General features: G+C 36.9%; 7 protein-coding genes across 13 annotated transcripts; 5 read left to right on the top strand and 2 right to left on the bottom strand.

Moving 5' to 3' along the window:
* Nucleotides 1-26,676: 26,676 nt before the first annotated feature.
* LOC105207877 (traB domain-containing protein) lies at nucleotides 26,677-88,044 on the bottom strand. 2 transcript variants are annotated; one of them, XM_039446485.1, is made up of 10 exons: nucleotides 87,921-88,044; nucleotides 87,758-87,851; nucleotides 87,226-87,555; nucleotides 86,624-86,817; nucleotides 86,250-86,364; nucleotides 86,006-86,142; nucleotides 85,471-85,874; nucleotides 84,833-84,986; nucleotides 77,010-77,115; nucleotides 26,677-27,549 (listed from the first exon to the last, which is right to left on the bottom strand). In XM_039446485.1, exons 3-9 carry the CDS (start codon nucleotides 87,545-87,547, stop codon nucleotides 77,098-77,100), a joined length of 1,344 nt encoding a protein of 447 aa, XP_039302419.1. In that variant the 5' UTR covers nucleotides 87,548-87,555; nucleotides 87,758-87,851; nucleotides 87,921-88,044; the 3' UTR covers nucleotides 26,677-27,549; nucleotides 77,010-77,097. The 2 variants fall into 2 exon arrangements, with proteins under 2 accessions (XP_039302419.1, XP_011175838.2); XM_011177536.3 differs by lacking the exons at nucleotides 26,677-27,549; nucleotides 77,010-77,115 and adding an exon at nucleotides 84,456-84,721.
* On the top strand, nucleotides 54,856-57,489 carry LOC105207873 (nuclear RNA export factor 1). Of its 2 annotated transcripts, none has more exons than XM_011177530.3 (2): nucleotides 54,856-54,963; nucleotides 55,045-57,489. In XM_011177530.3, the coding sequence occupies exon 2, from the start codon at nucleotides 55,205-55,207 to the stop codon at nucleotides 56,858-56,860; it is 1,656 nt and encodes a 551-aa protein (XP_011175832.1). In that variant the 5' UTR covers nucleotides 54,856-54,963; nucleotides 55,045-55,204; the 3' UTR covers nucleotides 56,861-57,489. The 2 variants fall into 2 exon arrangements, with proteins under 2 accessions (XP_011175832.1, XP_039302418.1); XM_039446484.1 differs by having other exon boundaries at nucleotides 54,890-54,938.
* LOC105207874 (GATA zinc finger domain-containing protein 14) lies at nucleotides 71,345-75,925 on the top strand. Its single transcript, XM_011177531.3, has 4 exons — nucleotides 71,345-71,544; nucleotides 72,319-72,505; nucleotides 72,696-74,210; nucleotides 74,532-75,925. Exons 1-4 carry the CDS (start codon nucleotides 71,508-71,510, stop codon nucleotides 74,839-74,841), a joined length of 2,049 nt encoding a protein of 682 aa, XP_011175833.2. The 5' UTR covers nucleotides 71,345-71,507; the 3' UTR covers nucleotides 74,842-75,925.
* On the top strand, nucleotides 77,915-81,462 carry LOC105207876 (cytochrome c-type heme lyase). Of its 3 annotated transcripts, none has more exons than XM_011177533.3 (4): nucleotides 77,915-78,075; nucleotides 78,533-78,760; nucleotides 79,575-79,933; nucleotides 80,312-80,652. In XM_011177533.3, the coding sequence occupies exons 2-4, from the start codon at nucleotides 78,539-78,541 to the stop codon at nucleotides 80,547-80,549; spliced, it is 819 nt and encodes a 272-aa protein (XP_011175835.2). In that variant the 5' UTR covers nucleotides 77,915-78,075; nucleotides 78,533-78,538; the 3' UTR covers nucleotides 80,550-80,652. The 3 variants fall into 3 exon arrangements, with proteins under 3 accessions (XP_011175835.2, XP_011175836.2, XP_011175834.3); XM_011177534.3 differs by having other exon boundaries at nucleotides 77,919-78,075; nucleotides 78,529-78,760; XM_011177532.3 differs by lacking the exon at nucleotides 77,915-78,075 and adding an exon at nucleotides 78,153-78,390 and having other exon boundaries at nucleotides 80,312-81,462.
* Nucleotides 88,045-89,296: 1,252 nt separating the features above from the next.
* On the top strand, nucleotides 89,297-94,598 carry LOC105207878 (TAF5-like RNA polymerase II p300/CBP-associated factor-associated factor 65 kDa subunit 5L). Its single transcript, XM_011177537.3, has 10 exons — nucleotides 89,297-89,659; nucleotides 89,767-89,930; nucleotides 90,804-91,143; nucleotides 91,482-91,714; nucleotides 91,998-92,174; nucleotides 92,254-92,409; nucleotides 92,733-92,880; nucleotides 92,954-93,122; nucleotides 93,362-93,545; nucleotides 93,610-94,598. Exons 1-10 carry the CDS (start codon nucleotides 89,585-89,587, stop codon nucleotides 93,731-93,733), a joined length of 1,770 nt encoding a protein of 589 aa, XP_011175839.1. The 5' UTR covers nucleotides 89,297-89,584; the 3' UTR covers nucleotides 93,734-94,598.
* On the bottom strand, nucleotides 93,838-100,432 carry LOC105193619 (exosome complex exonuclease RRP44). The gene is made up of 14 exons (XM_026133140.2): nucleotides 100,228-100,432; nucleotides 99,934-100,104; nucleotides 99,668-99,825; nucleotides 99,058-99,242; nucleotides 98,758-98,984; nucleotides 98,168-98,446; nucleotides 97,811-98,095; nucleotides 97,267-97,504; nucleotides 96,923-97,181; nucleotides 96,588-96,831; nucleotides 96,146-96,366; nucleotides 95,899-96,067; nucleotides 95,531-95,803; nucleotides 93,838-95,461 (listed from the first exon to the last, which is right to left on the bottom strand). The coding sequence occupies exons 1-14, from the start codon at nucleotides 100,279-100,281 to the stop codon at nucleotides 95,309-95,311; spliced, it is 2,916 nt and encodes a 971-aa protein (XP_025988925.2). The 5' UTR covers nucleotides 100,282-100,432; the 3' UTR covers nucleotides 93,838-95,308.
* Nucleotides 100,433-108,208: 7,776 nt separating this feature from the next.
* LOC105207879 (forkhead box protein D1) lies at nucleotides 108,209-143,974 on the top strand. Of its 3 annotated transcripts, none has more exons than XM_011177539.3 (9): nucleotides 108,209-108,481; nucleotides 116,681-117,171; nucleotides 121,913-122,039; nucleotides 138,539-139,177; nucleotides 139,596-139,797; nucleotides 140,006-140,054; nucleotides 140,388-140,466; nucleotides 140,536-140,694; nucleotides 142,308-142,495. In XM_011177539.3, exons 2-9 carry the CDS (start codon nucleotides 117,118-117,120, stop codon nucleotides 142,493-142,495), a joined length of 1,497 nt encoding a protein of 498 aa, XP_011175841.1. In that variant the 5' UTR covers nucleotides 108,209-108,481; nucleotides 116,681-117,117. The 3 variants fall into 3 exon arrangements, with proteins under 3 accessions (XP_011175841.1, XP_011175843.1, XP_011175840.1); XM_011177541.3 differs by having other exon boundaries at nucleotides 108,210-108,481; nucleotides 140,545-140,694; nucleotides 142,308-143,974; XM_011177538.3 differs by having other exon boundaries at nucleotides 108,210-108,481; nucleotides 140,388-140,694; nucleotides 142,308-143,974.
* The last annotated feature ends 205 nt before the right edge of the window (nucleotides 143,975-144,179 follow it).

The raw sequence follows: 144,179 nt of genomic DNA, 5'->3' as shown, positions 1-144,179 counted from the left end.
CCGCCTCGCGAATAATTAAATATAAAACGGGCGTTTCTGTGCAAAAAAATACTTATCGCACATCTGCGCAATTTCAAATTAATTGCGATGAGAATCGAGGAAGTCGACCGAGGCGGCGGGGTGATTAACATCTCGCCAAAATAATTAACCTTAATTAATTCGTTGATTATTACATGTCTGTCGCATAATGGCTTCTCACCGCTTAGGGAGTGTAACCTATCGACGGCGCCGCTGCAATTCGCTTCGAAGCAGAGCAAATGGAATTTTCTACTCCGATATTGCGCTTAATGTCTAATGATGCTCGCGTTTATCAAGAAATTTCAGATTACGTGCTGTCTGGAGTAGAAATTTCGTAACAATCGAGCAATGAGCCTGGTTCTTCGTCATAATGAGGAACTCGACTTGTAATTATAATAGCCGGTCCGTTTCATCAGCATACGAAATCGACAACGCAATTCTATGAAACCTCTTTTTATACATATATTTTTCTCACATAAGCATGTATCGCACGTATTTTTTATACGTGCGTTCTTTATATCGACACTTTCGTATCCAAGCCTCGCCTCGTGACGAGTTCTTAATATATCGCCGCGTGGTCGCATTGTGCTGCTCAGAAAGTCAAGTGCAGCGTTTTCACAAAAGCGCGAGGTAACGAGTAAAGCCCGCGCGCGATGTACAGACGCATTCACGGTGTCGCCTCGGAAATAATGTCCCTTCCAACCCTGTAGAATGGGGCGGCGGCGGTGGCGGGAGGGAAGGGGGGGGTGAGGGGGGATGCACAATGCGCGACAATAGCGCAATCCATAGTTTAGGGGAACAATGAGTGCGAAGCGCGAAAGAATTACACGTTTATATCTGCCAGATTGTCCGTGGGGCCCCCGCTGTCAGGAGGAACGAAGGACTCTATCTGTTTCTTCCCTATGAAGTACGTGTTGGGCATCGGAGGGATCGGCGCGTCCCTCCTGAATGCGTTCTGGTGCATCGTGAAAAAGCCATGGGTGGGCCAACCTGCCCATGGGAACCCGTGGAGAAGTCCTCATCGAACACCCCCGTGGCTACGTGGCGTCTTACGAATCTTTCTCCTCTTCTTCATCATTCACTCTCCTCTCTCTCTCTCTCTCTCTCTCTCTCTCTCTCTCTTTCTCCCTTTTCGTCTTTCCACTTTTTTCTCATTTTCTTACTCGGCGTTTTCTCATCTTTCGCAACGGAAAGCCCTCACGGGCGTTTTGATTGATTTCACTCCGAGAAAATCTCTCGAGTTCGAAGGAAAATCGTTACGACGATGTCTGACAACTTGAAGATACTTTGGTGTTCATTACAAAAATGTAAATCTTGAAATAATAATAAGAATTCTACGGAATCAAGAGCTTTAATTAAGTGTTTCGATTAAAATATGTAAATTTAATTTGCTCTATTATGGAGTTTGAATTAATTCGTACGTCGTAAAGAACAACTTTTAACTGTTTTTTCATTAGCAATGCGTAAGGATCTCATTGAATAAAATGAATTCAATTTACATCAATCAATTAGCTGAATTACAGTTGCGTTTCACAATCTGGTACGGGATTCGTTTTCGTGAATGACTGAATAAAATTGGCCCGACAAGGTTTTTCACACGAGCGAGAGATGATCAACGTGCCAGAAGCCAAACTGACCAATTAATGACGGAGTCCCTTAATCCGGCTATTTAGTTCGCGAATGACTTTTCATCCCCCTGGCATAATTCGATCTGCGTTGTCGACCCCGGGGATTTTACTCGGTCGAACGGCCTAAGTGAGGGTGTTACTGCGACCCCTCGAGTGAGAGAGAAGCGTTTTAACCCACGGCTGAAACATCGCCGTTCCCCATACTAAAGGCATCAGCCACTTATCTGACACGCGCATCGGATTGCGTTCCTTATCGCAACGCTGCACTACTTTCACTAGGATCTCTCTCGCCCCTCGATGACTGCCAGAACGATGGAAAGTGAACGGGGCCCGCGCGCGTCGTAAAGGGGAAAAAAAATATGAATTACCCGACTTACGACGCGTTCCCAGTTTCAAGGACGTTACGTTGTACGAGCTCCTTTTGCAAAAAAAAAACTGAAGTAATGAGACTGATACAGTTAAAAGACAAAGAAATTTCTATTTAAATATTTAATTTATTTTTATGGAAGTTTAGAAGAATTCAAGAAGAAAACGTATGAAAATCTGCTCACAAATGTCATTTATGAATATCTTTAGAGCACTGTAAAATCACGCGCATTAAAAATAATATCTCTAATGTAATTCTCCATTCAACAGTTTCTTATTACTTTTTAAATAAATTTATCCAAATGCACATGATAAATGGATAGCTCCATAAAGGTTTGACAGAAGCGTAAGCGATGCCGTATAGATTCGTCTTTAAACGCCATAATCCGTAACAGATTCTTTATATAAAAGTATGGTTACAAACACACGTGCACGCACGGTCGTATATTATAACGTGATGGTAGCGTGTGTACGAGACCCCTCCATGTGTCAACGTCTTATTCTTATTCTTAAGAGGGTCCATAGAAAACCATGGGAAAAAGGTTTGGCGCGACACATTATACTCCGAGTCCATTATACCGGGGGGGAGTGCATTAAATTGTTGATAAATAGATTATAGCGCACCTCGAAAAATTCTATAAAGAATTTATGCGATAGCGTTCAAAGGTGAGGAAATTTTAATCCGTTTTGCTCCAAGATTTATACATCCTGTCGATAAAGATTGATTTAAGGAAGCGAATCGTTAAACGTTACTGTTGATAATTGAAATTCATGTTAGTGTTATCAAAAAAAAGGATTTCAAAATTGTGAAAGATTTCACGAAAAAATTTAATTGCTGCTTGGCTAAAAATTAATAAATCGATAAATAGGTAACTATCCTAATTATTATTGCTTTTGTTAATTGAAATATTAGAAAAGTATCAAAGCGTTATGTATAAAAAATGTTTTACTGCTAAACTAACAAGGAAAGAGGTCTTAGGGGTTTTCTCTCCGATTTTAATGAAACACTCGGTGGGTTTGTAGAGGGGACAAAATATTCAAGGCGTATTTTTTTATCGCCAGTTAAACATATTTAAGGGATAAAATCAGCGCTAGAAAATCGGCTAAATTTTCATATTTTAGCTATAATTTCTGAACAAAGCATAATAGCAATTTTGTAACTGTACAAAATGTATAAAATTTTGAAGCTTTTCAGTGATATAAAAATCAAATAAATTTTCTACGCTCGTATTGTATACATATTAAATAGATTTAAGGCCAATAAACGAGCAATAACGGTTGTCGTATATAAAATATTTATTCCGTTATGAAGTCAATGGAACGTTTCGGACTTACTTGTCCTTCTTTATGTATAAGTTATTTATATAATTTCGAGACAAATTAGATTCCTCTGTATTGAGTATGTCCGGATGTTGCAATCTGTCCGTCATTTTTACCATGTTGACGTGATGTAGATGTTCCGTAACGCTAAGCTATTGGTGAGACAACGTTTCGTAAATGCGTGTCTCTGTGTGCGAATTTTAGTGTCAACCGGTTCCATGATAATAATTTGGACAGACTACAATGGTTAAAATAAATAGTATAAATAATGATAATTTAGACGCAAAATTGGTTGTAATAAATCACATTGATAAAACATTGAACGAAGAGCGGAGAAATGAATATAATGAATAAAACTCACTCAACACAATGTGGCCGTTAGAGAATATATAATAATACTATGGCGGAAGTAACGAACGCAGGATGATTATATTAATTATATTATTATGATTATATTAAGTCGATTTAAACATCTGTAGCCTGTTATAAATTTACTCTTGTCAATGACAGAATTTACCATTTCGGATACGTTTTTTATATACGGGATAGTGAAAAATTTTTTTGCATTTTCAGATTCGCTTTCCTTCTGAGTGTTTTTTCCTTTGTTTGTAATTCTGTCATTGACAAGTTTTTTTAGTCTGAGATTAATTTTGTTAAAGATTAGTTCTAGAGGATAGCCGTTGTCTCTCTAGTTTTATAACCAGTTCTAAGTTTTTTTGATGAAAATCCGGGTCAGAAAGTAAAATTGCTCTGTCCACAAGTCCATAAATCGTTCCAATTTTGTGGCATTGCGGATGGCTAGAAAAATATGACAGATAGCGCCCTGAGAAAGTGTCTTTGTTAAACCAATCGATTTTTAGAGAGGTTCCAGACCTTATTAGTTTCATGTCTAAAAAGTTGAGACAATGTTATTCCCGTGCTCAATGGTGAACTGTAATCGGCAATGATACATGTTGAATGCGTCAAGAATATCCCTCACTCGATCGCGTGGTACTGCCATGATGATATCGTCAACGTACCTTCTATACAACGGACTTTTTAAATATTTGCAACATCCGGACTTACTCAATACAGAGGAATCTAATTTGTCTCGACTCGAAATTATGTAAATAACTTATACACGGCTGAAGAAGAACAAGTAAGTCTGAAACGTTCCATTGACTTCATAACGGAATAAATATTTTATGTATGACAACCGTTATTGCTCGTTTATTGGCCTTAAATCTATTTAATATATATAAAAATCAATTTTTTATAGTCAAAAATTTGGCCGATTTTCAAGGATCCTGATTTGATTCCTTCGACATGTTTGATGGCCGATAAAAAAAAGTATTAAACATTTTTACTTCCTCTATAAAACCACCGAGTTTTAATAAAATCGAAGAGAGATTGATTGGAAGTCTTTTCTTGTAAGACTATCATATAATCATAAGTAAATACGTGGCAGTAAATAGAGAGGCAATATTGGATAAGATACGTCTGATCAGTAATCGGAGAAAGGAGGGTGGCGGTGTTCAGGAAATTGACTGGCACGATTTGTAATAATAGATTCGTACCTTATACTTTTATTTCCTTCATCACATTTAAATAATCAATCAGTTTTCGATCTTGTTGCTTCTATTTTATGTACATTAAAGTTTTTACTTAATAATGAAAGACAATGTTTATTATATATTTAAACACTACCAAATAAGCATATCAATTATCACTATGTGCTTAAAGCGAAGTAATTAGGTCAGTTGTCCTATGGCAATAATTTTAAATTCTTTTATAACTTTTTTTCTCTATTTAAATTTTTTCGTAGTGTTTCTCCGAAAATGACGAGCTGGATTGATGGGAGAATCGTGTGGGTGTGTCTAACTGTTTCAGCCGTAGAGTACGGACAGCGGATCAGGTGTAGGTTCGCTAGAAAACGAGAGGCGAACCGCACATAAGTCAGACCGCGTGTCAACGGAACGACCATAAGTCACGATGTTTATGGTCGGTCGCTTTGGAAATCGCTGGAAAATTATGCAGAATCTGTTTCCGTGGTAGGAGCCTGGTCCCCACAAGGCGCGCTCTGATTAATGCGCCTAGAGCAGTTTTCGTTTTTAATATTTTGACGACGCACGAGGGCCGCCCTGCTCGTTATTGAATTTTAGCCAACGGCGCATCTGAGCGAGTTTCCTTGTAATAAAAAAAGAAAAACAAACGGACGCGGAAAAGCCCGCGCCATATCTGTTCGATTCGAAATACTCGAACGATGAATATCGAGAGCGTAATAATTCATTACCACGCGGAGGCGAGAAAGTGCACGATAGTCGAAATCGTGGCGTGTTAATGCATCGCGCGGACACGGAAATGCAATTGATGATTTACTATTTTACAATTTAGCGCGCGATAGCGGCCGCCGGCGCGTTACACACTTCGATAATCATTTCATATTTTCGCCTTCAAATTGCCAATTATCTTAGCCACGAATGTAACGATAATAAAATAAATGTGTAAATTGCAAAGCGAATCCAACGATATAACGCGTATGTTACGTCAGGTGTTCTCTGAATCAGTGAGATCTTATTGAATTGCAGTACTTGCAACTGTAATCATCAGCGGCTATTCACTGTCAGAGAATCACATTTTTATAAGTGCTACAATATTATTTAATATTAAATAATATTCCTGAAATATCATTTAGTGTTATTAAAATGTGGTTATATGTCCACTCCTAATAATATTATGCGAATATTATTAGGCTAATAAATAAATAATATTATTTACTTCAATATTTTAAATTATTGGGAATGTTTGAACTTTTAAATATAATAATTGTAAAGTTTATGAATATTTTATGCATAATAATTCATATTAATTTTTTTACTACAATAATATTCGTAAAATATTTTCATAGCGTATCACGAATATTATATAAAAATAGACATATAACATTAATACAATATTTTCAAAATATTAAAATAATATTAAAAATAGTGAATAATATTCTCGGAATATATTATTTAAATATTATTTCAATTTTTAACAATATTCGTATAATATTCTAAGTATATTGTAGCGCTTATAAGAAATATACCGATTCCGACTTAAAAAGTGAAAGTTCCCTGAACTTATAATTAATCGAGTCTCAGATCGATATAGGCCGTCTCGCATTTAGGTTTATAATTAATTTTTCAATGAAATCACGGCTCGCCTCCGCCTCTTCGCGGATTCGAACTGCGCTCTGTACGTCTACTTAGAAAAACGAGAAGGCGCGAGGTTTCCGAGAAGAGGCAGCGACCTGTTCATGCGATACTTGGAAGCGACTGACTGAATGATCAATGAAATAGACCGCGGGCGTGTTGGTGGCTGTGCGAGAGCCGATCTTCCAGAAGCCCGCGCTCTCGCACTCGCGCGCGCATTAAGCATGCATACGACGATGTGTATGCGCGCGCGAGAGGCTCGGTCTCCGCATCCAATCTCTCTCTCTCATAATTGATAGACTGAGACGCCGGCATAATACCGGATAATTTGTCCGCTCGCCCGAGCACAATCGGACTTATTGCCGTCGCGAACGGACGGGCCGCATCTGTAATCCTTTTCGTGCGCGAGCCCGTCCGTGCCCGCCTTGCCAGCTCGCTCGCTCGCTCGCTCGCTCACCCACACGCACGAATCTTTGGAAAAGAGAGTGTCCTGTTACCCGGCGATATTAATCCCGCCCATTAAAAACTGGACGAGTGAAAAATAGTCGCGCGAAACCGGCGTCGGAGAGATCGCTCGCGAGAGGACAGGCTACCTGTTTTGGGACCTGCGGACGGATGCGCGTTGCATCTCTCCCCCGCGCTTCTTTCCCCCCTAACGAGAAGATCAACCGGAGATCTCTCGTTTCGCTCGCTTTTCCCCTCCCAACCCCCTAGCTTCGACATGATCGATCGACTTGCGAGTTATCGTGTGTATTGTAGCGACGTTGAATTTGATCGTGACGATAAATCTTCCAACTGAAATAATTAAAGTCTTCTCATCGTTTCGCGCGCGAAGTCACAAGTGTTATTTAAAAAAAAAAAATTTGATCATTTAAAAATTTCTTCGACTTTACAAAACTGTAATAAGCTTTCAAGTCAAGGTTGCTTAATTTGCCAACTTGAAAAATTTAATCCTCGAGACTCTAAGTAATTTTCTAGATGTATGTTTTTTCAATTCTTAAATTCGCATCAACTTTCACATTTGAAGACATAAAAAAAGAAATCCTGGCATTATCGTGGCGGGAAAAAAAAGCGGAATACAGAGCGAAACGCGCGGTGAATGAGCCGTAGGGGTCTAAGTTTCTTCTAACCGGCAGTAGACACCTAACGCCGAGCGCGCATAATGTCCTCATTCGTCATAAGCACGCCTCTTTATAACGCAAGATATGTGTGTAAGGTACGCTCATACATGCGTGTGTGCGTGCGTATGCAGAATCTTGCCGGACCCGAGCTTCGATGAGACCCTCGGAGCCACGGAGGCGCGTTAGGGTGGTCTCCGTCCTCGGGAGGGAAGACATCACGCTGTGAGAGACGAGAACTACCTAATTGAAACGTTCTCTTTCATTTATTATTCGGTAAGCAGAGGCGCGGCTGGTCACTCTGAGGAAATCGGTTTCGAGTATGCGCGGGAGAAGGTGCAACGTCCTCCAGTGCGCACCTTGTCGCATCCATCGAGAAGCTCTCGATCGCTACGGGAGTCGCGGCTGCGCGGACGATGATTACGTCGTTGAATCACGTGAAGCTCGAGAACACGCGACATTTTTACAGTTACATGTAAAGCTATTTATTTATCGTAAGAATATTAGAAAAACTATTAAAAAGAGAGATATTTTAAATTAAAAATACATACTCTCCAAATCTCGTACGGTGAAAAATCGAAAATTGCACAAGCTCATCAATTTTCACTCTTTCAGATCGTGACGTTTCACTTTGCGAGATTTGGAGAGTAAATTGAAAACAAAGAACGGATACGAATTTGCAAGAACAAAACTGCGAATAGAGTTATCAAAGCGATCGCTCGCCATATGTTATCATAATTAAACCAACTATGTAACTGGCTTCTCCACTATGCAACGCTAAGTCATTCCATTACGGACGTGTAGCACGAAATGAAACGTGGTCATTGCTGCTGATATGGGACCAGGACGCGTGTCACACACGTATCATCATTATCTTTGCGAGCTTATCTTAACAATATATACGACAAAGGGATGCATGTGGCAGCAAAGTGAACCAGCAAGTATTACAATGGATACGTACGTGTACTTCGTGTAAACGCGGGCGTTCCGATGTAGATCTGCGGGAATGCCTATTATCGTTCTAAATTGCTTATGCGCGGAACGTTATCGTGAATTAATATCTAACTATCGTTATCACGATGAAGGAAGAAAAAAAGATGTTCTAAAATGGGCAAAATTTCAATATGAAAAGGTTTAGCTATTCCAGCAGATGGAATTATCACATCAAAACGCAAACTCGATTATTTTGTCCGCTGTTAGACGTAGAGAAAATTCGAAGCCTAGCCCGCAGGTATCCCCGACAGAAGAGCAATCTAGCGATTCTCCCCCCCGGACAAGGGGCGAATCAGTTAGCTGCGCGGCAATGTACGTGCAGGACAGTGGCGATTCAATCTGCGCGCGATACGCGCGATGTCATGCGGTATAGTTCGGTATCAACGTCACGGATTTTCCGGTGGCGGACGGGGCGAGCGTAAGAGAAGAAGCCCAGGCAGGCACCATGGCACTTGCAGTTAACGGATAAGATCTGTTCATCCCCCAGCGGGATCACGAAGGACGGCAGGGAGGGACACATCACGCGGCTTCAACGTCATTCCCATCGCAGTCCCGCCTCGTCTCGACCCCGGACCCGAGGGGGGAGGGGGAGAAGAGAAAACCCTTCCCTCATTCCCGGGGCTTTTATACACCGGTCGTTTCGCTTTACTGCCTAGTTTGGTTATATGGAGTAAGGCCCGCCTCGAGAGCCTCCGCTCCGATTTTTCTTTCACGAATAACGCAATCACGACATCTTCGCGTTCCTGGCATGTATTTCGTTAATACGCCCTACTAGTTAATAGTTTTAAGACCATGAGCTCAGAATCCAGCATCAGAACGAAAGAATAGAGCAGCGAAAATGTGAATTCTAAGAATCAGATCTTTGCTTAAATTTCTTCATAGCGATGTATTTGTCAATATCTATATAAAATTATCTAAATAGTTATCTAGGTGAAGAAACAGCTTTATATATCTTGATTTTATCTAGGTTATGTATGTATTATCTTTATATAATTTACTGATTTTTCACGAATTATTCACGACTCATTATTGACGACTTTTGTTGTTGAATTTGTAAATCTTACTTTTCTTATAAAATTCATGAGATATTCTTTATCTTAGATAAAAGAAGTTATCTTTTTTAAATTAAGTTAATGTAAACAATAATTAATATAAAATATTATCCTTAATTTTGGTTTCCAATTTACATTTATCCTAATAGAAAAATTGAAGAGAACAGATTGCATAGATTAGAAAATAATAGTGTAATGTAAAAATTGCTCCAAAATCATAAGTAGTTCGAAAACTGTTATAAAGGATTTTTATTATCTTGGTCGTTATACTGCAAGATATATTCTCTTTATATTTTTCAACTTTAACTTTTATTTGCGTATTGATCCAATTCAAATTCATTAAAATTTTTTTTATTTCAGTAAAATTTTCGCATTGTACTATTTCCTTTTTAATATTTGAAATTATATGTTATGTTCTATGGAAATTTTTTTAAATTAAATACATTTAACTTGGATTACATACATATATACATAGCTTGACGCTTCTCTTTATCTTTTGTTTCAAAAGGTAATTTTGTACCGATATTATATGCTAAAAAAATTGTTTTATGTTCAAATAAATAAATAAATAAATTTTTTAATATTATTTCCTCAATTAAAAAAAATATTTCCTAAGTTTAAAAATAAATTATTTTATACCATCTAACATTTATTTAAATCAAAGGTATGAATATATTTGCTTCAACATAAAAAGTTTTTTCAGTGTATGAGCTTTTTAGGTCAGAACTATATATTAAAAGAATGTTTCATGAATTTCGGGAGAGTGAGAGCTACAAATTTGATAAAAGAAAAATAGCAACTCGTGAATAATTCGTGAAAAATCCGTGAGTAAATACACTGTGCCAGATGAATATCTTAGGAAGGACATCGCGCGCATCTATTACGTCGCGACGTGCACTCGACTCGACGTGCACTCGACTCGCGCGGAACAGACAATTACAACGGGCGGCTTTTCATTTTGAAGGTTCCTCTAAAATCCGGGAGTTATAAGCTCAGGTAACAGATATTGCGAGATTAATGACGGTACCTGGACAGCGCGGGCGGCCGTCATTCTGGAAACGGAAGCTCCTCGCGTTTTATTATTCCTCTTCCCAGTGAGGGAACGCGACGCGGACGGTCCCCATAAAAATTCTAATTTCGCGAACAGTTTCCGTAGCTGCGCTCGTATATCCGAGGACTTTTTATCTGCCCTTATACATCGCGCTTCACATTTCGCATTCTTCTGCCACGAGCGAAACGATCTCGCGTTGGTCGCGGCGCGAAAACCGCGGAATCGTTCTTCGTTAACCCTCTCTGCCAACCACAAGTGAGAGAGAAAGATGGACACGCGGGCATTACGAAAATAATGGATCTTCGTATCTCCCGTAGCGCGGATATTCCAGTCGCGAGTCCTGCGAAAATCCGCCGTGAAATCCCCGCAGTCTCGCGCGACTTCTCTTCCCCTCGCGGGGGCCGGAAGAGCTCGCGGCCGGAATACGGTCATATATCCAGCGGGCGCCTGCACGGAAAAAATATGCGCGACGGCCTCGTTAATTTCCAGACAAAGGTCTGGCGGAGTTCGTTCAGTTCGGCCGCTCGTTTCGCATGTGCACCCCCCGCGTATGCACGCGGCGCCGACTCCATTTACCGCACTCTTTCTCTCTCTCTCTCTCTCTTTCTCTCCGACTTGATTGCCTCAAATATTTATTTACTTCGTCCGCTCGCGCAGTGGCACGATACGGTCGCGCGCGCCTCTAATTATCGCTCGCTCGCTCGCAAATGCGCGATTTTACCTTTTATGCCGCTTCTTTTTTTTTTACGGCGCGCGCTTTTAATCCGATGACATCCCTGCATGTATGTACGTATAGTACTCGCGGTACACGCGGCGCGCATACATATCTCTTCCGTACACAAGGGCCGATGATGTTTACCGCTGAAAAGCCGGTATCCCGCACCGGTTACAAGCGCGTCGCGCTCACCTCCTCGCGCGCGGCTCATCCCGCCCGCCCGCCGTGAGACGTGACCGTAAAAATTCTAATTTCGCGTGCGCCACCGATAAGACGGCGAGCTCGTATATCTAGACGACTGCCTGCCTCGTCGGGTTTTACGAGGCGAGATCTAGGGGTTACACAGTTTTAAGCGAAGGATTTCCATAATTTATCAATCTCTCTCTCCGAGCCGTAACAGCGCACTTCGTATACCTACTTCTCCTTTTCCTTTTCCCTTCTTGGCTCGCTTCGTGTCATCGAGTTATCAACGAGATCGACTGTCGCTGTAATTTCAACAGCTGTATCACTACGTGAGATTCGATGAGATTCACACATACACGGAAAAAAAGTAGCTTTTGTAGCTTAAAAAAAAACTGCGTATGGTAATTACGTCGTAATATATAGATAGCCAATATCTCATCTGTGAGTTTAGTTGAAAGAGTTTAGCTATCTGATACGCGAATTTAGCTACAGAAAATATTTGCTACATCCAAAATATACTCTGTAGCTAAAAGCTATTCTAGGTAACTATATTAATTAGCTACCAAGTGTGTTACACAGAAAAACATTTAGTATCAAATCAACAATCTTTGTTTTGTATATAAGCAAGAATATAAAATCTTGGAAAAATTTATAATCTTAAACAGACGTAATTTGCTTACACGAAGAAAAAAATTTTCTTCATTCAAGAACAAATTATGCCTGTTTAAGATTATAAATTCTTCCAAGAAGATTTTATATTCTTGTTTATATATGAAACAATGAATTGTTGATTTGATATTAATTTTTTTTCTGTGTTACCTACGCATCACTGACATATTGGTTAGTTCCAATAACTATTTTTATGTTGCTATACCATGTGATTTTGATGGATATGCATGTTTTGCTATTTTACTAATGTATTAGGAACAACAGCAAATCGTTTTGCTGTAGTCCATAAATTTATAGTTACGACAGCAAATACAGCTTTAACAAATCAGCAAAACATTTTTTTTCTATATCGTATACGAGTCAGAACACTGTAGTGAAAATTGTACATGACAAAAAATGTAAAATTAGGAATTGGAATCTGTCATGCTCAAAAATACAAATCAATTTTAATAATTGTTGGATATTTTTTTATATCCCCTTCCTCCTTTTCCCACTTAAAAATCTCTATACTCTTCTTGAGTATTTTTATCGGACTTTTTATCTGGTATCTCGCCAACGTGATTTTCTTCGAAAGCTCAGTGCTCCGCTTTACCACGCGCTTAAGTAACATGTACGTAAGATGATACGTGCGCGTAAATCGTCGCTCTTAGCCGGCAGTATCTCGCCTTTTATTGTTTCGCTTCCGCGCGCAGCGGGGTCACAGTAAAAATTCTAATTTCACCGGCCCTTTTTCGCGTGTGCCACCGCAAGCGGTAACTGTGCGGCGCGGCCGCAGTATATCTAGGGTGCTCCCTTATCGGGCTTTATGGTCTTATATATACGTTATACTTTATATTTTATAGCGTATACATCTCCCGCTCGCCCGTACTACTTCGCCTCCTACGCCAGTAACTCCGTTTGCCCACGTTTCCTCCTCGCTGCACGACGACGACGACGACGACGACGACGACGACGACGACGCGGTTGCATGCAGAACGCGCGCGCCGCTCGTTTCTCCGAGAGCGCAGATATTATGCCGTTGGCGTACTCGCTCTGCTTCCGACCTGGCCTCGCCTCTTTCGACTCGGACATACTCGGCTCTCCGTTCCATGCTTTTTCTCCATTTTTCTTTCTCTCTCTCTCTCTCTTTCTTTTTCTGCCGCTGGCCTCCTCCCGTCCCCTTTCTTTCTCTCTCGCCACCGCCCCGTGCTTTCGTAGGAGAAACATTTTTCCGGAGCATTACTTTTATCGGCCGACCGCCGTTCGTACGTGCGCCAGGTCCGCGATACTATCCGCTAATTAATTGCCGCGAAAAAAAAATATATATATAAAATGAACCCGGCCGTGTGTGCGCGCCGGCGAAAAATTCAAATCGCGGGGAGGAATCAGTTTTTAGGGACGTGCATGCGTGTGCCTGGACGATCGTCGACGAGCTTCGTGTCTAATGGCAGTTTCGGCCGGTGCACCGGTGAACGTGACAGAACCGTTGGTAATGACAGGTCGGGCCTCGTTTAGCGACAGCGAGCGAGCGCATAGCGAAGTGCTATTTTTTTATTGCGTGCAAGCGACGCGGCCGTAACTCGATGCCGCAAGTTTGTGATCCGGGCAAACTTGTTTCTCCGCCACACAAATCGATGCTTTCGTTCGTGTTGCAACCTCGTGAAGCTTCTTAATACGTTGCTTCTTCAATTTAAAATAATCGAATCGAAGATTGCAAATTACGTTAATTTGATTTGGAAGAGAATTGCTGAACGCGAATGGTCTTCTAAAGCGTGTCTCTTTAATATTTTACATTTTTACTTTATATAAGCAACGTTTGGTAATAAAAATAAAAAGAAAATAAGAAATAAGTAATATGTAGATAAAAATATAATAAGTTTTCTTTTATTTTGCACGCTGTTAGTACTGAAAAAAATCAGGCACATTTGATGTAAATTTTTCATCAATTTATATAATATAATTATGCAGTTTTTGTTTAAATTGTTATATTTCCATAAAAGAAAGTTTGTTATAGAATATTTTACATTCATTGTATGTGAATAATATTTAATTATTGTAAAAATTAAATCGACAGTTTTATAAAATCTATCAAATTTCTTAAATTCGTATCATTAGAAATTTTATAAACGACAATAATATAGATATAAGATTGATAAGCGATAATATTAAAACTAATAATTGTTATAAATAAAAATATATTAAAATATTAAAAAATAAATTCGAGCCAGTTTTTTTTTATATCCTTACCTTGTTATTGTTAATTTATTAATTATGGAATATGTGATCATTTTTTCGATAAATTATTAATAAATATTAGTTAATGATTTTTTATTTTTTTATTTTCATTAATTTATAAATTCTATACTTTCGAAAACGATACGATTTAAAAGATCACGGGTTCAGGCAATTGATTTTCTAAATCACACCTTTCGCAACATGGCACAGAAAAGCTTATAATAAATTAATTTTGTTATTACTGAAAGCTTTGATATGTAATTATAAATGCCTGAAACGTCAAATTACAATTTCGAACTTCGAAATTGCATCAAAAACAGCACCAAATATAAAATCTAACATAAAATAATTTAAATGATACGCATTTGGCAACTTTCTCTTTTTTATAAAATAAAACATAACTAAAAGTTTAAAAAAATCTTTTTGTTATATATTTTGATGTTCAAATTTGTATTGAAATTGATTTAACAATTGATATAGGAATCCGTTTCCTATTATCATTCTAAGCATAATGTTTGTAATGTGTGCGTGTGTGTGTTTGTGTGTGTGATCACTAGAATTTACATTCAAGCTTCACCACTTATCAGAATATCGGGGGCCTTTTATGGAAGGGAATGTCGATATTCTAGAAATTTAAAATTTATCGCGTATTCCTCGCGCAGAAAATATCGAGTGAGTTGCATGCGAACAAAGTTGCAGCAATGTGCTTCGTGCCTAATAGCTATTTCAACGCCGCGACTACGTACGTGACGGAACTTTCAATAATTACAACCTGATCAAGTTTCAAAGCGACAGCCTTCATTGTCACATCGCTGACAATATGATGTAAAATTATTAGTTCGCCCTTGTTGACAAATGTTTGGAATATATATTGCAGCGAATGAAAATATCTCGCGAAATCGCGACGCTTAAAAGAGAAAATCGATTGACAACGGATAACGTCTCGACGAAGCTCACGTTGGATAGCTTTCTCGCGGAAATGGATCGACGTAAATGAAGGTGAAATCGCGAACGCGGATCGATGGATCGCTGCTCCGAATAGCGATCGTTCGAACGGCGATCCAGCTGGTGATAAAGAATACTTATCCGGCATTGTTGTCAAGAGCGTTGGCTTAATTAAATACGCGAGCCGTTTGAGGACGATTAAAAGCAAAATCACGTCGGACAAACCTCCCGCTTGAATCGTTATCAATATCGCTGTACGCCTATTACGAGAGGCACAGCGCGCACGAGCAACAAGTAAGTACTCGGTCTTTTACGCGCTGAACTTCACTTCTCGACTGGATAGATAACATTCAAAAGTCTCACGATTATCGTTCTCTCGTCGCTGGCAGCCAACGCTCCCAAACGGCTGGTAGTCGGTGCGCCGCCGGTGTCATCTCGATATCGCGTTATCGTATCAGATACGTACGTCCATAACCCGCAAGGTATTACGATTCACTTTGGTACAATGGATATTGTTGCCGGCTGACGTGTGACTGACAGCCGCGGCTTTTGTGAATGCGGCTCTCAGAACTCCTGCTCTCGTTCGCTCGCCGGCGTTATCGACGCGCGCGCGAAGGATATGGATTTCAGGATTGACTCAATGTGGATTTAACGAATACCACACGGCGTCGGAGTTACGGCGAGGCACGTGCTGCGTTGCGCGTGGCACGCTTACAGAAAATTTTTCCCCCCGTACACGGAATGCACACTGTTAAATTTTGTAGAATTGAGTTCTACACTGTTAAAAATCGACAATAGAATTTTATGTGATGTAACGGAAGCAAATTTCAAGCAGGTGCGTTAAAAACATTTAATGTAAATTTAATGTTATTAAATAAAGCACTAAATTTCATGCACATGCTTTCAGTTATAGATATATTAAATTTAATACATTCATTATACGTAAAATTTAATGTACATTAAATTTTATGTATAATTTAAAAATACATAGAATTTCATGACATTTTTAACAGTGTACCCAATTTAAGTTGTTTGTAATCATTCTTGTAAGTTGCCATCGCTCGTTCTTAATATGTCGTCAATTTACATTAAAACAATAAAGTTAAACAAGTTATATAAAAATATTAAATTTTATTAAAATTTAATTCATTAAATGCATACGTTAATACTTACTTAAAGTTACTCAGTTTCAAAGCAATTTAACCGCAGAAATGGATTAATTAGAATAAATAATGGATTAATTAAAATAATAAATTTTGACTCACGTAGAAGTAAAAAATGATAAAATGTTATTTAACTCAAGAAATTAATTTAAATTTGATTCTGTAATATTTAACATTAACAGTGTATATTTTTATTTATTTCGTTACATCTCTCAAATAATGTCAGAGAATTTACTCTCTAAATTTGAATCAGTGAAATCTTACTGATTTGTAGTGCACATCAGTGACTATTCATTGCTTTTCGGTGATTTTGATTAAGAAGAGAATACTTTCGTTGATCGGAATCAGTGTAGTGTCATTAAAAGATAGTGCATGTGTCATTGATTGATATAGTTATAAATATACTATTGAATCAGAAATCAGACTATTCACTGTCTTTCAATAAAGTAAAGTATAATACACAGATTTCGATTTAGAGAATAACATTTTTTAATATTCCACAATTAGCGTTTATTCGCGGGATACGATCGCATAAATACTAAATGATATTGCTTTGAACGCGACTGAAAGTCAATCGAAATATTTGAGGAATTTCAATTCGCCGGGCCAAAAGCGGTAGCCAAAATTAGCAGATTACGTCCGTGGCGTCCGAGCACTTTTAGTTCCTGAAGGATAATTCGTATCCGCCACGTGAGCGCGAGATATTTAAGAGTCACGCGGATAACGAAGCGCGAGGCCCGCTAATGAAAGGCCCTGTGCAATAGGACCGCTAATTAACAGCTTCTCGGGGAGTTAATTTGAATACAAGCTGGCCAGGCAGCTTACACGTCGCTCCTGTGTGCACGCCTCCTCCTCGTCCCGCGTCCCGGTTACGTGTCACGATACGTGCGTATATACACGCGCGTGTGTACCTATACGTGTATAAGCGTGTAGAGCCTCTGGTTCTCCTGGTTACCCGGAGTGCTTCCTCCAGCTATCGGGTTCTGCCAACCGTAGGAGCGACTAATTTAAATACACATGTCGATGCGTGCGAAGATTGCACCTATACCGCGTATCCGCCCGAGAACCAACCTCTCTCGATGCCAAACCAATACACATAATACCGCGCGCGACTCGCTCCGCTTCCCGTGCATGCTCTATGCTTGCCCAAGCCATGTATGTAATATGTCGGCAGTTACGTCCACCTCGGAGCTACCAGACGCGAATCGAGAATCGTAATGGTGATAGGCATCATCCACCGAGCAGCTTCCGCCGCGTAATCGCGAACGTATCGGTTAATGCGATGTCAATCTTCTAACGTGCGAAACGGAAGTTTTTTTTTTCGGAAAACGAGTTAACTTCTGATAAAAATACACCTTCGTCTAATTTTTATTGGGTTTCCTCGAATTGCAAGACTAATGTTTTTATTCAATTAAACCTGTTGAATTAAAATATATCGATATCTTTCTTTCACTTGCGACTCTGGACAATAACATCCAGAGATTTCAGACAATCCCAACAACTTTGCGACGTATTCTTTGAGAATCAATGAGCTACAATGTTGGATCGGAATTCTTATAAATGCCCATCAGCGCGAGGAATGGAAAAACAAAGGATTGGACGTATACGATCGATATAGATACGACCGAAAGGTTTTCTTTATCCGTAGCCGTCTCTTTTCACTGATACAAATGTCTCGTTTAGCCGGTAGCAGACGATGACACGCCGAGGAATGTCAGTTCACGTCAAGGTGGCGGTATGAAGATACGGGCCTGCCGGACGGGCAGGATGGAGCTTTGCATACGTCCGGTTAGTCATATCGCTCAGGTGGCATTGAATCCGCTGAATCGCTAATGAGACTACCAATCGACAGAGACGGCCGTAGGGGGAAAAAAATGCGACCAACTTGCAACCAGCCAGGCCGGTTTCTCCGCTGCTACTCTGCTCCGCTGCTTATCTGGCTCGTTCGAATTTCTTCAACATCCACCAACTGCCAATTATAAAGCACGTGACCGTACATCATCGAAAGTTCCGCGTGGTGATACTAGATTTTCCCACGAGCGCCGATATCTCGCGGGCGAGAGGCTGATTTTTTTTCATAAGCCGCGCGCGATATACAAGTATTATCGTGTGTGCATGAAACTCTTACGTACGCTGTTGTGTCTCATTATTCTGATATATTATTCTATACACTTTCCTCGACGAACACGCAAACGCGGCTTGTCACGCGAACGCTTAAAGGAAGGACTTACGCGTCGCGCCGCTAGATAATATTTCCCGATTGCATTTCCCCCGACCGCCATTTTAGCGGCGACACATTTACCGGTAAGTCGGCGGCCTGAACGGGGCAGGATCGAAAATACGATATCAGCTTTTGAATTAAACGGGTGTGTCTAAGGAGCAGCTGTCGCTACACGTAGCTGCTATCCCGATCGGATAAGACGCTTAATTTCAGACGCGCGTATTTTTTTTTCTCACTCTCTCTCTCTCTCTCTCTCTCTCTCTCTCTCTCTCTCTTCCTCGCTGTCCTCGGAAACACCTTACCGGGCGTCGTCATTAGTGCAGTTAGCGCATTAACATCGACTATCAATTATCGGGCACGCGTATCAAGATACAGCGCGACGAGCCGCAACGTCCGAACCGCTGAGAGTATTTTTCAAATCAGTGTCAATTTGCATGGATTAATCCGCTGAACCGCGAGTGTTCTTTAATTACGATTACTTTTCTCAAATTTCCAATATCTATTAACGATCCAAAGACCAAAATAGTTTTCGTAATGCGAAGCCATATTGGTTTTGCAAGTAGTCACGCCTATGATCTTCCCGGCGAGACGCCACGACGAATCAAACTTAAATCCTCGAAAGTAACAACCCCGTCAACAGAGGGTAGATGCTGTCCGCGGCAACGGAGATGCGATCAATATTATACTCTTCTCTCGCTCCCTCCCTCTGTCCCTCTCTTATTCCACCCTTCATGCGCCCACTGTTCCGCTCCTCGATCTTTCTCTCTTTCCCTCTCCCGCCACTCTCTTCCCACCCTCCTCCAGTATGCTCCTATCTTCCTCGCGCCTCCACCCCGTTCCTCCCTTCGCGAATTCTCCCCGTCTCCTTCCTCTCTCTCTCTCTCTCTCTTTCTCTCTCTCGAACTCCGCGTCTCTTTCATCCCCAGCTACTCTCACTTCCATCGCACAGACTCTTTCTCTTCCTTTCCCCTCCCCTCACTCGCCCTCGATCGTCCCTATTTACCTTTCTCTCTCCGTCGATGTTCTCGTTTTCCATCCCTCTCACTCTCCTCTTTCCCTTTGCGTTTCCATCTGACTTTTCCCCTCTTACCAGCATCGCGGTTTAGCTATCTCTTACTCTGTCTCTCTTTCTCTCTCCGTACCACATCATCCCCAGCTCGCCTTTTCGCCTTGTCTCTCTTCGTGTCTCTCTCCAGCCACCCTCCTCATCGCCGCCCCTTCGAGCCGTGACGTCACTATCGTGGGACGCCATCTTGCCATCAGACAACCGAGGTCCTCCGTTATCGTCCCTCTATACAGCCACATCCCCGCCCGGCTTTTCCGACCCTCCGGCAGAATCCCTGCAAGGATCTCCGGCAAGGATTCTCTGCCTCCCGCGCATTGCTGGCGACGAGCGAATTCGCCGGCACGCAAATTAACGAGATTACTCCGGGTTTTCGACCCTATCCCACTTTGACACCCTCCGCGCGCCTCCCCTCTGCCAGATCGCCGCTTCCTTTGTCAACGTGGATGTCGTTACGGCGCGAGAGACAACGGACCAACGAAAATTGCGGTGAATACCCGGTCGATTTTCGGCAGAGTGGAATTCAGATGTAAGATTACGGAAAATAGAAAACAAAATTCACATTCGATGAATATCGTAAATTTAATACTCTAATACTTTTGTACAATTGACAAAATTACGTGGCCATATTTTCACTTTTATTATAAAACGAATCAATCAAATGAGCATTAAATAAATATTAGCTCTCAATGGAATCTTTATAATTTGCAATTAAAAACAAAGCAATTTAAGAATTGAAAAAGACTTTTAACTTTCGAAAAAGTTTCATCAAATATATTAAATATTAGATCAAATATAAAAAATTTTATATTAACGCAAACTTTTAAAAATTACAATAAAAATCGAAATACAAAATAAGTGGAAATCCGGTTTTAAATTGCTTGTCAAAATCTACGAAATCATTACAATATAATATCATTCCCGATATTTATCAGGTCTAGACGGATTAATGAGCATATCTCCGTCGATGCAACAATTAATATACAATCGTAAAGAAGCTGGGGTATAATTGTTGCTTGTGAATTTAAAATATTAGATATTTATCATTTTCTTAGTTAAAGATTATAATTAAAGAATGAGATTTAGTTTCGTTATCCTATTCTATTAAAATCAGGCATGTGTGTGTTTTGTTTTAATTCTTTGTGTTCTATTATCCCTATTTTTGTTATTATTACATTTTTATTTTATTTCTACTTTTCCTCAAATATAGCATTTGCTCATAAAAAGTATGTTAATGAGTTACATACCTTATCAACTTTCAAAAAAATAAATTTTTTTATCTTAAATTATTCTTTATAGTATCTAGAATTTAAGAAAAAAGTGGAAAATTGCCTAAAAACATAATTATTGAATTTTCTTTGTCAAATTCAAACACGTTTTTTTTAAACATGTTTTTTAAAAGTCAAAATAAAATAATTTTATTAATCTCTTTTGTAAAACAAGTTTCCATTTGTGTAAAACGTAATTCTTTATGACCATTTTTCAAATTTTTTATCGTAACAATTTTTATAAATATTTAAAAGTCGAAAATTTGTCAACAAAATGAAACTCTTTCTTTAAATGGTATAATTTGTCGATTTTTACAAAATTTTAAAATCCAGCTCGTCAGGCTTTAATGATACAATAATTCAAGAAGCTCGTAATCGTTATTTTTGTTTGTTTTATAACAGAATTCTAGAACGCTAAGACTTAAAAGATGGTCCCAATAAAAATCAATTTAAATAAATCAAAACAGTTTAAAGAAATCACTTTTTATACATTAACAATCAATAAAACATAGCCTTTTTGTAGATATAAAATTTATTTATTATTCTTTCAAGAAATTCCTAAAAATCAGTCATTTTTCAGCATCCAGAACGTATGTAACTCTTAAGTAAATTGAGCCCTGAAGTAATTGAGCAAAAAAATATATTAATTTTAAATCCGTGAATATGTTAACAAACCTAAATAATTGCGGAATTCATGTATCAGAATATATAGTGCAAGGAATGCTGTTCCTCTGGCGACCCTCTTGCTTCGTTGTCAATCTCCCATAACAGTATTGCTGTTGCAGTAACAAGCGTCCTCGTTCCCGAACCTACCTACCTACCTACCGCGACCCGCGCCGTCGTGTGGGGACGCGTGCATCCACAAAACACACTTCAGGGATGACTCGAGTGTCGAAGAGTTGCACGGTAGTAGTTGAACCGTTATTGTTTCAATTTACACAGCGGCTTTGTGCGGAGGATCGCCAGAGAAACGGGAGAAAGGGGAGAGAAGAATGGCAGGGACCACCACGGTGCTGTCGATTTTAGACCCCTTCAGACTCCATCGTCCATCTATCGGCCAATAACGCCGAATTGTATATCTTTATTGTATCGCTATTTTACAATAGTGGGAGAAATGGATTTGCAGCTAGACTACAGCTTAAATTCGCGATTTGTAGTCAGGTCACGAGGCGCCCTGTGTCGCTAGCATCGCGGAAATAACCGTGCGAGAGAGAATTCTACGGAATTTTAGATCAGGGATAGAACTTAATAAACCTCATAATGTAATCCGATTCTAAGCCCGGAAGCTTTTCAAAGTCTATGGGAAGCAAAGCAATAGCGAGATAACGTGTGCGTGTGCGTTTATAAATGACGCGGTGCGACTTAAGCATTGATATTGTAAATGCTTGCGTCAATCGGACTACTTAAAATACGGCAAGATACGTCGCGCTGATTCCTGAAACGCAATATGCATGAGATACAAACTTCCCGTGGATTCTTCTAATTCCGCTAAGAGGGAATCTTAAATTTCTCGCACGATTCTCAATACGTTTCGCAATTATTCGCGTTTCCAGCACGAGAATGCTTCTACGTCGGTTTTTCGTGCTTTCCCGGCGGCGGCGCGGCGCGTTGCTCAAGTTACAAACCAGGAAAATTCTCTCACAGACGTATCGCGTTCTATCGAGAGAGGAAGTTCCGCGTGTGCTTAAAACCGCTTCGAATTTGCACGCGAGTGCATTGCATCGTCGGACAATCGGCCGGATAGGTTTCGCAACTGATTCGCAGCATATGCGGCGCACTCGAGGGAAGTGCCATGCGGCATCTGTAGTGCCAGCGCGTGCCTGACAATGCGCACTTTCGCGTCGAGTGCCCTCGCCGAGCATTCTTCGATCTTTTTTGTATTATCGACCCCACGCCTAGACCACCACCGCACAATGTACGGGCACGTAAGCCGCGCGTTAACGAGTAACTGATGTAATAAGCCACCCCGAAGACAGCGGCTGCACAGGAGCTTTCGCTTCGTTATACTTGCGAGCTTCGGGAGAGCCCGCAATGTTTGCTATGTATTATACATAATAGTCTTATGCAATGCGTTAAAATTTGTTGCAATAAGTTATAATGTTATGACTCATAATACTGTAATTCGTTATTAGTTATAATACTTGATTTTTATCTTTGTCGGAATTTCTTAATGTTTAATTTCTTCGATAGAGGTATTTGTGTGTATGCCAAAGTGTAGTTTAGTATCTAGAATTTTATTTTATTAGAGTAACTGTCTCAATTACTGTTATTTTTATCAATTGTATACCGAGAAAAAAGTGCTGTTGAATTAATAGAATTTTTTCTGTCTTATTGAAAATGTCTTGTTAATTCAATAACAATATTCATAAAACAAAAGATTAAAAATAAAAAAGCAATAACAAACATAGATGAATGAATAAAATTTAGTTGATCAATTACTTATTTTTGTGACAGCCCGTGATTCGATTTTGTTGTTTAATTGAATCAAATTATATTTTAATTCGTAGCATCAGCATTTTTTCAGTGTAGTATTAGAATAAAAAATATAAAAGCGTTGAAAATGTTTTGAAAACGTTTTAAATTAAGCTGTCACGTAAACACAAGTAAAACATAAATGTATGACAGTAAATAGAGAGGTAATATTGGATACACGTGGCAGTAATCAGGGAGAGAAGAGAGCAGTAATCAAGACATTGACTGACAGTAATATGTTCATGCCTTGTATTAGTTGTATTCTCATTTCTTTCGTTATATTTAAATAATCAATCAGTTTTCGAACTTGCTTTTATTTTGTTTATATTAAAGTTTTTACTTGAACAACGATAAAAAAGAATGTTTATTACATATTTAAAAAACTACAAAATAATCGCATCAACTGCCACCGAGTGTTCAAAGCAGTATTAATTGAGATAGTTATCCTATATACAAATAATTAAAAAAAAAAAGAAAACGAAAGAGAGACTCGCAGCATTATCAACAAGTGAGACTTCATTTTTATTCGAACAGAAAAGGCACGATGTGAAGACAGAAGATGTCTATATAGGTCGCTTCGAATTACTGGCTTTAACATCGAGGCTTTAATAACGTTAAACGATACGGTTCATAACGTCACTCGATACGGTCAATCGATAACCGCGGCACGGGCAATTTTGGCAATTAGAAATCCGGATCGAGATGCAGCCGGATGCGAGCGAGCGAGCGGGCGAGCGCGCGCGTAGCCGATGAACGTCGTTGCCGATTCATCGTGTGACGAGTATCGCGTCGACCTATCTTCACCGGGCCATAAATCTGAGACGATATTGCGCGGTTTGCGCAGATTTGACCCGTCTCTCACCGCCCCACCCTCCCGGCTCGCGCCGTTAGTGAGATTATGCCGCGGCGTACGTGTGTCACAACGCTTGAGGAATTTATGCTTAAGCCGATATCTGCTGCTCACGTTTTGCATACTCCCCTCGTAGGCGCACGTGTACGCGCGGCCCGGTAAGATCGCGCAACGCGATTGCCAGCGAAATTTATAATGCCCCCTCCCCCTAAGGCGGATAATTGCGGATCGAACCAGACATTCGCGGGGAAAAAAGGCGTTTTCCGTTGCAAGAAGAAAACCTTTGGATCCTGGGATAAAAAACGGTACGATTTTTCCTATCCGGTATACTCGAGAGATTTCAATTTTACACACAAATAATTCTCACGTTTGGATTTATGGAATATACAACATTTAGCATAAAAGAGCCTGTCTCGTGAATCTTTCCTACTTATCGAATACTTACTTGCTTTACTCTTTGAATTTTTTTTGGTTTATTTTTAGCTTCGTCAGCTGTCAATTTTATGAAATCATTCTATATAACGCTGTTTATTTTATAAAATAAATAAATTTTTTTATGTTTTATGCAGGCCGTTTCGCTAAATATCTCGGTCGCGAGATCCTTAACGTAAACGACATTTGTACGTAATTTATTGGACGTCGCGTCTTCGGATACAGATCGGCAAAATGGCGATATAAAAGGGGCAAAAAGGGGGATAAAATGAAAATGGTAGCTGAGAATATTATCATCGGTCACGAGAACGCCGGTCCGCGTGCGTGCGCGGGGGCGTTCACGATCTTTGTTGGAAAGTCGAACCAATGAGAGCGGCGAGCACGTCGCGTGACACGGCGCGATCTTTTTCACGCTCCGGAACATGCTCCACCCGTGGAAGTGGAACTTCTGGAGGCCTCAAATTATCGTCGCCGTCATCGTCATTCCCGCACTATATAACATTCCGCGATCATTGTCCGATGTAACAGCACATTTTTCATTTTATTAATTAATGTCAGAATCCCTAATACGAAGGCTCAAGCAATTCTGCATTTCTGTTGCAACAACATATGTTAATAAATGATTAAACGTATGCGATATCAGTTTCTATTCTAGGATTGTTAGCGAAACAGAGAAAAAATATTTTCTGACTTTTCCCCAATTTGAAACGATTCCTTGACTAAAGTCAACAAGGAACATTTAATAAAAACAAAGAAAGATTATTAACTTTTTTTATGAAGTACAAACAAAATTTTTTTAAATATATGGAAAATAATATAAAGTAAAACTTTCATCATATTTGTAACGTATTTTTGAAGCATCTGCAAGACAAAAATTTCATAGCATTTTTAAAAAGAGCATTTATCTTTTCTATTACATTTGTATCCGAAACAAAAATAAAACGCTTCTTGCATTAAATCTAATCCGATCGTGTTCAAAAAATATATTATTATTGAGGCATTTTATAAATATTTTGTATAGATTTTTTTATAATCTTACTATGAATGAATTGTGAAACATTATTGACATATGTAAAACCATGTTTTGATCTTGCAAAAATCAAGTTATAATTTTCTTTTTTATTCTGTTAACAGTTTTTTGCAAATCGTTTGTTACAAAATTTAAAAATCATAAAAAATATTTACAATGTTTTCTTAAATAAGTGTAAAAATTATATTTAATCATAAAAAAATTTTTAATTGGTTTACAGTAATTAAATTTTATTTTAAGTTAATAAATTTTTTCATCCCCTGACTTTTTTCGGTCTTTCTGATTTTCCCTGATTTTTTGATTTCCTAATTTCCTGGTTTTTCCTGACCGCTAACAATCCTATACTCATATTTGCAAATTGTTGCATGCACTTTTAGTGCGCTATAAATCGTTGGATTGTTACGTATAATATAGTCCAGGAATAAACAATTTAAGCGACGATAAAGAAAGATAATTTAACACTCACCGACACGATGCGCAGCAGCGGAGTTGTTGACTACGCTGATCTGCAAAATAAAATTATGATATATCGATTATAGCAGCTCCAAAAATAATTAATATTCTAAACAATAGTAATAAGTGCATGCACTTTGGTGCGTGCATTATTTATTCGTCTTTCTTTAAAATCAAAATTCATGTAAAAAAATTTACATTCAAATTTATTTTATGATCACAATAATGTCATTAAATTAATATTTAATAAAATTATTGTGACCAAAAATTCAATTATAATTTAAATTTTCTATATACAAATTTTGAAAAAAAATGGATAAATAATACACACACAGAAATACAAGTATTATCTTATAATATATTATATATTATACATATTAATATTATAATATAATACTAATACATATAATTAATTTTTAATTAATTTAATTAAAATAAAATATTTATATAATTTCCAAAACGAATCCTACTAACAGGAGAGACTTTGATAATATTCTCCAAGTGAAATTATCTGATATTCTCATTTAAACAATTTAAATAATAAATTTTTAATACATGAAAAATATCACATGTAATTTTATGCTGCAATGCGAAAAGGGCTGAACGGCGCCGCCCGACTCGACGTCCCGAGACTAAATAATAATTTCCAAGGACGATTCTTAATTGAATATCAAGAAATGTAAGCAAACAAGAAAATTATTTACCTCGTGGATGCTCCGCCGTCGCTCGATGCCTCCCAGGCCTCCTTCTCCTCCTCCTCCTCCTCCTCTCTGATTTCCTAGTTCCTCCATGGCACTCACACGCGAAGACGCGGTTGATCGAACTTAACCTGGCAATCGCACACGCACTGATTACCCGAACACGACGATCGCGCGGTACTTTACTCGGCACTACCGTACGCGACATGCCTCTCGTTGCGTCGCGACCGACGAGCAAGCAGCACGAACGAAAAAAAGATATACACACGTATTTAAACACGATTCACTCGCGACGTATCGCGAACCGGCGCGGCGCGACCGATGATGAGTCCCGAACGTGCGACAGTGGAAATTAGAAAATTGTCCAGCCAACTTCGCGCGCCGCCAACTTCGCCGCGATGACGCTGCACCTGTTGCTCCTACCTGCACTTCCGTACACTCTCCTTTGCGTAACCTTAAACAAATAACGTACATCCGCGTTTTAAAGCTCCGCGTTTTAAAGCAACCTTAATACATTGATATCGTACGAATACAGAGGTACGGTATTATGATATTGCGTATACGAAAATATTCGCGCGATGTCAAGGGTTGTGATCGCTGCAGTCTTGCGGCGACTAACAAACGCAAACTCGCGCAGCGGATCTCGATTCCGCGACAGATATCTCATGGGGCATATGAATATACGGATTTCGACGAACGATCGAACTTACGTCGCGTGATTGACGAATTTATGCCGCGTGATTGTGACAGCTAGTGCAGAATCGGGCGCAAGTGTTAACACCGAACGCCATTGTCCCGTACATATCCGCTTTTGTCCGTTACCGGCGGCATCGTCTCGGCAACTTCACTCCGCTACCTCCGCGCCGATATACCACGCTAGTCAAGTTAACCATCAATTTTTGAGACATTTCGATACATTAGCCTTAAAAAATATACATTTCGAATGCGCATAAATTTCGCGATGTGCGCCGGTAAACGTGTCGCGGCTTTTTCTTACTTGGGTAATTTTAATTGCGATTTGCGGAGTGCCTCGTATCTCAAATCCAGAAATGAATCATGTTCAAATAAGTGGTATACGTAATAGTGCGTTCGACGAATATAGGAAATTTCTAATCGGACGAATTTGATTCAAACCTTGTTAAATAAATTAGTTTTTAATCTGGAAGGCAGATGTGCGTTAAGTTTTAATAATCAAGGGTAAGGAGCGATTGGCGATTTCTCGACGAAATTGCATGTCAAATGATGATAATACGCGGACCGACTCGCACCGCTGCCTGCCCGCTCGAGCGTTGCTACGCAAATGATAGCGCGATCGAGCGCGGTGACCTTGTTTACGGACACGGCGCGCGGCGCGCCGCGCTGTTTGCAGCGCAAAAATAAACCCCGTGTGCCGATGACCGGTCGTCACAATGAAATATTTAACGTATGAAAAGTAAGTCAAATGCACTATCCCTTGTATTTCAAGCTAAAATTTCCATGAAGTGGCTACCATTGCACGTCTTGCGCTTCGTTTCGTAGACGCGCTGTCAACGACAGTAACGATTAATTTTCCGCTAGATTAAGAGCAATGCGTGTAGATATTTATAACGCAGGGTTGAGTAGCAACTCATTAAGAAGTTAAATAATAAATATCGAAAGTTAATAACTTTTAGATTAATTTGGTTTACTTTTTTATGATTTAATTTTTAACTAAATAATTATTTTTGAAATACGTAAATTTTTATGTATTGGCTTTTTTTCTAATAAGTTAAAAATTTATCATTCTTACGTAAAAAGTAATATTTTTTTGTTATTTCATAATAAACTTAATTTACAAATAAAATATTTTTTCTTTGATGATCAATGTTATAATTGTTTTGAGTAATTTAACTTTAAAAATTTTTAAGTTTCTAATTTAATATAAATAATAATTTTCACACAAAATCCACTTTTAATATAACTTAAATTAATGTAATTAACAAATTTTTAATTTAATTTGAATAATGCTTTTCAAAATTAATTTTTAATATAAGTTAAATTTAATTTTAACTTAATTTAGTGAAAAAAAGAAATTCTATGATAACGTATATTAAATACAATATAAAAAATATATTGCAATATTAATTAGAATTTTAGCACGATTAAATTTCCAAAACAATCGTCTTAGACAATTCAACGACTTTATAAAAAAAAATATATTTGTGTGTGTATCATTATTAGATTCTAAGTGTATAATAAATCGGAATAAGTTTGTGTTTTATTAACATTTAGAAATATATCCAAAAAAAGAAATAAAAATTATAACAAAAAATATTAATAATACTTGCTGAAAAACGTTCACTATTTACATTTCTAAGTGTAAATAAATTCTTACTTTCTGTGAAGACTTAGGGTGACCATTTTTTAAAATCTTTTACGGCACTTCGTTCTATCATTGTTCCTGAAAAGATGTTTCAGCTTACGTAAATCTCTGTGCAACAGATCGTTCATGAGATTCAGCATAAAGTTCAATATCTACGTAACGCATGCGATGAATATGACGGTATCAAACAGAAATGTAATTGAAACAATCGCGCGGCGATCTTCATGGCCGATCCGTCCCGCGGCCATCGCAATTATAAGCCTCGGTTTTCGACACGGAATTTCGCTGCAATTCGCCGTTTATCTAGCCGGCCGAGCGAGATGCCATAGATTACCGCGGTCGTTTCACCGCGAGAGCCGGGAGAGCTGCGCGTTACCAGGACGATCCAAATATATATCCGAATGTTTCTCATGAATCACTGATAGCATCATGTAGGGCCGGGCACTTTTTCGTCCGTGGCCCGCTCCCGGAGCATAGGGTCTCATTTGGAACACTGGGAGCCCCGCGGTTGATAGGTGTCGCATGATTGAAAGGTTCGCCCCGCGAGCCGATCGGTTATCGATCGATGATTCCATTTCGGGCCATCCTACAGGAACTTCATGTACGCGGACGAGACCTGAACGTTCTTAAGCGAGGAGCAAGAAGATCCTGTTCGAGATACATCTCGAAGAGCCGGTCTCACTGTTCTATCGCTCCGTCTCTCCTCTTCGAACTCTCCTCGAAGATATTGAGATATTTAGATACTCGACGCGGTCAACGTCTGGAACTTAATATCGAGAACCGAACGAGTGGTTTGAGAAACGACCAGTCGTAAAATAGAATTCGGAGAATCGCATAATCTTATACCCTTAATCGATGGATTCTTAACCCCAGAATAGTCACCTGGGGTGTTTTTTCTTCACCCCAGAGTCGAAAATATAAGGCTTACAACAAATTTTTTTACTGATCCAAAATCGATACTTTCATTCGAAGATTCCGAAACTCAGCTTCTATAATAGAAACAATTACGATTCACATATTTTTAACATCGATCTGTTGAAACTAGATGTATTTATAGAAATCAGGCGATTGTTTGCGGTATAACGTCAATCAAGTGTGCTAAGAATTTATATTATAAATTTAAAATAATAACCCGAGTTTAAATAAGGTTTGAATTAAAAAGCATTATAAGCTATTAATATCTCTACACAATACAAAAAGTTTGATATCATCATGTTTCTATAAATGTTTATTTTTATTGAAAAATATCTCGTGTGTAGTTTTTATATTTATAATATAATTAAAGTAAAACATTTTTAATAATTCTAAAACAGCAAGCGCAATACAAATGACTTTATACGATAGCAATTTAGCCTTGTTTCAAATTATCGTAAAATGTCCATTAATTCGAATAATCGTTTACACAAAAGAAAGCAACTATTTCCGAGTTATTATAATTACATTGCAGAATAAAATTAGAGAGCAGTGCCAAGTTACGGAGCTTCAAATACATCGCCATGGAAACTATGAGAATGTAATAAAATTGTCTACGAAAAAAAAAAAAAAAAACACGATGGTAAAAATTAATTCATCCCGTTGACTGACAAAGGACAGTGTGACAGGAGATGAATAATAACAAGCAGCAGGGTGAGATGAAGGCTGGAAGAATAAATCTGAATGCACCTCTTGCGCAACGCTCTTGGCTTCAGTTAGCCTATTCGCCGCTATCGGAGATTAATCCGCCCATTAGGGTAACTTTGCAGCGTCGAGAGATGACGTTCGCCTTTCGAGGGGTGGGCGGTCTGTATTCAGGCGTCCTCGTGCCGTCGTCATAGAGCATCGATACATCAAGCTTTGCATGCCTGATATGGGAACCCATGTGCCGTCGCGGGGGCGAACTTGCCGTTTAAATCGCGGAATTACGCTAGAAGGCACCGGCAGATTCATGGGAAACTTCGTGTTCGAACGCCGACATGCATTATGCAGGCTTACATGTAAGACTATATTGTTCATAGTCCTAATGTATCCGAGAATTTGTTAAAACTAATATACGCGCAAGAGATGAATTAGTTTATTAAGTAATTTTATACTGTTAAATAAATAAGGCGGATATAGAAGTAATGTAAAAATTCAAGTTTTACAAACCCAAAAATTAAAAAAAAAATAAAAAATATATTGCAAAAATCACGACATTATTAAACTAATATTTGAAGATAAAAATTTCGCGAAATTGAGCTCAAAGTTTTCAATTTTTTTTCACGCAATTTTTTACAACGTTAATTTATTAAACTATATTTTTTATTTACGTTTGTATGTGTATATTATCGCTATAAATGCTTGGATTGAATATGTATTGAACTTTATTAGTGGCGACGAAAGGTTTTCAAACAAACGCGATCCCCGGTAGCAGCAAAGCGTCGGCAACAAATCGGCCACTGATCCTAAAGAAACAAACGCTACATCCTAAGTAAATACTCGAGGATGTTGATTCCGGGATGAATCGATTGCGCGTTGACGTCGGTGACTTAGCATCAATTTATCCCGTAAGTCCAGGGCTCCACTGAAAAGCCGGTTACCAACAGGAAGGTAGGTGGGGATCATGACAAACCCCGACTTTTATGCACATCGCTGTCAGAAGGGTGCGACCGGCACGTGTCGATCTCTGTGGGATAATTTGGGGAGAAGGGCGCTAAAATCAAGCCTACCATAAAGCGATGATGTAGTGGAACTTGAAGACTCGTTTCCGTAACTTCTTTGAGACCAAGAAAGTTTCGAGATCACACAAATATAATAATATGTATTTTACAAGATCACTCTAGAAAAAATGAATTAGTGCCTTCAGCAAAGACTGTTTAATTGAAACATTTTTAACAGCAACTGAATATTTTACATAACAAAAAATTCAGTTGCTTCTGTGAAACACACGCAAATGAAATAAATCATTGTTTATATTAACTATAATTAAATAGTTTATACTAACTTGATAAAATATATCGAACAAAACTATTTAAGTTGGTATAAAATAATTTTTTTTTATTTGTATGTATTTTTCGCAGAAGACACAAAATTTTTTATCATATTAAACAAAATATTTCGCTATGTTTAAAATATCCTCAACTAAATAGTTTTTACTGAGGGCATTGATTTTTTTTCTAGTGTGTTTTCGAAACAATTTTATTTAATATTTTGTTTAAATTAAAATTTTGTAAAGATGAGATCCGTCGAAGACGACACAATTTACGATAGCTATTGAGCTTTTAAGAATTCGTTGAGTATTTGTCTCCCGAATTATTTTGGCAAAATTAGATTATAATGTTGCTATGCGACTTCGAGTACCGTTCTCTTTCCGCTTGGGAGAAAATCAGATGGTAACTGACGAAGGAAGGTAGTCGCCATGGCGTCACGTCAGATGAGGGTGGAAGGCGCCATCGGGCAGATACATCTCGTAAGTGCAATGTTTAACAATGCGTCCGCGGCACACACGCAAGCGAGCGCGTGCGTTCGTCTAGTGCGTTCAACCTAGCACCTCAAGTCGCCTGCTTACGGAGACCAACGATTTATGTACGGAGGAGTCCGCCCACCTCTAGTATCTTCATCTCGGTCGAAGGACGTGCCGCGTCTGGAAGAGGGAGGGAAGGAGGCCTCGAGAGAGGAAAGGAGCGGGGCGGCGAAAGAGTGGAAGTGATTGTCCTCTAGTCAGAAACGACGGAGGACGGCAGAAATTCAAGCCTCTCCATCTTTTTCGCTGTTACCGTGCAACCTCTAATTAATAAACCGACAACGTTCAGCCCCCGGGAGAGAGAGAGAGAAAGAGAGAACGTACGTAGGTATACGTCAACGGATGTTGCTCCATCTCGGTAGGAAAGATCAGTTTCCGCGGAGGAGAATTTTAATGTGACTCGCGCGTTTCACGCGTGCAAAGCTTGTGCGATTAAAAAGTTCTCTGGATTCAACGCGCTCTAGCGCGGGTGATAGAAAATCGCGGATACGACATAAATCTACCTCACTCGTGTATATTATTAACTCTGACGTTTATTAATACGTCGAACTTTGTAACAAGCCACGTGTGTCCAGCGTAGGCATATACTTGTAACATTATTTATAATATCGTGACCCGATGTGCCTCTCCGAGGCCGCCAACTCTGCCTACGCGATTAGTTTTACCTCGCAACTCTCTTTAGACGCTCTCCCGCGCGCGAGGGGCAATATAAATAAAATGGAAAAAGAATAGGGACACCGGCTGGTTTCCGTTACCGAGCGGTCAATATATCGCGATAAATGCCCCTCCTCTATCGACGGGCCGTTCTGACCTCCTCGCGAGGGGCGATAGCGAACGTTCGAGAGGAGCGAGTCTCCAGGCGTGACTTAGTGTATGCACGGCTCCATACGTTATAAATCAGCGAGCAAACCATCCCCGACTAAATCGACTTTGCGTAACCAAAACTACGAAGGGTGACTGTCGCCGGGACAGAAGAAGGGGCGGCTCGGGGAGAGGGGAAGAAGGGGGCAAAGAGGGGTTCGCGGTGGTTACCGGTGTGAAATGTTCCCATGGGGGGTCCTGTGGCTGCCAGAGAAACGGGGCCGCCCAACCCCACAGTGTACGAGGGCCTCCTCTCTCTCTCTCTCTGACACGGGATCCCTAACAGGACAATATGTTACCCGTCTTTCGTTACGCGAGCCATCAGACGTCCGATTATACTTATTATCCTGTATTATCCGATATTGATCATGCGCCGCGCCGGTCCGTCAGAGAGTCTCACGCCGACGCGACGGATGATCCCGACGACTCGAGGAAACTTAAAATTACGACGTTACGCGAGAGGAAAATTCGAAATAGCACGAGTCACGTTTCGCGACACAGCGAAAATGTATCGGTATCGGTTAGAAAACGGAAGTCTTCGTGACGATCGCGAGATTGTTCGACGAAACTCGATAGGTGGAGTACGCGGAACGTGGCAAATTGCGGAAAATAGAAAATGTAGGTAGGTTCACGGTGGATTAGAAAGAAAGAAACACTTTCATTTTCTCACGTCGTCCTCGCGTCGTCGCGCGGAGTTACGCCATTCCAATTAACAAACAAGGATTACCGCGCGCGTCGGCGAAAAGTTCCTTGTACGTGGGAAAGGTGCGCGCTTTCGAAATTACAATAATCATAAAGGATCCTTCTGTATTTCCATCGTCATTTTTTTCATAGCTTATGCATTCGCGATCGCTATCTCTTTCCTCAAATAAACACACAGTCGTTAGGCGCGTAACACGGCGGTGAACGCGCGGCCCTTAATTAACAGATTCGCACAATCGCTTGATTTCTCTCGTCGGAATTGCTAACGACCTTTTATTCCACTTGATCCGAGATTATTGACCGCGAAACGATTGCTGACCGTACTACGGGAATGCAACGTTAGACGAATTAATACGCAGAGGTGAATCTAGCGCGAATGTAAATCTTCCACAGGAAGAAAGAACTAATCATAGTGAGAAAGAGGAAGGAGAGTGTGTGCTCGTAAATCTTGCAATTATCCCCGTGTCATTTACAAGTCGCAATTCATCTTTAGTAACATCTGACAGAACCGTTGGAGCAAGCTGTTATTTGGCTACGTAACGTCGACCCACCCAAGGCCAGTCGGGCCTCCTTCACCAGGATATGCAGATTATTTCTTATACTAATCACGATTCTCGCAGATGAATGTGCTAGCCGCGAGAGATCCGTTAAGTCATGCGGCAAATATTGAGAATTACGAGACGTGAAACTCGCTGCTCGCGTTTAAACCGGCGAGCCAAACACACGGAACTGGATCAGATTAATCGCTCCAATGGTCGTTCCGCCAAGATCGACGGATATCTTCTTTTTTCAATCCGCCACATTAATTCTGATTCAATTGAAATTATTCAAATCACGTAAAAGTCATGAAAATCAATGAAAATATTGACAAACAAACGTCTGCAATCGACATATACACAGAAAAAATTTAATATCAAACCAACAATCTTTGTTTCATATATAAACAAGAATATAAAATCTTCTTGGAAGAATTTATAATCTTAAACAGATATAATTTGCTTACATAAGAAAAATTTGTCTTTTCGTGTAAGCAAATTATGTCTGTTTGAGGCTATAAATTCTTTCAAGAAGATTTTATATTCTTGCTTGTATATGAAACAAAGATTGTTGATTTGATATTAATTTTTTTCTGTGTAGTCTAACAAACATTGATAGTTATTCAAATGTTTGTTACTTTATATTGTTACATAAATTACTTTATATTGTCATACTTGCTCGATAGAAAGTTTCATGCAAGATACCTTTATTTTTTCATTTATTATTTATTCTTTAGATACTTCTAAATATTCAATATTTTTATTTAAATATTTTAGATATGATTCTCCAGTGACAAAATAAAATCAGAGTTTCGTTGTACGAATCGATCGGGGACCACGTCGCAGCAACCCCAGAAAACGATTTCATGGGGTGGACACTGTGATACCTACCACGCAAATCTGGGGTATCGATGACGGAGTTACCCTCGAGTGTGTTGGGATTAAAGATTAAATAACCAGCATCCCATCGACCCCCGAGTTAAGCGCCCTTTTAACATCCGCCGTAGTTCACAAGTGGCCTCCGCAATTTATGCCATGAATGTCTCAAAAAGCGGAAATAGCTTCAGTTACTTTTCATAAGAATATAATATTACGACTAGCAAGGACGTTTGTTTAAAAAATTTTGAATCAATTTTTTTCTATAGGATTTCATTTTAATAAAATAAGCTGATGTATAAATGTTAATAAATATTTAATCAAATAGTACTAATAATATATTTACTTAAAGTACATAAATATTTATTCTGTAAGAAAAAAAATGATACATAAATTAAATTAATATTTCTTATACTAAATAAATATACATTTACATTTAGTCAACATTTTATTAGTACTATTCGAATAAATATTTATTAAAATTTAGTAATTTTTTCCTCAGTGTACAGTATGATAAACATTAATAGCGACAGAAGAGACATATGTCGAATTTAAGGAGCTGCTTCTCTTATCTTTCTTGTAAGCGTACATTTGCATTAATTTTTAGTGCAGTCAACGATAGCCGCGTACGTGCGAGGAGATCCGTAGCGTCTGAAGGGTATGAAAATCGAACGTTCCCGCTTCGAAATACGAGAAATCGTAATTCCTCGGCTAGCGACATTGATACTATCGTACGTGATCGACGGTGTCGTCCTCGTGGCAATCCCGTAATTACGTTAACGTACTTACACGCGCGCGCGGATATATCGTATGTAGCGTGTACACACCGACATCGAATCGGGAGTCGGTTGGCCGGCACGAAAATTTTAATTGGCTTCGGACCTCTAATCTCTTCCTAATGATCTCGGGTTCGCGCGCCCATCTGTTTCCGGTATAAAGAGAAAAAAAGGAATGGACAAGACGCATGGCCAATGCGAGCTTACGCGCTCGGATATCGCAACGAATCGGTCGGAAACGGCGTTCGCGATATTCCTCAGCGAATTTTGTCTCGAGTTTTCATATGCAAAATACGGAAAATGAAACATCTAAACCTCTTCGCTGTCTTTTTATTTTTTTTACATGTAATTTCTTTTAAAAATTTAATTGATTCAAAATCGCATCTGTAAATTATGCATTTCTTTTCTTTATTCTGATACTACGTTCGATTACTGAAAAAATCTAACATTAAACTAAATTAATATCTGTTGTGAAAAGCGCGAGTTATTTATAGATATTTTACAAAGAAGAGAAAGATACCGGATTTTCTTATATGCGCACACCTGTGATCTCGCATATAGTCGCGCGCATCAGTCGAGTTTATTGGTTATTCAAGAGACGCTGCGCATCACCTGCTGCATCTCGCGTTCGACATCGACCGATGACCGACCGGGCCTAATTTGTTTGGCGATTAAATTCGCGGCCGATCCGCTCATCCGTCGAATCGATCGCTAAAATGCCGAGCCGTCGCCGCGCCGATCGGGCCACCGCCCGGCACTCTCGTCGTCGCGTCGTTAATGACAGGTTGTACGATCGTAACACACGCGGTTATTATTGTAATGGATAAACGCGCTTCCGCCAGAAGAAGGGAACAAGGAATAATTAGGAGGCAGTCTTGATTTCGCGAGAGCGCGGCCGTAATGGGATGCAAATTGCATTAGCAACGAGCGGGATATCGAGGTGCATCGCGCGATGCGATCTCAATGCAATCTTGACGTTAACGCCGCGATGTATTGTCGGAGAAAATATTAATTTCCGGCACGGAGCCAGACGCGGCGAAAGACAGAAAAACGGGCTGTTCGCGCCGCGTGACCTCGGCATATATTATCGACGATGTATTCGTAATGCGTGCGCGCATCATAAGAGAACATCATTAGATGCATTAGCGGCACGTCGCGTAAATACCCTGAGAACAGAATGTTAGGCCGACGCCAATAGCGCAGCGGTATAGGGAGCGGTAGCGAATTTCCTAAATCCTATTTGATCTACCGACATAAAACAAACACACCCATCGCCGGGCCGTTGAGGGCGAAGTTTACCGTAGGACTCACACGCGGGGAACTTATCCCTCCCCACGCATAGAATTTGTACAATATAATTCGATTCCCTAAACTTATTCACATGTAAGTACGTGAATATCTTTCATTCGCCAGTTGCGAGAACCAGTTTATTTCAGCAATCACGCAATTTTTGATCATCTTATTACTTTTTGTAACAAATATAATTGATGCGAAAAACTGTCATAAAAAGAATAAAATAGTTAGATATGCACAGAGAGAAAAAAAATCGAAATGTTAACAAGCGAATGTACTTGTGACGTTTTCTTCAATATTTATTGATTGTAAAAAGAAATGATTGTAATGACAAAATATGTTTTATCAATTAATTGTCTCATTAATTAATTTAATTTGAATCAAAATTTTATTTAAATAAAAATTTATTTTAGTGAAATAAATTGATATCTCGCAAGTAAATTTTTTAATGTTTTTTTCTCACACAGTGTCTCGTCATAAATGTACATATATTAGATTTGTATTGTATATTTGTTCAATTAAAGTTATAAATTCTCTTGTGAATTTCTCATACGTCCGATGATTTTCTGCGAGCTGAATCATGCTGAATTACGAGAGGGCGGAATATTTTTACGCCGTGCGTCTCATGCGTGTACCTCGGAACGCTTTTTAGGGACGAGCAGAAGGACGCCTGTCTTTCATCGCGGCGCGCACGGTCTTAATTAAGATGCGCGCTCACACACGCGCCGAAAAGAATTTATTCACGCTCACAATCGGGCATCGCGGCTGCATAAACTCGAATCTCCGTAAAACCTACGAAGACCGTCGACATGCTTCTATACCTCGTCTCTCGTGGTCTCACGCAGTAATGGCTGCGAGTGCCGTGTTTGTTGGCATTTTACTTACAGTTCGATTGACACGACCGCGATTAATCGACGACGGTCATTCACTGGTCGTGAACTTTACGAGTGCGACACGATACCCTCTATGGTGACGTTTCTCTTTGTTCGCCGACATGGGAAGTGAGCATTGCTCCGACTTCATTTTCGCTCCATTAAATAGATAATGAACTAAAGATCTAACCATCGTTTCGCCACAACTGCACACATACGATTGTCAACGGAACAATGAAAAAATTCTGATTAATCGGAAAAACTGAAATAAAACATACTAATATTTCGATATGTCCATTAAGAGAAAAAAATATTAAATTTTAATAAATATTTGTTCGAATAGTTACAATGAAATATTTACTAAGTGTAAATAAATATTTATTAAATACAGGAACCACTAATTTAATTTAACTATAATTTTCTTATTGAGTAAATATTTCATTGCAACTTATCAAACAAATATTTATTAAAATTTAATAACTTTTTCTCTCAGCGTATAGATTTAAAAAATAAATTTTATTGTTTAAAAATTTTCAAGTGTCTTGAAACCACCAAATTTGACAGATAGAATCTTTAAAAAATTTATCACCAATTATTTTTCTTAAATTTCATACATATATAAATTAAATTATTATAATAGAATTAAATAATTATTCAACAAAATATTATTTATATCACAGCGGATCTGTTAGATTGCAAAAATTGATTTGATTAATATGTAAATAAATTTGCAGGAAAATTTGATGTCAGACACACATGCACACGCACACGTGAGTACAAGAAAGATTGATGAGAAGCCGCGTGGCGGCTGCACAATGGCCCTAACAAATTGATGGGTTAATAAATAAGTAACTTAAGATGGGCAGTAGCCCTTTTAGAGTTTAAAAATTTTACAAGGGTGCGATGACCGGGCGGGGGATTGTAGCGCGTGTGAAATATTCCAAGTATACGAGTCATTCCATGACGACAACAATATGTTGCGTAAAAAGGGGTGAAAGATAGGGCGGTTCAACGACAATCGTTGAAAATCGTGGCGCAATGCTCGCCGACATACGCGATTTTTTCCCATTCCGAAAAATCAATTTAGCATACAACTCAATATCCTCAATTACATTTTTATGACGTAACCATAAATCTAATAGTGAAATGAAAAAACGTTCGTCCTACAAGCAATTATGGAAAACGGAATTAGCAAATATTTTTCACGCAAAACCGCCAAGATTAATCCAAATTTAATCTTTTCAACTTTTAAGATTAATTCTTTTTTATGCCGCGGCAGCGCGATGCAATTATTCATAGATAGGCAGTTGCGATATACTACTGCGTAGCGCACATTGTGCGTGTCGATAGGCGAGCATCCGAAGAAGAGACGTCGGTATTGTTACGGGAGAACGCACACACAAAAAAAAAAAATAGAGGATACGTGATGCAAGACGTGCCGCGAGGGTTTACTTCCGCGTGTCGGCGGGCGTGCTTGTCCGTAGCTGTGGGATGCTTGTTTGCGGAGTCCCCTCTTTACCATTTCAATGCTCCAATCGGCAATGACAACTGTAGCATCGCGTACGTACTCGATACCCATGGGAATTCTGTCAATGGCCGAGTTCGTTCGCGCATGCGAGACAATGAACCACAGCGGCAGGCGATCACAAACGAGTCAGAATTTTCCCCGAGATGTATGTGAGGTAAAGCAACGAGAAACGGCAAAATACCTATAACCGCGTCGTAACGAGTTTATGGTAGACCATAAAAAATGTGATGTCTGCGCAACGGGACGATAAAACTAGGAAGAGAGCAAGCAAGAGAAAGAGAATAAGAGAAACACGATTGTTGTAGCCAAATACTCGTGACACTGTCGTTAACGGAGCTTTCTCACGTGGTTGTGTCGAAAGTTTGTCGAAAAGAAAAAATAAAAAATTCGATGAAATCGCAGTTTCACACTCCGCCCACCGATCGACGAGCGTTTTCGCGCGAGCTCGCGCGCACTCGCAGCCTCCCTCTTTCAACGAAGGGGTTACGTTACGAAATTTCAACATCCATCATCTCCCGCTTCGACCCCTTGGCGGGCCCTTCTTTTCTACTTGGCACGCGCCGTTATAATACTCGGGCTTAACTCGCTTTAAATTTAACTGCCCTTTAAAACTTTAACTGCGCTTTACGAACGAGCTCAAACTTGCCTATGGCCATGACAACACATCTACGCCGCCCGACCGACCGGGCAAAGCTACTCCCGGAGAAGGCGCCGTCTGTTTTTACGAGCCCTCTATCTCGCCCGTTCTTTTGTTGCGCGAGCGCAAATCGACAAGGGAAACGCACTAAAATGGAAATTTCACGTGAGCTTTCGACGGAGCGCCATGTCGCGCGAACCCGAAGATAAATTCATAAAACTTCGCACACAAAAGTGGCCGCGGGATGAATTTTTTTATTACGCTCCAATTCTCTCATTTTGTTGCAGATAAATCAACGTTTATTGCAATAAAAAGATTGCCGAGATATCAAGTGCGTAAAATATCAACGCTTTCACCTTTAAGAGACAAGTTAACATAGATACAATCCGATCTTTAGATCCAACTGTTCGAATAAACGTTCGGTTTGCATTTTTATATTTCTTATAGTCTTTCGTACACGCGCATAAATGACGATGGCGAAAGAATTGTCCGATCAATCCGACCGCAACATTTTTCGCGACGGATACACGATTAATCCAATTGCTATCTTCGCGGTAATTCAGTTTAGGTCTTCGCCAGAAATTTCTACGGCCACATGTATCCGTAACAAATGGTAGCCGAGTATAAGGTCGAAGGATTTACACGACGGGACCTTACTCGCGGCGCCGTTGTCATGTATCATATACGACGGATACTTTCGTTTATTATTCATGATGCGATGTTGGCCGCGGTCGGTCGCTGGCGATATACATACGTCGAAGCCCCTACGGATGTTCAACAGTAAAAACGTATTCACGACTTGGGCCATTTAGACTCGCGATCCATTCCATCTCCCGAGATATATCGGTGCCCCCTTCGTACCGAGATCCTCGAAGTGAAATTGACTTCTTAAAGAGCGCGTTTCAGAGGAGGAATATCACGCAAATTTATAAAAGCTAATTTCTTACCAATATGACGTATTGAATTTTCATCGTTAAAATCTAGAAAAATGTATATTATTGATGTAATTAGTGGTCATTAATATTTCAGTTTTGGAATAACCTAAAGTGTGTCTCGATTTCTATTCATTTCGAGTATCATTGAACGGTTTTCGAGGAATAGCGAAATCCATCTTGTACAATATTATCTTGTATAATATCATCATCGCTGCGAAGGAGATTAGCGGATATATTGCTTACGAGAATGGAAGGAAAAACAAAGAGATAAACTTTGAATGTGGAGAGAAAGAGAGAGATGCAAGGGGGAAGAAGCAAATACGGGTAAGGTAAAGTGAAATAACACAAGGAAGAAGAAAGAGAGACAGAGAGAGAGAGAAGAGAAAGCCACAAGGGGGCGAGTTATCTCGGACTATCTCGCTCGCTGAGCGATCGTCTTTTGGTTCGGCTAACGCGCGACTGCCGCGTCGAAACCGGAAATTACGTCTGGGGTTCCATCTCCGGTGTTGTGCTGCCGAGAGAGTTGGTACCGAGAGACTTGGCGGAATTCGCCGCCGTGAGAATGCGTCGCGGTGCCCGGCAGCCTGAAGCAATGCGATGCGACACGATGCGACGCAACTCGACTTGACTCGACTCGACGCGCCGCTGCTGCATGCTGCAAAGTCGAGCAGACTTATTAAAGTTGTAACCACTCTCGTCTCTGCTCTCGGCTCGCCGCCACGAAACTGTTTCCACTTGTAATAATAACGACGAAGCGGGCCGGTTCCGCGACAAGCGAAATTTCACGATGTTTCACGATACTCGCGATGAAATTCACGTCTCGAGAGCAGAGATGCGGTGGACGCGCACAAACGCGATTTACTACCAGAACCGAGCGTCTGTTTACTAGCCACAGCGAGATATTTATGAAAGATATAAAATACTGTACCGGCGGTACCTTTAACGAAACTATTTCAAGTAACGAGACATTTCAGTCTCGTGCACGAACGTGCAGCATATTTGTTAAAATTGGAAGTAGCTTGCATCTTGAGTTAAAACTGATACAAAATGTTGTTACTGAAGAATATACATGCATTTGCGCGAAAACCTCGATTTTCTTCAATTAAATCCTATACAGGCACGGCATTACAAAAACATTAGAATGTTACGTACGAAGTATTTTTACCGTTTTACATTCAGAAACCACGTAACGACGATGATTTTTCTCTTAACGCTGTAACAAAGTAAGTTGCAAAGTAAAGCGCATAGAAGCGCGTGTTTCGCATAGATTAATCAAAAGATTTCGTCCACGGGGACAACGTGGATAATACAGCGTGTAAGGTGTATGTGAGGGCGCGCGTGGTTACGTATCTGTATACAAGAAGTACTAACTCTGGCGTCATTTCCTAGAGCGAGGACCAAGTTACTGCAGCGACATCGGCGAGTCCTCGACGGAGGGTAATAAAGCCATCTTGCTGAGGGGGGTTTTACCTCCTCCACCCACGCAACCCGCCCCTGAGGAGGTGGCCGGATAGCGATCTATACTGCTGGTCGCCCCCTCTCATCGTTGCCTGGCAACCATTCTCTCTCTCTCTCCCTCTCTCTCTCATTCCTCTGTCCCTCTCGTTCTCTCCCTTTCTCCCTCTCTCCTCTGTCGTCCTCATCCCTGTCTCCCTCGCTCCCCCGTGCCATCTCGCTCTCAACCCCTTCTACGGGGAAGCTCTTCCACCTCTCACTCCGAAGAGATGTAGAGAGCAAGGATGATGAAGGACAAGAGATAGAAAGAGACACGGGAAAGGGAAGGAGGGCAGAGATTGCGCCCTTATCTCGTCAGATACCGACCGCCCCCGCTTTCAGTTTCCGTTCCATCCGCTCTCCCTTTCTCTCCCTCTCCTTCTCTCTGTCTGCGCGTTACTCCTCTCCATCCGTGCCGTTACGTTCTCCTCGTCCTGCCACGACTTTCGCCCCGGGGAGGATTGACACCCGTAGGGGCGGATGCAACGACCGGCGTCCGATTCGATCTGCCGCAATAAAATTATACCACCGACTAGAGTGGCGCCTGTACTTTGAAAATCTTGCAACGCACCACAGTTACAAGACGCTTCCACCCCGCGATCGTTTAGAAATATTTTTCGATTGCCATTGCGTCTATGTCGACTGTAGTTTGGCGTACATTTCGAAAAGCTAAGTGGACGAGAACGTTGATATTTAGAAATCGGATGCTGTGCATCTCGCTCGAAACGTTTCTCACGTCATGCTCGCACGAAATTCATTACAGCTCATCATCAACTCTTAGCGTGACGCGCGCATCGCGAGGATAAAAGATCGTTTCTTGATTCTTTCCCAAGACGATGAAAAAAAAACTCTTGATTTGTTCCGCCCCCTCCCCTCCTTGCCGTCATCTCTTGCTCTCATGCCTCATATTTTCCGTCGTTCCTCTTTTCCCTCGTCCATCATCCTCCCTCGCTCCCTCTTTCTCTTTCCTTTCTATCTTTTCACAATCTCCTTTCCCCCTTTTTCCATCTCTTTTCGAGCTGTCTCTCTCCGTCTCGCCCCTCTGAATGAAGGAGGGAGAAACCGGGGCTGATAACGATTTGATGTATGGCCCAGTGATGTCACTAGTCGACGGGCAAACTCCCCTTTTCCCTCGCGCAACGAGGAACAGATTACATGGATCGATAGGATTACTGGCAAAGGAAAGTCAAAAGCGCGGAATTTTTGCCCGAAAAATTCTGCAGCCCGATATTTTACACCGTCCTATATTCAATTCGCATAACGCTAAGTAAAGTCAGTTTAAACTTTATTAGGCTAAAGAAATACATCTTTCGAAAAAAATTAGCTATCCATGTATTATATACAAACGCTTATTTAAGAAAAACTCATTTCCGAAGTTTTCGCGTATCTGATATTTACGTATATATATTTATCTTAATTTCAACACAATATTTTTATTGCTTTTTCCAGCTACTTTTTCGTTACACTGAAGAAAGATGAAAAAGAGTTTTCGCTTAACATTGCGAACTAGCGTGCGCAATAACACGGAGTTCCGGATCCGTTCGTCAAATTTCAAAAAATCCGCGTTTCTATCAAGTAAGTCGATCGCCTTGCCGCGTGAAACGTATGTTTCCAAGCATCTGCGACAAACCGCGGGGGCGTTCCTTCTTGTTTAGGTCTGAGTCTGGTAATACACCAGGTCGACCGGATGCCGACGGTATAGAGCGGGTGGTAGTCGGCGGGGTGATTTAGTAAGATGAAAAGCTATGTCCCCGGGCAACCCCCGACGGCGTTATCTAGCGTAGACAGAGATTGCCTGTTCCTTACAAAACCCTACCGGAGAGCAACGCATCCGGGATATCTTTCACCGCTCCTCGAGGCCGCGTTTTCTGCCGTGGAAAAGCAGCTCGGCTCGTTTCCAACAAAAATCGAATCTCGTCGAATTAAATCGACCGAGGTCGCTCTGAGTGGAGGAGCCACTTTGCACTTTTCTTTTCTTTTCTTTTTTTTTTAAATCGATGAGGAAGAAAATATCTTGGAACGAACTCCGCTCTCGCGTTTCTTTTCTAATTGTACTTCTTGAGAATAGAAAAATTTTAGTTCATGTTAGTCCAGTTTAATCCATTTTAATTCATAGGATCTAACTTGTTATACGCTACCCATTATATGTACGAGGCATCTAAAGGAAATACACTCTCGTTGCATAAGCCGGAGTCATCGCTGATCCTTGATCGATAACGCTATTAATTGCATTTACGAGGCGTTACCGGACGAGATAAACGACTCCACTGAAGTCTTCGCCGACGTATAAGGCTTCTTTGCCAACTTATCTGCATGTAGAACGCAAAACTATCGATTCACGCAAAAGTCAACAGCATACGTTGCAGAAATGAAGACTAGGAGCTAAATTAGTGAGTGCAAAAACGAACGGAAGCAGTAGGAGCATCGCGATAGATGGATCAATTAAAGCCACGGAAGCTATGTGGGAGTGTGCAAAAAGTTGTGCATGCCATTACGCGTTTCATAATATAATACAACAGCTAATTATCTCTTGATACATATATACGTATACATGAATAATTAATTTAAAAGTGCTTATAAATAATGCACAATTGCACTTATAAATTCTTAAATTACAACAAAATATTACGAAAACATTATTCAGTGCTCTTGTGCGATGATACTTTGTTCTCTAACAAGTTTCGCGATGAAAAAAAAAGTCAAAACAAAATTGAAAGTTTCAAATTTCGTGACATGTCATATGTTCTTTTCTCGAATTCTCTCAGGCTTGAAAGAGTGCCAGCAAAACGTTAAATTTTCATGAACGGTCCCGTTAACGACTGAAAGAATGGAAAAACTTTTTCGACGCGGGGGAGCTTAAAAAATGGATGGACACACGGGGGAGACCAAGAACGATGGCAAGATCCTTTGCGATGAAGAGAAGGGGAAAAAAAGTGAGAGAACGGGGGAGGGGGGAAATATGGCGAGAGCAAAGACGAAAGAAAGGAGAGAGGATCTCTGAAAGAAGCTCGCGGCGCTGGCGGCACGTCATTCTTCGCGAGGAATTAAATTTTTATATCTTTTGCTGAGAGTTTGAGCGATAGGAAGGGGGCAAGTCGTCCGCTCGTACACGGTAGATACTCGCCCGATGGGCGTTTTAATTCAAAAGTCGGATTGCTACTTCCACTAACTTGAAGGAGCGCGAACGAGAAGTCGGAATAAAGGATATTCAATTTATGATAACGCTGCTCGACGAAATTTTTCTATCGTCGTTATCGCACGATAAGACAAACGCGAGCGGATTGTGTAATTTTTCGAATTTTAATTTCTCGCGTCTCCTGTGTCTTATTATTATTAAACAAAGTATTATTAAATATTTATTATTATTAATAAATATTTATTATTAATAATAATAAATATTTAATAATAATTATTATTATTAAATAATCAGAGCGGATACAAAAGGTTGAAGCAATATTGGAAGCAATACAATGTTTGTTCCCTTAAAGTTCGAGAGATTTTTATTCCATTTCTGACGTTCGAAATTTTCAATCTTTTATTCTTTATTTTCAATCACCTCGGAGAAAACATTTAAAATATTAATATGGAGTGTCTATTACATTTTGAATTGTTACATTTTTTGAATATATTTAATAAATAATTAAAAAAAATATATAATATGATATATATTTTAATCGCATGAAGAAAAACAATTTTACTAAAGTATTTAAAAATTTACAGTTCTGCAAATAATTTTGTTAAGCCAAATAATTATGTAAGATGTTCAAATTAAAATGCAAAACTTTTTGCAGCATTGCTCATAGTACTTGAACGTCCTTCATAATTATTTTGATGATCCAATAAAATTATTTTCAAATTTATGTTTACCTAAATTTTTAGATACTTCAGTACACGCTCGCCATTTATTTTCTAACATTGTGTTTCGCGTATTTATATTATTTGCTTTTATATCAAAGTTTATTCAACGAAAATCTGATCCTCGACTTCATCTTTATAATTATTTTAAACAGCCTTTAGAGCAAGCTAACAATGTAACCGTAGTGATGACGTTAAAGAGAGAAGATTTAAAACATGGCAGTCGATGTTAGTTCTAAAGTCAAAAATAAAGAAAAATGTGCGAGAGAAGAGGTGTGATCGTAAAACGCGAAGGTGAGTTCAAAGAACGCTACGATGTAAAGAATCACGAGCACGTAGACGAGAAGAGATGTGGCGAAAATATCGAAGAAAGTCATAAACTTCGTAATCTGTCGTAAAGTGTATCTTCTCCGGAAAATATCCCGCTGACAGCTTATCCCGTAAAAGAACCGAGTGTGATGAGAAAAGAGGGCGACGCGAAACGGTCTAGTTGATTCTCCAAGAACCGACACGTAAAGAAATGCAATACAACTAATTAAAGTCTTAACGGTTATAATTAGATCTAGTACTGATATTTCTTGTGCAATTCTATGTACATTTTCAAGTTTACTAAATCACGCGTCGATCAACTTTTTTGATCTTAAAACACAATTCTAAATTGAGCAAATATAATATCACAATATTAAATCGAGAATCAATTTAATAGTAAGTAAATTTTTATTAGTGTTATTGCCATTAGATGCTAACAAGCATCTAATGGCAATAACACTAATAAAAAAAATCCCTTTTTACTTGGAATCTTAATTGTCTTAAAAAAAATGTTGAGAACAATATACACAATAAGCGCAAAAAAATGTATAACATATAAAAATATATAATAAAAATATATCTATTGTACATATGTGTGTGTATGTGCGTGTTTATAAACTGAATATATGGAGGAAAAGAAAGGAAGTGTGCATTCGTCAGCATTCGCGCAAACTCATGTCCGCAATGAGATCATAAGATTACGTTATAATTACAAAACCATCGAGAATCGAGATCACCTTGTCGCAAGTCTAAGACAACGGAAATCCGCGACGAATCGCGACGTGTAAGGCGGGCTTAAGGGTCGAAATTGGTTTCATCTACTGTCGCTTAAGGTGGAGCACGAGAGTCTGCTGGGGATCGATGCAGTAATTTCGGGTCGTGGCTTCCTCCGTCTTCTCCCTTGCACCCCGCTTGCACTCCACCGCGCCGTAGTCTCTCGCGAAACCGCCCTCTCGAAGCTACGAATCGCCGGGAGAGCGAGGGAGACGGACGAGGGATCGGGAGAGGAGAGGAGAAACCATCAGATAGCTTTGGCCTTAATATCCCTCTTCGAGACCTCGGAGACGAGATCCTGACACCCCCTCCCCCCCGCTTCCTTCTCCCCGGTACAGTCCTATCTGTATTCGGTCCACCTAACTAACATATATACACGTTTGGACGGCTCGTCTACGTGGGTGTGTGTGTAACGTTACTCACGTTATTTACTCACACACGCGTATATGCGCCGTGCTATCGGATTCGATCGGTCCCGCGGAATTCGGAAAGGAAAATTTCAGGAAAATTAACGTTGAATTTGGAGACTGTAGAAATTGTGGTAGTCGCGCTGCTTACCGCAGTCCACGGTAGACTCGCATCGATTCGGACATCGTTAGATTGGTAATTCTGACGTCGCTAAACAAGCACAGGCGCATGATGAATGGACGCATGATGAATGAAGGCACGAGATCTCGACTGTAGACCGATGTCCGAGAAATAGCGAACTAACAATAAGTGTATCGAGTTCCTTTGCATAATTTATTCGGACTCCTCCCATTAGACACGACGTCGAAAATAAGGGCTCGGATTATAAGCGGCGAGATTTATTGCGTCGTCGCGCGAATGTAAAAGAAAGATCGAGGGCTATACAAAATGTTCGAGCTCGCATGCGAGACGAGCGAGCGCGCGCGTTGCCGCTGGTGAGTTTCGCCGATGCACATCTCTGTGCACACGGCGAGAGCGCTTTGTGGTCAAGTCTTATCACGAGTAATACTGTTCACGAGAACTCGCATGCGAGTACCGGGACCTTAAGATTGCTCCGTTCGGCCGTAACTTTCGTAGATTCTAATCGAGCGCGCGTAATTAGAACGAGAGAGCAATTGTCGGTAATTAATTGGAGGCAAATTAATTAGACTCGATTCGACTACAAAGTGGAAAATCTCAATAACGCTCGTTCGATCGATAACGCGCGACAATGTGTTACTCGGAAAAAATGTTGTTTCTCGAATATATCGATTTATTTCAATTTTTTTCAAGTCTTTCCTTCCTCGTGATTTTACTTATAAAAATTAATCTTTTTATTTAAAATGGACGCTAAAAATTACAAACGCAATCTAAATCTTTAATTTTACAAATAATTTCAAAATTATAAAATTAAAGATTTAGATTGCATATGTAATTTTTAGGTATATTTTAAATAAAAATTTGCATCTAAAATGAATCTTACGAACCACGGATTTAATCTTCGCTCTGAATCTTTTGTACAAATATTTATTCAAGATTTTATGTTTTTTTTATAGACTAGGCATAAATTGTTATTATAATGCGCAAAAGTATTTGCTTACTTAAAAAACGTTTTTCTAATTTTTGCAGCATGATAATCGCATTCTCTTATGAATTACGATCTGCGCTCCTTCATTCATTTCGTACACAAAAGCATCGATCAAATTAATCCCACCTATCCTAGACCATCTTTGCTTAGCATGCAAAACGATTTGTGTTGACACACGTGATTTTATCCTACTTCTACGATTCATGCACGTCTAACGGTAATCTCATCTGCCTCTTTGTGAATATTCACAAAGATTATAATAAATTCAAACAAATTCATGACACATTCTTCGAAAGGATGGGTCGATCCGATAGGTAAATGCAAGATGGTTTGATATCAGATGCTGTACAATTATATGGATTATTAATGCAAAAATATTTCTTCTTATTTTGATAAATACTAACGTGAAATTGCAAAATCAATACTCGAGTGATGTAATAACATAATTTATTACATCAAGATGGATTTTACAACACTCGACTACTCGCTCGTAATGTCTGATAACACTGAACTCATTTTCCGCGAGTTTAAGTCCGCAAGAGCCGGGACATCGGGTTAACGAAAGAACGACCGCGTAGGCTGGCAGATGAAGGCAGCTTTGTAGGAGGATATCGGTAAGTGGAAATCAGTGGCCGAGTGGCGCCTGCCGACTCGCTGTTGCTCTCTCGCACCCTCTCTCAATTCCTCCCTCTTTCTCTTTCTCTCTCTCTCGCGCGCGCGCAAAAGAGTTCCACTACCTCCGGAGCGTTTACGCTCCTGGAAAGCGGCGAGGAGCGAGGGATGTGCCGTTCATTTACCGGGAACTCGCTAACTTCATTAAAATATTGCCATCAACACGAGGACCATTGTTTTCGAGCGAGCCTACCCGCCCCCGCTAACCGGCCGATTAACCACCTCGAGAAACCTCCTCCAGGAACAGCCAACTGCATCCTCTTTGTGCACGCCGCGCAAGAAGCGCAATTCCTGCGAATTCGCTTTGCAGCGAACAGATTGTGCGTCGATAGCCACCTTGAGGAATATGCATCCGCGATCACGACTTCAGCGTGCAGCTTCGGATTATTATGCTTTACCGAACGCATTCTTTTTGAGTCGTCAATACCTTTTCTAGGATCCTATATTTGCTATCTTACAATCATTCATCGCATCTTTGATAAATGCAAATGTAAACCAACGTTTTCTTTGCTGCTTTTCCAGTTCAACCGGGTCGCTGGTGCCTGATATTGTTCCTTAAAGAGTTTTCGAGTTCTAAAAAATCTGAAAAAATTCTGGTATATTCTTTCAATATTCCAGAATATGATTTTACAATTGTTTGACTAGAAACGTTTTTCATTTTTTTTTGTATATGTCCAAATTTGAGACAGAATAATCAAAAATTAAAAATTTGCTTTCTTCAAATTCTTGGTTGGACCACGGAGGGTTAAGTCGTTCTTTATACAATAAGATCACTTCTTGTTTTCAATGAATCTTAGACAAATATATTTTTCAAGAGAATCTCGCATTACGCCCATAATTATATTGAGAGAAAAAATTATTAAATTTTAATAAATACTTGTTTGAATATAGTTACAATGGGACATTTATTTACGGTATATAAATACTTGTTGAATACAAAAATACGATAGTTAAATTGAATTAGTGGTTCTTGTACTAAATAAATATTGTTTACGTTTAGTAGATATTTCATTGCGGCTATTCAAACAAATATTTATTAATTTTCTCTTTCAGTGCTTGTCGCAAGCTCTTACGCTCAAAAGAAGCGAAATGTTGAAGGCCCCAAAAACCACGAGGCTCATTACTCGAGTTCGATCGAAGCGTTCTTGTTTGCACTTGCGATACTCGATTCCGACCGACGGTTTTTCGCCGACGCCAAAGGCGATTAATGTCGGCGGGCATTCCGGCCGCGTCGTCCGGACATCCGCACGTCGCGATCCGGGCATGCATCGGATGTCGTCGTTAAACGGCATCGTTCGCGTTGCTTGTACGTTGCACGGACGACAAAGGGGCCCTTTTAATGATCGCGGTGCCGCGCTTGAATGACAGAGGACACGAGCCGACGGGGTCCGCTGGCTGCCGCCTGTTCTCGACGACACGGTCGACAAATCCACGCCGTTGTCCTCGGCATAACACTTGCGCTTCATCTCGGCCCCGTCTCGTCTCGTTTCGGCTCGCCTCTCTCCACGCCGACCGGGCGCGGACCACGCACGTCGTACGAGGAAGCGGCGACGGCGGCGGCGACGGCGGCGGGCGGTCGGCCCGCGCGGCTTTTTGCCGCGGGTGTAATTGAGCCTGTCCTCTTGTCTGGCTACCGTCTAAATGAATTACGGGAGGGCGAAGGGGAGAGACGGAGGATGAAAACGAGGCAGACGCGCCCGCGTTCGCGAACGCGCTCGCGCTCGCGAAGCGGAGGCGCAGGCTGTACTCGCGCGAATTCCTCGCCGAGCACGATCGATCGTCCGCGCGATCGCTTCTTCTCGTCTCCCCGTAGATTAATTTCCGGCGTTCCGCAGGAGAAACAATGGAGACGGAACTGCCGTAGCGACAAACATGGAGCGCGAACAATCTAAATGTGCGCGGAGCGCGCTCCTTCTAAGTTCGCTTTGTTCTTGAGCTCGTTAAGCTCGCGGAGTCACGATTACGCTTGTTCTCAAATTCTCGAAGCTCGTTGCATTCCGGACTGGAGCGGGCTTCTCGTTCTCCATCGCGGAATTGCAAGCGCGACGCATGTACGGCGGACGGTGGTGAGACACGCTACACGTCGGCGTTTGTTAAAAACGCTCGAGTGCGCGTGGTTTTATTTCTTTTTTCTTTTTGCCGACAGGACGGTAATTGCCGCTGTCTCGACCAACATGCAGACAGGCGAGCTGAGCCTAAGTGAATTATGAGGCGCCGCGGCCTCTGAAGAAGATGCAAACCGCCTGGTACGAACTTTTTTGCGAGTAAGAAGTAACTCAATCCCTCGCAACGCGTGCGACTAAATTGTTCGAGGATTTATTAACAACGCCGGGGAACAGCTAATTAAACGGGGCTGAGTACCATAAAAATCGCGCATACACATTTAATTCCAATAGTTTAATCATGATTTGTTATTGGGCAGAGAATTTTGAACAACTTGATAAAGTTAATCGCCCGATAATCTGTGCGAACATGCGCGTGTTATTGATTCAACATGTAACGTCAGTGTGCACGCAAGCACAGCTTCCGAAAACGCGCGCAGTCACTGATGCTGTTCGCTGAAAGAAACGGTGTAATGTTACATTCGGTCGATTCTGTATAAGGGACGCGCCGTAAGCTGGTTGTAATTAACGAGAGAACGAGGAAGTGCGCTAAAGAACGCGCCGAGTTTATGAATCGCACGAACTTTTGCTGCGAGATCAAAGATCGACCGCCGTTAAACGGTTATTATTGCGGCTTTTGCGGGAGTCTCCCCGTTTCTCGAAACATATTTTCTATATAAGTATGATTTTATGTAACTTTAGTCGTAAGATAAACGAATGAAACATTTATTTATATTAAATTTATATTTATGTTCTATTTATATGTATTAAATATTTATTTATATTAAATTTATATTTATGTTCTATTTATATGTATTTAATATTTAATTATATGTATTAAATATTTTGTATATACACAATGTGTTATAAAGCAAATAGAATATTTTTATATTCATTAAGTATTAATGCGTGTTAAAAATTAAATAATGTATACACGTTTGTTAAAAAATTAAATCGTAATAATTATTGTAAATCATAATAAATTTAGTAGAATAAAATATAGAGAAATTTACATCGTGAATTATTTTTAATAGAAATCTGGATGTACTTGCATATTAGAACTTCTGTAAAAAATGTTACAATTTAATTAACATAAAGACAGGGTTGGTAGTTAAAAAGTGTAAAGTTAAATAATAAAGTTCAAAAGTTAATACATTTTAACTTGACTTGGTTAATTTTAAATAATTTAGTTTTTAACTTCAACTAGTTATATTTAAAATGTATGAACTTTAACTTATTAACTGTTTTCCCAAGTTAAAAATTTATCCATGTAAAAAAAGAAACCAGTTATAAAAAAATACATTTTTACATAAAGAATATTATATTTCTTTGTTATTTCATAAACTTAATTTACAAATAAAATATTAGAGTTATTTGATAATCTATATATTATAATTTTTTGAATAATTTAACTTTAAAAAATTATGACTTCCTAATTTAATATAAATAATAATAAGCCATTTATAAGTCATTAACTTAATTTAGTTAAAAAACAATATTAACTTATCCAACTCTACAAAATACAATTTATAAAGTTAAACTTTATTATCTATACGCAAATATTATTATTATTATTTATACGCAAATTATCTCAATACATTAAAAAAAGATTGTCATTAAAAAGCTAGATATACTTTTGTTTAAATTTCTATTTACAAAAAATACGATTGAATTGACAGAAAATTAAATATAATTTGTAATGTGGATAGATCAGGCAATTCTACGAATTATTTCTTTTTTTTAAATTAGTTTTAACTTTTATCTATTTATATATATAAGAATCTATATCATGTATGTGAGTTTTGTTTTTTTATTTTCCTTTTTTTTAATTATTTTTAATTTTTGTATCTTGTTTTAAATGTTTATTGCATTATCGTTCATAAAAACCATATGTGAATATAGATGTATATGATGTGTATGTATATATTGTGTATTGAGGTCGAGCCTGTGGTGGTTAGTTCATCATAAGTCGAAATAATTACGCACATCATCTATCCTTGCACAGAATTCTTTAATTTGTTACCAAAAATATCATCGATGCGACATCTTCCATGAATAACGTGCAATTATTATGATACTAAGCAGGGTAACGCGAACGTTAGGTAACAAGTATTGTACCGACAAGAAGTCAACCTGACTCAAGTATCTTATATGTCGGTATTAAGGAAAACCTGACATCTACTGTAAATTAGTAGAAACATGTTTTAGATTTTAGAGAGTAAAGAGCCTGAAAGAGTCCTCCTGACACTCCTAAAAAAGCCGGTGTTGGTAAGAGAAATATAAAAGTTCACAAGTAAGTATTTTCTTTTGCTACATTTTCTAATGACAAATTTATAATTGCCATTTTATAACGTCTGAATATTTTTCAATTTAGAGAAAATGTGTGAATATAGGAAACGATAGATGTGATGGTTTACATACGAGTTAACCTCGAATATGTGTAAACATTGAAGAAGTCACAATATAAAGGAAGCAGCTAATTATAAAATAGATAAGACAAAATATTATTAAAAGAGAGAAATTAAAGTTTTACAATGGACCCGAGACATTCAAGGCAGACCAAACATGAGAAAATAAAGTTGCAACAAAATAATGTACAGGTGTCAACGATCACCACCACTGCCCAGGTTGGGCAGGTTGTTTTGGACACAGCAATCACTATAAGAATAGCCATGGGAGCAAAAATGCCTCATGAAAGGGGACTAATGAATAGCACAGACATATGGCACAAAATCAAGGTCATTAAAGGTGGTCTATATGACAAGGACACAGTCCTGAAAGGTATTTTGAAGGCGGTAGAGCCACACGACTTGGTACCAGTGAAGTATCAAGTTTGTGGAGAAGACGCATATTTTGTCGCGAGAAATTGCGGTCCTGCGCTGGAAATACTATGCAAGTTAAACATGATCGTCAAAAATGCTAACGGCGACGCGCTCATTCTTGTGGTAACCTTGGGATATTCTACAATCAACAATCTGGCAATCTCGATACACCCCCTTCTGTTGACTGCATTGACCAAGAGATACAATCCAAATCGAAAGACATTGAACTTGGAGAATTTTCACATGGATCCGAGTATAGAGGAGATTATATATTGCCCGTTGTCACAGCTCAAAAATTCCAATCACATTTTGAAACTAGTCGGTACCTCAATAGCTACCTTCGAGCACTTGAATTTGCAGCATAACGAATTAATTAACATATCGTCAGAAATCTCTAATCTAACGTCCGTTAAGTACTTGGATCTGAGACACAACAATCTGTTGAACATGAGCGTGTTAACCCCTCTAACAAATCTACAAATCACAAAACTCTGGCTTGATGGAAATCCACTTTGCGAAAATTACTCTACTGCGAAGCAATACGTAACGTCTGCGAAAAAATATTGCCCGCACTTGGAAGAGTTGGATGGCGTGTGCGTCTCAGAAAATATGCCAATGATATACGGGGATTATTTTCCGGACGACAAGTTGCAGAATTTTGCGCATAAATTCGCAACTCATTTTTTTAGTTTGTTCGATCAGGTCGACAGAACGGTCTTGCGAGGGCTCTATCACAAAAACGCGTTCTATTCCATGAGCTTCTCCATACCTCATAACATCGCACAAAACATCGGCCTTAACCAGTATTTGTCAAATAGAAATCTAAAGAGAAAAAGCCAAAAGAAACATACGCCATACGAAAAACACATTTACTACGGCCAAGAGGACATTCTAGCGGCTTTTACAAAATTGCCCCGATCGTACCACGACAGAAGTACCTTCACGTACGACATCATATACGAGAATGACAATTGCATAGCGCTCGGCATCTCAGGAATTTTCAAGAAGTTGAGTTCGGGTACGAATGTACTGTCATTCTATAGAACGTTTATTTTAGTGGCCTCCCTCGACGACGAATATCACATTTTGAACGATCAGTATCACATATCCGCGGCTCCCGACGGTATGACGCCCGATAGGATAGTAGTCAAATACGCTTACGACGAAATTCAGCCGGTTTGCTTCAGTCCGAGTGAAAAATCGGTGATAATCACCAGAATACAGCAGATCACAAAAATGAACAAAGAATGGTGCCTGATTTATCTCTCGGAAGCTCAGTGGGACATGCGAAAGGCGATATATGATTTCATGAAGGATTTGAAAGAGTCGTCGATACCGGAACAAGCATTTATTCTGCAGAATTCGTAGAGCTCATAACGATACATTAATCTCACTGTTAACGCGTATTCTAACCGCTGTATAAATAACAGAAGTATCCGTAGTATAAAAATACATTTTTAAGTGTCTTTAAAAGTTTTCGCAAATTTATATTTTCCCTTTTTACATTTTGCGATTTTTTACGATTGTTCCTGTGACGAAAATCATCGCGTTAAACGCGCATTTAATTGTACATTGTCTATAATGTGTAGACATTTGCCTCGCGAGATGATAGTATCGTATATCAATGGGTAAGTCGATGCGATTACTCGCATGGCATTTAAACGGTCTGCAGGACGAGATGCTTAGTGACTTCATCCAAAGGTTATGCACTCAAGGACCATGGCGTTCATCTGGGCAATGTGAATGAAACAAAATCGCGAAGGCAGGCGAGTTTTTTTACCCTTTCTAACCGTTTTACATCACGATACGCGAAAGAGCTGTTGAAGATTCTCGAGACTTTATTTATACTCGATTAAGTAAATCACGCTTGAATGCGGATCTGTAATGGCTCGTTAATGACTTAATCCCGAGAGTGCGATACTAGAAAATATTAATCACTGTCACTGATAAAATAGATACGTAAAGCCGAGAATAAAATTGTCATTTGTTAATAGAACTAATACTTATACTAAATTTTATACGCCCGTCCGTTCATAATTATATGTTTCAATTACTCGGGCTCGATAACGTGTACAATTTATCGCTAACACCGTACCAAGAATAATAATTATGGAAGTAATTCATGGTCCGGACGATTGCGGGAGAAATAAAATTTTTATTACGCGCGCGAAGTGAACTTTACGCTATACATGCAAATTTTCGCCGAGAAAATGATACGAATGAGTTAATAGGTCGCAATGAAGACGTGACTGAGGTTGCAATCGTGATGCCTGGCGTACGTAATTTTATTCCAATAAGAAAATGACAGCCCTCCCTTCTAATAAAAGCTCTTTTCACCGTATAAATTTTAGACAATGCACTTCGTCAATTAAATTCAATTAAAATCATAATATCGAAGATTATGTATTATTGTACGTAATTACAGCCTAAAAAGATCACCTTCGAAGGACAACACACAGCTCGAATGTAACAGCACAAGTGTTTGCATTGCATCACCGTTGCAAGGAAAAATGCAGTAATGCCACGGTAGCCAAATAAACAATCATGACACGTTTACGGTAGTCCGATCGTATCTTCTGCGGCTCTTGTTGTTGCGCAATCTTGTCACTTCCGGATCGTCAGGGCTCAAGACACATTCTTTCGCGTGTGAATAAAGAAAGAAGAAGAAAAAGATACCTTGTACAATGACACGGTTGCGCCGGTACATCAGACTAATAATTTTCAACGTAGAAAATCATGACTTTGTATAGAGAATATAATTAAAAAGTGAAACATTTTTAACGCGTAGAATTTTGAACAAGCCGCTCACGCCTTTCTTTCAACCGGCGATTATGAAAAGCGAGACACGGAAATGTTAGAAAAAAAGATGGAGGAGCGTTGAGCTGAACTAACTGAATTGAGTTGCTAACAATTAGCCGGGAGCCGAGAGAGGGTACGTATATAGATAACGACATAATAAAATGATTGTTCCCTGCTGTGAGACTCGCTGCAGCCTCCCACGAGGTGCCTTTGAGAAGCTCGCCTTCGTAAAAATAGGCAACCGCATGCTTCTTCCAGTGTCAATTAACCCTTGTATTAATTAAAACTTTCTTTCCGATAGTTCGATGCTTCCTGCATCATCGACATCTTGGAAATCGAAAGTATCGACACTCGGAGCGTAATCTTGAGCGCGGGCTAAAATAGATTTGAAGAGACTTTTACTTGCGCGCTATAAAAAGCAGGATCCCAAGACGTAACTAAAATAAACATCATTAATGTTCCTCTATACGTCGTTCAGATACGGTTCATTCGGTTAGATTATACATATTTCATTTACGAAACTCGCGAATGCCGACTTCAAACATAAACGTGTCAAGTTGTGGGTCAGGGTACCACAGTGACAGAGGAACGTGATTAAAAAGATTTGCCTATTGAGACATGCTTATGCCAAGATACGATATAAGAGGTGCACGCACGATGTAACGCGAAGATGTTTCTTTCAGATAACCCGCAGGAGAAAGTCATATCATGCAGATCCCATGTAAATTTTTCGTGTCGTCGCCCGTACGAAAGGCATCGACAAAAATGGAAAGACACCGCATACACTCTTGTGATTCTCTCCTACGAGATTAAAGGTGACTTTCATTGAGTGGTAACAGGAATAAAGCTTAGGAGAGAAAATTAATGACGAAATTTGGAATGTAACACGAATGCATTACATAGATATTCGTTATGTAAAGAGAGAAATACGAAAAGTTAAGTAACATGATGTCTAATGTTATTCGCTATTCCGTTATCCGCTTATCGATGCTAATGAGCGAGGAAAACGTGCGTGTAAACGCCCCCACAGTGTCATGTACAATAGTAATCTAGCAGGAAAGATTTAATGCATAACGGTAACTTCTAATCGTATAAGAAAATGTGTGAGCGAAGCGAAGTTACTTACCGCTGAGAATTATTATTAAAATCTCATTACAGTTATGATTCACGCCAATAAAGAAAAAGTAAGTTGATCGGTTAATCGAGGAATCGCCGCATTATATTCAACAATCGCCGCAATTACTGTAAATGTTTTGCGAAAATTCATGTTAGCTTTAATATAAAATATTGTTCGAATCTACCAGATTTCTAAATAATGCAACAAGACCCTTTTTTAGTGAACGTTTGTGATTTCGAAATCCTCATACAAAATTTATATGTTTATTATTACGGTTAAATTATATGTTGCAAATAAAAAAGATGACTCTTTAACAATGAGACAACAGGATTTATTTCACTGGCCAGGATAGCCTTGTGCTAGATTCACAATGATAGTCAACGACACATTCGTAACATGAATCTAGCGATTATGACATCCTGAAAGAAGCCTTTATGCACCGTTACTGCTAAAAGTACGAAATAAAAAGATCATCTGTGTGTTCAACATTCTACTTTGTCGACTTTTCAACGACGACAAGAGATAATATTGCTTTACATGATACGTACAGCACCTCTACACACTTAATGATTTTCGAACTGAGCAATCCTTGAGACCAGCTGTGAAAATCGCTGTGAAAATCTTTAAAGAGATAATTTTTCCTCGTAAACAAACTGTTGTAATGTTACAGCAGGGAAATCGGCTCGTATCAAATAATGGAACGAGCTAAGTCACCTTCTCTCTAAGTTCTAAGCGAACGAAATTATCGCGAAGTGAAGAAATCGACCATAGGGTTTAGTAACGCTCGCAGTAGTAACGCTCGCAGACTGGACTGATTCCCACGAATGACGTTATAATGGCTTTTACGAAAGCGGAAAAATCCGTTCTTTTGCGCGGCTTTCGGGAATAGGCGTTTTGTTCACAGCTTGCGGAAGCAAAAATGCTACTGCTAAATCATACGTACATATTCATATACATACATATGTACGTACGTATATAATGGTTTTCCAATTATTTAGAAAATATATTCAATCGATGCTTCGAAGATATCGAAGCGGACTCGAGAAATCCCCTTTCGATTTATGTTACAAGATCTAATCACAGTAATAAGCGCAATACGATTTAATGTTACCCACGTGATTATTGTGGTCTTTAGGCGTAATCGATTGGAGGCAAGTAGAATCGATCTTCATGCCTGAGCGGAACGACGACGCTGCGTCAGCCTCCGCGAAGGGAAATCGAAGACGAGCGATTCTCTTAAACAGATGAAACAGTCCGATCGGGAGCAATTGTGCAAGACGGATTTTCGCAAGAGTCGTTCGCATTCATGCGAACGTACGTGACGGGGAAGAGCGATACGATTTACCGGAGATGCATCGAGCGCGCGCGAGATGCACCTGTGTGCATGTACGTGCAACGCAAATGCGCGCACATGGGATTTTACGTGAGACGTGAATAATTAAAAAGGGCACGCTTACGACATTTTCCCGTTAATGAGTACGCGCGCGCGCGCGCAACTGCGTTTCCTTGCAATTACGCCAGAATAGAATCTCTTCTTCCTCTTTCCTTCCCCGACTTACCTAATTAAGCTCGCGACTGTACAAATACGAAAAAATGTTATATTTATATCGCGAGCTCGTTGGCATCATAAGTTTTTTTTCATTTTAATCCTTTTACGTTCTTACAAATGCTACGTTCTCACGTTTCGCCTTATATGTTAACTTTTTATTACATGTTAACTCTCTCTCTCTTTGTCTCTCTTTACTTTCTTTTTCTTTTCTTCGATTCAGCGACTTTTCGAAAAGTCAGTGAGAAGTCATTTCGATCTCCTTTGACTTGAACTTTTCGGAGAGATAGCTCGCATGTGGGAATCGCTTGTATAATCGCTCCGGCACTTCCACGTTTCACGAGCGCGGGTTCGCGTATCACGCACGTAAGAACCGCGGCTTCACGCGCGTGCGTTTATGCAACATTCCGGCGCGACTGTGTGTGCGTGTGTGTGTGTGTGTATGTGTGTGTGCGCGCGCGTCTGCATCGACGAAACCGTTCTGTCGACGTGTTCGTACCGATGTGCCCGGGGCAAGAGGCCCGCGACACTGTCGTGAGTGAAAGTTATGCCGTCTTCTCTAGGGTTCATGTGTAGCATCGGCATGACCTACGATTATAAATCGTCTTCGAATTACGATAGCCTCGATGAGCAAAAATTAATTGTTTCCTGTTCAAAAAAGGAAATGCCAAATATTCTGCCGGTTAAAAGATTGGATCTAATGATAATTTAATTATCCCAATCGCAGGAAGATTAGAAGATTTCATAACTATAAAAAAAAAGGAGAGAGATTACGTTGGAGTAGATGAATCATATTTCGTAATGACACACGACGATCTCGTTGATTTTTATTCTTTCACGAGTCCTTCTTATTTTGTTATCCTTTTACTCTTTAGATTTATGCTTTTGTACTATGAAAGTTTCAAGTCTAGTCGAAGTTGTGCGAACAGATTATTTACGTGGAAGAGGATGAGTGCCCGCATTGCGCTCGAGAGAGTTAATTTTATCATAGAGAGGTGCATGACAAAGGAAAAGTGATGATTCACGGTATGATATTCGAATAGAATTTCCTTTCCGGATGCAACATATTGCGCGTTACGTATGCAGAATTAATGCGTATCTCTGTATAACACGAAGAATAAATTATTCCGCTGTGCATCTTCTTTCAGGACTTAAATTGTGCAGATGGCCTTTCCAATGGGATAATGTGAAATATCTATCGGTATGATTATTAATAATTGTTAATGACAAAACGCTTGGCTGCAGAAAAATCACGCGCGGGAAATATGCGCGTACAAAGGAATTTATATTGACGCTGGAAAGGGGCACGAGTAGGAAACGGGGTATATGGTCGTCACTTCAGAACTATCAAACGGGATTCTACGTTATATAAGTGAGAGGCGCGTATCGCAGTGATGAGTGGATAATTTTCTTTTTCGCACGGAGTTGCGCCGGAGTATGCACAGTATGTCACAATAACCGCGGGCGGCCCCTTCGCCGTGTAATTAAGATCTCGAGTACCTGCTTAATTCGCCACAAATACGTTAATTATACTCACGGGAACAACCGGTGCACTATGCTCTCGGAAAGTGATAGAGAGAGAAATTATTTAAATTAATTAGCAATGGTACAGAAACCTCCATTTTTTTGGCGACAGAAAAGGTACAAAATAATTCGCGATCTTAGCAGGCCTTTTAATTTTTTGCGCGCGTAAGAATCTATCTAAATTATATTATTTAAAAAATTTATATTAAAAAAGATGTCATCTCAAGTGTCATCATGCTCCGTATCATGAGCAGGTATCACTGTTTTAACGACGTTTGCGCAAAATCTTGAAGTGCCTGACATATATCTTAATTCGTTAAGCAATGAGCCTGTTTGTGTAGTCTAGTCTACAAATACACATCTAGGTATTTAGATCGAAATTGAGATCATGATTCAAGACCGAGAAAGTAATTGTAGCCGATTCAAAGATCAATCGCAAACTAATCGCTTTAATTACTGTCTCTTTCCGGGTTAATTGGCGAGCGATGTTCTTCATGCGCACAATTACAACCAACGAGAAGCGAAATGTTATGTTGTATCTTGCTACTTTTCATAGCGCTACGTAAAAACGACTTAAATAAGTAGTAGTAATATTTCTATCCTTATCTTGCGATCTGGTAATTAATATTTAATTGGGTGAATATAAAAAAAACAAAATATAATTTTCTAATATGGTTTCTAATCATTAACAGTAGCTTTAAGTAAATTTTAAACTTGTATTTTATTTTTATTGATAATAATTGGCATATTGTCAGACATGCCTTAATGAAGAGAGAGTTATAATTGTGACTATGATGCTAGCCGTATTAATGAGCAAAAAGTGCAATGTATACCTCTAATGAATTTTCGGAGCATCTTAAACAGTATATTTTGCGCTGTCAAAAAAAGATTATCCCGTATGTGTGAACATGGGTATATGCAAGAAACCATGAATTCAAACCTAATATCTCTAGGCCTAGAGTAATTTTTGTTAATTTTCCTCAAATTTAGCAAAATCCCTAACTTTTGCAGGAGAAATACATAAAATTTTTAATTCTATTGTGAGATTTTGAAATTTTAGATTTTCTTACGAGACTTGTGAAATACGTGACTCGTGAGTAAAATTTAGATTTCGCGGAAGATGCACGTGCACCAGCTAGTTTTGAGAAAGGACGACCGGCGTAAGGAGGACGTCGAAGAGAATCTCTGAAGGAGAGTGATTTTCAGGACGATCGAATGCCGGGACGATCGGGTCTCGGTGCCTCATCTCGTCTTCGAAGCATACGGCCTTTGCTTTCACTTTCTCACGTGGCAGAGATGAGCAGACACCCTCTCTCTCTTCGTACCGTTGCCGCGAGGTTAAATTACTCGCTAACCGGCTAATCCAGTGGTCATTGTGCGCTAAAGGCGTCAAAAACAAATGCTGAAGAATGACATTTGGAAAATTTGTACCTATTAATCTCGCATGTCTCGCATAAAGCAACGAAACGACAGCTACACACGAAAGTGAGTGAAGATAGCGTAAAAACTAAGTTACGCAATAGGTCATAGAGTGGAACGAGCTGGAGTTAAGATTTTGGAAAAATTATAAAACTTTACCAAAAAGAAAAAAAAAGATCAGAACGAAATGAAAATTAATACAGTTCGTAACAATGCAAGTATTATATGTGTATACAATGAATATTGTTATTAATAATTATATTATTACGCAATTATAATATTAACATCAATTATTAAATTAAAACCCATTCGCTTTCTCTCGGATCAAGATGCCGCCGCATACACAAGCACACATATTGCGTAACAGGTGTCACAGGTCGGAATGATTGTAAAAAATCGATTTGTACGACTGTAACTTCACACGCTCTTATCACAATAAGTATGCTACACGAAGTAAATTTGTATAAGAAATTTTATTAAAAATTCAAATTTGTTTTCAATATTTCGTAAGCCCTTCCAAAAAAAAAAAAATGACATTTAAAATAATTATAAAAGTTTCATATAGCCGTTTATTTCTTTACCTTGGCCCTAATTAAAAATAATCGCTGGAAAGAATTTTAGAAATGCATGTTTCATAATTAATTTTGTGATAAAACTATTAACTATCGGTTTCATTCAAATCTTCTATATTGATCGATCTCATTGTTTACTTTACACGGTTCTGCTCGTTTTCCTAACACGCTGAAGAAGCATAAACTTCACGAGAGATATCCTCGGCAAATGCGTACGTGGAACGCACGCGTGTTACATGAGAGGTGGAGGACGTTCCTGACAAAAATCTCTACACTTTCACTATCTGGAGTCGAAGTGCGTGACAAGGGAGGGGGACGGCCGGCAGTTTGGAAAAACGGAGAACTTGGTTCGTTATTGGCCGTATCTCAAGGCTAACCCGCGCGGAAGATGCACACCGGATCGCATGCACGGACGTGTGTGCCTGACGGAAGTCAGATGTACTCGCATACGCTTAGCACCTTTTTGCATCCGCTTAAGTAAGAAACCTTGCGGCGGATACCTTGTTCGGATAGTCGGTCGACAATCTTGAAACACGAGAGTTATGGAGTCGAGCGCGAACGGAAACGCATGTCTGTTTGCGCAACGTATGTATTTTTAGAGGAGAAAGGTATCGAGAATCGCAACAATCGTATCTGAAAAATGCCTGTCCTGAATTTTTCGACAACGAACGTCACGAAACTGCTTGCAGACGTCTAATGGAACAACATTGTTTAAAGAGATAACGTTATCTCAGGAAAAAGATTGATTGAATAAAAAACAATACCGTTCGAAAAATGTATATGAACACATTTTGCTTTGAGGATGTATAAGACATTTCTCGAAACATTAAAAAATTATTAAAAAGTTACAAATTGTTTTATATTGCATTGAAAATGGTTGAAAAAATTTGATGGCGATTTTCTATCTGGATAAAAAGTTATTTTAATGAGAAGTAGACATGTGCTCTGATGAAAATATAATTAATAATGAAGTAAGAAATAATTAAAGAGTTTGAATTTTTTTATTTAAGTACTTTAAATATTCAAGATGATTTATGTAAAATTTCATTATGAGATCAGTTTTGTAAAATAAACAAAATTTATTTACTTATTTATTTACAAAATAACTAAACAGACAATCACAATAAAACTTTGTATAAATCATCTTGAACACTTGAAGTACTTACACGAAAAAATTGAGATTTTTCTTAATGTTGTAAAAAATAATTCAATTTAAATAACAGTAAATAAATTTAAAAAAATATGTAAAAATATAATCTTATTCACACAATCTTTATATAATTTATTTAAAGTGTTGACACATTTCTAAATTTTATTTACTTTCCAGGAACCGTATGTTTAATACATCCTTAAACAATTCTACTCGAAAGAACGGTTTTGCTGAAAATTGTATCTACAAATTTAGCTAGATACAGACCTGAAAATAATTTCGTTGAACTATCAACGCAGGATACCCAAACTGGTTGCTAAAATGTCAAAAGTTTTTGTACAGCGTTACTCATCATACTTAAACGTCCTTCAATTAATAATTCATGGATGGCTCAACGAAGTTATTTTCAGATCTGTATCTAGGTAAACTTTTAAATCCAGTTACATTTTCAGATGCTTTAGACAAGACCATTCTTCCGCATAACTTAGTAAAACCGGATGAAATAAAATTACATAAAGTAATGAATGTTTCGAAGATGTATCGATTATAATCAAGATGCTGCGCATCCGTACTTCGCGAAAGTACCAGGCCAGCGATGCCATCGCGGAAAAAATGGTTCACCGGAACCTTTGACCTTCCGCGCTTTCTCCGTGAGCATGCCGGCAGTCTATCGCAGGAATTGTCATGCTCTTTGAAATTCACCAATGATTCAATATCGGTAAATCTGGCCTTTAAATGGTAGTTGGAAGTTAGGAAAGAGAAAGAAAGAGAGAGAGAGAGAGAGAGAGAGAAGACGAGAGACGCAAAGTTTAATAATTACCAATGGAAACTCACGAGAAGATTGCGCGAGTGAAGACGATAAGGGCGCATCCGTCCAGTTCGTTTTCCTAATTGCCGCGGACTCGGGGAAATTATTCTACATGTACTTAATGAGGGAGAATTTATGTTCCTTAGCAGCGAGACTAATGACTTCTACGTGTAAGATTACTCCGGGAAGCAAATATCACATCACGGTAGCCTAGGGCACAGCTCCTTGCGAGTTACTGGTTACCGAGGGAACGGGAAACGAAACATATGGAGATTCGAGTGTGCTCGGATAAGTTAATGCAAAATTTCTAATCACGCAGAAGTTAATAATTGAATCTCACAAAAATCTAGACTAATGTCTGCTACGTGCAAGATTATTTCTAGTACGAACGGAATAACTTGGAGCGATTTCTCTCATTCGGAATATATTCGGCATTTAGAATAAATGAGAAATTAATTGGATCTATCCTGTTATGCAAAAATTCAATAAGTGCTAAAACAGATTTGAGATATTACAAGAACTGTTTTCTCAAATAATACTTTCAACACGTATACTTTCAATAGAACTATATATCCACGACGAGATAATAAGATTTACATTTTCTCTAGGTTGTAATATTTTAAATTTTAAAATACGTCTCTTTCATCACGGTCAACTTTCTCGATTTTCGGAACTCCGGTAGTTTTTAAAAGTCGCTTTAAGTTCTCACAGTTTATCTCTTTTGCGACATATAATGTAAAATGAAACAAGAGAGAAACGATTCGCGAGAGAGTAAACCATAATTGGAAATATCAAGACGTCATCGTTATAATTATCACATATACGTCACTTATGATTCTAAGGAATCCTTCCCTATCATTCGTTTTTATCGAACGCGAAATCTGTCGCTCACGACACCGCTCGCACAAGCAAGCGGCTTAGAATTACCGAATAGAAGATTCTTACGCCCACTATCGTACGACGACGAGAATCGCCTCGTAGGTGCAAATATCGTTCCATCTACGAGCGAACCGAAGACAACTTTCGCCCTCCAAGGCTGAGAAGATTCCTCGCGGCGTAGAGCCCATCGTGGCGCGCGTAATAGAAACGGATGGACGGACGGTCATTGAAAAATATAATTCTCGATTCGTTAATTACCCCGCTATGAGGCACGTACGTATGGCGATGTCGAAACGTACCTCTAGCGACTAATAGACATCACGTAAATCAACGTGAAATAGAATTAAACGAGTTTGGTCTACGACACGTGAATATACACGTACGTTCACGAAACATTCCAGCGAAACATTCTTGCTCGTCATGTGTATTTTAGCGTTTTCCATAAACGTCAGTTTCAAGACATAAATCTAAAAAGAACTACACCGAGAAAAAAGTTGTTAAGTTGACTAAATGTTTTAACTAAATTAAACTTCTTCGGTTCAAGTACATTGAGAAAAAACATTTGAATACTTGCAATGAAATATTTACTTACGATAATAAATATTTATTCAATGAAAAAAATGATAGTTGAATTACATGAGTGATCCTTGTACTGAACAAATATTTATTTACATTTGTGCTTATTAAAATTTAACAATTTTTTTTTCTCAGTGTATTTACATTTAACTTAAAATACATAAAATCATTGAATTCAGCTTCAACTTCAATTCAGGTATTTACGCATTTAACTTAAATAAATAAATAAATACACAAGTTCATGTATTTGACTTAAATGCATAAATACTGGAGAAATTTAATCAAGTTGAAAATTTAGTTGAACCGTTTTTTCGTTGTATATTGTTGAAAATAATTAGATCACTACTTTGTATAAAGATATAAATCAAGGTAAATATCAGCGGATGAAAAAAATTAAAATTTTCTACTTAAATAGGTTTATTAAAAGACTATAAATTGGATATATTGAAATATAATAAATGTTTGAAAGATGACATTTATCACGAAATGGAAATGTTAATTTTATAGGTCGCAAATGTAGCGAGAGCAGATGCAAGGACGATTTTGCGCGATGTCCTTTAGATTTAAATTCTAAATGAATTTTTTTCGCTTCTCTCTCTCTCTCTCTCTTAAATACATTACGACGGCGCGCTGCAGGATGCAAGACAGGCTAAATTGCGAAATTTCAATTGTCGAGGTACGACCTCGATCTTCGTGCGACGCGACGGCGGCAAGTGAATCGGGCCACGCGATTCTTTTGCTCGTAGCCAAGTCCTCAGCATGTACTATGCCGCGTATCTACCTTAGCTTCAGCCTACGGAAATGACCTTATCGCATCGAAGAATCGACTGTTACAATTCCACTTGTAACGAAACCTCCTCTCTGATCGTGAACGATTTCCACCTGTGCGCGAGACCGTTCGTTCTAATTAGTTGCTAACCGTCCAGGGATTATGTGCCTAATATCAGAGAAACCTGTGAGAAAGTTAAACTTTAAAGTTCCGAGACTATTAGAAGTCCCGAGTTTCGACTAAGGTATCTAAATGCCGCTGAAGAATTCTCTTAGCCCATGCAATTCTCGTGCAATTATCTGGCAAATTTCGCTTAGCTATTTCAAGTATCTGCAACCCTAGAATGCAGTTCCGAATAACAGAACGACTCGCGAAGCCGCATGTGGACGCGACTACTCAAGCCGTTCTCTAACGACAAGATGCTCGCTGTTCCGTCCGCCGTAATTCCTTAGATTACTGCTGGAATGCAACCGAGCACTCCTTCGATGCACCCTCCAACGAGTGCAATGAGTCGCGATCTCGCGCTAGCAAAGGCCACCAAACGACCGGTCACGCCGAACTTGCGCTAACAGACGAGACGTTCGATGAGCGTTCCTATCGAGGATGAATTTAAAAGCATAAAAAGAAGGGAGATGCAAAGGCAAAACTTTCTCATTTGTCCATTTTACTTGTAAGAGACTTGTAAAAGCAATAAAGAAAGAGAAGAGGTAAGAAAAAAATCTATTTTCAAATAAAATTAACCACACTGAGAAAAAGTTTTCGCGATTCAAGTAAATATGTACTATTCAATATTAGTACTATTTAAGTAAACTAGTTGCATCACACAAGTAAATATTACTTCTTTGAAGTAATATTTTCTACGAACAAATATTTACTTGCGTGATGTCAATAATTTACTTGAATAATACTAACAGTATATTTACTCGAATCACGAAAATTTTTTTCTCAGTGCATTTACTAAACATTTTTACTTAAAAATAATACACTGTAAAATAAGAAAACTAATTTTCTACAAACAGATCAATATTGAAAAGACACAATTCAGTAACAATTTAATTTATTTTACTGAAAACACGAAAAAGTGTCAAATTTAAGATTTGTTTCTTAAAAACCTTTAAATGATCTATAAAGCAAAACGGAATTCTATTTTTAATTTCGTGCTGTGTGATGCAAAAAAACCAGAATTGGATGATGAGTTTAAAAGTTAAAAGTTAAATAATAAATATAAAAAGTTAATAACTTTTAGCTTAACTTAGTTAATTTTTATAATTTAATTTTTAACTTGTTATTTTTTAAATACGTAAACTTTATTTTATTAACTTTTTTCTAAGTTAAAAATTTATCTATAAAAAACAAAAAATACAAAGATAAAAGACAAAGTACATTCTTACAGAAAAAACAATATTTCTTTGATATTTCTAATCATCTAAGTTTAATTTACGAATAAAATGTTACATTTGTTTGATAATTTACATTAAAATTGCTTTGATTAATTTCGCTTTAAAAAATTTTTAATTTCATATAACGTTTTTCAAAATTAACTTTTAATTTAATTTAATTTAATCTTAACGTAACTAAATTAATTTTAAAAGTCATTAACACGATGTAGTTAAAAAATATATTAACTTACTCAATTCTGCAAAAAAAAATATTTAAAAGTGAGAAAATACACACATACATAAAATATGTGTTGAAATACATAAATCATATAGAGGGGCTTGAATACTAAAAGCACAAATTAACCGTGTGAATAAAAGTGGCGTCGTAGATAGAAAATATGTATCCACGTACAGTGGCGCAACGCGCGAATATCCTTTCACACAAAATATAACTACTTTGAAGTTCCATTAGAATAATTGTCGCTGACGGGCATCAGCTTCTTTCTTTTATCTCTGTTGAAGGCTCACGCGATGATGTTGCCTATCGCCACACCCTCCACACATAATTCAACGCAAAACGCAACTTTCTTCCATTTATAGCGCTCATATAAAACTCATCATCTACGAAAGCGGTTGCGACAAAGCGGTCGAACGGAAAAAAGTCGATGTCATTAAAACGATGTCACGATGTCACGAACGATTATCTTAATACATGCTACTGTGTCGCTTCTAACAATGTTTCCGAGTAATCATAAATAAGATTTACATTAAACGTTGAATTTATGCCGCGCGGTGCTTGCCGACCCGCCTTCTGTACCTATCCTTGACTGTTTTCCAAAGGGGAACGGAATCTCGAGAAGTACAGAACCGCAATTTTTCGCTGAGCAAGTTCTTCCGTACGTGTACAGGCGACACAATAGCGGGCCACCTACGCGTTATTATGCATCGCGCGCGGGAGAGGTCTCCTCCGAGAGATGATAATGTCTCCCGCTTTCCCGCGCCGCGGTTTCTCCGGCACCTAGCCGCCTACCCGCGTGATAGTAAAACGTGTAAGTTACACGGGAGTCCGCGCACGGTATGTGCATATACCCACGTACAATACGTGCCATCGTTTGCCGTTGGCTGCTCGGCGAACGAACGAGCCCGGTTGCCGTAAGTGACGTAACGAGAGACGTTACGTCCCTCCGCAGCAGACCCCGTCAGACCCCGTCAGACCCCGTGCACCGTTCTCTTCACCGCTGATACGATGAGGCCCGGGACCCCTACCCTTCAGCATCCTGTAGCTCGCCCGGCGGAGCCCCATCCTCCCAGAAGGCATCTTCTCCGCGCGCGCGATCGGGCCTCTTCTCTTCTCGGGCGCGAACCTTCTCCGCGCTGCTGCAGTCGCGTCCGCGAGTCTGAACGCGTAGGAGTGCGAATCAAGTTCGAGAAGCCGAGTGAACCCGCGGAGAAGAGAGCAGAGGGCCCGACGTAAAACATGGAGTCCATGAGGCGATATCTCGTCCTAATCTCGGGTACGTGTAATTAATGCGGCAAGTGGAGTTTGATCGCCGAAGTGAATTCAAAAATTAATTAAGCCTTTGACGAATGTGTGATTTATCGTATCACTGAATATTTAGAAATTTGGTACACCTCGAAGGATTTTTTATTCTATATTTTTTATAGTAACTTGAGCGATTTCTAAACTTCGTGAAAATCAACAGTACTTCAGTAAAACAATCTTCGTTTTATGCAGATAAGATTGCATAAATATCCACATTCTTTAATGCCCCCAAATAGAAAGGTGCATCGATATCGTGACTATTGTTACTGTACCTTCATGATTCGCGAAAAGGCGCGTTCGAATCTTTAAGCGGTCGTGCAACATGAATATCAACGAATCGATCGTTGAGAAATGCCGAAAATGTGAACACTTCTATAATAATGAAGATTTAGATTAAAATGGAAAAAATTGCCAATCAATAGGAAAACATGATTGATGTAGTCGGCTGTTCTAATTTCTAATTGTGTTCGATTATATTAATAAATATTTGTAAATAAATAATAAATTAATAAAAAATAATAAAATAATAAATAATAATTAATAAAAAATAAAAAATAATAAAATAATTATTAAAAATAATTATCCATAACGGATTACAATTAATTTTCACCGTTTTTTAGCTTTTTCCTTTTTTTTTTTAATAAATTATAATTCAATTATTTTACATTCGCTAAATTTTTAATATATTTTAATATTGATTATACGAAAAGTTCTGTAAAATTCTGAATATTGTTATGCGTTTCAGTGGGAATATTATGGAGTTGCGTACTAGGTCTCCAAAGACCACCACCGAGATATTCTCAACAATACATGCCGGAAACCTCGTTCTCCTGTCGCAATAAGATTGTTGGTAGCTATTACGCGGATCCTGAGACCGACTGCCAAGTCTTCCATGTCTGTGTCTCAGTAGCTGGCACTATTCAGGACTACAAGTGAGTGCTACACTTACGATCTCGATGAGCAAGGATATACTTTTTTTTAGTTTTTTTAGTTTGTTATCATCAATAGGAAGCAGACATTCATGCGTCGTGCATCAAAGAAAATATATTTTAAATAAAATGTTAAATTAAGAGATTTAGAGTCAATAATAGAGTTTTGCAAAATTTTTTTTTTTTCTGCTAGGTTCCTTTGTCCCAACGACACTGCTTTCGATCAAGAGAGTCAAACCTGTGCGGACTGGTACGATGTGGATTGCGAGGCCGCGACTCTCTACTACGCCAGCGACAACTTTGACTTGTATAGAATCGGTTCTGGTCTGGAGTCCGTGAGCTACGACAACTTGCGTAGCGATGCCGAACCCCAGGATCATCTTCAGCGTAGCGAAACCAGCGACGCGGTTCGATCCTCCGCGAACACGGTGAATCGAGTATCTTCGTCAAACTACAACAATCGCGAGGTGCTGCGAAGTAGCAGCAGTAGCAACTTTTACAACAAGAACAACAAGGAAGACGATTACGATGAGAAATCGTATAAGGAGGAGCAAGACAATAAGAAGAAGGGCGGTGTCAGGAAGGCTAGTAGGAAGCAACCGTACACCGGCAACGGCAGCAACAACTACTCGCCAACGACCACTACAGCCGCACCAGTCGTGTCCAGACAGAACACCTATAGCGGCAATTATTACAACGGCAACGTGTACAATCAACGACCCACGACATACGTTTCGTCAACAACCGTCCAGCCACAGGAGACTTACAACAGAAATCAGAACACGCAAAGATACAACGTACCCTCGTCGACGACCGTCCAGCCGCAAGAAACTTACAACAGAAATCAAAACACGCAAAGATACAACGTACCCTCGTCCACGTATCGTCCACCTAGCACGACGTACCAAGATACGTATAATAATTACCAATCACCCAGTACGACTGCCAGGACGACTCCGAACAATGCGTACAACACGAACTTCTACAACGCCTACAGCTCAAACAACTACAATCAACAGAACACTGCTAGTTCCATTCAGCCCACAACGCTGAGACCGAGCAGTTACAACCCGAAGACCAACTATCAGACTTACCAGTTCGCGTCATCCACCACCGTTCAGCCGAGTACCAATTACCAGAGCAGCCAATCAGACTACACTAATTATCAACAGAGGAGCTACAACAACATCCAACGAGGAAGCAGCGCATCAGTGGCGTACCAGTCCACCACGTCCGCGCCTACCGTTTATAACAATAATTATAACAACCATAACAACAATAACAATAATGGCCAGTACAGACCAGTCACGTCCACTAGTCAGGACATTCCTCAGACCACCGCCAAATATTACGCCAATAGTTTCGCAAGCAACAGTTTTGCACCCACCACTTACAGCCCGGCGACGAAAAAATACGTGAACGTGGACAATACTGTCGCGCAGACCGCGAGGAACAACGACAACAGCCAGTACTACGACAAAACGAGCCAAGCGATCAAGCCTTCCACTCAGTACTACGATAGCACGAAAACGCCGAAGAAGGCAACTCAATATAACAATTACGACAACGCGAGCAGCGGAAAGTCGTACTATATCGAAACGAGCACGGGTAGCTTCAGCCTCGCGAGATCTTCCGGAGGGATCGGTTTCAGTCCCGCGAGTATCAATCATCTTGCCGAGTCGCCGAGGACCACCACGCCGGTACCAAGGTAAACTTCCGACTTAAGATAGTCACCGAATTTAGACCTAAAGAGATCGTAATGTCGTTTAAATTTGCGTTCAATACTAGATCGTGTGGCTTTGTGAACAAAATTACAAATATTAAAATACTCGTTTAAAATTGAAATAGAAAAAGAAGACAATTTTATCGAAACTATCAAAAGTTAAAGGAACATATCACAGCTCTTCGAGCGTTCATGATATTGTACTTATCTTTCATCATGACATTCATACTCTCAATTTAGTTTTTTTTTTATAATATTAAAATGATTTTATAGATCGACTGCAATATATTTTTTTTCTTGTTACAGACGATCTTCTAGCGCTACCACCTATAACCCGAATAACTTTAGTTCCACTCAGCGGCCCATTCAACCGACAACGTCGCGTGGAATTACCTACGTTAGCGGATCCGCGAGACCGTTCACGTCGACAACTAGGTTACCCAGCAGCAGTAGCAACAGTGGCAGCGGAAGCAGCACGACAGCGCGATCGAGATCGGGAAAGAAGAACGATTACGATTACGCATATTACGATAGCACGGGTGGCCTGGAATACGACGGAGTCGATCTTGAACACGTCACCAGTAACAAAGAGTCCACGAAGATCGCGAGGAATTAAAACAATCTTGCCTTCTTAAATACCGCGTCGAATACTTTGAACCTAGTTGACAGTGATGTAAAATATTGAGGAGCGAGTATCTCCTTGTAGTTTCAAGTACAATAGGTATGATTTTTTTTTATATTTAGTACCTATACTTGAACATATCTTACGGATACAGTGAAACAATTATATTCGTAAACAGATCAATTATTTCTGAGTACTTATTCTTGAGGTATCTTTTTTTTTTTTTTTAAAGTACTCAATCACGTTTCAAATCTGCTGCATATTCAATGATACAATATAACCGAATATATAAAATTACGCGAGAGTTAAGCTTTTAATTAGTTGAAATTAGATGTACTTGGTACAGTATCTGTACCTAGATACTGAAAACAAAAGTACCTTTTACATCACTGATCGACAGGAGGATTCCTTGTGAATTATTGTTTATTAGTGGCCAGTCAGCGTCAAAATCGGTCTTCGATTAAGTATTCGCGCACAGAGGCGCGAAGGGGGAACCGTATAAATATTGAATACCGATTTTGAGAGGAAAAAAAGAAGAATCGTTGATCGATATCGATCCACTTAAATGCGTATATGTTCAATCGAGATTTTGACGGCTCGTCCGCCGTTATTAACAATATAATTTTGTAGTTCAGTATTCTAGGCTAATTGTTTATACATATTCTACGGTGCTTAATCCGCGCAGCATTAAGCGTCGAGATGTATCGATGTTACGAACGTTAAAAAATTCTGATTAATGTTAGCGCAAAAAATTGTTTTCGAATTGTTTCGTCGATTTTAATTTTGCCCCTTTTTATTTTGTCGCGTAAAAGAAAATGTCGAGATAACCGATTATTAATAATGTTTACTATGTATTGGTACAGCAGTGCAAAGTTTGGGTGTCAAATCGTTAAATTTCTCATGTATTTTGTGCATGTCGACAAAAGCCCGCACAAAACGTGTTCAGATTTAAGATCGTTTAATTACCTGCGTTTAATTACCTCCCTCTCCCTCCCCCCTAAAGTATACGTACTGAGTGTATATACACTATAACTATTTTAATTAAGAAAAGCATTAAATAGCATGATTTATTATTTCATCCTTTCTTAACTTAATATTCTTACTTTTCTTTTCTCCTATTATATTTACACGTATTAAAACATGAACTTCAACTTATGCACAAGAATATAATTAAATCTTAACATTAATTTTAAAACAACTTTAAAATTATTAAATAGTTTATATATAATATAATTATTTTATAATTTTTTTTATAATATAATATAATTATTTTAATATAATATTTTAAAATAATATTTTTTGTTAAATATGATTTTGCATCGATGCGAAAAATAATTATTTTAAAAGTTATAAATATAAATTATTTATTTAAAATGTACAATCGTTGTTTTAAAATTAATGTTAAAACCGACTTTATTTGTAAAATATAAAATATAAAATGATTAGACGTCGAGAAAGAGAAATTATTTATTAGCATAGTTTTCAGCAATACCGTGTCTGTAGTATTTTTACAAAATTTTGATATTTTATATACTTACTCTGCATAAAAATAAATGTACGTGTGAGCATACGTATATAAAATCTTGAAGTGCCAAAAAGACCAAAATATATTAATGCATAGGCTATATTTACGGCTAATAATCACAATATTTTTTTTTATTTTTATATCTCTACTAAAAGCTTATTTTATCATTACACGGTATTAAAAATCACAATTTCAATATGATCAGACAAGAGATTTTTATAATTACCATATTAATCACTGTTATTTTTCGTTTTTACTCAACGCTAAATCTGTAACATACCTTTTCGCATATCTAATTAATTTGTTTGCCCGATCAATCACGATAAAATCCGGTTTAAAAATCGTGCGAGTGTACTACGATTGCACGCAGTTCACTTGAGAAAACTATCACTCGTTCGTATTACCGACTGTAATATACAGTTATCTGCGCATGATATATGTGGAATGCGCGACGCTACGATCGCACGGAATTTATTTGACAAAATTGTCGCACTGTAGACTGAATATGACTAATATCATCTACGCGTAATATATCAATGATACGATATACTGCTATTAGAATTCGCTATCGATATTCTTTACGTGAAAGGCGATTATAATTTTGTCATTCCAAAGTTAATTAATATTGCGTACATACCTTATTACGCAGCAAACAGGCGTTCCTGGCAAGTCAGTCATCACTAACCGATAGACTCGTCATCTGCGTTGATTCACCTGCAGATCCGTCATCCACGATAGCTTCTCTGCGAATTCAACAAATTTCGAGTTAGACTACGCACTACTGTGGACGAAAAATAAACGGAAAACCGCGCGGCTAAAAGCGTCCGACGAGCCTCCATCGCGTCACGTCGAAACTGCCAATATATGGTGCGAAATTTGGTACAAGTCGCCTCGACGGAGACAACTTCAGGTCGCAACACGCGACGCGACATACGAGATGCAATTGGAAATGACAAAAAATCCATTCTTTGTAACCGCGAACGTTACATTTTCTATGCTCAAAATGACCCTGGCATGCGATTAAAGGTCGGAGATAAAACGAGGAAGGATTTAAAGTACAAGAAATGCGGCTGCGAAAAACAAATTTGCTACACAGTTCTCTAGTCCCCTCGCGGCGCCGATCATACGCAAAGTACGTCAACAAGTAGTGGCGGATTTTGTTTTCCGAATATCACGAAAAACAGTCGAAAGAAGTAATTGAAGACACGTGGAGGACGAGAATTGTGCCAATCCACTCCTTCCCCGAGCACGGAAGTCCGAGCCACCTATAACCAAAGACTCACCCGGGCGCGATTTTGACAAAGTCGGAGTCACGGGAGCCACTGCTCTTCATTCGGCGTTAGATCTAACGCCCTGTGACCAACGTCAAACGTCCTAGGAGATAGCCAGAGATACTTCGACGCGAGATCCTTTGGAATATAATGAAAGATCACAAAACAATTCGAACGCGCGTCGCGACACGTCCCGCGATTCCGATGCCGGATCGGATCCTTCAACGTACAATGTTGCTTGCGATTCTCGAAGTCGAATTGATCTCGCGACTCTCGAGGTATCGAAAGTGTGACGTCACGACTCAAGACGCATGTGCATGCCGCATGTGCCGCATCAATTACCTACTGCCCGTGATCTTCTTATCTAAGCGTCAATTACGTACTTTAAATTGCTCGTTCGTTTATCTTCAGTAGAAGAATCCGAAAATTCAGGTATTTTAGTTTCTAAACTTGTATTTCTCGTGTGCATATTTTCATTTCGTTCCTACTATGAGTTACATAATAATAGTATCGCGCGTGGCGAGACAGTGTGAGGGGGGTCAAAACGTTAGGAGCTATATTGTATCTATGTTGTAATAAGCAAGCTTGTAAGAGGGAAAGATCACTGAAAACTTTTACTAATTTTGACGGAAATCCCAAAAGACACATTCGCCACATTCTATAAATCATTTTCTCTGCACAAATACCTCGATGTTTCGTTTGATAGCAAAGAATTTAGGACGTTGCATAACCCTCCCCGATTTTAAGGTTATTTCTCAGAAACTGAAATATTTTGTCTTCATCAATTTACCCCCTATGTCATTGCTCATCATGCCATATTTTATAACTGTTTTCTTTAAATATCTTTACAAAAACCTGTATCGTCTTTCTTTTTTTCATTGCAAGAAAGATAGCCATGGGCAATGCTCTTACCACAGCGACTGTATCAGCGGCCGACGTCATAGCACCGTTGTCTCAACAAATTACGAAGCCAGAGTCTCATGGGATAAAGGGAAAACAGATTGAACCGCCAGCAGAATGTCCCATGCACAAGTCTGGTCAATTTAACACTATAAACTACACCAGCGAATGTCCGATAGACAAAATGAATGAAAGCGAGATAAATCCATTAAATATGGTATGTATGATACATTTCTTTTATCAGTCAATAAACATATATGTTGACTAATCACATTCAATCTCCTCTATTGATACACAGTTATGTGCTCTAAATTTATTATTATATTTTTTTTAGAGAAAACTTAATTGGAAATGAAAACCAGAATTGATAAAAATCATGTTTTAAACACACAATATGTTTTAAAATCATGTTTTAAACATGTTTTAAATGTATAATATTATTTGTTTAAAACATGATTTTTATAACTCTGAAAAACCCTTGCTAGGGATATATTTCCATTAAAAGTATGTTTTTAATTTGTAGCATAAAATAAATTTCCAATATCTTGTGCGTCTAGAAAATTGATCTTGTGACTGTATACAAGATTATTTTATTAATATTTCATTGTAATTTTTATCATCTTTTACATACATTTTCATACTCAAGTAAAGATAAAGAATCGGCGTTTTGTTGCAATTTTATTTAAATATCTTTTGATCAGATTTTTTTGCTTTTGATGGAAATGTATCATTGCATTGAACAAATTGTTAACTTGGCTAAATTTTTCAATTTGATTAAATTTTTTCAATTCAAGTTAAATATATAAATGCTCCAACTGAAATTAAATACATAAATACTTGAGTTGACAAAATTTCAAGTTGAAAAATTTAGTCAAGTTAACAATTTTTTTTTTTTCAAAGTGATAAGGGTTTTCACTTCCAATTAAATTTTTCCTAAAAAATTATAATATTTGATAAATTTGTAGCATAACTCACAACATTCTGTATCTGGATAATTAGTTTCATAACTATATGAATGGATATAATTATAGATGCCACCAGCAAATCAACAACCTGCTCCAGACCAACCATTTCCCTTGCCCACCAACAGACAGGTTTCGACGATACCTAAAGCAACCGGACAAGAGGGAGAATTTTGGGTGTATCCATCTCAACAAATGTTCTGGAATGCTATGTTAAGAAAGGGATGGCGATGGAAAAACGAAGATATCTCTCCAAAAGATATGGATGATATAATAAAGATTCACAATGCCAATAACGAGCAGGCGTGGCAAGAAGTTCTTAAATGGGAAGCCCTTCACGCACGAGAATGTGGCAATCCTAAGTTACGCAGCTTTGGTGGCAAAGCGTCCAAGTACTCTCCACGCGCGCGTATTCGCTATTGGATGGGGTGCGTTACTTATAAGACAGTAATAGTAATAGGAGTGGGGACTATCAGTTCCTATACATCACTTATATCTAGGATGCAGTCAAAATGTCATAAATACTTCGAAGCATTTAATTTACCAATTAGTATAAAGAATTAATCAATTAAAAATTTTGAAGCATTTATAACAGTACTTTGACCGCATCCTTAAAGAGTTCCTCTATGATTTCCACTAGATTACAAATAAAAAATCTATATTTATGGGATGTATAGATTTGAACAATTTATCACTTAGAAAGCAACATGACATCCCGTTGCTTTCTTATAATATATATTATAAACAAGATTCTATAAACTCGCTACATAATTTTTAGTGCTATAGAAGATATATCATGTTTTCAGATACGAACTGCCATTCGATCGACACGACTGGATTATAGATCGCTGCGGTAAAGATGTAAAATATATCATTGATTACTATGACGGTGGAAAAGTCGATGAGAAGTACACGTTTGCATTACTCGATGTGAGACCTGCAATGGATTCGTGGGAGAATATCTGGGATCGAATGAAAGTGGCATGGTGGCGTTGGAAATATCAATCCAATGATAAACCAGTGTCTACTGCCACAGTGCATTAGTCTGCATTGAAATTAGTGCCAATAACATGTTAGCCCAAAGAACTTTTACTGAATTCATAATTAATGCCTTAATGACGATGCAACATAACGCTTATTATATGGTGAGAAAACGATCGTGTTATTCTTATAATTTATGTACATATAAGTTACAAAAGTATCATAAATACAATTTTATGATATTTAGTTCGAAAAATATCATTAAATATTGAAGCGAATTAAAAAGTATTCATAATAAATAAATTTTATATATATTTTACTAATACACGTGTGTACACATACCTGTTTTGTCCATTTTACATAAATATAAAATTTCTCTGCAATGTCGAGTAATCACTAAAACAGATTTTATAAGTGTAAAAATAATTCAATTACCAATTTGTTCCGAATCACAGAATTGCATCATGTACTATAAATCAATTTATAAATCAATTTGATGAGGATCGCATAAACACTTCCACATACTGAACTTTGTGATTATATAAATTACTTTGTTAATATCAGGAATTTACTGCCAATATTAACATCGAGTAATTTCTATTTAAGTCTTAACTGCTAAATATTCTAAGATTAGATAAAAGAATTGTATATATATTTATTATGTAGATTATGATGTTAATCTTTCATGAGTGCATATCTTTAATTTTATATTCATTGCATATTGACTACATTATTTATTTAAAGTTAATAATTACCTTTTCCATTGTACAAAACAGAGAATATATTATGAGAGAATTGCGCTTATGAAAGGACTTAAAAAAGTGATTCGTTTAAAAAAATGTTAGAATAAATCAGTCAGAAAATATTAAACTCTTCGCTCTACAAATTACACATTTTAAATTAGGAAATAAATTGACAAATATTCATAGTTGTACATTGTACATTATTTTATTGTCAATATATAGCTCCATTTATACCTTTTGCAATATTTATACCTATCAGCAGAATATTTAAATTTTCTACATCTTATAGGCTAAAATTTACATAATTCGTCAATGAATTAAGGGCCGCATAATTATAAAAAATTAATAATTATATCGTAAAAGTTCAGATATTATTGAAGCTGAATGAATATTACGAGTTAGTATTAGAATAAAAATATAAACTTTAAATTTAAAAATGTGATATGTTATTGTAATATATTATCATATGTTATTCTTATATTTAAAGTTTATATTTTTATTCTAATGCTAATTTGTAGAATAATTTCTTCACTTTCTTAAAACATAAATAATTTAAATCATTCATATCGACAAAGTTCATATGCAAAACTTATTAAAATTATCATAAATTCCTTCTATATTATTCTATAAATTCCTTACTTATTTACACTTTCATGCAAGCATATGTCTAATACTCAAATATTACAAATTATTCCTTAAATATAATTTAGAATATATGATTATGTATTAAATTATGCATTAGTGCTATATCAAAAAATTGCACTTTATTTTCTGAGTTTAAGAATATATGTACCATTAATTGTTGTTTGATTATTATAAATAATTCTGTCTTTGTATATTGTTATTCATATATATTAAAGGCATTTAAGAGCTATATCCTTCACTAACATGATGTGTGTAAATTGATAAATATTAATCTTTTCTAGTAAAATATTCAATAGTTAAAAAGAAAAATATACTTTTTATATACTTATAAAAATTTACAAGTCAACAGATTATCCATAAATTAAAATTGCTGTTTTGTCTTTTTTCTTTTATTGATTTTATATTTTAAAATTTTGTAACGACATGCGATATTTCATAATCCAGACATATTTGCCATAACAATTTTTAACATTAAATATAATTCTATAACTAATAAAGCATTCAAATCTTATTATTTTAATATTTTAACAAAAGGCAGCTGTTATAAAATGTACTAATTCGCAATTTTGGTAACATTTACTTTTTTGAACACTGTATCTTATTAACACTTATTTAAATTTTGTTAAATGTAACAATGTCTAATATTAGATAAGTCATATTATACTAAATTTTATTGTTTAAATAAAATTTTAACAAAGTTCTAATGTAAACAGAAATCATATATACTGTTGGCACATTAAATAATTTGCAGAGAAATTAATCATAGTATTAATTATAACAATGAAGAAACAAACATTATCGCATTGTCCTTTTTAGTTTTAACACACACACACAGACACTATATGATATATACATATTTTTTTTTAATAAACAATAGTAATAAAAGCAAAAATAATAAAACGTTTTGTTTATAATGTATTAAATAAACAAGAGTATCCAAATATTAAATATCTATTAAACCATATAAACAAATATAATGTTAAATGTATCTTGTTTCTATCTGGATATTCTCGTCTATACTGAATAAAAACAAATTCATTATTAAGAAGCATTGATTAATATGCAAAGGAAGCGAATGAGATATACAGATAGCAATTAAATTGTGAGAATATATATATTTGTTTATATATATTTATAATATATATAAATGTGTATATATTCCTACAATTTAATATATATATTCCCATAATTTATGTATGTATATATATATTTATTTATTTATTTATTTATTTATTTATTTATTAAATATATGTGACATATATTTGTTTAAAAATTTAATCCTCAAATATCACACAAGTGTGAATTCTTAAAAATTTTTTTTACACAGCCTTTAAAGACTATTTTCTTTTAAGATATAACATTTTATTTTTAATTTCCATATTTGTTTGATACATTTAGTAAAATAGAGAAAATGGCAATTTTTTAAAGAAAAAGTTCATTTTGAAAAAATATAGACATTTCTTAATAACTAATTTATAATGTTAACAAATTGTTTTATCATTTTAAGAATATATCCATTTTCTCAAAAATTTGTGAGAAAATTTCCTGCAAAAATTCTACTTACAAGTAAAAATTATCTTTATTTTCTTAAAATTATTAACCTATATATTATAAAAAACTCAAAATTGTACTAGTGTGATGTTTGGAAGTTAAATTTGATATTTGTCACATCTACATTATCGTAAAACTATAATAAAAGTATAATGTAATAACGAAAGTTTCTCGCTCGTATTCTCAATACAATAAATAATCAAAGGCTAAAACGAGCTAAATTGATTATAGAAATTATAATAATTTATTTTAATATTGATAATATATTGTTGATGGTATAATGATTTTCATTTGACATTTTCTTTGATTCTTATGATAATTTCAAGACACATAGTTTTATTTTTTTTTTATCTATACAATTCATTTCTGACTTATAATTAATTTGCATTACATCAAATCTTTGTGATATTAATTTCAAATCTGTAACCTCCAATTTTTTTGTTGTTCTTACAATATATTACACAAGAATATATTATACTATTAAATCGGATTATGCGGTAAATAATGATAACAATTGTTAGAACCACAATGACAGGGAGTATCACTGAGACAATGGACGGAATTAGCCATCGCACCACCATAGTCAAAAGTCACTTCCTCTCCGTTCTCTATATCTCTAGATGCAAACAAGCATAGTCTAGGAACGATTCCCTCTACCCTGACCGGAATAAGGATAGAGTTCGGGTCGCAGCTATGATTAGCATAGCGTCCAATATTACCGAAATATTTCGGATCTATACAAGTCACAGTAATGCGATCACCAGCGTGTTCCGATACCACAAGGACGTAATTCATCGCATTACATTGCTTGTTAGCTTCGATTCTATGTCGCGCTTCTTGTAGACCTATCACTTCACCAGCATATTCGCAAATAAATTGACCCTTTTTTATTAACTTATTCGTGAAAAGACCGAGACCTTTGTCAGTGACATCTCTAACAATTAAGCAACTTAATGGACCATTCTGTACTAATCGATTTCCGCAATTTGGCTTACACTTACAACGAGCATGACATTCAAATACAGGACCAATTAATTTCTCATCGACAATTCGAGCATTAGAATAATTAGCAGACCCGCGTGTACATGAGCAATTATAACACTCAGTCGTACACGAACAGCCTACGGCGTATTCCGCTTCAAAGTCCGCTACATCTACCCCAGGCCCTGGTATATTGTGTACTACATACATAACATCCGCTACAGTATGTTCGTACTCATCGGCAGAAGCCGCTTCCATGCTTACCGTAATTATATGTTACTAAAAATATCCAAAAGTCCAAAAGTCGAAAAGACTCTTTTGGACGAAGGCAGCACGAGATAAAGGGGAAAAATCGTTTATTAAGAAAGGGACTTTTTTTCTTTCAAAATCAATAAAACCTAAGTAACCCTATCATGCGGCACCAACCTGTAGAAGTCCCTGGACCGATGACTTAAGAGATTGGAACGTGATAGCAGCGGGTACCGCCACAATTTTGTAGCCTACGTAAATCACAGCACCAAGTATAGATGCCTTAATGGTAAATTTTAAGATTTTACCCGACAACGATGGTGGTGGTACTCTGTAATAATTTAACAGTACATTTAATAGTGAATTCGAATGTAACAAGAGGTCTGATATTTTATATATATATGTATATATAAGATTTCTAAAGTTTATTAAATAGTGCAGCATTGTAATTTTACAGTATTGGTCGTTTGTTTCTTCATCCGTCTGTCTGCAAAATTTTTCAGAAACGACTTAACTTTTACAAATTTTGTTTTTGTTATTAAATACCTAAAAACCTTAGTATTACCAAGGTAAAATATAAATCAAATCAGTAGTAAAGAAGTCAAAGATCAAGGTAAAACACTTTTATCAAAGTTTTTCCATTTGCAATGATTTTTCCGCTGCACTACTTAATTATATTCATTGCAAAAGATTTATCTTGAAGGTTTTATTGCAAAAAATATACAAAATATTAAGTGTTAAAAAATATTGTTCTGCGTTTTCATTTTAAAAACATAATAAATAAAACTGCATTATGTAATATTTTTCACATTTACCTCATCATAGGTGGTATATCAGTGGGATTAACTTTACCCCAATTTTCGATAATTCCGGGTGTATGTCCTAAACCGACAATTCCTACAACCCGCACTGGTTCGAAAGAATAAGTGACATGATTACAAGCCATCTGTAGAGAATTCGTCAAGAAAATATCTCTCTCCTTCACGAACACTTCTCCCAACACTGGGAATTGCTCCTTCATGCTGGCAATCATTTCATCCAGCATAGATCGTTGTTTACAGAGTTCAACATCCTCTTGGGTAATGGGGTCCTTCATTACTGCCAAATGCCATCCTAGTTTTATAGTCTGCCACCAGGATAACAATCGTATCGCACGTTGCATCGTTATGTTAATTGGTCGATCCGCCAGATGAACAATACAATTTGGCACATTTTTTGCCTGAAAGTTATATAATAATACAATAAAGATACATAAAAATTACGAACAGTACTCTGTATTTGCTGAGTACAAAAAAATGCACAAAAATTACAGCTTAGATAATGTGCTATTTCTATTATGTATGTACTGACCTCCTCGAATGCCCTTCGAAATTCCCCGCCGGGTGGCATACCAAGTTGCTTGGCGACATGTGCTGCCATTCTTAGTAATAAAATATGTAATAAACCATTATATAGTCCTTCCCTCTTTATGGTATCCATAATGGTTTCTACAAATTAAGGAGTACAATACAATAGTTAGAGTACAATATTACAGCCACTACAGTAGTTGTAAAATTAATGTAGAAATTAGTAGAAATATAATATAGAAACTCACTATAATCAATATTTTTAGCATAACTAAACATAACTTTCTCATCAAGCTGCAATATACCAACTCGGGCTCTGCATAATTCAACTGCAACTATGTGAGGCTGTACAGCCTGTATGATCTTCAAGAAAATAGAAAAGAATGTTATTGTCATTGTAGCAGCATATTATGTTAAATCTTTACACTAAATTCATACTTAAAATTAAAAAAACAAGAATTTATTTTAAAAGAACAAACAATGTGATCAAATTAATGTTACAAATGCTTTGAAGCATCCTTTGATTGTCAATTAGTAAAATTCTGTTCTAATTAGTCAATCAAATGCTTTGAAGCATTTGTAGCGTTAAATTGATCGCGCCTAAAAAAAAATATGTATATACCTTTGACACATCATTTTGACTTTCAATACTAAAATGCGCTGTTCCTACTAGATATAACTTTCCTCCTTCCGGCGCTGTCAATAATGTCACAGTTTCAGGCAACCTTTCGTCTATGGTAGGATCATACTCTCTTATTCTTGGTAGGTCACTTACTGAATCACCAGTGCTATATCCCTTGTTTTGGATATTGGAATCTATATTAAATCCAATAATTTCTGTATTAAAAGTACATGATAAATATATACCTAAAAATGGGTTAAATCAGTGTAAAGAGCAATAATGATACCTCGAAACCTTACAACTTTCCTTTTATTTCTATATTGTTTCTGTACTGGCATTTTTTTAAAGCACTGCTCTGAGACAATGACTTGTGTTATAATAACAGCAATGGCTGATTTCATTATTAGATTAAAAAGACTTTGTATATGTATGAAGCCTTACAGTATTAGCTACTTGGAAGCGTCACTCACAGCTGAAGAGAGCTTGTTGAGTAGGCTTCTAACAACAGCTAGAGATACTGATATGACAAAAATGCTTGCAAAAATCTCAGTTTCTTTCGTATGTGTTTGTGACAAAGATTTGAGCTATAGCATAACTGTTACCTTCATCAACAAGAATTATTTCGTTATCAGAAGATTCGGTGCTCTTCATCTTGTTGTCATCATTAGGATTATCCTCAGTGCTTATTGATGATAATGTGCTTGAAGACTGTGCCACTGATTGAGAATCTGCTTGTGCTATACTGCGCCCAGACTCTTTGGCAATCAGTTCTTTTGTTATGTCTTGTGTATTCAATTTATTCGATCTGCCATGATCGCCTCTTTCGTCAATTAAATCATAGTGTTTGTTTTTTGTAGACGATAACAGATTGCTCCTACGTTGATCGCCACCGACATGATCAGCCTCATTGGAAATGGATGCCATTTCTTCTCCTGAAAATTCATATACCTTTATAACGTATTCGTGCCTGTTTTCAACAAATATTTCTAAAATATCTGTTATGACATGCTAATAGATTATTAGAATAAACTTTCACGTTCAAATAAGATAAAAAAAAGATGCTAATCAAATGTAATTCTATACTTTTAAAATAAAGGACATTCTCTAGTTCTCTTAAGAGCTAAATCCTATTACCGTTATAAGTTTTCTTAGATAGCAGATGTGAGTTGTCGCATGCTTCTAACCTCGTGAAGAAGTGACACGTCTATAGAAATAGATTCTCGCGTCGCTATAACAAATTAATATACATAATTTATCTTCGATTAAGTCAGTCATCATTAATTCATACGAAACTTACGTGACGAATGGAAATTCTCGGAGCAAAGTATAATGTATGAATATGAAATAATGAACATCGAGGATATTGAAGGATATCGAGATAAATGAAAAGCTGTGATCAAACTGTTAGTTGAAACACGAAACGATAGATGGTAGTTTGATCTTGGTTCCACTAGAGTTATCGGCAGAGATAATAACTGATCAATGATAAAAATTGAAATTTTGAATTCAAATGATGTATTAATAATATTTTATGATGTATCAATAATATTTTTGCAGCTCTCGAACATTCGAGATCTGAGATCCTCCTTACGACAATTCGTCTTGATTCACACGAACGCGCGATCCTTCGTTTATTCGGCATTCTCGAAACACTCCTGGTACTCACACGCGTCTGGAACTCGGGATAATAAACAACAGAGAAGATGCGAATTGTATGTACGCAACACGACTAAACAGACTTTGCATCATGAATCGTATCGACACGACGAATATTGGCACGAACGCCCGACATTTCACTTCACTTTCGACACTCTCGAAACACTCACTCGATTTAAAAACTCGTACAGGACGACGAGGATGCGAGCTGAAATGCGCTGCGACGCGCCGCAACCTTCCGCCGTCCTGCCTAACCGACCGACTGCTGCTACTGCGTAGCGGCAGTGGTAGGGGCGCAGCGGTGCGCAGGCGCAGCCACGCGCCAGTCACGCTGCTACGCAATGGCAGCGGTCGGTCGGTTAAGCAGAACGGCGGAAGGTCGCGGCGTTTTAACTCGCATCCTCGTCGTCCCGTACAAGTTTTTGACGCGAGTGAGTGTTTCGAGAGTGTCGAAAGTGAAGTGAAATGTCGGGCGTTCGTGCCAACATCCTTCGTGTCGGATACGATACATGATGCGAAGTCAGTTGCGTTTGGTTACGTCGCACGTTTAATCGCGTTTTTTTCTGTTGCCCCGTATCCCGTATCCCATATCTCGATGTTTCGATGGGCGTGAGTACCGGGACTGTCGAAAGCAAAGTGTCGCACATTCGTGCCAAGTGTGAATCAAAAAGAGGATCGTCGTAAAGAGGATCTTTTGGATCTCGAACGTTCGAGAGCTGCGACCGAGACGGAGCTGGTTAGGGCTGGACGAAGCGACCAGCAGCGAACGGTGAGTCAATTTGTACTTGTATTTGCCCCTACAATTCGTTATTCGCGCCTCGTTCCCATTGCGTTCACATAACTTATCATCGGTAGTGCGACGAGAATCATAAATTTTTTGTATAGTCGATAACGTCATCGCTCTTCAATTACCGCCTGGCCCCTGGGGCTCCCCGTCGGGAGTCAAGAAAATTTTCATTACATAAACTATAGATTTTTAGTACTGGCAATGAATTTTGGAACGCAGCCTACAGCTTTCTACAATGCTAGAAATCGTTTTCCGAGATCTTGGACAGAGAGAGTATTGACCAATCGCATTAATCAGTTCGTCAAATTGTTTAAATGTGATTGGTCAATTCTTTCTCTCTCCTTCTCTCTTTCTCTCTCTCTCTCTCTTACATCTTTCTTTTTTCTTCCTTTTCCCACTCACAGGCGGGGTAGTTCGTGTTCCGTAATCCGTACTGTCCTGTCACGCATCTCCGTTTGCGAATTTCGGGCAATTCGGGCGGCACCGTTCGCGAGATTCATCGTCGCCGCCGGGCCTCGATGAAGATGAAACGGATGAAAAGCGAAGTAATCAGTGCAACGATCGAGTCTTATTTGAAACGGCGTCACTATCAGGTGCTGTGTCGCAGATACTCCCGTTGGGAGTTTCACGCCGCGCGTGGTTCGCCATAAACGAGCGTGGTGTGCCATAACCTCCTTCACCGCTGTTGCTGTTTTTCCAGGCCAACGACGTATACCGCAGGAGCGATCAGACGACGTTATTCTGTCAGAACAGCGATCAGACGACGTTGAACACGACCGCGGAGTGCGGTACCTCACAAGAGAATTCAATCGTTTTCAGTGCCATCACCATTGATACCATCGCCGCAGATCAGGCTTATCAGCGGTACGAGATTTGTGCTTTTTCTTGAATCACGTAACTTAATTAAATTGTCCGACCTAACAGAACAAAGGCAGCATTTTATTATCTGATTACACAATGTATTGTCTATTAATTCTAGCTCCTAATATTTTATGCTACAACTGTTTTACTGAATCTCAATATTATGATCGTTATAACGGCTTTAAATTTTCTGGAAATAACCAAAGATTTGATGCATCATGTCTGCCTTCTCCAGGGTATGAGAAGTGCAGTCTTCTGCTTCTATGTTTTGTTTTCTTGTGCTAGTGGCACATAAAAAATTATGAGCAGTCAGTGAGCAAATCAATTACTGTCAAAAACCTAAGCAGTGAGATGAGCAATAGAAAATATCAAACATAATTTTTTTATTGCTTATGTGTCTTACTATTTAAACTTTCTTACGTGTAGACTCTAGTCTTATCTTATGTGAATCATCTTACAAGTTAATAACAGTAGGTAATAAGGACAAATAGAGAAGCCCCCATATAAATGTATTTGTCAAATTTAAAAAATTGATGGAATGTTTCATTGAGCCTTTCTTTTCAGTAATTTGTGTAACTTATTTAAATAAGTAAAAAATATGAGTGATAAATATTTGAATAAATTTAGTGGAACATACTTTGAATAAACACTTTAAAAATTAATATTAGAATAAGAATTAATAAAGTTATCATTGTCATCTTTCATAGAAACATAAATTGATTAACATTTTAAAGTAAAATTTCAATTTTAGATTAAGATTTCTGTTGAAAAGTTGACATTAATGTATGAATGTCATATTTTGCAAATATGATAATTTGATTCTAAGGATAATTATAGTATTCAAGCTAAGTGCTAAAGTTTCAATCATCCTTTTAGATTGAGGAAATGGATGAGCAACATACTCAACGAAAAGATAAGGGTGGAATTGCAGGGACTTTTATACCCAATATTTTGTCATCTTTATTTAGAGATGATACATACCGGTAATCGACAGGCTGCAGCTCAGTTTCTAAAGTCACATCAGGATGAGTTTATTAGTGACACTGAGCGAGACTTCTTAGAAGAATTAGGTGATGTGGATACTATACAAGACATTGATATGAAAACTTATGTAAAGGTGTTCAGATCTAGAAAGTATAAAGTAGATTTATCCGAGTCAGCTCATGTTTGCCTGAGACAATATCTAACAAAGTATGGACATATAATATTAATGCAGGTAATGTATAATTAAATACATCTTTTTCTATTAATCTAAATTCTGCAAATTCTTTTACTTTTATCAATCTTATATATTAAATTAAAAGATAATAACATATTTAATAAGAAAAGTTATAAATGTTTATAATTTACAAACTGTAAATTTACCTAGAAAATTATTGAGCACAAAGATCTGCTTTCGACCAATAGCCTTTCTCATTATTTAAATGTGTTGATACATTTCCTGGTCATAGGATATTATTTATATTGTAAAAGAATAATTTATGTTAAAGAACAATTTTGCTTATAATAAAATGTCTTTGGTAATCAATTTTAATTTCTTATAATTCTGTGTAGATTATAAATACACACATCACAATAATCAGAAAGGAAGATAGTCCCCAAATTGATGGAGAAGTACCTGAAGAAAAAAATCAAAGATATGAAGCAAGTATTAATGGTCATGTGGAACAGCCATCTGGCACTGGTGTAGATCGCGAAATGCGAGAATTGCAGGAAGCTATACGATTGATACAGAACAATGCTCATCAACCATTAAGATTATTTACTGTGAAAAATGCTATCGAAAAGCAAGTAACAGATCATAAACTATTCTACAATTCTTACTATTATTTGTACAGGATTTCTATAGTCTGTTCAGAAAAGATTCAAAATTATGAAAAACCGTGAAATACATTTTCAATTATTTTCAGAAGTTATTCTATCCTTCTCCAAATTGTCTTAAAAGAGTAGTTTGAAATGATCGAACTCATATTTCATGGTTTTTTATAATTTTGAAAAATTTTTGAAATACAAGGATTAATAGATTTTACAAATATTCTATATTTACTCGTATTTTTTCGTATATTACAGTGCAAGTTGTGGTCTTATTGCTCCTAAAATGGATAAATTAGCTGTAGGTTTTAGTACAGCCGAAATACGTTTGTGGGGTATAGGAGAAACGGTCTTGATCAAGACGAAAGATAAGCAAACGTATATTCCGTCTGCCTGTGATATATCACCATTTTGTAATGAGCAAGAAAGCACAGTGTAAGTTTTAGTTGTATATATAATTCTCTTATTTGAGTGTAATGTTTCATGAAGTAATTACATAATTTTATGCTAATAGAAGGAGCGAAGCAGGGGCAATAATATTAAGAGGACATACGGATGTGGTACACGATTTAAGATTTATTCCAGAGGTAAACATTCTTCTTTCTGTCTCAAGCGATAAGGATATGAGAGCGTGGAGACTCAATAATTATTCGTGTACAGCAATATATAGGTAAGTCCCAAAATCTCTGATAGTTTCAATGATTTTTTGTATGCAAATTATTGTTTTTTATTGGCACTGAGGTGTATTCAGTGCGTTTTGCACTAAATCAACACCATCTATTGGAGCTCGTATCAAATTTTTGCATTTAATGCGCCAAATGTGCTATATATATTATCAAACAAGAAATTGTATGTATAATAATAAAAGTTATGTATATAATTTTTCTTAAAATAGGATTAAGTAAAAAAATAATAAATTATACAAAATAATGTACTTAATAAATGTTATATAATGAGATATAAGTAGTTTTTAAGTATTTCGTCTCGTTACAGTGGTCATAACTATCCTATATGGTGCATGGATACTAGTGTGTTCAATTTATATATCGGCACAGGCTCACATGACAGAACAGCAAAATTATGGTCATTGGATAGGACATTTCCCTTAAGAATATTCGCTGGTCATTTTTTAGATGTTAATGTATGCATTTTAATAATTATTACTTGTATTTTAGTATAGTGATATGATTGGATTTACAAATTTTTTATTTCAGTGCATAAAATTTCATCCAAATGCGAGATACTTAGCAACTGGTTCTGCTGACAAAACGATAAGATTATGGTCGAAAGACGATGGGAATCTACTGCGAGTATATGTTGGAGCGCAATCAACCATTTACACTTTAGCTTTCAGTCCAGACGGCAAATATCTAGCTGCTGCAGGTAATTATATGAAAGAGATATAAGAGCCTCTTTCACTAATCTTCGTTAAGCTAACCAACCGGTTAGTCCATTGGAGTTGATCCATTGCATTTTTCATTTCATAACAGGCAATGCGATTGGTCAATTTTAATGAACTAATCTGTTGGTTAATTTAACCAAGATTGGTGAAAGAGGCACTAAGACGTAATTATAAAATTATATCTAATAAATTATTTCTTAACGGAATTTACGTAATTCAGGTGATGATAAGTCTATATCTATATGGGATTTGGCATCCAATAATATATTGACTGAACTGAAAGGTCATAAAGATACAGTCATGAATGTAGATTGGAGTTTAGATGGGCAATACATTGCCAGTGCAAGCCTAGACGGAATCGTACGATTGTGGCCTACTCAAGATTTCATCAAAACGTTGAATGGGTATGCATTTAAATTCTTTTATTTTATTAAAAAATTTGTATTATGTACTGTCTATCCGTTTCAGAGGATCGTCAAGTGTAATGTCTCAATCAGAGGCGCCACAAATTTACCAGACATATTGCTCAAGCATTCTCTCATTGAACTATTACAAGAAAAATAATTCGTTAATTTGCATCGGTACTAAATAATATTTTATTTATAATAATTAAAAAAACTGATTTTAACTGAAGTACGTTATAATCGACTAGTACTATTATGCTGATCGATTATAATGTACATACTTCTAAATCAGTTTTTTTTTTTTTTTTTAATCTGATGCTGTATACTGACAATTTTTCAGCAAACTTGAGACTGCCTTCGCGTTGTAAAAAGTTAATTTTATACATTATATTTAATTAAGAATTAAGGGTTTATAATTGTAACTCTTAACGATAACATTGTTACATTGTCATTGCAAAACTTTTAATAGTATAAAATATCTCTACAACGACAATATAATGAAGTCGTTTAGAGTTACAAGATAGATCCTTGGCTCTATCATTTATAAGTTTTTACAGTATTTATAAGAAATGCATCATACCATTTCAATATATTACATACAACTGAATCTATATTACCATACTCTCATTGATTATACTTTAATTATATTTTTATTTGTTTTAATGTTTTTATGCTAATATTCTTTTCAAAAATTTTTTTATATTGAACCAGTGTATGACCAGTATAAGTATTTTTCCTTTTTTATTTTTATCATTCATGTTTTGTTTTAATATTTAACTGTTACTTTTATTTCACGAGATCTTTTTTTGTTATCAAATTTTTCATAAATTCAATCTAACATGAAAAATTTCAAGTATTTAATAATAAATTTTCAATGAGAGAATTCAGTAAGAGAAATTATCAGACATTTATGTCTGTGTAACTGTGCATGTAAGTTTCCTATGGGAATATTGTCTAAAGACAATTCAGTGATTTCTGTCTTGTTATAAAGACTTTATAAGTTGTGAATAATGTTAAAAAGTAGCGAGAGAATACAATTTTTATAAGAACCAATGCGCACATTGTTATTATATAATTTGCATTACACTTAATCCTTCCTGTACACAAGTGTCGGAGAGTCCATATCAAAATAACATCGTAACTACAAAACAAATTTATTTATCCAGCTGTCCTCTTAGAAAAAAAGAAAAGGGGTGATAAAAGGAATTTGAGGACTTAAAACCATACCAATATATTAACGATTAATATATCGTTTTTCCATCTTCTACCTTATAGTCCACTAGCCATTAAAAAAGTCAAATCATGGTTTTAATTGTTTAACGACTTGAAAACAACATTGTGTTAATCGAGTCTTTGGAAAATCTTTCTAATCATTTCTTATATATCACTGAATATCGAGCATGTCGGCTCACATGGATGAGTCAGATCCAAGTATAATTTTTTTTCTCTAAATAACAATTTTGATAATTATATAAAAAATGGTTTCGATCAAAGTAACATTTCCGTAAAAGATTTTAACAAATCGTCGTTTTTGCATTTAGTTATTACAAAAAAAAAAAAAAAAAAAAACTGAAAACGAAATTCGTAATTCGCTTCAAAGTTAAAAATTATAATATTCAATAAACAACGTTATTGTAAGTTAATAGCAATGATAAATGTTTTATCAATTTTGTTCAAATTTTTTTTAATACTTCAAGAAAAATAGAGTCGTATGTGACAAACTACTGATAAATGTGGGGGATTGAAAAAAACTTTAAAGAACTTTAATTCTTCTTTTTCTTCTTTTTCTTTCCGGTTTTCTTGTCAGGAATGTTAGTTGACTCCTGCTGAATTTCTGACTTCCGTTTCAACGTTTCATTTACTTCAGAAGTGGCGTTAATAATTGTATTTAATGGAGGAACGCTGAAATCTGGAATCTATAACCAAATTAAAAATATTAAAAATGTATGAGTGTTGGTTTGTCTTCGTATGGTTCTTTTTTTTACCTCTGGTTTGACGAGTTTAAAGAATAATTTTTCATGTTGGACATTGGATCTGTCCAGACTCATTTGTACAACAATAGGATCAAACGCTCGAAATACAATATCCCCACAAATTTGAGATTGATCCTCTGAATTGTACGTGAACGTGACGGACGACGAATTATTTAGATACAAAATGCCTTCCAAACCATATTTCGGTATGAGAACTTGTAAAGCATTTTTACGTACAAAAAGAATGTATCCTTCCTCATCCTGTACCTTATTGCGGAAAAATATCTGAAACACATAAAACAATTTTAAAAATTACAGATAATATTTCATGTTGAAGTATAAAAAGATTATTAGTGTTTTTATACTAAAATCAAACTAACATGTGTGTGAAGTGCGACTGATGCTCGGCCGGCATATTGCGCCATTCGATTCCGATAATTCAGATTTTGGCATAATAAATGATTTTTCTTCTTATCTAATAGCTCTGGATAAGTCGCATCAGCACCTATACACACAGCTAACAGTCGGTGTACAATTATATCCGCATATCTGTAAGATATTTAAAAAACTATGAATTCGAATTAATTTAACAAGCATGTGTTCCTTAATGGTTTTCAAATTGCTTACCTTCGAATAGGAGATGTGAAATGCGTATAAATTGGGCACGCCAATCCGTAGTGATTAAATTCTTCTGGCTGATGCATTCCACTGATAAAATACACCGCTTGCAACATACATCGTGTAGCTAATATTTTCAACATTGTGTTGAAATAAGGATTCGATTCTTTATGAGTTTCTTCCAGTGATAGAGCTAATTCCTTGCCACTATTTGTATTAATAGTGAAGCCCTATAAAATTAATTTTTTAAATATAATATTGTAACTTTTATTCTAATAAATACATAAAGTAGTTGTGATAATACTGATTCCTCCTTCAAAACAGAAATCGAAAGAAATCATTACTTTTCGCAATTTTTTATCTTAAATCTTAAATATCTTTAACTAAGAATTACACAACACTTCAAATTCACTTTAAATTATATAAAATTCTAAATTAAGTAAAGCAATACCTGATTTTTGGCAGCTTTAATCAATGGTTCAAAATTATTTTGCGGTGGCTCAGGATGTCTTCTTAACAAGGCGCATTCTGGAAATTCTGCCAGTATTTTTTCAGCAACGCTAATGTTTGCAAGTAACATAAATTCCTCCACCATAGAATTAGTCTCTCTCATCTTCTTTGCTTCCACATCAATAGGATCGTGTGTTTCACTATCAACTTGGAAACGTATCTCTGGTGATGCTAAAGTTAAAGCACTGCAAATAATTTATTTGAAGTTAAAAATTCAATTTGTTGTGAAAAATAATTTGGAATAATTTAAAATTCAATACAAGTATTATATCATACCCATTCTCTAGACGTTTCTTTTTTAACTTCTTTGCTAATTGATTTAATCCTCTCAATGATACCGCGAGAGCATCTTGCTGAGTGGCATCGTCAATTTTCAATTGAGCTTCTTCATACGTCATTGCTTGACGCGAGCAAATTATAGATTTGCAGAATCTCGTACTGATTATATTTGCGTTAGGATTAATTTCCCATATGCAGGAAAATGCAAATCGTTCTTCTTTGCCTCGCAATGAACAAAGATTTGAGCTAAGCAATTCTGAAATAAAGAAACATTATGTTGTATGATTTATGTTGCAATTGTGATTGATAATGTCACTTAAAATAAAATGATTTTATCTTACCTGGAACCATATCGATTCGTTTATCGACAAGATACACAGTGGTAGCGCGTAACGCTGCTTCTTTATCCAAGGCGGTTCCAGGTCTTATAAAATGGGATACATCCGCGATATGCACACCGACTTCGAAATTACCGTTTGGTAAATTTCTACAATGTAATGCATCGTCAATATCGGTACAGCCTGGCGGATCCACAGAACAAATATCCAAATGTCGAAGATCTTCTCTTTGTGCAACATCCTACACAATTATACACACACACACACATACATACATACATACATATATATATATATATATATATATATATATATATATATATATATATATATATATGTACACGAATATTATGATTTAATATAAGATTATAAATTATTATCATTACTGTAATTTACTATACACACATCTAGTAAAAATCGTTTATAATCGTATAATAAATTGTAGTGTAATTATAGTAATTTATAATCTTATATTAAATAATTTTTTATGCAATTAATATTTCGAGATAATTAGCTAATAAATTTTAAAGTAAATATATATACATACTAGTTCCGTAATGATCCACGGTAGCTTTGGAAGAAAGCTAAGAACAGCATCAGAGAAACGGCTGTGCGGAACATCGTGTTCTAAAAGCAACACCTCATTCTCCGTCTCTTTGTCTCCTATATTACCAAGTGCTCGTACAAAGTGACCGAGCGGGTATTTCGAGTTTCGCGGCCATGAATCCAACGCGACGATAATTCTTTGCTTACTCAGTATCTCAGCTTGTCTAGTTTCAATCCTTATTTTCGGAATTTTCCTCTCGGCCGGAACAAACAGATGCCTCACATTCTACGCATACAACGACGATTATAATTATAAAAATGTACAAGCACTTTTAAAATAATTGTTAGAATGTCATACCCCTTTAATCGCACTCGGCTGCAATATACCACAATATTGTCTCCATTTTCTTCTGATAATACCGACAATTTTGCCCGTAGGTATTTTTTCTTGTATTTTTAACGAACTCTGTTTACGGAGCACTTTCTCATCTTCCGTAACTTCATCAGCATCTGCACCCTCTTCATCTTGCAAAACAATTTCACTAGGTGATGACCATTGATCGTCTGGCAGTATTTCAATTGCGACTATATCACCGTCAACTGCCCTGTTAAGATGCGATCGTCCTTGCACAAATATCTAAACCAATAGAAATAATGATACTTCTAAAAGATTGTTATATTATTGTCGAGTTAAAAAAAATTTATTATAAATTTAATTAGAGAACGTTTTAAAATTTTTACTGTGATAAAAATATATATATTGTTTAAATCACATTCCACATTTATATAATATCCATTAAAATTTAAAACATTTATAAAAGTTTATGATATGTATCTTGAGCCATTTAAATTAAATAAATCATTTATAATTTCTTTTAAAATAGGCATTCAATAATTATAAGATCTATAATATTAACATTATTTTGGAAAATATAACAAATATCTTACAGGTTTATCTCTTCCTTCAACATTTACATTTCCTTCGAGGAAATTTTCCCTTGATGCCAAAAATGTTCCTTGTAACAGTTTTCCCGATGATATGCCGTCATGCACTTCCGCGGGTGTTAGATGACAGGGAAATAATTCTGGGCCTTGAATATTCGAAGCATAAGAACGTTTACTTAATTTATCTAGTAAGAAACACGCATTCTCCAATGAGGCAATATAATCTTCCACTGTAAAAAAGATTATTGTACATATGTTTGTATCAAGATATAGTTTGATGGCATAAAATCAAATGTGTCTTACTTGACAAAACAAATATTCCCTCTTCAGCCGCACGTGCTTTATTTTCCGCATCGTCTGTTAGCAAAACAATCTTTATATTGTTATCATCATTCAAATGAGTATTATACCATTTAACTGCAACTCGTATCGCTCTGTCATTACGATCATTTGTCTTTTCACCTGGTTCTCTCTCAATATAAGTCTCCCTAGAAATAATATTGTAAAATATTTATTATATAACAAAGCAAAAAATATATATAATCATCCATCTGTAATCTTGGTATTTTTTGATACAAGTGAGAAATTTCACTTTCAAATTTTTCTGAAAGAGGAATTTTTATTAAATAAGTTTTAAAAATAAAAAATTGAAATTTGAAAAAAATCGTGAATTTTTCCTAATTTTTTTGGAAGCTCAAAACATTAAAAAAAACTCAGATTACCGACAGAGAAAAAAACATGAAGATGAACTAATACATTACAAATCATAAAAGAATGAAATGTTAATAAAGGCAAAATGTAATAAATATATATATATATATATATATATATATATATATATATATATATATATATATATATATATATATATATATGATCTTTTTTCTTTTCATAATAATTGTTGCGCACATACCGATGATGTTCATTGACAAAGATAAAAAATTGTCTCTTTGCACTTCCTATGATTTCCTTCAATTTTTTATATACAGTGGAGCTTTTGTGTCGAATTTCTTCCAGTACTGTTTGCAAGATAATCACGTTGGTGATAGTATCTTCCTCTAGTATGTCTATCTGCAATTAGAAATCAAACTGTTTAGATAAAGAATCCAAGAAAATTTATAAAAAAATGTGTGTAAAAAGATGCTTTACACACTACAATGCGTTCAATACAATACTTACTTGATCCAGAATTATATTTGTGTCAAGTATAAGAAAATATGGACTTGTAATTAAGGAAGATTTTGCACTAGCATCTTCTACGTCCAACATATTCCGAGGCTTCCCTTTGCAATTTGTACACGTTTTAAAGCCACAGTGGATATCATCTCTGAGATAATGCTCTCTGACGGTCTAATAAGAGTGAAAATTATAAGAAATATTTTTATCAATAAAGTTTTCAATAAAACGATTAAGATATATTTAATTTAATGTTCTAAAAGTTTCTACAAAGATTTATAAATTCACATTGCGTACCTTGAATATATTCCCTCCCTTCGTTTTTCTGAAAAAGACCTTTGTTGTCAACATGTTTACACGCGTTCATTTAAACGCTGTGTTAACACAACGCGAATTTCCCTTTTTGATAAAGTTGCTAAAGTTTATTAGCTTTTCTGTGTTGACTGTATTAGTGGTATTAGCAAAGTGGTTACAATAGGTTAGGAAGAGTGCACGTGTTAAAAGACTATCAAATTCTCATGACGGCCGCAAGATGTCACGCCAATGATGAAAATTGTCCAGTCTTGATTGAGAAATATATCGCGTCCTGTTGAATTTATGTCATCAGATGGCGCTAGATGGTCTTTGAGTTAGAGACCCTATAATCATGATAAGGTCTGTTGGTCAAACTCTAACAAAATTTTCTTATTTTTGTCATTTTCACTCAACTTATATGATACACAATCGACCCTTAGAGTTGGGTAAGTTAATATATTTTTTAAATTAAATTATGTTAAAGTTAATAACTTATAAAGTTAATTAATTTACGTTAAAAGTTACATGAACAAAAAACTAACGTAATTAAAAGAAATTAAGTCAAATTAAAGATTAATTTTGAAAAAGCATTTCTAAAAGGTCACCAATTGTCCAGAATCATATTTATTCGAATCTGATAAGGATTTCTAATTATAGATCTACTTCATTATTCATTCATTATTTTAAGTAGACCAGCCGATCTATCACGGAAACAAGATCCACAACCGTGAATCGGTTTTGCTTTCGTTTCGGATCGAATCGAGGAACGTGCTCCCGTCCGACGGCGGTCTTCTCCCAATTGACTTATTCGTGAAGGGAGCCTTATATTATTTGTTCGGCCCAATCTATCGCTCGATACGACGTGGGTGGGAGGGGTCGAGAGGGAGGAGGCAGGCGAGGATTTTTACGAGCGGCGGACTGCTCACGGGGCTGAGCGCGACGGACTCTCGCGCGCGTGCAAGCGACGCGACGCCGGACGCGTCCGTCGCGGGCGTAAAGGATAAGGCAATATTGTGCGACGGCGGGTCGCCTTTAACGTAAACATTTACGCCTCGTGGCAACGCTAAAATATGAAGCCGTCTCTCGAGACGGGAACCACAGTCTCGCCCCAAATAATTTATGAGATTCCCTATAGCCAGAGACGACAATGTCCTGCCTTGCGTTCCGCGCCATTTGAAAGACTCGTCAGTATTCGATTTCATAGAATCTGTGTACCCTCGTTTCCACCGACCATTTAATCCGCGGGTAAACGTTAAACGTAGGAAATTAAGGGATTATTATCAATCAAAGGTTGTACTGAAATTTGGGACACAATGATCCCTCGTTAATATCTTTAATGCAAAATTTAAAAAGGGCGTTTTATCAATGCACGCAAAAATATGTGTATATAAAATCATAATAAAATGGTTAAAATAATTGTTTTTGTTCAAATATATTTTTACTAAATTAAAAAATTATCTATGCAAAAACGAAGATAATATTTCCACATGAAAATTATTTCTTTGTTATTTCATAAAATTAATTTACAAATAAAATATTAAATTTATTTAATGATCCATATCATAATTGTTTTGTATAATATAACTTTAAAAAATTACCTTCCAATTTAATATAAATGATGCTCAAATATAAGTCCTTTAAAATTTCGTATTTTTTGTAATTTTAAATTTATTATGCAACAAAATTATTTATTTAAAAATTATGAAATTATAAACAACTTATATTTGCACAAAAAAAGATCATTCTAAGAGTCGTTTCAGATTGTTTTATATGCCTAATTTTCAAAAAAATGGTCTTACAAGTACAGTCACAATTTTATGACTGCAAAAAATTAACTAAGATAGATAAATGATTAACAAATATTGTGATATCGCATATATTTGGTACCTAACCGATCTAAATAACAGAGACAGAATTTATACCTGAATTGTTTATGAAATTTAGACAGAAAATCTGTGGCGCCTATTCATGTTAAAGCCAATCATACTTGTTGCAAAATTTGACTTAGTAATGGGACCTAAATTTTCTAGAAAGTATCGTTAAATGTTATTGCTGGAAGTTTTATATGTGGCAAACAATTCTTTTTAGCAGATACAAAAAATATCGAGAAATCTAGCTACGTTAGCAAAATATTTTTCTTTAGTCTTCCCGCTACTTTGCTCCCAATTCGTTCTTCCTCTCTTCCGATGTTCTATCGGCCGTTCCATTACGCGAATGCATTTAACGTTGAGGAATAATCGCTGCATCGTGAGCATTTCGTACGCGAGACGAGGAGCTTCCAGTCACGGCTACACGTCCTGCTATAACGTCCCGCACGGAACGTGACCGCGTGGTAATCGCTCCTGTCTCGCCTCGCCGCGACAAACGGCTATAAAACGGCAGTAAAACCGACTCGAGGGGGATGAGCTTGAACATGGGACTGAGGTAGAAAGAGTGAGAGGGAGGGAGGAATGGAGATGGAGATCAGTGAGATGGAGATCAGTTCGGGCCGAAAGGGTCAGTTTGCTTTGACATTACCCAATCAAAACACGGACTCCTTCTCCTATTTCTCCGATTATTCTTCGACATAAGCAGATCGAAGGATAAAGGCTCCTTGGTTGCTGCGATTTATCGCTTTTTGATAACCGCTTGTTCGAGAGCGCCGAGAGATTGGTGCAAACACATTTGCGTCTTTATTACTGCCGAAAAACAACTTTGAAAGTATAATTTGGATAAGGTTGGATAAGTTAATATCCCTTTTCAGCTAAATTAAATTGAAGTTAATGGCTCATAAAATTAATTTTGTTATGTTAAAAGTTACATGAATAATAAAGTAACTAGTTAAAAGTTAAATGATTCAACGTCCAAATTACATTGAATTAAATTATAAGTTAATTTTGAAAAGCATTATTCATATGCAATTATAATAGTAACTTGTAAAGTTATATTATTCAAAATTAATAGAATATGAATTAGAATATGCATTCTCATATAAATTTAATATTTTATTTGTAACTTGGATTTATGAATAACAAAAAATTATTTTTGTTTTTTATTATACGAAAATCAACAATGAATTCAAAAATTAAAGAATCTTTGACTTTTCATGCTGAAAAAGACTAAGTAAATTGAAATGATTATATACATTAAGAGAAATATTTAGTGAGATCAACTGAAGTTTAGTTAAATAATGATCAAATGAATTTTATAGTTACAATTATAAAATTTATGTAATTGTTTTGATCAAACAGTTTGTAGTCTTAATCAAACAATTATTTTCATACAACTAATTATTAAATGTTTCGTTAAACGTAACTAAATTTTTGGTATCTAATTACAAAATTTATTTGATACCTATTTAATTAAATTTTGGTTGATTTCATCAAAATATTTCTCTAGGTATAATTACATTTTATCAAAATTGTTTCATCGAATTCTATTTAGGGGATCTTTTACGGCAAGATACACCCGACGGTTTGCTATTGCTTTTCGAGAGGTATGTATAATAGCGATCGAATAAAATCCGTTTTCATCGGATTTGAACTCGGCCTTTAGCACAAAAAGCAGATTCGCATCTCTCTCTGTGCTATGATCGAATACAGATTTAAAAATAATTTTGTTAGAACATCCAAATAATCGTGTAGAATGCTCAAACTGGTTTTGTTAAAATGTCAAAATTTTCTGCAGCATTGCTTATGCTATGAATGCTTCCTAAATAATTATTTCGATGATTCAACGAAATTATTTTTCAGATCTGCATTTAATTTAATTTTACATACTTCCCCGAAATTGTTTTTTATGAGCCAAGATTTATGAAGACACTATTGTAACTTTTTCCCTTATTTATCTAATAGTACTCGTGAAGCTCATATAGAACCTAAAACCAACTCGTAAATTGAAATGTATCATGTATCTCTGTAGAGACCAAATTGGAAAATGTCTGTAATGTCAAAATTTTCTGCAGCATTGCTTATGCTTGAACGTCCTAAATAATTATTTGGATGATCCAACAAAATTATTTTTTAGATCTGCATTTAATTTAATTTTACATACTTCCCCGAAATTGTTTTTTATGAGCCAAGATTTATGAAGGCACTATTGTAACTTTTTCCCTTATTTATCTATATAGTACTCGTGAAGCTCATATAGAACCTAAAACCAGCTCGTAAATCGAAATGTATCATGTATCTCTGAAACTATATGCGTTATTAGAGATCAAATTGGAAAATGTCTGTAATGGACATCGGATTTAACGAGTTAATCGTCATTCTCGGCGGACCAACTTGTCGACAATAGCGCAATAGCGACCGCAGCGGCGTGAGGGGGAGGAGGGTGATACGAACAATCGAACACGAACGACCGGTCGATGTTGCTAAACATGGTCATTGTGCCGGGTTAACAATACCCCGCTATATCAGCAACATCGGCGTCCGTAAGTCCCAGCATTCGGTCAACAAATCGCGCACCCGGCCATGAGGCAGCTGAAAAATATCCATGCTTGACCACCGTTGTTCCCATTTGTTTTCCTTCCTGTCACCAAACTCGCATGATCCGCAATTTCCCGTGGATATTCACGCACTCCCCGCTATCCATTCTGATAAATCCCCCATTCCGAAATGGAGCTGGACCGCGAATTATTAAGAGACGCACGAAATTCGGCGTCATCCTTTCTTGCTTCGTTTCTTAGAAGGACTTTTGAGCAAGGAATACTTTTTTTTTCTTTAATGCAGAGTTTTAATATTTTAGTACCTTTTTATGTACTGGAAACATTGTTGATTATATTATATAACAATAAATATTGTACTACTTATCAAAGTGTATAAATCTTGTATTAAAATAATAAAATATGTAAGTATATGTAATTAGCATACGGTATTATAATTTAACTCACACTTAATTGTATTATTATTTAAGAGATTTTATATAAATCCAATTAACAAAATACTAGGATAAAATAATTTCGAGAAGAATTTAACGTCAGATAAAATTTTTTCAAAACCTCAGAACATGTTTGAAGCAACATCCTTAAATTAATCCTTAATTTCTCATGAGATGTAAAACGACATAATATTAATTTTTGTTTTTATTTGGAAAGCAATCCTTATTTTTGTGTGACACTAAATATAATATAAATAGGAGTTTCATGCATCATTCGTTTTTTGTAGCTGAGCTTTTCATACCATTTATCTTTTTTCTTTCTATTCAATATCTGATTGCATATTTATATAATCTTTTAACTTTTCGGATTCGAGCTGATGATGAATCTACAGGACTCATCGTTAGTTATAAATCTTATATTATTGTAATTAAAATAAACTTAGTACTCATTCTTTTTTATGCAAGATATGTCCTGTTGGACATCCTGTTCTTTGAAATTAATTAATGTTTTTTTAATTAACAAAAATTACATAGACCTCTCAGATGCAGCATCAGTAACTGTATTACAGACTCTGACGTCAGTTTCGGAGGATTAAATGCAGAATAATGTAATACAACTAAAAAACTGAACTAAAGTTGTATTTTTAGAATTTCTCAAAATTTGTCTCTCAAAATATAATTCCGGATAGTTCACGCGCGAGACTTCACGTTATGACATTCATACTCTAGAAGTCTTTGACTAATCCAGAATTAATGATCCAGTCATTCGGTTAAATCGAGATTTCCACGAGTGGGAAAGAGTTCGCGTCCGCGGAATTGCGGAAGGCTCGCCATTAAACGACGGATTCACGTTCCTTTCCCGCGTCGCCGCCAGGTCGCGATTCGCGGGATCGAATGCGAAGCTTCGCGTGGAGTCGGGGCTGAGCACGAGTGCGCGCCGAATTGATGTTTCGGAACGGGCCTTCGACCAATCGCAGGAGACGAGCGGCTCGCGGATGCCGCCCCAACATGGCGTCGCGGCTTCCGCTCTTTCTCCCTCACCCTCGGTAACGCGTTTTACGCGACATTTTGCTGCGGCCGCTTCATCGATACGTCGTTCCCTCCGTGATTCGGCTCTTTAACGCTCGTCCCTTCTGCGAACAAACGTATCGTAAAATCCGCAAATGTAGAACTTACAAACTGATAGAGACATTTTGTACATAATACGAATAAAAAAATTAATTGTGATGAATGTATCTTTTGTTAAAAATTGTAATAACTTCTTTCTTATCAAGTTTTAATTTATTACACTTTTGTTTCTCAATACTTCTTTCTCCCTTCCTTCTTTCTCCTTTTTTCTATTTAATTCTATTTATCTCTTGAAATTTTAAGCTTTTTTTATTAATATTAATTCATATTCTTCGTTATTTTTGTGTGGCTTTAATGCAATATCGATATCGCAAGTTGCATAATATGATCGAATAATTATCATGGTATTTAATACGCGAAAGTATGCGCATGCGATACCTTTGACGATAGTCAGCGGTTTTGACGATACAGTTCGTTTTGACGATTTCGTTCTCTTAACCTTGATTTCTGACATCAATCCTAAACTGATGGTTCTAGCAAAACAATGATTGCTTAACGTGCTTTACGAAACGCGTCGTAAGCGCAATTACATAATAATTTGTCTGTCCGCGACCGACATTCGATCTGTCACGATTTCTTTATTTGCAAGTCGAGTAAGCGTCTTCCTTTGAAATCAATTTGACATACATTTTTAAAAGTGTAACCAAGTTGCTGTATTGGAAATAATGGCCGAAAAAAAATGCTAGAATTTCTCAGAAATCACAAAAATCATTGAAAGGGTTTGTAGTGAAATGTGTGAAACATGATGGCATGCGTTTAAAGTCACAGCTGGTGAAAGACGGATTATGAGAAACTGCAATGTATAATAGTCATGGAATTGAGCTTAACTTTAAGATCCAAAATAAAAGAATAATTTTTTATATAAATAAAAAAAAAATTAAAGCCTAAATCCCGGTCTGCAATAGGCTGCATAACTGACCACAGTCGAATGAGTGAAAGTAAAGAAAATAATGAACTATAATAAGAGAATAATTAACTATATTTTAATAATCCCTGGAATTTCAGTTAGTTTCTTGTGGCCTATGACTTACTATATCTATTGTAAAGTGCACAATGATAGCGCAATGAAAGACAACAGAAATAGCAAATATAATGCAACGACGCTGAGAGAAAAAAATTGTTGCAATTAGTATAATTTCATTATAATTTATAGTTATTTTTAGCGGCAATTATATTTATAGTTGTTTTAACCATGCAAACACAGTTATATATTTACTATATAACAGCTATAAGTCTTAGTATCACGTTTTATATAACGCGAAAGTTGCAGCAATGTTGTGGTTATATTATAATAATATTTATATTATCTTATTATAATTAACTTCTTTTTTGTATAACGTCTATACAATTGGATAATTTCAATATTTCTATGTTTTTCATTTTTAATGTTTAATATTCCTCCATTATACGCAGGACTTTATTCCCTATTTTTTATTCTGTTTATTGTGTCTGAAACTTAAATTTCGAACATACAAGTATAAAATATTTGAACGCGATTATGCATGGATAGAAAAAATGCATGAAACATTGCTATAAAGAATAAGTTTAACTTTTATCTTTTTTTGCTCTTACAAATATCTTAGTTCATTATTTTCTAATAATTATTTTACCCCCTTTCTCTCTCTCTCTTTCTCTCTTTTTAAATTAATTACATGAATATATATAAATAATCGTGATATGTATACTTCATTAATAACAGAATTAATAAAATATAAGAGACAATTTTCCTTCTTCAAAAGTTCTAAAATTATTAGAGAAAATAGCGAAATCTGGAAAATCCCGCGCAAGTATTAACGTTTAAACTTTTCGGTGTCTAACGTAAGAATTAAAAAAAAAAGAGTCCGTCATCGTCAACGCGAAATGCGACGTACAGCGACGTGAAGTGTCGCGGGCGGGCTGACCGGTGCAGCGGTGGCGCGGCGCGTTCGAGAAGGGCGGTCTGAAGTTGGCGCGAAACGCGCGCGACTCCGCCTCCAACTCCCTTCGCGTCGTTCCGCACGGACGCGCCACGGATCTGACGGATCGCCACGGTCCCGCGACCGGCCAACTCTGTCGCGGCCCAGTCTCGATCTTGCCTCTCGTCTCGCCTTCATCTCGTCGTTCGCGTCGTCCGTTTTTCGTGCCCGCGATCGGCCCGCCGATTTCTCTCGTTCGCTCGCGCCGAGTTCAGTTTCCGCGGCGCGGAATCGCGATTGTTTTCCACTCGCGGTGAACGCGGTGAACGAAGTGACTCGACGAAGGAGTTCGATCCGCAGGAAATTACGCCAGCAAGGTAACGACACGTCGCGACACGTTTTTATTTTCCTTTTTGCCTCCCTTTATCGACAGTGAATGTGAGAAATGGTCTTCCAAGCGCGTGTCGATGGCGCTTGCTTGAACGTTAAATATTTTGTTGTTGTCGAACAGTACGTAAGCAAATTTGCACAGCTGCACCAGGTTAAAAACGCGAAAAGAGGTACGCGTAGCGCGCGAAATGTTTCGATAAGGAACTGAAAGAATTGTTGCGTAGAATTTACAGGGGGACCTTACGCGGTCAATAATACTGTCAGTACTAACAAATACTAACAATATTATTGATCATGTGTGGTTAATATTGATGTATTGAAATAGAATATTCACAATCCAGGAAAAAGTGTTTTATATAATTATCTTATAATTTATATAGAATTATATATCAAATATATATTAAAAGATATATAATTATACACATTTTATATATAATTACATATAAATATATATACAAAATTGTTTTCTGGGAATGCTCCAAATTTTTTGATTCTCGAGCTTCATAGCATTATTATAAAATGGGAATTGGCAATATTGCCAATGATAGTGATTATAAAAAGTGTGAAGAGAATGCGTCAATATTTTTGTCGGCATAGCTTCACAGTCATGAATTACGCAGAAATAATCTTAGCTTGTAAAAATCTTAATGCATTGAAATAAAATATTGAAAATGCTTCAAAGTTTTTTTTATTCTTGAACCTCAGCATCACTGTATGAGAATATTGCTAGTGATGATGATCGTAACACATCGTTCAATAAGTCCCGAGACTAACCCAGAGATAACGCTAGTAGTACCAAGCTGGCCACGTTTCCCTAGAATGCGAACCTTCACATGAAACGTGTACAAATTTCACGTCGATCGGACCACAAACAGCTGAGTTATTGAGGTTAGAGCAAAGTCACTTTGTAATTTGTAAACGGCTTCCAATGGCCTACCCGAACGTTCCGCATCGTTTGTGTCCGTACGACCACGTTTAAACTCAGCATACCAACGACAAATCGTTGATTTAGATGGAATTTACCCATTAAAAAACAATGCTTTATCAACACGCGAAACTAAATTTTTTTCCATTTTTCAAACAAATTACAAAGTGACTTTGCTCTAACCTCAATAACTCAGCTGTTTGTGGTCCGATCGACGTGAAATTTGTACACGTTTCATGTGAAGGTTCGCATTCTAGGGAAACGTGGCCAGCTTGGTACTACTAGCGTTATCTCTGGGTTAGTCTCGGGACTTACTTGAACCTCAGCATCACTGTATGAGAATATTGCTAGTGATGATGATCGTAAAGAGTGTGAAGAGAGAATGTCAATATTTTTGTTAGTATAATTCCACATTCATGGATGATGCAGAAATATTAGCTTATAAAAATATTGATAATGTATCAATATTACTAATTCAATGTTACTGATCAGTATTAATAACACGGTAAGATTCCTATTACATCGCACATTTCGAAATGTTTTTACATTACGTTTATGCGTTTGAATTAATTTGAATAGATTAATCTGGATTTTTTTACGCGAATTTGAGAATTTAGTTAAAATATATTTCTTTGTAACACAGTCGCGTTTTTTTTCTGTTAATTATCTTGATACTGTATTTTTAGATTAATCTTTTGTTTCCCTTTTTAAATGCAAGGTTCTTGTTTCGTTTGATATGCAAAAAACGAAAGATTTTGGATATAGCCGCGCCGTGAAAAAGAATACACGTTAAGCTACATGAACAGTAAAAATGTGTTTCATTAGGGTGACTCTGGTATTTACGTCGTAGAAGTCAGAAAAAAATAGAAGGAGATAACTTGCTTGCAGTCACTCTATTATATGTCTTTATATTACATTAGTATTGTGTTGTAATTTTAGTTTTTTACTTTTAATATTAATGAAATCATCATGAGTTGAATCAATTTACCAATGTTATAAGTTACGCTACGACGTAATATTACATTTTACATTGTACCGATTCTTCGCCACACACCCAACGGTCAAAATCGAAAAGTAACGGTCACAGAAAGAAAAACGAAGGAACTTATTATTTAGAGTGAAGAAGATGAACGTTACACAAAGAAACTTAAGGTACAGAAAATAATTAACAAACAGATTTTCCGTTGGATGTGTGGCGAAGAATCGCCACAGGCACAGGATTATTCATAGATTGAGTGTAAAAAGACCCGAAACGCGATTAGTATGAATAATCTTGTGGCGATTAATATAATGATAATTGACATAAAATGATTATTTTCTCTGCAGTAAGTGTAAAAGATTTATTGATTATTTCATGATGTACAAGTGTAGAGCGATAGGCTGAAGTGCGCGAAAATACAAGTGCTTAATTCTTGTATTCTTTGTTCAATTTGATTAGCATACTTATGAGTTATAAACCCCATTACTTTTGATATACAACAAAAATGCAAAAATTAATTTCTTAAAGTTTTTTTCCAAATGTAAGAGACTAAATATTTCATACTTCGTATTTTTTTTATAGTAGTAGACAATATGAAGTTTTATTGGTACAATTCATTTTTCTTAAATATAGTAATAAATAATATTATTTATTATTTCACCATTGGCGACTATAAGCAATCCCTTAGCAAAAATTCTCTTTGAGCTCCAATGGTAAATTGCAATTTCCATTCAAAATTGAATGGAAATTTGCTTTTTCCTTTAAAAATTTTATATTTCCATTGAGATATTGCCATTGGCCAATGGCAATGTAATTTTACCATTGGGATATTTACCATTACCTATGGCAATCTGATATTTCTATTGAGATAAATTTTCCTTGGCCAAAGAAAACATGACATTTCCATTTACTTTTTCATTTATTAATGAAAATATTTGTTTACCATTAAAAGATTCAGCATTGCCCAATGGAAGTTAAATATTTCCATTAAAGTGAATTTCCCTTGGCCAAAGAAAGCGTGACATTTCCATTTATTCTTTTATTCATTAATGGAAATATTTGTTTACCATTACAAAATTTAGCATTGCCCAATAGAAGCTAATATTTCCATTAAAACATGTGTAGCGTTAATATCGTCGTTGCTATCTCATTGCATTTTCTATTATGTACACGGTAATTGATTCTGATATCCTCCATTTGGTTAAATATAGTAAATAATACATGATAAATTAAGTTTTTCGTTGCGGAGTTATCCTACAAATAGGATGTGATTTCTCTAAATCACTTATCGTTCGTGCGATTTTATATTCTTATTTTAGCATAGAAGTAGAGATTATTTTTTATGCTTTGCATAATATGAGCGACGGCGGACATCGCGACGCATTCTTACGAATTTAATACAAATGTCATATTTAAAATCAAAGTTATTATCAAAATTACCAGCGATGGATTAAAGATCACTGAAATATTATTCAGTCCATTCGACTTGGAATACCATTTCATCTTCCCTTATAATCGAAAATTTTGTACTATCTAAAAATCGGTGTATTCTTTGAGATTAGTGTTAAACGTGTAAAAAAAGAATAGTGTTGCTGCACTATCTAAAACCTGGCTACAGATCTGAAAATAATTTTGTTGGACCATTAAAACAATTATGCAAGACTTTAAAACATGACGAATGAGGTAATCAAAATATGCCCTAACATATTTTGGTTGGTTTAATAATTATAAGCATTTATACATATTTTTATATATAAAAACATTAATAATTATATAATAATATATAAATTTTATATATATTTAATATAATGATTATATAAATTTTATATGAAAATTAATATAATATTAATAAAAAATCTATAAATATATATAATAATTAGGCCAACCAAATATTAGGGTGCATTTTGGTTGCCCTAATGAACAATATTGCAAAAGGTTTTGGCATTCTAACAATCAGCTTGTAAACATAATTATTTTGATGATCCAACAAAATTATATTTAATTAGATTTTTAAACACTTGAACAAAATCATTCTTTCCATGTAATGAGATCATGCGATTTTTACAATCTATCTCTATTCGTATCACATCTAGCATTATGATCTGGAAACTGAACAATTTAGAAAATTAAGTAAAATTAAAATAGATTTTTCATAGCAGATTGCGTTGCAATCTCATTTTGGTGTGTACAAATTATAGAATTGCATCTCGGAAAACATTGAGGTCTTATGGATATCTGAAAGATATCTTCAAGATTTCTAGGGGCGTCTAGAAGTTTTTTAAAAGATGTCCAAAAGATTTTGTTGAAGGTATCTTTGTAAAGATAATTTTGAAAAGATATCTATGGATTTATAGACTTATAGATCTGTTAGATCTATGTATTTGAAACTACATCTTAAAAGATATTTTTAAGATATTTATCTCACTAAGACGTTTATTAGATTTTTAAAAGATATCTTCAAGACATCTTCACATATCTCAAAAGTGCATAAGATATCTTTTAGAACGCTTTCTACCTTTTGAAAAAATGCAATATATTTTTATACCTGGCAAGAGACATCCCTTGGAAATCTAAAAGATATCTTTTATGTAGGATAGAGGCACCACGTATATCTACCTTCTCCCAAACAGACTCGATTGATCAAGTTAATGACTAAAATTTAGTTGACAAACACAACTTAATCGGTATTAATCGAATCGTTTCATAGATTCATCAATTCGGAATACAAAACGTTGACGGCAGGAAAGAGAGAAAGAGAATGCGCGATGAATGAAATTCCTTATTATCTCTCGTGCGGAAGAAGAAGTAAATCATCATCGCGCGTGCCGACGGTTTCGCGCGTATACAACATTTTTTTCGGCTATCTCAGAGACTCGCGGAGGCGCGCAAGTTTATAAACTTAGGTTCCGCGATTGGCCGCGACCGATTTGTAGCGGTCCGAACGGATGGCTGTTTACTAAACAGCGAGATAAATATTTCTTCTTCTTTTGCTTTAACGCGCTCGCGCACGCGCGCACAGAAAGATAAGCGGCGTTTTCATCGTTTAAACGTGGAAAAGTTGACGTATCATCGCCGATCAACCGACCGATCGGCGCCGCTTGCCCTCTTGCTCGCTCCGAGGAACTCACGTGAATCTAACCAACATCGCATCTGTGCATCGTATATGCGGAGAATATTCGTATCGATGAAATAATTATCGTGCAATAAGATAGGCGCGTCTCGGTAAATGTGGAAAAATTTGAAAAATCTCGGTATTCTGAAATTTGAAGTAAGCCTTGGTAAAAAGATTTCTGATAATTGGAAAATTATTTGAAAATCTCTCACGTTGCCATTGTACATCGCTGCTTTCCTAACTTAATTTGTAATTTTTTTTTTTTTTTTTTTTACGTAAAAGTACTACTTGTGACATTTTTTTTCGAATAATTCGGAAATATTGAAGATTGTAAATACAGCAAGAGCAAAAAACGTAAACGTTAAGACCGCTGATTAGTAGAACTGTTTACACGTCTCTTATCACTCGCGACCTCTCGCAACAGACCTTTCGTTACAAACAGAATTACGGCGGATTACGAATTAGTGGAAACATAAGAGCGTAATGTCGCCTATATACATGTAACAAACACATAATCTAATCGATGGGATGGGAAAGAGAAGGGGCAACGAGGGGCAAACGATTTCCCCTCAACAGATACATAAATATCATTGGCCCGGTTAACTGTGCGAATGATTGATAAGAGCGCTATATTAAATCGCCTCATAATCACGACGTTAAAAAAATTTCTGAGAGAGAGAGAGTTCTTTTTTAGAGAAGCGGCTTAGGATCGGCTAAATTAAAGAGGGGAACGACTCCGAAAAATCGTAAGCACCGCGATCGAGGCAGGATTTACGACGCCGCGGACGAAGCGGAGGCTCTCTTCTCTCTCGTCTGTCGCGAACGCCGCCGGCGGAAGTCCCGATGAGTCCCCGGGGATCCCGAGATCCCTTTCCTCCCGGTCGTCACTAAGGGCGCTAAGTGCTCAGCTGTTGCGCGCACGTCATCCCTCCAAAACCGTCAGCCGACGGCGTGTAGAGGGGTCTCGTTTCTCGTCTCGCGCTGGCGTTCCCGTGAAAATAGTGCATCGTCGCCGACGGCCGCGAAGCAGCGTGTCGTTGCTCGCTCTGAACACGCTGGAATCTCAATACCACGATTAGTTGTTTCTGAACTCCTTTTTCTCTCTGTCGCTCGGTGTAAAAAGTCGATGGGAACATTGGCCTCTCCCGCCGCCCGGTATCTCGACGACGTCGTACTAATGACAGACTTGGACATGTTGTCTATTGGTAACAGATGCCTTGACAATTAACTTTGCGAACGTGTTTTCTTTTTCTTTCTCTCTGCTGCCTGCTGACTGCGCTCCCGAAGACCGCGATGATGTACCGAGTTGATCTCTTATCAATTGTAAGACCGTTGGATTATTATTTTGACATAGCGAATGCGTGATATTTTCGATGAGTCAACTGACCTGATTCCTGGACAGCATTACATTAATGATTGCGTCAGCTTTTTTTCGATATCGTACGTAGATTGCAAATCGAGAATTTCAAAGAGCTGACAAACAGTAAAAATTGCGTGCAGTACAATACTTTGTACATTATTAGCAGGGTTGGGTAAGTCAATACACGTTTTTAACTAAATTTAGTTAAAGTTACTGGCTTATAAAATTAATTTAATTACGTTAAAAGTTATATGAACAAAAAACTTTGTTAAAAGTTGATTTAAGATTAGATTAAGTTAAATGAAAAATTACATTTTGAAAAATGTTCTTTATGTTAAATTAGAAAGTCGTACATTTTTTTTAAAGTTGGATTATTCCAAACAATTATTATATGAATCATCAAATGAATGTAATACTTTGTTTGTAGATTAATTATTTATACTTAATGAAATAACAAAAAAAACATTATTTTTTATGTGGAAAGATATTTTTTCTTTTATAGTTATTTTCTTTTTTTTTAGATGATTTTTTTAACTTAGGAAAGAAGCCAACTTAATAAGTTGAAGTTTATGTGTTTTGAAAACAACTAGTTGCAGTTAAAAATTAAACAAATTAAAGAGAAATAGAAGTAGAAAACAAATTAAATAAAATTAAAAATTGAATAATAATTTGTTATATCGGACTGACGAAATTCAAACATGAGACTAGAAGACCCATGTCAGTCATAGCGCTTCTTGGTGCCAAATAATAATTTCTTTTAATTTTTACAATTTTCAACACAATTTTTAAACTGCGCGCCGCATATTTGACTTGAAACCCAGTCATGAAGTCGGAATAGTAATATTAATGCTATAAAAAGCACATATAATATCCTCCTTCTCGAAAAAATTGTAAATTATTTTATTGAGAAAAAATAAGACCTCAGCCAGGAATCGAATCTGAATCTCCCGAATTCCATGCGGGCGCAGTTTAAGTTGGAAATTGTAAAAATTAAAAATTTTAAAAATTATTATTCGGCACCAAGAACCGCTATGACTGACACATGCCTTCTAGTCTCGTGTTTTAAAAATTAAATTATTTAAGATAAATTAATTTAATTTAATTAAAAGTTGTTAACTTTATAAATTAACTTCTAATTTTTTAATTAGCTATTATCCAACCCTGCATATTAATGATATTTCTATAAAGAGATTTTTATATTTAATCTTCGGCAATTATAAATAACAACACAAACTAGCTTATTCATAATCTTCAGTGATTATATTCAATTTAAAAATAAATCACAAATTCCACGATACACTTTATATAAATTATATTTTATTGCATTTAAATATATTTATCACAAAAAAATTATGTTAGATTATTGATTCCCCTATGAGATTACAAGAATTTCCATTTTGTTATACACTTTAATGTACATTTGCAGATTTCACGCAACAATGCGATATATACAATACAAAAAGCGATATATTAATTTATTATAAATATTATCATAACATAACAAATGTAATGCAATATTTACCAAAAAATCCATAAAAGTGCAGTTTGGCCCCATTTGCCGAAGTTGTAAATTTGAATTTGATTTTCGAATTAATTGAATTGTGATTTTCGAAACCTGTTTTATTTTACATGATGACATTTTACATGAAAAGATTTGTTTTCATTTGTTAAGTGCTACACGCATATTGCATTCTCTCAATGCAATCAATTTAATTGTTTCCCCCTTCCCCCTCTCCCAACCAATTGTCTCTTTCTCGCGCGCGAGTGCATTACAGAAATTCATGGAAGACGTACGTTTACTCTGTTGCAGATTTTCCCAATTGCGCTTTTCGATTCGAGGAAATCTTACGAAACTCGTTTGCTGCCACAAACGATTCTTATCAAAGATGTAAAGTACGAAATCGCAGCATCACTTTTCCTATGTACTTTTCCGCCGGACAATTTTAGCTGTCTTTGTCAACGATATTGCGATATTGTGCGAATTGTGTCGCCGATGTGAAACGAGTGGTTTTGCTTACTGCGAACGATTCCGGGAGCATGAAACGATCGTACGACGTCGAAGTGTCAGTGAAACAAGATTCCGGACATTAAAATCTTCACGGGTAGCTCGGAAAGACATTGTTCTTACTTACCTCATCTGTCGTCGAAGTGTCCACCGTCGGCGGAGCAATTGTGGAGAGCGCGGCCGGTGATTGGGTGCAGCTGCAGCAGCATCGGGTAAATGCAGCGACGACGGCCGACGCCTTTATGAATTACGTGGACAGGTCCAGGATGGTCTCGCACATCATCCCTGTTTCCGGGGTAAGTGGGGAAAAAAGTTAGTGGCGAAACTCGAAGCATCTTTTAGAAATATAAGGCGAATTTGATGGATCTGGCAATCAGATTCCTCAAAAAGAAATCGGGAGTAAACGCAACGCTAATTATTCAATAGAACTGTTTGATTTTTTTTTTATATTTACAAGTATCAATTTAAACGGGCAATATTTAGATGGTATATTGCCCGTTTGTGTGTGAAAGAGTTGTTTGGTGCATACAATCGATTATAAATGTTTGCGAAGCTGAACAAGAATTTAATCGGGAATGTTACACTAAAATGGGATGCTTGAAAGGCGTCTATAATTTTGCGTAGTGATAACAATCAATTAAAGCCTTTGTTATCCTATTTATATTTCGGCAATTGCTCTCTCTCTGTCACTCGCTTGTTTTTTTTTCCTTCGTTAAGTTTTTCCTCGTTTCACGAAACGACGCGCAAAACGATCGACTCGACGTCGTCACGCACGCTCACGTCTTATCATTCAACAGGGGAACGAAAAAGAAAAAGAGTCGAGGTCGTGATCTCGAAAATTTCACAACGAATCATGTCTTCTACGACATTCGCTTCGCGCCAATTTCGCATGTTTCGGAGCGGCTTTGGCGAGAATTAGTTTTATCAATCAATTGTGTCGTATCGATAAATTTTTCTTGATTACTTTACACTTTTACATCTCGAAGAAACGTGTCGCGAGCTTTGTAGGCAAAAATAACAAAGGGGAAAAGCCTAATCTGGCTAGATTAGGCGAGACTTGTAGGCGACGAATCTCCAGATCTCAGCATCGACACTCGCGCGTGGTTCCACGACGCGATCGTTTGAATGGATTAAAACTGGGTTATCGAGCGTGTCATTCCATCGATCGTTCCGCTAGTGTGGCAATCGACTTTGCGAACACGAGCTAAAAATCGATGGCAACTCTGATTACCGTCCGTTCGTTAGTTCGCTGTTCAACCACCCGACTTCTCAAGGATTTCGACGAGATGATTAAATACGGGGGAACGAATATCAAAGGTCCTTCGTATAACGTAAAAAGTATTTTGTACTAAAATCTCATTAGGAATCTAGGAAACGAGATTTATATTTTTTAATAATAAACAATAAATCTAAAAAGGACTATCGAAAAAACTAAATACGACTTTAGTTTCTCTTTCTACTAATATTCGCAGCACGAATTTTCTCTAGATCCGTTGTCTTCGTCAATATTAATTTATATACTGAGAAAAAAATCGTTTACTTGATTGTTAACTGAACTGTTTAATTGGATTAAATTTCTTTAAAATTCAAGTATTTATATATTTAACTTAAATACACAAATATTTGAATTGTAGAAAATTATTAAGTTGAAAAATTTAGTCGGGTTAACAATTGTTTCTCAGTGTTATTATCAATTATATAGTTTTTTTTTTCAACTTCAGTTTGCAATTGATTGGACGACGAAATTCTTTAATGTATGAATTGTATTTAAGTCGAGAGTGTGACTAGTTGGATTTATGTCGATCTACTCCATCATTCATGGCATTCTATCACCGAAGATGGCTTGAAATTGAGAACGTCTGGAATATAATAATTGTTCTTAATCTTAGTATTTGTGTTTTTAAACTAAAATTATTTTGCGTATCATTTATCGCAAAACTCCTAATCGCCTTCTTTAAATTTATTGTCTATAGTTGAATAGTTAAGAGTCCTTACTAGCTTTAACAACATTTATATTTTTTTATGTAAATTGACTGAAAGAGAAACGAGCCAATTAATTTCTAAGTCCTAACATAGGACCTTCCGAATTTTTTAATTTTAAGAGTTCAAAGATTTCTTGTTATTAATGCAAAAAAATTCTAATAAAATTTAAAAGTAATAATGTTTACGAATTTCACGATTTTTTTTAGGCACAGAGGTATTGAAAAATTGCAAAATTTGTATTGTACGTTTGTTTTCAGGGATTAAAAATAATCTCATGATTACAAGTGGTCAATATGGATCAACGACAAGATGGACAGCGGCGCTTAACTAGTAACTTTCTGTTAAATTATCTTAATTTCTGCAATGAATTTGAACAATATAGTACATTACGCTGGTACAATATGAATCAAAATAATTAATTAAATATACGTATCATATATACATTTACACGCATCGTCGAAAATAAGATTAATTTGATAGAAAGTTACTTTTATTAGTACGCGTATTAAGTGTTCCATGTAAATTGGGATATTATGATCACGCGAAAACATCGTGCGAAACAAAGCGTGACACTTTTTATTGAGACTTTGATAATGAAGTGTCACTGTCCATCTTGTCGTTGATCCGTATTGATCACTTGTAATCATGAGATTTTTTTAATCCTTGAAAGCAAACGTACAAAACAAATTGCAATTTTACGAATTCTGGGCCGGAAATGATAAGACCTTTGAAATTTTTTTGTTGAGATAAAATTATGAATTGCGTGCACGTTATAACTTCAATCTTTTTCTTTTTAATGATTTCTCTTTTATGCTATATATAAAAAGATTATGCTTAATTAGTTTTTTGCATCGAAAATACTATCAAGTACGTAATAGTTTCATTACAAGCGTACGTACCGTACAACGCAAAAATGTTAATTTAAAAGATAGGATAGCGTAAAATAATAAATTCTCTTGAAATGATGAAATACAAATTAAATTAACCGTTTTTGAAGTTATAATGACTATTAAGAAAATTATATTTAGTAGTAAATAATTGTAGAGCGTAATTTTTAAGTTCGAAACGATGCAAGATTGTGAAACACAAAATAAATTAATTGATTTCGAGAAATTACAAATAATACTAATACTCTCGCAATTATATAAACGCCTATAGAAATTAGTCTTTCGCATTTAATTCTTAATCGTAGACTTTATATTCATAAAAATTTAGTAACAACATTGTTCCTTATCAATATTAATCAAAATAACGAGAAAAGATCAAAGATATAAAATAAAATCTTTTTAACGCTTCGTTTCCAAGAAAATCAGATTCGAAAAATGAAAATAAATTAATGAAATCATATCGCCTGAAATGGAGAAGAATTGAGTGTGCATTGGGCAAGGTGTAAAATATCTGTAATTATTTCTTCGCCATTCGAAGATCAATGTCGAGTTTCGCGACTCGGCGATTCGCAAAGCGCGGCCTAGGAGCCTCGTAAAACTGGATCGCAAATTAACGATCTAGCGAGACCGTAAGTTTCGCCCCAGCATAATACGATGTCACAACACCGAGTCGGTGTTTGTAAGCTTCCGGTGACGGCACTTCAAACATCGCAAGCACCAAGCCAAAAGTCTTTTGGCTTGCCCGCTCTCGTCTCTCTCTCTTTCTCTCTTCTTCCTTCGAAGGAACTTCTTTACTGTCGCCATTCGTCCCACCGCGATATCCCTGGTTCGTTTACCTCCGTCGTTCCGACTCTACTACACGAGAGACTATGTTTTAGGGAGTATTTTAGGATGACGTGAATTTACCTCGTCGATGCGCCATCCTTTATCGAAGATTTACAGCGCCCTCGTTGTCCGAGCCTTTCCGAATCGTCCCATAGAATAACCAGTCTATTCAAATTGAAAACGAATCACTTTTGTTAGTGAAGTTATATCATTTTCGGTATTTTTAATCAGCGCATCATAATAATAATCTTTGTTTCGTTATTTATCCGTCGTTTATAATTGATTTATCTGTCTGTAAAAAAATAGTAATAAAAATAGTTATTTTAAATATTTATAGCAATATAAACTTTTCTTTCATTTAAAATTTATAATAACCCGTATTTGTATATAGACTTTATACAACGTGGTATACATATAATAATTAATTATTCATTATGCAACATTAATTCATTATGCAACATGAAGGTAATCTTAATTTTTTGCGTAGTTTTGAAATGTAATGTAAACAATTTTATGGTATTATTAATCAATAATCCGGTAGGATTATTTCCAATACGTTGGTTTATGTATTTACAAAAACTTATACCTTACTTCCAAAAAATTTATATCTTCCGTATTTGTATAATTTGTTTATTTACTTTACACCACTATTGTATTCATAGAGTAATTTATTATTCATAGAGTTGGTTAAAACAATAAAAGTTAAATTATAAAGTTAAAAAGTTGTTAAATTTTAAATTAACTTAGTTAATTTTAAATAATTTCATTTTCAACTTTAGTTATTTTTGACATGCAAACTTTAGTTTATCAATTTTTTTTCCCAAGTTAAAAATTTATTTATCTATGTAAAAGAAAAAAGGTTATAAAAGAAAAAATACATTTCCATATTAAAAAAAAACATTTACATTGTCGATGCGCCAATATTTTTTTATTATTCCATACAAATTTAATTTACAAATAAAATACTAAATTTGTTCGATGATCGATTTGACAATATTATAATTGTTTTGAGTAATCTAACTATAAAAACTTGCAAATTTCTAATTTAGTATGAACAATGATTTCAAAATTAATTTTTAATTTAATTTAATTTTATCTAAACATATCTTTTAACAAGGTAATTTTTTGTTCATGTAACCTTTAACATAACTAAATTTTATAAGTAATTAATTTTCATTTAATTAAAAAAGTATAATAACTTGCCCAACCTTGATTATTCATATACACAATATGAAATCAATATGATCGTAATTTTATGAATAATACCAGAATGCTATAAGTTTTTCTGCTCGCAAAAAAATGTGGAAAGGACGAGAGAGGATTCATTTGATGATGTTCTCAGGAGCTGCAGCAGGGGAATGGCAATCTGGGCTCCGCAGCACTCAACAGCTTGGACCCTCCTCATCTGAAGATCAAACAGGAGCCGTTTCAGCTGTCGCCGCCGTCGCCCCTGCCGCCTCTTCATCAAGGTACATCTTCTTCATTATTACCATTACACATCTTATAATTTTAACACTTTATCTCTAAATCACAATAGGACGTGGGAAAAAATCGATTAAGCCAATCCGTGACTCTTCAGTTATCGCCGATTATGCGCGTTACGAGAAGGATCGCAATCGATCCAATTAATTTGAAAGTATTTACTCTTATCTACTTAAAAAAGAGGGGCTAATGAGAGTCGTTGTTGGTGCGTGTCAATAAATCTTCCATGTTTATTAAACAAAAAGAATTCATTAGATAAATTCGTAGATTCGACTGTTTCAATCATCGAGTCTTCCGCATCTTCCGCATCACATGTCGTAGTAAAATAGATTTATGTCCGTTACAATCGGGTGGTCATCCGAGTGAATATATCTTCTAAAGTGTGACGATAAACATTAATTAAAGTCGGAGAACAACCGCGTTGACTCTCATTAGCCCCTCTTTTTCAAGTAGATTAAATTTCATGAGTCCTTCTGATAACTTTACTCTAATCAGTCTTTTTGCCTTCATAAATTAATTTCAATTGATTGTGAACAAGGGAAATAAAGAAAAAGAGTAGCAATTTAATCTTTCCGGACGAATTCCCGAATCGAATCCCGGCAGCGTCGGCGGAAAGAAGCTGAGCGGGTTGTTGCTAAAAGCCGCGTTCTAATAATACAAAACTGTAGTCGAGAGTGTCGCGCGAGGGAGGAGACCTCTCCGCGAGAGATGACTCTCTTCCCGAGAGAGGGAAGAAGGAGAAGAGACAGAGAGAGATTGATATACCGCGGGCGGCCTGCGGCGCGCGAGAGGAGAGCCCCGGCGATCTTTCCGCGCGGCGTTTAGTCACACATTCTCTCTCGCCCCAGCGATCGCGGTCTCTCCTCCACCGACGAAATCGTCGACGACGATGTTGCTCCTAATTCCGCGGGGATATAGAAATACCCCGCGATTTATATCTCGCGGTGACGAAACGTATGATTTAACGTTCAGCGTACGGCGATCCACCGGCCCGGTATTAATTCCGTGCTGCGTTCGCGATATCGAGACGCGCGTCTTCGCCGTCTCAAGTCGACAGTACAATTACGGAAATGGGTAGATTTTAAAAAAATTACAGTCCTTTCTGAAAGGATTTACGTATTTCCAAGTAAGCCCTTCCGCGCACTTCCGACGAGCGTATCGAGACCGCGAGGACAATGCGATAAGATTCTTCGGGATCGAAAGATTCGTTATCCGAGTACCTAGCGTTCTTCACATTCTTCTCTTCATTCTCGACGGATCAAGATCGTTCTCGGCGGCTTCTTGTCGATGGCTTTCTCTGTCGTCCGACGATGGTCGACTGTATCACCGGTATACGATTGCCCGGGGCTCATCTTTCTATGTGCGATCGTCGGACGTCGAGTCGGTCGGTCGATCGTAGAAGGAACATTTACAGAGAGGATAATAGAGAGCGAGAGAGAAATAGAGAGAGAGAGAGAGAGAGAGAGAGAGAAAAGAGAAAGAGAACGATAAGCAGAAGTCTCTTCGTCGTTTCGGGCTCGTGTTACCGGACTTTATTATTCGCTAATCGCTGAATGTCGGGATAGATAGATAGACCCGAGATACGGCCTCGCCGACATGGCTCCTGCTTACCCGATTAATCCCGTCGGCCTCTTACTTACAGGGGTGAAACTTTAGACGGGTATCGATGTCCTCTCTCTGTGTTACGCAGATATGCGCCGAGAAGATAATCGCTTTATATTTTCAAGCCTCCGCGTCGAGATAGGCATATCAAAAACGCGCAACAAATATTTATTTGAAGGGCGATATTTATTCAATGAATAAAGGAACTTTCGTAATTTTCTCGTTCTATAAACTAACAATGTGCGCAATGTTGACGTTAGCCGTAACGTTTGTTCCTGTGGTAATACTAAATATAAATAGTACTTTAAAATATATAATACCGGTGGTATTATATATTTAACGTTTCGTATCAAATTTAGTACACTAGATATTAAAGCTAATATAAATTTCAATAGCTTCCAACCATCAAAGTTGATGTATTATAAATTTATTATTGAATAGTAAAACGTACACATATGGAATTTAATGATTTTGTGCAACAGAATAGTGTTGGAAACTAAAGTACATAATGATACTAAAGGTATAATGAAAGATGGTAATAAAGGCTAATGAATAAAAAAGGAAGAAAGGTCACCTCGCGTTATAAGCTTCTTTTTTGCGATTGAAAAATTTGCTGATATTGCTTGATGACTATATATATATATATATTTTTTTTTTTTGTAATATTCGTATTAAGTTTATCTCAGGTTAATAATTTCTACATTTTTCGGAGTTTTCGTTTCTAACAAATTGAAAATAAAAAGGAAAATTATGCTTTAAAGTACTGAACGCTGTTACGAGCGTGAGGCACATAATATCTAATAAGTAATGAAAAAATGACTTTTCAGCACAAACGGCTTTATTTAATTAAAGGTGTGATCGTAACACTGAGGGATGACGAGCATACCCTTAATGACAAACAGAAAGAGAGAGAGAGAAGAATTTGAGAATCGGAATATGTTGTAAGAAACTGATTATGAATCATCAAGTGTTAATGGAATAGGAATTTTAGAAAAGGAAGCGTATAAGTCATTACGTAAGATAACGGGATAAAGGTTAATTCGAAGGTTTATAAGCTTTAACATTGTTAGTCAAGTGAAATTTTTCGAACAGAATTTAATAATTAAAATGTTACGATAGATATTGTGACAAACGATATGTAATAACACGCGCGCTACAATGTGAAAAATATCTTTCTTTTTGTCAAACTTTTCCTTATTTGCAATGTGTTCTTATTTACATTTGTACTGTCAGCCCAATTTCAGTTATGTCACTCAGTAATTCGATCATTATGTAAAAATACAACGCTTAACTTAAAACGATTGCGAGTCTCGAAACTTGCTTAACGAGGACAATGATTACGAGGCAACGAGAAGAGAATCGTGGGGGAAGGATCTCGCCTAGGCGGTCCAGAACGGATGCTGAAACAAGAGGGAGGATGCGCGGTAGCAACAAGGCGTCGCGACGCGTGTTTGACTTCACGTTGCGCGTGAATCGGGGTGTTTAGAGCGTCCGCGTGTAAGAGTTATGGTCGCTAATCCGGGAAGGCTGCGCGTGCTTCTCTCAGGGCGAGAGGAGCTGACGTATCGTTCAACGACAACAGCTCCTTCGTGAATTCCGCCGTGGAAGCCGCGACTGCGCTGTTCGCATTTAGACCGGCATTCGACCGGGAAAAGTATCGGCAATTGCGTCCTCTCTCTCTCAACTCACGTTTTGGCCAATTCATTTTTCATGGAACGGATTTAGTTTTTGTTTTCTTACATGATTGCCTTTAAATATGAATAATTTTTATAAATCGACAATTTCTGCATTGCGAAAAAAATTTGTTGCAAAGTTAAAATATTTAATTTAATACGTTTAATCCTCAATTTATGAAGCGAAAAAATAAATTCGCTTTTAATGCCGTAGATCCACTGGATCCTTATTTTTCGAAGACTAATAAAATGAAACTCATTAATCTTAAAAGCATTTTTATTTTACCTTTTTGATATTTGGACCCTCGTTTATATATTTTTAATCAAAACTAATAACAATCAGTCTTGCATTATTCTTGTTTAAAGTATATTAATAAACTTGCAGCGGTGTACACAAGCGTTGAAAGTTTATTATACTTTCAACGCTTGTATTGATAGAGAAAACATTTGATTTGGAGCCACCTCGTAAGTTAAGGATTAACTAAAAATATTGAAGTTGCTTTAGTTAATTCTTGATTAAAAAATATTAATAGTTGGCATGAATGAACTACACCTTTTTTCGTACAACTAAATAATAGTAATAATGAATTAACCCAGTGTTAAGTTGAACGTATCGAACTAAATATTAGTTTTCAACAAATTTTTTTTCAGTGTGGTAGAAAGAATTTCAACTTTCTGTGAATCGTTTTTGCAATAACATGGATAGTTCATGAATTTTCGGGAGGAATTTTTAAGACGAGTTGGACCCGAAATGCGGCAGGATTTTCGATCGGGCGTTCGTGCCGATTTAACGAAGTAAAAATCGTGCGTGACTTGCGATCGACGGGGTCACGGCTCGCACGTTCTGCATCATTCGCGCGTGTCTCCTCTATTCGCCGCTTAACAACGCTTATACTATGCAGCGCAAGTTTATCGAGGCAATAAAGGCCGCACGATAAAGTCGTACGAAATAGCTGACATATCTAATTATAGGATAGCCGATTATCGTTCAAACACTGATCTAATTGCTATTGCGTTGCCGCTGCGCGCCGCGGCTTGATTATTTTACAGTCCATTGTGCGATCGCGGAAATTTAGACGTCTGGACGTAGCTGCCCAGCGAATCAATTAATGCTACTTTCTTAGGGGCATTTTTACGGCACAGAACTGTTGCGTGATATGTCTGGCTTTGGGCGAATTTCAGAAAATTTTTGTACTCGAACGACAGAATATATTTATGTATTTTTTCCCATTATTTTATAGTTGTTAAATTAATTTTTGATTTCCATATGTTTGCTCGATACGTTCAGATATAGATATTTTATTAATATTTAATAAAGGTTTATTAATATCAATGTAACTCTTTGTTAATATTTAATATGTTTGCTGAAGAATCTTCCACGCGCTTTTTCATGTCTTGGACTTTTTTTTAGTTTTGACGATCGTATCAATTATCGTTTTTAATTATTTTGCAACTTTTTTAGTTCAGATTTCATGATGAGGGATGACTAATATGACCTCTCCTTTTTGAACGTATATAGACAAGTACACGTGACAGATTTTTTGAGGAAAGTCTGGATCGATAACCCTGTTTATTTACTTTGTAATAAGGTCACGAATGTAATCATCGAACATCCATATAAAATACAGCGTAGAGTAAACAAGGGTAATGGGTTTGGAAGCGATCGCTAATTTTGCGATAAAGAGTATCGCGCGCGAATAATGTTATCGCGAATGGCGCTATGTTACAGAAATTGACAGAAGCCGCCAAAGTTTCGCGATAAGCCTTGTAACGTATTGTGACAGAAAGTAATGGCTGCTAAACTATTTATGATAATTAAATGAGGTCCCCATAAAAACAATAAAGAAATAAATTAGGATCGTTGTTTAGAAAAAAAAAAGACTATAGGTACGTTGCTGGATGACTGAATAAAGAACAGCATTTAATGAAAAGGTTCAGTGTAAAATATATATCGTATGCACAATTTTTTAAATAAAATAAATAATTTGATATAAAAGCAATTTATTGTTGAAATTAAATTTAATTATGATTAAAAGTAATTTTTTATCATTTTTAAAATCTTTATTCATTATTTTTTTGCGAAGAAAAATTTGCTTTTTAACTAAAAAGATTTGTTGAAAAACTAAAATATTTTGTTTGATATGTGCAATTAAATATTAAGTTAGTTTAATTAATTCTTGATTTAAAAAATTGAACGGTTGACATGACTAAACTTTTTTATGCAACTAAATAATTGAATCATCCCAATGTTTAATTAATTATATCGAACTAAATATTTTAGTTAAAAAAATTTTTTTTCTTATTATAGAGTTTTGATCGGCGCGTTTTGTGATTAAAAGTTAACAAATATTAGTTTTTTTAAATATAGCACTGTTTCCTATATTTCTATCACAGCATTCCGAAATGGTGCTTAAATTATAAATCTTTTAATACTAGAACAACTAGTTATTTAGGCATCGCATGTACAAGACAACTTCAATCTAAGAATAGTTGATGGAAAAAAATAAGGGCATACGTCATAATTTTTTAGTCGACCAAGTCAACATAAATTTCGGAAAAATTACTTGAATAATTTCTCTGTAATGTAAAGCAAGGACTAATTGTAAGAAAAAATGGTCATTTTGACAGAGCTGATCATTCTAATTATAATAATTTTATCCAAAAATACGGCGGCCGATCAGAAGCGAATCGAATGGTTGGTACTCATTGAAAAGTAGTACCGCATCTAATTAGATAATCGGCTCGACTTCGCTCATTCGCATTTTCACGTTCTCGCTCGTGATTGACGATTGCGCCGCGCCGCAAGAGAGCTCCTCCGATTAATCAATGCCGGGCACGACGCCTGTGCAAAACAGGTCGCTCGCGTTTCATATTTACTATCACAAAACACGATAGCGATGGAGATAATGACGCATCGTAGCCATCGTCGTCTTTGACGCGGAGAAAGAAATTCATCGAAGACGAACACAACGCGCGGTGTTCGTCATGTCGCGCGACTTGCACCTCTGCTCGTGTTGCCTCTATCGTCGAAAATTCTTCTTTCGTTAACGCAAGTTGTCGGTCACGTTGTTGAATCGCAAGTTGGCTCGACCGCGATCGATAGATGCGAGTTTACTTCTTCTGGATGTCGGAATTTCGGAATCGTCAATGACGTCGCCTCGACGTTGCTTTGACGTCGTCGTGACGATTGTTTCATGCAGATATAAAAAATTTTTCTAGAATAGAAAACCCTAACAGCACATCTGCGGTTCGACAAACGTAAACAACAGTGTCGAATTACGTCTACGATGATAAGCTCAAACTAACTTAGTTAGCAATCTCAATCCTTATTGGAAATTCTCCTGAAACTTCGATCGCTTGCTGTGTGAAGACGGAATGAGAAATAAGATTCAGGCTAGGTGGAAAGAAAAGTCTTCCCTATTGACCTATGATTGACCAACTTCAATGCTCAACTAAAATAAAATTGCACGGAAGTAAAGTTTTTCAGGAAGGTCTCCAGGATCCCATAGTGTGTTTAAGAGTTAATATTCATAATCTAAATACTAGTAAAAGAAACAAAAAAAAGATGAAATTAAAAAAAAGTAAGGATTATGCGATTGACAAATAAAAAAATATGATACAAGAGGTAAAAGGTAACACTACTCGGAAGTAATAAATTTCTCGTCAGGACTGATAAAGAAGTCACATATGAATGTGAAGCTTATGCAGGTAAAGTTACTCATTATCTCTCTCTCTCTCTCTTTTCTTTTTTAATGTACGTATATCGCTTTTAATTATGTAGCAAACGAATAATTGGGTTATGGAGCAGGAAGAAAGAAAGATCTTGAGATAGTATTTGCGAGGTCCATGTACATATGATGTGGTTCATTGCGGAAAACGGGTGTGAGCTTGCCAGCGTTGGCGTGTGTTGTGCTCTTTACGTCATGACAACGACGACGACTACGCTAAGGTCGAGATACCAGACGGCGATTGGCTCACGCGGAAGATATCGCGTGATAAGCTGTCGCTAAAGTGACCCCCTGACCCCCGGGGGCTTGGAGATCCCCTCTGTCTTTTATCCTCGTGCTAGGCCTCCGCGTTTGATCCCCCCTTCAGCATGACGATGCGGTGTCCCCCTCAACTTCTTATCTTGACCGATACATTACGCGCGATTAACATTCGCAAACTTCTAACAATAGAATTTCCTTCTTTCTCTCCTTCGTATCTCACAAAGAATAGATAAAATATACTATCTGTCGGAATATTTTTCTCTTTCTAGGGCTTGGTTTCCGCGTTCTTTAAAATCTTGAGATGCTGCGTAATAATTTATAATCATTGAGGTACCATCATAGGTATTCTGTGTCCGATCAATTTCTATCCACGAAAATTTGTGGAAATTTCGAATTTAATTAATCTTTAAGTAGGTAGCTGAGATGGCCACAGCACCTTGGGCAACGAAGAAAGTTCCTCTTCGTTCGATTCTTTTCCGAATGTTCTTTTCTTTATTAAAGCGGTATAAATGTCAAATATCACAATATCGAGATACAAAAAAATTACTTTTTTATATAATTGTTGGAATAAGAAAGTTTCGCGAGTCCTCGTTCGTTTTCTTGTATATACGGATAATTTTGTATTGCTTTTCTCGTATTGCTTCATAAGTAAAGAGTCACAGAGCTTAGACATTCATTTATGATAGCTCGGTTAATAAGCGTACATTTTCAGCACGTTCCTACTCTAATTGCACATCGATACGCGGTCACGTGTCCTTCCCTTTCTTCTCTGCGCGCCCTCGCCACTTGATCCCGTCGAATTACTTGGAATTATCCATTATTCGTGATATTCTAAACGCACGCGTGCATCGCTTAATTAAAGCCAGTTAATGGGATTAAATTATATGTATATATACATACACACATATATATATATATATATATATATATATATATATATATATATATATGGGTCAAATTAACAAAAATATATGTAATTTTGCAAATACGCGTTATAATACGAATACGTAGAACGACGCTGCATAATGTGTACAACGTTGGAGACGCAGAAATTCAATTCGGTTATCTTCTTGGTCGTGAATGAATATTCAGACTGATGAGCCAAAACTGGCTCATCAGAAAATTTCTCGAATCATTCATGACAATTAATCAGTGCACAGATCGGACGTCTCTTGCGATAACACGTACGTAATCCGAAGAAATTAATTCATTAAATGATAGTTTACAAAATGTTTACATCCGGTGGCGATAGTGCGTTTCGAAAGAAGAATAATCCGCTATCAGTAACGAGAAGTATGTATATGCTCTCACGTATTATAATGCGTGCGCACGCGCGCGCGCGCGCGCACACACACACACACACACACACACACACACACACACACACATGTACGCGCGCAGAAGCATAACGCGTGTTCTATGTAATACACGTGAAGACTTATGTACGTATGTACGAGAGAAGAAAGAAAAAGAACTGGAGGAAAAGAGCTAGGATGCATGAGTAAGCAGGCACCGAGATCGCGATAACGTCACAAACTGTTCGCCCAACACACCTGACTGCAACTGGAGATTTGCTACGCGACACCCTCCGGCCACACATCTGTGCTTCTACCTCTCGCGAATATTGCCCCGATTTGGTTTAACTGCGCGCCAGGATCGACTCTTTAAGGAAAGAAAAATAACTATTTTATGTTAATTTTTAACGGATGCGCCAGGCTGATAAAAATTGATCGAGAAAGACGTGGCGGATAGAAACGTGGAATAGAAACCGGATTTTGGATGCAATATATATAAAATGCATGTGATGAGTATGTGAAAGATAAGAATGCATAATCTTTAATTTCTATTATTATAAATTCTTATGAAATAAAAAAATTTTTGTAATTAAAATTAAAAAAAAATATGAAAAAAATATGATACAAAATCAAGTCTTTATATGTAAATCGCTAAAAATTAATCTCTTATAAATCCCTTAGTTTTAATAATTTTCTTTTTAATTGAAAGACTTGGAAGGAAAAGATTCCGCCGGAAAGCGAGAGAGCAGAAGTATATCGCGAGGAGTTTCGCAATTTGGGACGGAATGCAACGATCAGCTCGAAGTTAGGCCTCGTAATAAACATTATACAAATGCGGCCTTTACAGTCACAATTATTTGGAATACGAAAATGCAAATGCGACTTTCTTCGATATCCTTCGCCGCGCCGTTCCGCCGAGCTTGCAATTTTGTGGAACGCGGAATGAGTTCACGACTCTTGGAATGTACGAATGTCTTACGATTGCGACGTAGGAAGGACCTCGAACGACATAACTTCTCGCAGATTACAACTCGCGAAGCCTTCCTTATACCCATTTTATTTTTCGATCGACGGACAAAGTCTGTTGCATACCTGTCGTATTCGTGGCAAGATAATTGCGTACTTATTAACCGTGACCCGTAAACATTCGCATGGAAGTCAAACTGATCCAGATACAAATTTATAAGCGCAGACTGTGAATTTATTAATTAAATATATTAATTAAACATATACGTAACAAAGTATTTTTTAAACATGAATTTCTTTTAATTTTCATTGTCTGCAAATTATTATTTTGTTTGAAACATGTCTCCGTTTATTTAATTATGTATAAATAAAAATAAATACACTTACGTTAAAAAAAGTCACGCGAGCACTTGCGGATTAATATCATCGATTCTGCTGAATTAACGGGATCCATGATTTCCGAAGCGCGAAGTCGTGTCTCTCCGCGTGTCTGCGACACTCATGAAAATACCCGACGACAATGAACGAGTAGCCGCGAGAGGATTATCCGTCATCGAAGACGAGATGGCTGTATCTCGTTGCCGCTCGTTCGTTCCGTCACTCCTCGCGAGTGAGCGTGATGTCACGGCGTATTGTATTTCGCTTATCGGCGCCGGATGCCGATTCCTCGTTCAACCCAGCAGCATTTCAGGAATGCGAATGCCACGGTTTTCTACGGCCGGCCAGTGACAACGGTCAGCGACAACGAAGACGACGAAGACGACGACCTTCGCCCCGGAGATCGACTTTGCACCCCGGCTAATCGATATACCTTCTACGCGTTACGCCTCGTCTGTTGTTTCCGTTCCTCTTTCGCGTCACTTGGAGTGTCATGAGCTTGTTTTCCTTTCGTTAAACTTCCGGTGGAAACTTTGTTCCTATGCCAATCCCAGAATACTGTTAGGATTGAATTTTCGCGTCTCGTTGTTTCCATTTATTTTATTTAATAATAATAATAATATATGTAATAATGTAATAATGTAATATTAATATTAATATATAATGATAATTATTATTGTAATCAAAATTTTAATTTTTAATATAAAGAAAAAAGTCGATGAAGCATTAATGAATTGAAGCTCTCCTATTGAGTTTCCTCTCACCATATCAGAAAAAAAAATATTGAAAAATGCATAATCCTTACACTTAGAATTAAACTGAAATGAGTTTCTTTCTTTAGATATTTTGCATTTAACTGAGTTTCATGTTAAAAATATAGAAAGGGGTGAAGAAAATAACTAAAAAAACGTGGACGAAATTTCGGAAAAAATTAAATATCTTGCGTAAATATGAATATAGATTTCGATCTATTCATTTTAATTTCTTTATTTTGTTAGGGCGATTTAGCGAGAAATGCATACACGAAATGCGATTTAAGTGCACTCTTAATTAGAGTCGATCAATCCGCGTTCGATCTTAATACAATTATTATCGGCGGCATCGGATTTCCGGCGTTAAAGTCGGAGTACACTTTACACAGTACACCTCTCCGAGCTCTCGATCGTGCAGCCGGTTATTGTACGAAGGCTGTTATCCGTAGTATTCTTTTTCTGATCGGAGACTCTCGTGTACGTGTGTAATACAGTTTGTCGCGGCCATCAGATCATTGCGGATCGTTGTTATGACAATAGCCGAGCACGGTAGCGTATCCCTGTTTTCAAAACACCGCCTCTCCTCGTGCGTGCACCAGGATCATCCTGGGTCTCGCTGCTGCAGGAAATTGTACACCCAGCGAGGGCAGCTACGGATCTAAAAAGAGAGATACACTCCCGTTACATTAAAATCCATCTCTCTCTTTCTGTTCCCTCGGCTCGGTCCTCCGAGTGATTTCTGAAATTTGTGTTCGCTCAGGGCGATAGAGAATACGCGCGTGTTTCCGCGACGGGAAAGTCGTATTTCCGGAAATACGAAAAAACTCGAACCCGACATCGAGCCCGGAGATAAATCCGCGGGATATAATTTCACGCTTCAATATTATTACGTAATATTAAAAGATTTGCGACACGAGTAGCCATGCCGAACTCACGATTTCATGGAAAACGACTGCGAATGTAAAATTTGGAAAAAAAAATTTTTCATGGAAAAGCTCTTGAAAATAGTTATCTATTTGAAGATGCGAAAAAGTGCCTGTATAATATTTAGAAAAATAAGGAATTATAATTTCAAGATTAATTTTGATAGTATGATAACAGCACATATGTTCTTCTCTTTTTTTATTGTATCTATGTATAATGTATTTTTATTTATTTTATTTTACATTTTAAGCAATTTAATACATACAACGAAAAAATATTATCTGAAGATTTTCAATTCTTTTAGTTTCTGTGCGAAATGATTTAAAACGTAAATTCAAATTTGTTGAATTTACGTTATAATAATTTTATTCAATAATATTATTTTACTATTCAAGATTTTAGTGTAAGAGTAATTAAGCCCACTTGTAAAATATACTTAACGATTAATAAGTAAATTAATTTCGATCAAGTTTTCACATATACTGAGAAAAAAGTCGTTAACTTATTGTTAGTTAAATTTTTCAATTCGATTAAATTTTTTCGATTCAGATACTTAATTATGTATTTGACTTAAATGCATAAATATTTGAACTAAAGAAATTTAATCAAGTTAACAACTTTTTTCCTTAACGTATATATCAATACATTAATAATCTCATTATTCCTCAAAAATAATACGTTCAATTGCGAATTTACTTCGTCCTCGTACCGGTTAAGCCGATTTCCGAACGGAAAAATGGACCAAACGGCTTTCCACTAAGCTCGCGCTACGGTAATTTAGCGAAAAAAAAAAGAAACCTGCGTCATTCGCAAAGCTTGGAGCTTGTGCATGACGTTCGTGAGATCACCGTCGATCGATGTGCGTGAACACGTCACGGCACGGCACGGTACGACATATCCTTGTTTCCACAACACGGCTCTTCGCCAGGACGAGACGGCGCGATACCGGGAAATTTTACACCCAGCGTCCGTATGTCGCGCGGACATCTTGTTTGGCGGATCCATCTCTAGCCCGGAGCACGTGTTCGAGTTTTCGCAAGCCGTAACCGTATATCATCGAACCCAGGACGATGTTGTAGATATGTAATATCCCCTCCTCCACCTCTTCCTTCTCTCCGTGCAACGGATCGAGATATACATGGCGTTCGACTTTTGTTACGACCGATCGTTACATTACCAACGAGAGATCACTGATTGTAAGAAGCTATCCCGAACTCTATAAAATCACCCCGACAAACACCAAGTTACGGTTATATAAATATTAGTTGTAATTTTTCACTCGACAATGTATCTGTTATGCAACGAGTATGTTGTACAACAGTTATATTGTTGAGTGGGAAATTACATCTAACATTTATATAACTGTAACTTTGTGTTTGCTGGGATTTGTTTCTTTAGCATAGATATTGTATCATATCGTTGCATTTTCAAGCAAATTTTCCATTTGAAACACAGAAAGTTTGACTGCATGTAATGGAAAAATAAATAAGCACCTTTTTAAAATATATTAAAATTAAATAATACTGCCACGTTCTTATAACATGCAGCTTAAAATATAAATATAATATAGCTTTTAAAATAATATTTATTAATAATATTTAAAAAAGAGAAGAGAACGAGAAACATAGTAACACTAACAATATTAAGAAAGAAAAACAGACAGACATGATACAGATAAACATGATCTGCATTCGTTGTTGGTAAATGCTTTCGTAAATACTAATAATTTATAATTTAAGAGGTGATGATAATTTTAGAAGTTTTAGGGATGGTTCTTACGTTATAAATGTTATCGTGACGCGAAGAGATTTTATAAGATATATAGTCCTTTTCCGCTTTCCTTACGATCGTTATTTCGTACTTTGAAAATTTCCCCCTCGCGTTTTACGTGTGTATAAAGCAATTTGTGCGGCCGTTAACGTCCGCGGTTAACGACTCTTAGTATGATGTCAATTACACGGTAGTGTAAACCGCAAATTTACTCGTCAGCGTGACTGCGTGATCACTGTGCTACCCGTTTTAGCAATAATGACGTAAAGACTACGCAAATTAATCCTCCGTGGACCAATATTTCCTTCACAGGTTTCCGGGTCACTGGTTCCTGATAGTGTTTTCAAAAGAATTTTCAGGTTTTAAAAAATCTAAAAAAAATTCTGGTACACTTTCTTTCAACATTTCAAAATACTATTTCACAATTGTTTTATTTGAAAAGTTTTTTACTTTTTTTTGTAGGTAGCGTGTCCGAATTTGAGGCAGAATAAATAAAAATTGAAAATTTATCTAGGTCTTCAAATTTCCGGTTGGAGGTTAAAGCACGGAAGGTTAAAAAAAACTGATAGAACAACTGTATAAACTCTTAATTTACACAAATATTAAACGAAAAGCTTTATATGTCAAACTTATTTATACAAATATTGAACAAAAAGCCTTATAGGTTTGACCTATACCTAAGGCTTTTTGTTTAATATTTTCGTTTTCACATATAAATGTTATTCTCTATTTAATATTCTTTATTTATATTATTGTCTGTAACGATTTTACCTGTAATATATAAAACTTTGTCATCTAGATTAACCAAATTTTAATCTTGAAAATGAAGAATAGATAAAGATATGGGCATCTCTCTCTAGTAACGATCCGAATTTCATTATCAAGTAGTTATTTTTAGAGCGTAATAAAAATATTAATTTCGACATATCGTAACAATAACGATAATAAAAACGTGACGACCGTCTTGTTTGCGACAGTTGGCTAATTAGATAAATTTTCGCCGGCCGCGCGGCCGAGCTTGACTTTCGCTCTTCCGCTTCATCTGCATTTTGCGTCGCCCCGGGTTCGTTCGCTTTTATCCCCGCTCTTCTCCCTTTTTCTTTCTCTTTCCCTATTTCGCCTGCGGCGCGGCGGTGCGCACGTAAGTTATCGGTGTCCTGTTACATCCAGTTCCAGTTACACGTGCCGCAGGGCACCGATGCATTCGATACCGTCCCCCGCGTGCGCTCTCGTACGCAGCAGCACTTCCGAGTACACGCGACTCTCTCTCTCTCTCTCTCTCTCTCTCTCTCTCTCTGTCTCTTCCCCTTCTGTGCCCTTTCTCTCTTTACTTCTCCCGCTCCATTTCTCTCCAGGGTTTTCCGTTTTGCGATTTTAACGCGTTGCAAAAAACATTATTGTGAAAGAAAATTCAATATTGTTGCAACGTGTTATCAGACTTTCGTAATAACACGAACAAATTATCGATTCTAGTTTTCAAATATTCCTTCCGAATTTTTTTCGTATTCTTTGCAAATGGATCCCGAAACAAACGAACGTACATAACACGATGATTTGTATTTCCGAAATGTTTCTATCAATTATCCCTATTGTTTTTATATCGTTAGCCTTTATGTGGATTGTACGTTTCGAAAAAGTCTTTAAACTGCAGCAAAAGTAATTGTCTGAACGCAGAGCATTGGGAATATTTTATGCTCTACAAATTCACTAAATATTATAATTTTTTAAATATAAAACTTGCAAGTGAAAATATCCAATAAAAAATTTCCAATAAAAGTACACTTTTGAGATTTGGAGCATAAAACAATCTCCCAATACTCCGAAAATTCTGTATATGTATCCGGACAATTACTTCCGTGAATATATACAAGATTATCTCTCTCTTGTTTATATATTTATTCCGCAATATCACCATTTTTTACACACATTTTCGGATTTCAGTAAAATGATAAAGATACGAGATAATGTATAGAATTGGCGCTTTGCTGCAATTTTATTTAAATACATGTTTCAATTTGTTTATGTAATAATAAATTAAAAAATTTTTTCTAAATTAGTGAGACATCTAAAACCAACTCGTCAGGAGTTAATTTGAGGAACGCGTATCTCAATATCGTCGGAACGCGACGGCAGAAGGCTCGTTCTCTCTCGCTCGTGCTTTATCGCTTCGTATGTATATCGACTCCTGGCACTAAACATAAAACCCCGTATGGGCCTCGGGTGTCCCGAGGCACAAGTTCCTCTTAAATAGGTCAATTGTTTTGTCCGGACGAGATTTCTGAGAATTGCGGACGGATCGGTCGATTGATGATGGAACGCTCGACCCATTGTCCAGGTTCTCGGAGTGACCGCCACACGCCCGATCATCGTCTCGGAATCGCACGTCGATTTTCCGATAATTTCGATGTCGCAACTTAAAAGCTTTTCTGCCATCAATGTAAAATTAAATTATGAATATCAAATAAGGAGTCGTGTGGACTATATAAGGAATTTTATGCAAGAAGGATTACGACGTTCGAAATCGTAGAAGAGTTTCTACAAAGTTTTGCTATAACCTGCTGCACATGAATTATCGCTGAAAAAGTATCGACTGGTGTAAGAAATTTGTCTTTTTTCTCATCGAGTTTTGAATTGAATAAAGTTGGAGTAAAAAATTGGAGCTCTTTACAGAACAATTTTATCTTAAATAGAACAAAATGTGTGCTGAAACCTGTGATGGCGATCGATTCTGTTAAAGTCCCATTTTACCCCTCATTTGAAAGATATTTTTTATACCCGATCCAATTAAAAGAATTTTTGTACATCGCAGATGTAAGAAAGTGACATTTCTTATCCTGGCTGAGGTGATATTTCTCGCAATAAATTCTTTACAGTTTTTTCAAAGGAGAGGAGGAAAATTTAGATGCTAGTCAGCATCAATTATTATTAGATTAATCTAACAAAACGTGATATTACTAATTTTCTTATTCAATCTAGAAGCTGTGTTATAATCTGATAGTAACGGCGCGCAGTTTGGTTGAATCTGTGAGAGTATACAAAATCACACGAATAAATATAAATAAATATAAAGCACTAAGATCTAGCTAGGACCGCGGAAGGCCTTCTTGTTTAGATTTGTGTTTCTGACATTGTTTCAGTAAGCGGCTTCGTGTCCGACCTGCAGGGCGGCTGCATAGGCGGCAACGCGAAGGACCTCGACTCGTCGTCGGTTCCCGGCAGTCTGGGCCGAGGTTTAACGTCGCACCATGTCTCCCTCAGTCATCACCACCACCACCACCACCATCATCCCCATCACAGTCTGCACAGCCCCAGCCCCGTGGTCTCCATACACACCACCACCACTACCACCGGCGGTTCGACGCACCATCACCTGGACGACAAGGGCTCGTCGCCCGTGGGCGCCCTTCACAGCACGACCAATAGCAATCCCTCCACGCCGTCCGCACCCTCCACGCCCACCGTAGCCGCCACCGACAGTACCGCAACCGCCGTCGCGACCGGCACGAATAATGGCATCAACGGCGGCTCCTCCGCCACGAACAGCAAACCACCCTACAGCTATGTCGCCCTCATCGCCATGGCGATACAGGACAGCAAGCATAAGAGGGCGACCCTCAGCGAGATCTACGCCTACATCACCGCCAAGTTTCCGTACTTTGAGAAGAACAAGAAGGGATGGCAGAACTCGATCAGGCACAATTTGTCGCTGAACGAGTGTTTCGTCAAGGTGCCCCGGGAGGGTGGCGGCGAGAGAAAGGGCAATTTTTGGACGCTCGGTAAATTAATGTCATTTTTCGTGGAAGCACTTAACAATCTTTATCTTCCGTCTCTACTGCGAAAGCAGGCGAATTCTGAAGGATTACTGGGAGTTTGTTTTAGCGGCCTTAATCGCCAGCTGTATAATTTCCCTATTTGCCGTCTCGATTTTAAGTTCCTAATTTTTGTTAATATGTTTACGAAAATCTTTCTTGTTCTACAAAAAGCAAAAATTATAAATTAATTCATAATCTGCAACAATACTTTAAAAGAAATTAAATTCTTAAATTCTTAATTAAAGTCTTAAACTCTTCTTAAAAATTATAGAGTTCTTGTTTATTTAAATGTTTAATTTTAAAACATACATATTTTTGCGGCGTCAAATCTATCTGCGTCCTGGTGGACATCCGCTGTAAACGTACTTTTGCGTCATCGTAGATCCGCAATACGAAGACATGTTCGAGAACGGCAATTACCGAAGGCGAAGACGAATGAAGCGTCCCTATAGAAACGCTCCATACAAACCACCGCTCTTCGGCGATCCGTTCTCGACGACCCACATGCACCTGGGATCCAGGAACATTTTCGGCCACTCACCCCCTTCATATGCCCCCACCGCTTATTCGCGATACGACACGAGGTATCCATATTTTCTAGATATCGTGTGTGAATGCAATGAAAAGAATATCACAAATGCCACGCATCTTCAGTTCGCACAAAATTTTAGAACCAAAGACTCGTGGTCAGTAACTTAAATCTTAATTAAAAAATTATGCGTATTTTAAATTCTAATAATAATTCCTTCCTTTTATAATAGGGAATTTCTACTAAGTCTTTTTTCATTGTAGCGCATGGAGTCTTCAACAATCGCAACTCTCGTATAGCCATTGTCAGTCGGTGAGTTCTCATACTGAAGATCGTTATAAGTCTAGCGTCTAGCCCATGTATAAAAATATTTTCAATATATTTAATCTGTGCAGCGTGAAATCTTTACGAAAGATAATTTCGAGTATTTTTCTTTAATTTATTACGATGAAGAATAACGCCTAAACGATCTGTGACATCTTGTTTTCTATTTTAGAAATTCACCCGTCGCGAAATATCAACATATAATTAACAATTACCCTGTGCATAATATAGTTTAATTTCTGATAAACGGTACATTCGAATATCTAAATAACATATTGTGACATAATTCGGTCGAATCATCGGAGGTCTCTTTGATCGCAGCTGCAGCCGCAATTGCAGCCGATGCAGTCGATGCAAATCCCGGCTATGAACGGCTACAGTCAACTGGGTACCTCGTTAAGTGAGTCACTATTCTTGCACTTTGCACCCTCTTTTATCGAGCGGGATAATGCTGAACGACCAGACAAAGCGTTTCAAGGCAATTACCTGGATGTTCCAGGTGGAACGGCCGGATCGCCCGGTTCCATGGGCGGCGGCTCCTTCGGCAGCAGTTTTGCCGCGTGCGGTAGGAGACACGAATCCGCGATGGCCACGGATGCAATGCCTGGCAGATGCTATTGGCCCGAAAGTGAGCGCGACTTGAATATAAATCGAAAGCCCAATATTTCTAATGTAAATCCACGAAGTAAGATTAAGGAGAGATAACTGCAGAGATTGAGAGTAGTCACGAAAAATGTTCCGTATTTTTTCGTTGAACGGAATAACTTGGACCATAGCGTCATCTTGGACTAATTGCATCCTTGTTGTTCACCAAATGTTAGATAAAGGTAAAATAATACACGCTGTCATTCGTGTCCTGGAGTGTTTTTGGTTAAAAGGTTAGAAAAATATATGTTACAGCGTAAGTGGAAAATTTTTTAATATAATGTAATAAATAAAATAAATGGTATAAATATTTTAAATGTAACATGTAATGTGTCAATAGCTATGCTAAAATAGTATAGCTAAAGCATATATAGAGTAAGTAAAGATAAAATAAAAATAAATAAGGATTGTACAAACAATATGTAATTGCATAGTGTTTATATTATAATTGGAAAAATTGAAGGAACCGCTCCTTCTTTTAATTTTCGTCTTTGTCTTGGTACATAAATTATTGTTCCATCTGTTTGTATAAATGCGTCTTCTTTAATAACATCTTTTGGTTTAAAATGCAATTCGCAAAATTTGCTTTTTTTTTTTTTTTAATTTCTATATTTCTAGCAGACATTATCTTGTGCCAAGAAAGAAACATTATTTCATTCTATAAAAGAAAATAAAATTTTACTTTTAATTAACATATACATTTATAATATATATTTGTTAATATGTACAAAAAAATTTTTTTAAATACTTCTTAAAATTTGAATATTTACTGTATGAGGTGTAAATAAACTTTTTCTTTCTAATCCTTTTCTCTCTCGCCTAGAGTTACAGCCATCTACGCAATTTTATTTAATAAATATATTATTTATATTAGAAATTAAAAATACAAATTGTATTTCTGTATATCAACACGCAATGTGACAGATTGTATGTATGTATATACTGATCATGATTTACTTCATGATACTGATTCAATATGGCGACGCTATGATCCAAATTATTCCGTTCAACGAACCTGGAACATTTTTCGTGATTAACTTTTTTCTCCCCAGGCTGTGCAGTTACCTCTTCTTAATCTTACTTCATGCGTAAATCCCAAGAGCTAGTCAGTTTGTCAATTTTATATTACAAATACACCAAATGTAATTTTATTTTAGGAAAAAATCGACTGCAAGTAAAAATCTTTGCTATATAGTGATGCATCAAAGATATAATATGATTTTGATTTGTGATTATATACAAGAATATTTTGTCACTAATTCAGCATCTTTTACGCACATTTTCAGACTTTGGTAAAACAGAGATAAAGTAAAATCGGTGCTTCGTTGAAATTTTGTTTACACACATCTGTCGATCTAATTTTGTTAGCATAGTGAAGCTTTTGAGTTTGAAACATGCATAAGCATGTTTTTTAATATTCTTTGAAATGCATCATTGGCGAAAGAAGCTTTCACTTTCAGTCGAATTTTTCCCTAAAAAAGTTATATTTGTTAAATTCGTAATATAAAATAAATTTTTAGTAACTTGTGTCTGAGCAATTAATTTTATGATTGTCATCAATATATTCTCATCGGAATCGTTTAACGATTGTCGCAGTGGTGAACGTGAAGGAGGAGCCCGGAACCAACACCGTGTCGACCAGCGGCGTCGGCGTCGGCGTTGGCGTCGGCGTCGGCGGCGTCGGCGTCCCGTCCGGCATGATGAGCACCGCCGCGTCGTCGGGCGTCTCCACGACGGGATTCGCGCCGATGGAGTTCCAGACGCGTTCCAAGTGCTTTATGTGAACACAAGAGGAACCGCCGTCAAATAGCAGCGCGTGCTACGTGACGAGCCGACGTCGCGAGGATCGAGGGACGATCCTAGGACGTGATCTATCGCGCGGCGCGTTAGATCGCGACAAGATGGATTCGCGATTCGACGAATGGTGAGCGATGCATGCGACCTAAATGCGTATCTCTCGATGACGCGGTAATGCGGATTATATTTAACAAATATTATCGAATAATATCTGATAATCGTTAAGCGATGTTATTGGATGATCGTTCGCGAATCTAACCGCGCGGGGTAACACAACGTAAACTCGTTTGTGAAACTCGCGTAATTGCTGTTATTGTGTTAATTCGATGTTAAAACGTACGTACATCGTGCGTCTTTCCTGCGTAGATGCGCTCGTTCACGCTCGTTAAATACGTAAACGACGTGCAATACGCGCGTGGTGGTAGTCGTGCTTATCGTGTGCGAAATATTACGATATGATGCGGTATGGTGTGATCCCTGAATCTTTTTCGTGAAACTAGCAGCCGCGATCGCGTCTATTGCGGTCCGGATCGATCGGAGATCGTCGCGTGAGATGAGAGCACAGGAATGATCGCGAGGAATGATCTCTTCACCCCCGTTTTTTTTTTTTTTTTTTTTTGACGATATAACACGTTTGAAAATACCTCTATCTTCGCACATCGTTGTCGACTGCTAGACAGTATTTAATATCTTGATGAGAGAGGCGAGAGGCGAAGGAAGTTTGTTCACACATGGGAATGAGATATCGTTTCGATCGCGATAGAAAAGAAAGCGCGTTCCGAACTAATTTTGGAAGCAAGAAACGTTATTCCAGATACGAGAATTATGGCGGCAAAATTTTCACGCGTTCTTTGCACTCGAATGATCAGACGATATCTTTTTTTTTTGAATTTGTGCCCGTATTTGGATCGTTTTCTTATTAATTGTTTGCGTTTGCACACATTGGGCATATTCAATTTAATAATATTGATACCTTTTCTATTGCGATATAAACGTTTGTGGAAACGGTAGCTCTTAGTTAACATGAATCCATTGTGAGAAAAGCGATGTAGGGAAAAGCCGTCTTGTTGTAGAGAGTTCTTTTATAATATATATAGATATATAGAATTTAATAATGAATAGAGCTATATATGTTTAATCGTACAAATATGTACGTTTCATGTGAATTATGCAGATTAAAACGAAATTGTTTCCGCGATTACGATGTAAATATACGATTAGCGTAGACGTTGTAACGACTTTAAGAAACTCATACTGCGAATTAATTAGTCTTATGTATAAATCACTAAAATTGGCTTCTATTAAGTGTATAACGCTCCGTTCAAGTTATTACACACCAAGATCGTGTATGAGCACTTTGTGGCAGCTGCGGTACAGTGGTTCGGCCAAAAATCCACGTGTAAAAAAAAGTGTAACAGCGGCTATATAAGAGATAAAAATAAATATTAATTATTTATCATCAGAAAGTATGTACAATTCTCTTCCAGGGAATATCTCAATTCGAGAGAGATACTCTTGTTACTAAACGCACACGCTATTTCGAAACATGTGTATGTTTAATTGAATTAGATATTTTAATTTACACACAGCAATCTATCTGAGGACATATAAAAATATTGAACTTCGCTTTCAACGTTATAAAGATTAATACAAATGTCAAGCTCCATTTTG

This window comes from Solenopsis invicta, chromosome 3, assembly GCF_016802725.1.
Source record: "Solenopsis invicta isolate M01_SB chromosome 3, UNIL_Sinv_3.0, whole genome shotgun sequence".
NCBI lineage: Eukaryota > Metazoa > Arthropoda > Insecta > Hymenoptera > Formicidae > Solenopsis > Solenopsis invicta.
Note: the sequence above shows the minus strand (reverse complement) of the source record. Positions and strands in the feature narration are given on the sequence as shown.

What these genes read in the sequence shown, in the direction of transcription:
- LOC105207873 (XM_011177530.3), top strand. Translation starts at nt 55,205, where the DNA reads ATGGACCCGAGACATTCAAGGCAGACCAAACATGAGAAAATAAAGTTG.
- LOC105207874 (XM_011177531.3), top strand. Translation starts at nt 71,508, where the DNA reads ATGGAGTCCATGAGGCGATATCTCGTCCTAATCTCGG. An exon ending in ATATCTCGTCCTAATCTCGG is followed by an intron (nt 71,545 to 72,318) that starts GTACGTGTAATT and finishes TATGCGTTTCAG; the next exon opens with TGGGAATATTATGGAGTTGC. An exon ending in ACCACCACGCCGGTACCAAG is followed by an intron (nt 74,211 to 74,531) that starts GTAAACTTCCGA and finishes TTCTTGTTACAG; the next exon opens with ACGATCTTCTAGCGCTACCA.
- LOC105207876 (XM_011177532.3), top strand. Translation starts at nt 78,334, where the DNA reads ATGTTTCGTTTGATAGCAAAGAATTTAGGACGTTGCATAACCCTCCCC. An exon ending in AGATAAATCCATTAAATATG is followed by an intron (nt 78,761 to 79,574) that starts GTATGTATGATA and finishes ATATAATTATAG; the next exon opens with ATGCCACCAGCAAATCAACA. An exon ending in CGTATTCGCTATTGGATGGG is followed by an intron (nt 79,934 to 80,311) that starts GTGCGTTACTTA and finishes TCATGTTTTCAG; the next exon opens with ATACGAACTGCCATTCGATC.
- LOC105207877 (XM_011177536.3), bottom strand. Translation starts at nt 87,547, where the DNA reads ATGGCATCCATTTCCAATGAGGCTGATCATGTCGGTGGCGATCAACGT. An exon ending in AATAATTCTTGTTGATGAAG is followed by an intron (nt 86,818 to 87,225) that starts GTAACAGTTATG and finishes GATTTAATATAG; the next exon opens with ATTCCAATATCCAAAACAAG. An exon ending in GATATACCACCTATGATGAG is followed by an intron (nt 84,987 to 85,470) that starts GTAAATGTGAAA and finishes AAATTATTACAG; the next exon opens with AGTACCACCACCATCGTTGT.
- LOC105207878 (XM_011177537.3), top strand. Translation starts at nt 89,585, where the DNA reads ATGAAGATGAAACGGATGAAAAGCGAAGTAATCAGTGCAACGATCGAG. An exon ending in GACATATAATATTAATGCAG is followed by an intron (nt 91,144 to 91,481) that starts GTAATGTATAAT and finishes AATTCTGTGTAG; the next exon opens with ATTATAAATACACACATCAC. An exon ending in GTGAAAAATGCTATCGAAAA is followed by an intron (nt 91,715 to 91,997) that starts GCAAGTAACAGA and finishes CGTATATTACAG; the next exon opens with TGCAAGTTGTGGTCTTATTG.
- LOC105193619 (XM_026133140.2), bottom strand. Translation starts at nt 100,281, where the DNA reads ATGTTGACAACAAAGGTCTTTTTCAGAAAAACGAAGGGAGGGAATATA. An exon ending in AGGGAGGGAATATATTCAAG is followed by an intron (nt 100,105 to 100,227) that starts GTACGCAATGTG and finishes CACTCTTATTAG; the next exon opens with ACCGTCAGAGAGCATTATCT. An exon ending in TTGAAGGAAGAGATAAACCT is followed by an intron (nt 98,447 to 98,757) that starts GTAAGATATTTG and finishes CTATTGGTTTAG; the next exon opens with ATATTTGTGCAAGGACGATC.
- LOC105207879 (XM_011177538.3), top strand. Translation starts at nt 117,118, where the DNA reads ATGAATTACGTGGACAGGTCCAGGATGGTCTCGCACATCATCCCTGTT. An exon ending in GGGCAATTTTTGGACGCTCG is followed by an intron (nt 139,178 to 139,595) that starts GTAAATTAATGT and finishes GCGTCATCGTAG; the next exon opens with ATCCGCAATACGAAGACATG. An exon ending in CGTATAGCCATTGTCAGTCG is followed by an intron (nt 140,055 to 140,387) that starts GTGAGTTCTCAT and finishes CTTTGATCGCAG; the next exon opens with CTGCAGCCGCAATTGCAGCC.